The sequence below is a fragment of the Pongo pygmaeus genome, chromosome 12 (assembly GCF_028885625.2).
Source record: "Pongo pygmaeus isolate AG05252 chromosome 12, NHGRI_mPonPyg2-v2.0_pri, whole genome shotgun sequence".
Classification (NCBI taxonomy): Eukaryota; Metazoa; Chordata; class Mammalia; order Primates; family Hominidae; genus Pongo; species Pongo pygmaeus.
Window position 1 is genome coordinate 123208091 of NC_072385.2, and position 121896 is coordinate 123329986.

The 121896-nt window shown below is 48.2% G+C and overlaps 2 protein-coding genes and 2 non-coding genes across 7 annotated transcripts; 2 read left to right on the plus strand and 2 right to left on the minus strand.

Annotated features, from left to right (window-relative positions):
* Window positions 1-24008: 24008 nt before the first annotated feature.
* On the plus strand, window positions 24009-24069 carry LOC129030957 (U7 small nuclear RNA). Its single transcript, XR_008500848.1, has one exon. It is a non-coding gene; the product is annotated as a U7 small nuclear RNA (small nuclear RNA).
* Window positions 24070-26566: 2497 nt separating this feature from the next.
* Window positions 26567-54586, plus strand: PDIA6 (protein disulfide isomerase family A member 6). Its single transcript, XM_054476305.2, has 13 exons — window positions 26567-26738; window positions 35033-35174; window positions 40225-40282; window positions 40774-40900; window positions 44765-44871; window positions 46042-46172; window positions 47130-47244; window positions 48086-48226; window positions 48985-49069; window positions 49197-49269; window positions 50517-50675; window positions 52943-53039; window positions 53646-54586. The coding sequence occupies exons 1-13, from the start codon at window positions 26720-26722 to the stop codon at window positions 53712-53714; spliced, it is 1323 nt and encodes a 440-aa protein (XP_054332280.1). The 5' UTR covers window positions 26567-26719; the 3' UTR covers window positions 53715-54586.
* Window positions 53780-115842, minus strand: ATP6V1C2 (ATPase H+ transporting V1 subunit C2). Of its 4 annotated transcripts, XM_054476301.2 has the most exons (15): window positions 115741-115842; window positions 114508-114662; window positions 110786-110853; window positions 83837-83922; window positions 80450-80479; window positions 73533-73627; window positions 69139-69230; window positions 66087-66185; window positions 65382-65450; window positions 63109-63201; window positions 62918-63011; window positions 60281-60418; window positions 59335-59432; window positions 55628-55760; window positions 53780-54801 (listed from the first exon to the last, which is right to left on the minus strand). In XM_054476301.2, the coding sequence occupies exons 2-15, from the start codon at window positions 114634-114636 to the stop codon at window positions 54712-54714; spliced, it is 1314 nt and encodes a 437-aa protein (XP_054332276.1). In that variant the 5' UTR covers window positions 114637-114662; window positions 115741-115842; the 3' UTR covers window positions 53780-54711. The 4 variants fall into 4 exon arrangements, with proteins under 4 accessions (XP_054332276.1, XP_054332277.1, XP_054332279.1 ...); XM_054476302.2 differs by lacking the exon at window positions 80450-80479; XM_054476303.2 differs by lacking the exon at window positions 60281-60418 and having other exon boundaries at window positions 54693-54801.
* On the minus strand, window positions 93541-93605 carry LOC129030955 (U7 small nuclear RNA). The gene has a single exon (XR_008500846.1). It is a non-coding gene; the product is annotated as a U7 small nuclear RNA (small nuclear RNA).
* Window positions 115843-121896: the final 6054 nt, after the last annotated feature.

Genomic DNA, 121896 nt, shown 5'->3' on the forward strand with positions numbered 1-121896 from the left:
GGGAGGTGGGGTCTTTGAGAAGTGGTGACAGGATCCGTGCCCTTACACAAGAGGCCCTGGAGAGCTGCCTTGCCACTTCCACTGTGTGAGAATGCATTGAGAAGACCCAAGAAATGGGTCCTCATCAGACACCAGATCTGCAGGCGCTCTCATCCTTGGATTTCCCAGCCTCTAGACTATGAGAAATAAATTTTTACTGTTTTTAAGCCACCCAATCTGTGGCGTTTTTTTACAGCAGTCTGAACAGACCGACAGCTTTGTTCCCCAGTTTGTCACCTCCTGTGTCCTTGGGCCACACCCTTAATCTCAGTCAGTGACAGGTCTCCCCCTGCAAATGAGTAAACTAAGGAGACCTTGCTTTGAGGGAGATGTGTCCTATACATAGACCACTCTAATTAATGCTAATTAAGCTGTTTCCTAATACAAGCCAAAGTAATCATTAAGAAAACAATGTCAATGGTATTAGCATTTGGTTACACTCTTGGGAACAGCTCAGAAAATAAAAGCCTATGAATGATTCCAGAACATGCTTAGAGCTGCTCCCTTGCTGCTGCCACCCAGATCTGACTTCTTGATAAGCCCAAGAAGCCCCCACGAGGAGCTGTTCTTGCCTGGAGCCTCTGGAAAATTGACATAACTCACGAGGAGCTGTTCTTGCCTGGAGCCTCTGGAAAATTGACATAACTCACGACGTGTGTCAGATTGCAGCAAAGATGGAGCTCAGAGAGGTTCCATTCCTGCCTGCCCCATTTTTGAAAACCAAGAGAAACTCATCAGAGTGGCAAGAGAGTGGCCAGCTCTGAGGAAATGAACACCTGGGTGGACCTCAACACCCACCCCCGGCACTTTCTGAGCCACTGCTTTCCTCTGCAAAGAGGGTCTATAATCTCTACCTTCGGGGAGAATGCAGATTACAGATACTATATGTACACAGTAGGTAACCAATGAATGGTGTCAAACATCTACCATCTTGGGGCATGCTGAGTGCAGGGATCTGGCCACAGACCCGGGGCCTCTTCCAGCTGCCCAATCAGAGCCCTCTGCAGCCCACTCCTCACCTGGAGGCCCCTTGTCCCCAACTCATGGGCAGGGTCCCTCTGAAGCTGTTACCATCATTACTAGAATGTAAGGTCACAGGGCAATCTATGTTGTCCACAGGTGCATCCGTGGCACGTAGAACACACATTCAAACATTCAGTAAATGTTTGTTGAGGGTCATATGAATGAATGAAGGATGCGCCCAACACCAACCTTTTAGCCAACATTCTGTCATCACGAGAATTTTCTAGGGGCTCAGACAGTCCCTGGGTCCCTCCAATTCCAAAGACACACACAACTATCCAGACGGTTCCCTCAAATGCCTCCCCCAGACTTGGGAGAGACTAGTGCACAGGCAGCCTCTCCGGAGCAGTCCCTGCACCAGCCTCCTCAAGCTCCCCAAACTCTCACCCTGCCTTATTCTCCTTGGAGTGGGTGAGGGCCCATGCTGGCAGAACAGCTCTCAACCGCCCTGGCAGAGATGGGCTACCTGACACCTTGTGCTTTCTTCAGAACCCCTTAGGGCCTCAGCTGAAGCTCAGACAGAGTGCACGCGCGCGCGCGCACACACACACACATCTAATTTTCAACACACTTGCACAAATATAGAAACATCATGGGGAAAAATGCAAAATACCTATGATTTCTGGAACAAGATCCGAGATGTCAAAGATATTCCCTGCTTATTCTGCTCATGCCCGGGCTCCCCTGCCCACTCCCGGAGCGTTCATGTGATATCATGAAAAAGCAGCAGGGGTGGCATGAACTTGCACACTAGGCTGCCCAGGCTTGAGACCCAGCTCTGCCACCTAGAAGCTTGGAGCCCCTGAACAAGCCGCAATTCTGTGCCTGGGCTTTTCTGACTGCAAAATGAGGATAATCACAGCCCCTGCCTCCAAAGTGTCCCGAGGATCAAATGAGTTGATGATACTTGCACGGCGCTCGGATCGTGGTAAGTGTGCTGCATAAGTGCTCCTTAAATCACCATCTGGAGTTTCCATACCAACCTCTCCCTGGCTTCATCTTATTTTTTTCTCCCCCTCATTTTTATTCCTCTCTGATTTCCTCACGTATGTTTTTTAATCTTGTCATATTGAGTGCATTTTTGCAAACTGCTTCTAATACTTCAGGGAACTAAATGCTGTGTTTCGTGCTCTCTTTTCCCCATCACCTCCTTGAATATTTAGTAAGTCTTTGTGAGGATGTCAGCCCCTCCCTGCTGGGCTGGGGGTGTCCTGGGTAAGGGGGCCGTGCCCACCATGGGAGCAGCACACAGGCCCAGCTTGCTGGGGGCCGCACTCATGGGAAACAGAGAGGGGTGACAGTGAGAACAGAGGCAGGGACAGAGCCAGCTCCTTGATCCTGCTGCCCCTGGAAGCCTCTCCTCTCAGCATCAAGCCCAGGCAGATTTGGGGTTCTGTTGTTTAGGAGAGGTGGGATTTCCTTGCTGTAAGTGGGACAACTATCATCACTATAACCCATCATGAATGAAAATGAAACAGAATGAGAAGACAAAAAGCCAGAAAGATGTTCTCCTTCCTCTGTGCTCACACCGCTCTTCAGAGAGGGCTGAGGCACGGGACCCCACGTTCTAACCCCAAGGAGTCCCCATAACCCTGTCTGCTACACTGAGACACAGGTCCCTTCCTGCTCACATGAAGTAAGCCATCCATTTTTTTTTAATCCCCATAGAACACAAGTGGCAACGAAAAGACACAATATAAAGAAAGGGTTAAGTAGATCAGTGGTTGCCAGGGGCTAAGGGAAGGGGAAAATTGGCACAGGTGTCTTTTTGAGGTGATTGATGAAGTGTTCTGGAATTGCTGGGGGAGTTACACAAACTTGTGAATGCACTAAAAACAACCAAATTGGACAATTTGAAAGAGTGAATTTTATGGCATGTGAATGATCTCTTAATTTAAAAAAAAAAAAAGCCTGCCAAAGTTTCATTTAAAACCACGGAAGGCCGGGCACAGTGGCTCATGCCTTTAATCCCAGCACTTTGAGAGGCCACAGCGGGCTGACTGCTTGAGTTCAGGAATTCAAGATCAGCTGGGCAACTTTGTGAGACTCCGTCTCTAAAAATAGATACATAAATAAATAAATAAATAATAAAATGACACCACAGAGCCCGAAGCCCCAGACCCATCCTAGACAAGGATGCTCCAGGCCTGATGTTGCCAGTGTGTGCAGCAGGCCATTGTAGGACCTGAGTGTGCCTTAAGGGAGTGTGGGATCTGTGGCTGAAATTCAGGAAGATTCAGCTTGTATTTCTTACATGGGAAAGACCCTCAGAAAAGTAGGGGTTGATCCCCCTTCCCCTTCATCACTGATGGTGGCACCCCCACGAGCACCTAGTGGGGCCAGTGGGATCATCTCAGGCACCAAGGTACTCCACGGTCTGAAAGCATTTTTTTTTTTTTTTTTTTTGAGACAGAGTCTTGCCCTGTTGCCCAAGCTGGAGTGCATTGTGGCTCGATCTTGGCTCACTACAAACTCTGCTTCCCGGGTTCAAGTGATTCTCTTGCCTCAGCCTCCCGAGTAGCTGGGATTACAGGCGCCCGCCACCACGCCCAGCTAATTATTGTATTTTTAGTAGAGACGGGATTTCACTATGTTGCCCAGGCAGGTCTCGAACTCCTGACCTCAAAAGATCCGCCCGCCTCGGTCTCCTAAAGTGCTGGGATTACAGGCGTGAGCCACCGCGCCCGGCCCCCTTTCTAAGCATTCTGACTTCATAGGATCCCCTGGCGGTCCCATGAGGGAGACAGGGCCACAGCCACTGTCCCCATTTGGCAGCTGAGTGAAGGTGGAGCTCAGAGGTGGATCCAAACCCAGGCTGGGTTTCCTCCTACGTCGGAGATGTCTGCTTTACTTTTATTAAAACATCGTCCCGATCTGCCACACCTAAAGCTGTGTATCTGAGTGCGCCGGGCCGGCTCCCTGGGCCCCATCTGCCTTCAGGCCTCCAGCTCTTGCCTGCAGCGACCCCTGGTGGGTGCACCGGCCTCGTCACCTCCAGGCTGGGGACTGGGCTTCCCCGGAGGCCGCACCTGGAAGGAATACGCCCCGGATAAGGCCCGCGATGGAAACGGAACCCGGCTGGCTCACTGCCAGCGGCCTGGTCAAGAACGCGGGCTCCGGAGCCCGACTGCCGGTGGTATCCGCCCACCTCACCAGCCTGCCAGCCCTGTGTCCCTGCAGTCCCCAGCCTTTCCACCATCTCAGGCCTGGGATGGAAACAGCACTTCTGCAGATGGCTTGGGAGGCCTGGAAGGACGGTTCAGGTAAAGTGCACCGCCCGGGGCGGAGCAGCAGCCACAGTACACACACAGGCGCTGGTGCTTCTCCTTGCTGTAGGCCCGCCGCACCTGTTCATGCTCATCAACCCACGCTATGAAATTAGTTCACTCTAGGCCAGGCACAGTGGCTCATGCCTGTAATCCCAGCACTTTGGGAGGCCGAGGCAGGTGGATTGCTTGAGGTCAGGAGTTCGAGACCAGCCTGGCCAACATGGTGAAACCCTGTCTCTACTAAAAATACAAAAAATTAGCCGGGCATGGTGGTGCATGCCTGTAATCCCAGCTACTAAGGAGGCTGAGGCAAGAGAATCTCTTGAACTTGGGAGGCGGAGGTTGCGGTGAGCTAAGACCACACACTGCACTCCATCCTGGGCAACAGAGCAGACTCTGTCAAAAGAAAGAACGGAAGAAAGGAAGTGAGGGAGGGGAGAAATTTGTTCACTCCACATACACATCAACTGTCCCCTGTGTGTCTGAGGCAGGGAAGGGAGGAGACCTGCCTCTTAGTGTTCATAACAAAGAAGGACCGGGACCCTCCCAGGCCACAGGAGCCTCGGCCTGCACCCAGGCCACAAGGGTTTACTAAGCACCCTGTCAGTCCCACCAGGCGCTCAGGGACCAATGAGATCCCACCTCTGGGAGTCACTGCAGCCCAGAGGGGTGAGGGGCAGTGCCACAGAGAGGCCAGGCCTCCGCGGAAGGCCGGAGGGAGAGTGGCCAGCCCCAGGGAGGGAGGGAAGCCTCACAGGAGAAGGGCACACGTGTCCAGAATGTTCCCTCTCCACAGAGAGGGTCTTTCTCTCCAAAGCACACTGCTGCAGGCAGCATCCGTGGCCCACATAGAAAGAGGCTCGCCTTTGATTCAGCCTGAGAGGTTCCCTTTTTTGTCTCTGCTCAGAAGCGCAGCCTGAAAGGAGAGTGAGGCACTGCCTCCTTTTGAAATCACGCAGCTGCTGCTGAGGCCCCAAAGAAAGATACAAATTCACTGGGATCTTTCCCCAGATCTGCGTTGCTCTCATTGTAGAACCTGTTGGGACTTTGCAACAGTATTTAGAAAACACCTAATGCCCAGTTTAAATCTTCTTCAGAAGTCTGGAGATGGGGGAAGGGAGAGGAAATTATTTTAGAATTCCGCTTCCTTGTGGCAACATCCAAAGATAAGAGAAACACAGAGAGCACTGGCGGGACCTGGGAGGAGGCAAAGATTTCTCTAAACCAACGTCTGGGGCTTCCAATAACCAGACACTGGCTGCCACTTCAGGATCTTAGCACCTCGAGCTCCAAGCTCCACTTCCAGACACTTGGTGGCTTTCAGCCCTGGGGATGTCATTTAACCTTTCCAGCCTCGATGTCCACATCCACTTAACTTCGTACATCTCCCTGCAGAGCCCACTATACAGCAAGCACATGCCCTGGAATCCAGGCCCTGCCTCCGGGAGTTCCAATCTGTGTATGGGTATAAGAGGGATGTGTCTCTATTCATAGGGGCTTACAAGGCTGGTGCCAACCATACTGGCATTCCGGAAACTTCTGAGAGGGGGCTCAAACATGTTCTGAGAAGAGGGCCCAGCCGCCTCTACCTGGCAGAAGTCAGGGAATGAGCCCGCTGTGGGTTTTTGAGGTTCTGGGGCCACTCCCCTTGGCTGTGAGTCTTATTACCCCACTGTGGTGATGGGCTGAAAGCCCCCAGTGGGGGTGGGTACACACCAAGCTCAGAGACACAGCAGCAAAGTGGGGGCCTGAGAAAGCTGCCTCCCAGGCCTGCTGATCGGGACATTCCAAACGGGAAAGGGTGATTAACAACTGCGGGAGCCGGAAGAGGGGAGAGGAGAGGGACAGAACAGGGAAAAAGACCCTAGATCCTGGGCCTGCCCAAGGGCAGGAGCCAGCCTGGCCAAAGTGAGCCTAGAGGCCACACAGACATGGGCCCCTTCTGCGGAGCGGGCCTGTCGAGGGGGCGGGGCTGTCCCTGATACACAGCCTGGGCTCTACATGGACACCTGCCCAGGCAGGGGAGGGGATGCTTTCTGACTGCTCTGCCTCTGGGGAATGGGGACTCCTGGCCTTTCTCCATGCCCCAATATCATCTGTGAGCTCCCTCTCACCCCTCACTTGGCCTTTTAAGGAGAGTGACCCCAGAGGGCTGGAGTTTTGGGAGCCTCCAGAGTCCCGGCTTCTGTGGGTCTCAGTGGCTGGGGGGGGGCGGAGGGTGAGACCAGCGCTGGACTCGACCTTGCCTTTTCTGCGTCCGCCAAATGGCCCTGGGGGCCCAGGTGATCCTCACCGCCTCCTTTCCCTGTTCCTGTGACAAGCCACAGCCTGTCCTCCAAGCCAGCTGCCCCTCCCCTCTTTTGGGGTCGCCCTCTTCTGCCCTGGACCCGACTTCCTGGAAGGAAGACCGAGGCGGGAGATGCTGACTGCAGGATTCAGCCAACCGAGGGCCTGAGCCTGGGCCCCTCGGTCCACCACAGCCCCGATTTTTTAGTGTAAATATTGTATCTAAGTACAGCACAGACAGAGAAAAGCGCACGAGTCCTGAGCGCACAGCTCAAATCCCACACGCATCACCGGAGCAGCCTGCGCAGAGCAAGGGCAGAGCGCTCCCTTGCGGTCACATCCTGTCACTACTCAACCGAGGGTGCCCGCTGCAAGGTTAAGTCTCCGGGCCTCGTGCTTCATACAGGAATTAATAGAATCCCACCAGATGGTGTTTGTGAGGCGTAGATGGCGAGGATATCTGCAGCTGCAGTTTGCTCATTCTCATGGCTGCACTGCACTGCACGGTGTGAGCAGAACACAATTTATCCTTCCGCTGCTGATGGGCATTTGGGCAGTTTGCGGTTTGGGGTCTGGCCAGTCCTGCTGTTGTGAGCATTCTTAAGCCTGCCTTTTGGTGAATTCACACGCCCGTGGGGTGAGTATGTGCCTGGGGTTCGGATGCTGGGTGGGTGTGTTCCATTTCAACATTGATGGCAGGATTGTTGTCTATTTCACTCCCCGCCATATTCCACCACCTCGAATTGTGCCTGGAATATCATAGGTGCTCAGTAAATATCTGTTGAAATGAATTCTCTCCTCTCTCTCTTTTTTTTAGACAGAGTCTTGCTCTGTTATCCAGGCTGGAGTGCAGTGGCACCATCATAGCTCCAGGGGACCCTGGCTTGCCCCCCTCTGCCCCCAGCGCCCAGCAGAGAGCCTGGCACATGAGGAGAGTGAGGTTTGAGGGGAGACGAAGGATAGGACATTCACATCCCATGACTGGCTGCCCAGGGCAGGACAGCAGGGGTCCAGGAAGGTGTCTGGGAAGAGGAGGATGACTATGGCCGGGAGCTGGGTCCCGCTTGGAAACTGCATCCTGTCAGGCCCTAGAATCTGTCAGACACACAATCACGCAATGAAGGAGACGTTGGTATCAATTAACTCATGTTCAGTGAAGGCCAACGCTGTTCAGTGAGCAGATTACCTGTGTCCGCCAGGCAGGGTGTGGAGGTGAGGGGGACATTGTAGCTGGATCTGAAAGCTGCTTATTGCACCCGAATCAGCAGCCGATGACGCCTCCCATTCAGGCTACCCAGAGGTCTGACCGATGACCTGCCCCTGCCCCAGGATGTGGGGCTGCCGCGTGAAACGCAGTCTTAGCAGCTGCAAGGGAGGGCTCCAGCCACCATGCCAGAAGAGGCTTACAGGGAGAAGGAGCCGGAGAAAGAATGTGACCAGCACCGCTGATTCTTAGTGAGCTGAGCAGTTTTGCCAGGTGGGGCCACCCTCAGAAACGAGCCAGCCCGCATTTCCCCGAGTCAAAAGAGTGCCGTAGACTACAAAGAGTGCCAGCACCACAGCCCTGGCCATGGGGTCAAGGGGAAGGCTAAGTAGGTGGAGGCGAGTGGTCACAGCACTCATCAACGCCCGCCCTATCACAGTAGACTCATCTGCGGCTCCAAGTGCCAAGGGTGAGGCCAACCCAAACTCACTGCAGTCAAGGAATCCCGGAAAGAGAGAAAAGGGGTCTCACCAGTGGCTGGAAGCAGAGCGGGGTTCGCTGCACTCCCACAAGGGCCCTCCCCGCCTGCCCCAGAAGTTCAGGGACAGTGAGGGGCTGGGCCGGTGCAGGAGGGAGCTCATTTCTCCCTAGGAGGGAGACCGAGAGGCTAAGTGGGGAGGAACTGAATGTTCTGAAGAGCTGACGTGGCCAAGCGCCCGAGAAGACCACAGAAGTGCCCCCCGTGTGCCTCCTGAGCCACCAGCCGGCGGGCATGGCACCGGGCAGACCTCAGCTCCAGCCCACTCTGCACAGGTGGAGTCTCCGGGTGTCCAGGGGCACAGCCACGCTTGCGCAGGGGGTGACCCGAGGGCCTGGAGGGGCAGCTCAGTTCAGCTCTAAGTCTGAGGCCACATTCTGCCTGTTTCCTTGAACTAATTTCTCACTTTAACTGAAGACTCATGTATCCCCTACAAAATTGCTTTGCCCACATGGGCTGGGTTTTGGATTTTATTTTTGAGAGAGTGAGCTCCAGAAAACAACTTAGAATCCTCTTTTGTCCCTTGGCGGCACTCCCCGGGCCGCCAGGGAGGAAAGGCCCTGCCACTTTCTGCAAAGGCTCTAACTGCCACCCCGTGTCCCTGCGGGCGCACTCCTGCCCCACAGCCGTGCCCTCAGGAAAAAGTGCCCGAGAGAACCTTGACCCTCTGGCCAGAACCGGGCAGGCTTGCAAACTCACCGAGTTCCACCAGTTCAAACACAAGCATCCAGCCAAAGCAAATGGAGAACTGATAGGCACGGAGGTCCACGGCATTTTATTCACGGATGCGTTCATTCATTCCAACATTCATTCATTCATTTTCCCAGGCCGTGCTAGGAGCTGGGACACAACCCAGTCCTGGCCCCTGTCTTTTAGCAGCGCACCCACACTGAAGGGGCAGACACAGGCACTGCTTCTACATGCGGGGGCAAGGAGGCAGTGTGGAGCAGGAGGGCCCCTCCACCTCCCAGGGCGTGGGGTGAGGAAGCTTCCTAGAAGGGCTGCCGTGGCTTAAGAGATGAGTGTCAGCCAAAGTAGCGGGGGGCAGAGAAGCATCCTAGGGAAAGACAGCCAGAGAGCAAAGTCTTCTATGCAAGACGCTTGAAGCACCTGGGCGTGGCGGGAGCACAGAGGACAAGCCCTGCCGCCTCGTGAAGGCAGCGCCGCCACGGAGCCGCTGAGGTTTGATTTACGCCATTTTTAGGTGGTCAGAGGGACTGTTTGACCCAACTTCTCATCCTTAGAGGAATTCAGGGATGGACTTCAGAGCTCGCCTCCAAAAGAGATTTGAAATTTAATTACCTACCGTGTCAATATGTACACCTACTATGTACCCACAAACAATTAAAAATAATTTAAAAAAAAAAAAAAAAAGAGGCTGTTGCAATAGCCCAGGCCAGAAATTCTGGGACCTGAACTAGAATTTGTGTGGAGAGGAGAAAATGCCACTTGGGTTTCAAATTTGGCAGGATTTGGTGATTGACTTAGTGAAAGGCAGAAAAATTGTTTCTAATCTCCACCCCCCAACACTGTGCCTTCTAACAAGGGCAGTTCCTGGTAAGGACAGGATCTTTTGATTGGAGAGCAAAAAGTCAATACCCTTGGTTATTATGGCTTTTGGCCAAATTATAGGCAATAGCAGGCAATGGAAGGAGGAAAATGAGAGCCTGGAGAAGCAGGGCAGAGCCCACCTGCTCAACTAAGAGAGGGGACAGGGCTGTGAGGCACAGGTGCTCCAGAGGCTGAAGGAGCCAATGGTGCTGGGAGCTGCCTGAAGGTGGGAGGTCTCCATGAGCCAGGGTTCTGGGTATGAGTGGCCCAAAAGAGACCCTGGGAGAGAGGACATCAGGGGAACAAGCACCTGAGGGGGGTGGGCACGACACAAACCCTTCTCCCAGCCCAGAGTCTCTTCAAAAGCTCAAGCCAGATAACTCCTTTTTCACACCAGGTAAGCAGATTCTCTCTTGGGGAATGAGAAGGGCATGAAGACCTGCTGAAGCCAGTGCAATCCTGGAAAGTGCCTGGACAGCACCCCAGAAGAGAGGGTGACCTGGGTCACTGAAGACAGGGTCGGGGATAACACTGTTAACTTGATGATACATCAGCTGTCCCCAGACCACACCAGCATCCAGGAGTGAATGAAGCGGGCACCTTAGTAGGCAAGGAGTAAGCCCCGCTTTGCTGATCATGCATCCCAGGCTCCTAGAATGCCCCCTGGGAATTTCTAGACACATCCATGCGCTTGTGACCCAGGGGCCAGAGCCAGGGGTCATTTTGCTTTGTGCCCCCTCCAAAGCAGGGTTTTCCTAGTGTAGCACATTTGTGCCCCAAATTCTCAGAGGTGTTTTATTCCCAGCCCCTGTCCTCAGAAGAATCAGACATGATCTAAAGGGGGCTGGTAGGGGACACTGAGACAGCAAGGCTGCACCATGCCCAGTGTCGCCTGCCTGGCACAGGCTAGCTGGAGACTGGCACTGTGCTGCTCCTTCGTCCCAGCTGCCATCTGCATGGGCGGAAGAGTGCCCTGGGCCTTGGTGGTGCAAGGAGGGCGGGAGACAGACCCTCGCGTTCCTCTGGTCTCAGGGTCATGGGCCTGGGTGGAGGGGGCACCCACCCTACTGGAACTGGGTGCTCCAGGCTGTGCCCGTGGCCTCGACACTCTGCACTTGTTAAAGGGGAAATGACAAAGGGCAGCCTGTTCTTTCTCTTCCTCACCCTCTGAAACTCCTTCCTGCCCAGTGAATTTCTGATACATTTTAACTGAAAAATTGATATACAAATAAAGCAAATTGAGGGTAGGTTGGAATGAATAGTTGGAGCACAGAGGATTTTTAGGACAGTGAAACTACTGTGTCTGATACTATAAGGGTAGATGTGTGTCATCATCCATCTGTCCAGACCTATAGAACGCACAACACCAAGTGTGAACTCTAATGTAAACTGTGGGCTTTGGGGGATGATGAGGTGTCAATGTAGGTTCTTTGTAACAAACATGCTGGCTGCTGCGGTGTGGGATGTTGATAGTGGGGAAGGCTGTGTGTGTGGCAGGGGGAGGGGTTTTATGGGGAATTCACTGTCCCCTTCAACTTTGCTGTAAACCTAAAACTGCTCTGATAGACTAAATGAAGTCTATTAATTTTATTACATTGCATTTGAAAAATAAAAATAAAAAGATTACATTGTCACATTGTTTTTTTACTCTAGTTCTAAAGAACTGCAAGAAAAAAAAATTTTTTTTTTTTTGAGACAGAGTCTTACTCTGTCACCCAGGCTGGAGTGCAGTGGCGTGATCTCAGCTCATTGCAACCTACGCCTCCCAGATTCAAGCAATTCTCCTGCCTCAGCCACCTGAGTAGCTGGGATTACAGGTGTGTGCCCCCATATCCCACTAATTTTTGTATTTTTAGTAGAGACGAGGTTTCACCATGTTGGCCAGGCTGGTCTTGAACTCCTGGCCTCAAGTGATCTGCTCACCTCAGCCTCCCAAAGTGCTGGGATTACAGGTGTGAGCCACCACACCCAGCCCTTATATTTCTTCTGGAAACCTACACTTTCATTGAATTTTCAATCACTAAACTTTATTAGTATGTGGCAGACACTGTTGTAGACAGACATCGCCAGCACATAGGAAAGTTCTCCTCTGTTCCCTCATGGAGTCTTCATCCTACTGAAGACAGATGATAAACAAATAAATATGTAAATAAGGCCAGGTGTGGTGGCTCACACCTGTAATCCCAGCACTTTGGGAGGCTGAGGAGGGCGGATCATCTGAGGTCAGGAGTTTGAGACCAGCCTGGCCAACACAGTGAAACCCCGTCTTTACTGAAAATACAAAAATTAGCCAGGCGTGGTGGTGCATAACTGTAGTCCCAGCTACTCGGGAGGTTGAGGCAGGAAATCACTTAAATCCAGGAGGCAGAGGTTGCAGTGAGCCGAGACTGTGCCATTGCACTCCAGCCTGGGCAACAGACCGAGACTTCATCTCAATCAATCAATCAGTCAGACACATGAATTCTGATCAGTTCTGTGGAGAAACTAAACACTGAGTTTGATGAACTGCTCACCGGGGGGCACTCTCACTTCAGATCACCTGGTGTGAGAAAAGCCTGAAGAGGTGGTACATAAGCTGAGGCTGCAGTGACGGGGGTAGCAGGTCGTGCCAAGGCCCCAAGGTGGGAACCAGCCTGTTGTGTCTGAGGAACTGAAAGAATACTGCCATGAACAGAGGGAGAGAGGGAGGGGTTTGAGGTGATGTCAGAGGCAGGCTCTTAAAGGTCTGCTCAGGAGGGCAGATTTTTCTTCTATGTCTTATAAGAAGCCACTGGGAAAGGTTCTGTCTGTTTGTTTAACAGTTTTATTGAGATATAATCCACACACCATACGATTCACCCAATTAAAGCGTATAATTCGACCTGGCACAGCGGCTCATGCCTGTAATCCCAGCACTTTGGGAGGCTGAGGCAAGCGGATCACCTGAGGTCAGGGGTTTGAGACCAGCCTGGCCAACATGGCAAAACCTCCTCTCTACTAAAAATACAAAAATTAGCTGGGTGTGGTGGCGGGCGCCTGTAATTCCAGCTACTCGGGAGGCTGAAGCAGGAGAATGGCTTGAACCCAGGAGGCGGAAGTTGCAGTGAGCCAAGACTGTGCCATTGCACTCCAGCCTAGGCAACAAGAGCGAGACTCCATCAAAAAAAAAAAAAAATCCATTATTCAATGGTTTTTAGTAAATTCATAGATATGTGCAACCGTCCCCTCCCAACTCCCAGCCCTAGACAGCCACAAACCTACTTTCTGTCTCTATAGACTTCCTAGTTCCGAACTTCAATATGAAAGTAATCATGTGGTTATTTTGTGTCTGGCTTCTTCCACTTAGCATAATGTCATCAAGGTCAATCTATATCGTGGCATGCCACTGTGCTTCCTTCCTTTTAATGGCTGAATAATATTTCCATTGTATAGACATGACACATTTTGTTTATCCATTCGTCAGGTGATGAACATTTGAGTTATTCCAGCCTTTTGATTATGACGAATAATGTTGCTAAAACATCCCTGTATGTGTTTGGTGTGGACATGTGTTTCATTTTTCTTGGGTAGATGCCTAGGAGTGGAATTTCTGGATTACATGGTAACTGTTGAATTATTTGAGGAGCTGTTGGACTGTTCTCCAAAGTGATTGTACCATTTTACATTCCCAAAAGCCAGTGTCAGAGGGTTCCAATTTCTCTGCCTCTTCACCAACACTTGTTATTCTCTGACTTTGATTCTAGCCAAGCTAGTGGGTATGAAGTTATTTCTCATTGTGGTTTTAATGGACATTTCTCTGATAACTAATGACACTGAGCATCTTTTCATGTGCTTATTGCTGTTTGTATGTCTTCCTTGGAGAAATGTCTACTCAGATCCTTTGCACATTTTTAAATTGGTTCTTTTGTCTTTTTATTATTGAGTTGTAATCATTCCTTATACATTCTAGATACTAGTTCATTACCAGACATATCATTGCAAATATTTTATCCCACACTGTGGGTTGTCACTTCCTTGATGGTGCCCTTCGAAGCACAAAAGGTTTTAATTTGATGAATTCCAAATTGTCTATTTCTCTTCTGTTGTCCATTGGAAAGTTTTAAGTACGGGAGAGGAGTGTGAACTAATTTAAACTTTTTCAAGAATCCATAAGAGTCTGCTTTGTGGAAAAGGAATTTTAAGATACCGTATTAGGATTCTCTAGAGGGACAGAACTAATAGGATATATATACATATATCCGTGTATATATACGTATATATACATGTATATATGTGTATATGTATATACGTATATACTTGTATATACGTATATACATATGTGTGTGTATATATATGTATATACATATGTGTGTGTATATATATGTATATACATATGTGTGTGTATATATACATATATATGTGTGTGTATATATATATATAGAGAGAGAGAGAGGAGTTTTTAAAATAGTAACTCACATGATCGCAAGGTCCCAAAATAGGCCATCTGCAAGCTGAGGAGCAAGGAGAGCCAGTCTGAGTCCCAAAACCGAAGAACCTGGAGTCCAATGTTTGAGGGCAGGAAGGATCCAGCATGGAAGAAAGATGTAGGCTGGGAGGCTAGGCCAGTCCGGCCTTTTCACATTTTTTTCCACCTGCTTCATATTCTAGCTGCGCTGGCAGCTGATTAGCTGGTGCCCACTCAGATTAAGGGTGGGTCTGCCTTTCCCAGCCCACTGACTCAAATGTGAATCTCCTTTGGCAACACCCTCACAGACACACCCAGGATCAATACTTTGAATCCTCCAATCCAATCAAGTTGACGCTCTGTATTAACCATCACAGATACCAAGAGTGAAAATAGAAAGGCCAATTAGAAACCCAAATCAAACTTGCTTAAACAATAAAGATGATTTCATATTTCAATAATTGGAATGTTCAGCTGAAGGACAGTCTTCAGACACTGATCAGGGATTGGCTCCATTTCTCCATGACTGTTTCAGCTCTGCCCCCCTTCAGCTTCATCCCTACGTGGGTTTTCCTCCTCTTGCGGGGTAGTTTCCAGGGACAACAGAGATCCATGCTTCTGCCCAAGCAAATGCCACTCTTCTAGCCATTGACCAAAGTCCAGAGCTTCACTCTGATTGGTTTAATTTATGTCACATGCTCACCCTGGAACAATCACTGTGGCCATGTGAATACCACTGGCCACTTGGCTTAGTGGCTATTGTGGTGACAAACCCCTTCCTGAGCCAATAACTGTGGCAAGGGGGATAGAGTTCTGCCAGCTGGACAACGCTGCTAGAATCCATCCAGGGTTGCTACACAATGGGGAGGGGCAGCAGAACACTCGACAGGTGTCATCAGCCACGGACATGTAATCACGAAATTTAAGCTGTCCCCAGGGAAGGGGCATAACCTTGGGCACAGCAGCTCTTTTTAGCCAATGGAAGGACACAGCCATGAAGCAACAGCAGTCAACACTCCCCATGACTGGAGGTGTGAGTGTCTCCTCCTGAAGCAGAGTCTGGGCTACACACCACAGCATCCACTACAGTATGGAACCAACATTGTTGACTCTGAGATGGCTATCTGTCTACAGGAGGTTTACTGGAGTGTGCTTTTGGCAATGATGCCTACAAGGAGGTGGCAAAAATAAGGTTGGGTAGGAGAAGCTAAATCATAAAGCTGAATCATGATGTGGGTGCTTACAAGGGCCTCAGTGGACCCCCACGGGGGGCTTAAAGCTGGGAAGGGCCTTCGGGGTTGTCCCAAATTGAGAAAAGGAGGGCAGTCCTTTGTAGCCCCAAATCTATCAATCATGGAATGTAAGCTGCCCCCATGGAGGGAGTATAACCTTGGGCACAGCAGCTCTTTTTAGCCAATGGAAGGACACAGCCATGAAGCAACAGCAGTCAACACTCCCTATGACTGGAGGTGTGAGTGTCCCCTCCTGAAGTGGGGTCTGGGCTACACACCACAACATCCACTACAGTACGGCACCAACATTGTTGACTCTAAGGGGCCACTGCAAAAGTCCACGTAGCCATTTGGAACCAAGGTGGTGGCAATGGTGAGAAAGTGGGAAAAATGTCAGCAGATTTTGAATATGTTTTGGTGCTCAAATTATCAGAAATTGCCAAAGAATGTTGGGAGCTGGTGATGGAAAGAGAACCCAATGAGATTTGAGGCTTGAGCAATTGGATTGGTAGTGTCATTGATACAGATGACAGAGTGTTCGCTGAGCACCTAGGCACTGAATAGAGATTTATTTCCTTTTTTCCTAACCTTCTCCCACTTTATTCTGAAGTTCATACGAGCCATAACAAGGATTGGAAGAAGTTTTAGAAGTAACCTCCTGGGAGTCCATGAATTAGCAGCAGTGAGAGGCTAGAGGCCTGACAAAGAATTGGGAAGCAGCTGCTATATCCCAAGCAGCAAATGCCAGTGTGGATGGAGAAGAGAGAGCATCATTCTGTGGCAGGAGAGCTTGGCTGCTGACAATGAGACTGCACCCTTGGGATTTGTCCCTTGGATTCTTTAGCATCTGAGCTCTAACCTCTGAAACACAAGAAAAAATGAGCAAGGTGATTTGTCCAGGCCACCTCTACTTCTGGAGAAAGGAGTCATAGCAAATGATCCACCACTATCTAGTCCCTGAGTGGATTAATACAAACCACCCCCAAGACACTGGGGTACTCTAAGATTGGCCCTAGACAAGCCATGGGGATACAGCACGGAAAAACTGTCCATGGCCAATATCAAAGATGCAGCTGGAGACCAGGCATCATGGGAGGTTCACAAAGGGGAGGCCTTGTCTTGTCTGCCGGAAGCTGTGCTCACAGCTTGTCTCCTCAGACTTGCTAGAGAGGCAACAGCCATAACAAAGGCTCAGACCTCACTTTTGGAGTGGCCACCATATGTTTTGGTTTTAGCTTTGCCTAGAAGCCTTGCAAATTGTTTAGTAAAGCCAGGCCAGAACATACATCCAAATGCTACTGCATCGATCCCAAGCTACCTATTTGACTTATTAGATGGCATAGAGGGTGGAGATATTATCACTTTACTAAGTGCCTCCTTATCAATGAGTCCCAGTAAGGAGCATGTGCCCACTTATCCCTGTTTGCAGTGCTACATTAAAAATCATTTATGAGGCCAGGCGTGGTGGCTCACGCCTGTAATCCCAGCACTTTGGGAGGCTGAGGCAGGTGGATCATGAGGTCAGGAGATCGAGATCATCCTGGCTAACAAGGTGAAACCCCGTCTCTACTAAAAATACAAAAAATTAGCCGGGCGTCGTGGCGGGCTCCTGTAGTCTCAGCTACTTGAGAAGTTGAGGCAGGAGAATGGCATGAACCCAGGAGGTGGAGCTTGCAGTGAGCCGAGATCGCGCCACTGCACTCCAGCCTGGGCAACAGAGCGAGACTCCGTCTCAAAAAAAATCAATAAACAAATAAATAAAAATCATTTATGGCCGGGTGCAGTGGCTCACGCCTGTAATCTCAACACTCTAGCAAGCCGAGGTAGGCTGATCACTTGAGCCCAAGAGTTCAAGACAAGCCTGGGCAACATGGTGAAACCCCATCTCCACAAAAATACAAAAATTAGCCAGGCATGGTGGTGCATGCTTGTAGTCCCAGCTACTCGGGAGGCTGAGGTGTGAGGATCACTTGAGCCCAGGAGGTTGAGGCTGTCGTAAGCCGTGATCATACCACTGCACTCCAGCCTGGGCAACAGACTCTGTTTCAAAAAAAAATTTTTTTTTAATTTAAAAAATCGTTTATATAAGGCTGGGTATGGTGGCTCAAGCCTGTAATCCCAGAACTTTGAGAGGCTGAGGTGGGAGGATCACTTGAGCCAGGGAGTTCAAGACCAGCCTGGGTAACATAGTGAGGTCCTGTCTCTACAAAAAATAAAACATTAGCTGGGCATAGAGGCATGCACCTGTGGTCACAGTTACTTGGGAGCCTGAGGCAAGGGGATCACTTGAGCCTAGGAGGTCAAGGCTGCAGCAAGCCATAACTGCGAAACTGCACTCCAGTCTGGGTGACAGAATGAGACCCTGTCTCAAAAAAAAAAAAAATCATTTATTATTGCCCTTGGATAGAATCTTTAAATTCACAGAAACACTTACAACCCTGTAGAGGGAGAAGTGCTGAATTGCCGAATTCTCCAACAATGTTTCCTCTTTCTAGATGTTTGCTCAGCATCAATTCAGATACTGCTGAATAGAAGGCAACACCCAACCACACAGCCAGAGGCCTCCTGGGGAAATCGGGGCCTGCTCTCCCCTGACCCCTCTTTCTCCTGCCTCTACCCCTTGGCTTCACAGCGATTATTCATTTTTTAACACTCATATGCTGGGTGCCTGTTGCCTATGTCAGGGGCACGCTGTTACTCCCTACACACAGGTAAAATTGATTAACTGAATCTTGCCCTCCACTGGCTTACCGTGCAATGGTAGAGACTGGAAGCAACAGACAAGGGTGAGCTTTGGAAGAGCTGATGAGGCCATGATTAATTTCAACTGAGAGGTAGGAGAGGAGGAAGGAAGGAGGTGGATTTCAGCTGGGCCATAAAGGATGGGCAATACTTCAACAACAGAAAAGTGAGAAGAGGGCATTCCAAATCTCTGAAGGCTGTTTTAAAACATGACCTGAAAATTCTGTAGCCATCTCCTCACTGAGAGGTAGAATCCACTCCCCTCCCCCTTGTCCTGGGTCCAATGACCTGCTTAACCAGGGTCAGTTTCCAAACCCAGGTCCTGAAGTGGCAGCTTCCTCTTCCTGATTCTTAGGACGCTCACTCTCAGAGCACAGCTTCCAGAGGAGAGAAGATAGCCCCAGCATCCATGAGAAGAGACCTCCAGGAGAAGCTTGTGTGGGTGTGCCGACCACTGGCCCCAGTTGAGGTCCCAGCCAACATCAGCTCCCACTTCCAGCCATGTGAGTGAACCGGCCCAGCTCCCTGGCTTCGGGCCACCCCAGCTGGTGCCGCTGATACAGGAGGTAGAAAGAAATTATTTAGACAGATAGTGAGGACAAAAGAGTCCTCGACAGAACTTCCCTTCTAACAAAAAACAGCTCAATAAATTTTTTTTTCTAACGGAGAATAGCCTGAAAAATCAAACTACAGACACAGATAAACAAAGACAACTAGAAAAACTAGAAACTTACACGAGGGAATGCCAACGATGACATCTATAGAAACAAGGCTACCTGGGGGCTGGACATGTTCACCATGGAAGTTCCATCTTCCCCTTCTTTGTTAACACATGTACAGTAAAAAAGAAATGGGCAACATGACAATTCAGACTGAAAACACACCTATAATAAAATACTGGGGTGGGGGTTGCCAGAAATGTACACCCTATACAAATGACACACCTGGTCCTAATCAATTTTTCATGCCCTCTGTAGATCAGACACCGCCTCCCCACCAACTCATCTATAAAACACCGCACATTTAACCACAGATCAACAACCCATTTTTCCGGGACCCCCTTCTGTAACAGAGAGCTATTCTCTCTCTTTCACCTATTAAACTTCCTCTCTTAACCTCACTCTTTGTGGGTCCACGTCTTTAATCTCCATGACCATGAGACAACAAACCACGGGTATTACCCCAGACAATGAGGCCACTTCACTATGCCAAGAACACCTCTGGACTTCAGTGTCTCCCTCGGTAAAGTGAGACTAGTCATATCTCACTGCAGGGCTGCTGTGAGGATTAAACGAAACACAACACATGGTGGCCCCATCTAACAGAGACCACCAGGGCAAACCTGCAGACCAGCAGAAGCAGGCTTCTCGGATCACTGCAACAAGAGAGGGCACCTCAGAGGACCCATGGGGCAACTCTAACCAAGCAAGCCAACAGGATTACCATAGGGTGTTGGAGAACGGAAAGATGTAGGTAAGACTTAAATAAAGCAGTGTTTTAATAGGCTCAAAGCAAAACACAACTGTGTATAAAGGAATTACGGTCAGACCTGGGCTACGAAGTGGATGGAGGTTCCTCTTTCCTTGGAAATGATGAAGGTAAGACAAATGTGCAATGTTGTGTCCAGAAAGCCCTGGGTTGGAAATCAAGGCAGCTTCTCAGTGTTAAGATGACTCAGGTCCTTCAGACAAAAGAAGGATGCTCCATTCTTACTCTATTTATCTCAAATAGCACAGTTTATAACAGTCTGTGCTTTTTCAGGAATAAGATTTTTCAGCACTATAACTTTTTGTTGATTAACAAAAGCAGTTTTAGCAGGTTCACAGATGTAAATATGTGGAGCCTGGCATATGGTGAACATTCGGTAATAGTTTCCCCATCCCCACCTCACTCATCTCCTCTTCTCTCTCACTTTCAGGCTCAGCAACTTCTTCTGCCCACTCCCTATCAAGGAAAAGTCCCATAATGTATCCATCAACCACCATGGCGAATGCACCCGGTAAGTAGAGGAAACCCCCAGAGTAGGAGCCTCCATCTGTTCCAACAGCCAAAAGGTGAAAACAACCCAAGTGTCCACTAATAGACGGATGGATAAACAGAATGAGGTCTAGTCATACGATGGAATGTGACTCTGCTTTAAGAAGGAAGGAAATTGACACATGCCACAGCATGAATGGACCTTGAAGACGTTAGGCTAAGTAAAATCAATCACTCACAAAAGGACAGTACTGTAGGATTCTACTTACATGAGATGTCTAGAGTAGTTAAATTTATAAAGACAGAAGGTAGGATGACAGTTGCCAGGGGTCAGGGAGAGGGGGAATGAGGAGTTGGCATTTAATGGGGATAGAGTTTCAGTTTGGGGTGATAAAAGGCTCTGGAGATGAAGGTTGTACAACGATGTGAGCGCATTTAATGCCACTGAACTGTACACTTAAAAATAGTTAAAGGCCGGGTATGGTGGCTCACGCCTATAATCCCAGCACTTTGGGAGGCTGAGGTGGGTGGATCACCTGAGGTCAGGAGTTTGAGACCAGCCTGACCAACATGGCAAACCCCCATCTCTACTAAAAAAAATACAAAATTAGCTAGGCATGGTGGCATGAGACTGTAATCCCAGCTACTCAAGAGGCTGAGGAAGGAGAATTGCTTGAACCCAGGAGGCAGAGGTTGTAGTGAGTCGAGATAGTACAATTGCACTCCAGCCTGGGCAACAAGAGCAAAACTCCATCTCAAAAAAATAAAAAAATAAATAAAATAAATAAATGGTTAAAGTGAACTGGGCACAGTGGCTCACGCCTGTAATCCCAACACTTTGGGAGGCTGAGGTGGGCAGATCACTTGAGGCCAGGAGTTGAGACCAGCCTGGGCAAAATAGTAAAACCCCATCTCTACAAAAAAAATACAGAAATTAGTCAGGTGTGTTGTGGCTTTCATCTGTAGTCCAGCTGCCTGGGAGGCTGAGGTGGTAAGATTGCTTGACACCAGGAGGTCGAGGCTGCAGTGAGCCATGATCACACCACTGTACTCCAGCCTGGGTGACAGAGTGAGACCCTGTCTCAAAAAAAAAAGTTAAAGTGGTAAATTTTATTTTATGTTATGTGCATTTTATGAGTATTTTTAAAAGGCTTCATCTGCCTATCCCCACTGAAAATAAGACTCTACCTGTGATCCGAACCTCAGAATGAATGAGAAAGTCCAGAGAGGAGCACTGTGTGTCTCCTGAGCACCTCTAGGAAGAGGTACATGTCTCCTGTCGGGTCTACCCTGTTCATTCTGTGGGTACGTTAGCCCAGATTCTTCACCCTGAGAACATTAAGCCCTGTATTAGTCAAAGTCAAGCTAAACTGCTGTGACAAGTTATTCCAAAATACAATGGCTAAAACTACAGAATCTTCTCTCTCAAGTAACAGCTACATGGTGAGCCATCCAGGCTGGAGGGTGGCACTGATCTTCCCGGTCATTCTAGACTTGGGTTCTTTCCCTGTCACCACTCCAGTGTCCCCAAGGGCCCTGTGGAGGTCTTCATGGTAGAAGCTGGGGTGCCCCAAGTCCAACAATTCCACCTGGTGGAAGAGGAACAGGACCTGGCTAAGCAGTTGGGATTATCACCTCCACTCCCATTCCATTGACAAGGCCTTAGGCGCCCACCGGGGGAGCTGTGTGGTGTAGTGTAGCAGGCAGTATATACTTGGCTGCAGTTCTGTGACTGTGGAGGAATTTCCAGAATCTGCAACTTTGATTTTGATTGCTTGCAGTCTCTTCCACAAGCCCTAAAATAAGAGTCACTCTCAACTCTGGTGCTTGGGGACAGTTCTTTGTTCTAACCCAGAAAGATGACCTGAGTGACTAGAACTCAGAATAGGCCCCTGGGAGTCCCTTAATTAGACAGAGGGGGTTTGCAGCCATAGTTCTACCTGCCGTGTTGTAACAGTGTCGCAATCAGCTGCTGAGGCGGGGCAAGTGACTTGCTGCTAATAACATAAAGTACTCATGTCTGCAAACCACTTACCCTTTTAACTAAATTAGAGAGTAATCAAAGTTAGCCTTTTAATAACATCACTTTCACTCATGAAAAACCACACGAGCTTCCTGAGTGGAATAAAAAGGGAGAGTGATCCTATCAGGCTGGAGCAGCCACGGGTGTGTGTGTGTGCGTCGGCAAAGAATGGCAAAGGTGAAGGATTGCAGTAGCCAAAGAAATCTCACAGGAGACTAGGTTTTAGGGGAAAGAGCTTGAATGTGGGCATCAAGGAACTTGGGTTCTGGCTTTTGATATGCCATTAACTAAGTCGAATGATGACATTCCTTGAAAGCTTATAGTGTGCCAAGCACATGCCCAGTGTGGGTCTTGGGCAGGTCACATGACATCACTCCCTTGCCCATCACCTCCACCTCCGCCCCCAACAAAACAGAATGTTGAATTCATGTCCTCTGAGACTTTCTTCAACTCTGCTACAACCTGATTCTAGGAAGTAGAAGCTCACCCTCTGATCTTGGGAAGAAAAATAACTGTGGAAAAAAGGAAGGCTGTACAAAGAAAAAAATCCCAGTCACATATGTGGTCTTCCTGGCAAGAGGGCATGACTTGAGTCCAATCGCAAGAAAATTCCAGATAAACCCAAATGAAAAGTGCTGTAGTTTTAAAAGTGGGGAGGTGGAATTGTGTGCTTCCAAAGTGTCAATGCCAAAAAAAAAAAAAAAAAAAAGCACAAAAAGCGCATGAAAATGTTCCAAATGAATAGAGGCTGAAGAGACAAGATAATTTAACCCAACACCTGACTCTAGGCTGGAGCCTGTAAAAAAGAGAGGAAAATGGTGTTTTGAAAAAAACAAAAAAAATGATACAGGCTGGGCACGGTGGCTCACGCCTCTAATCCCAGCACTTTGGGAGGTCGAGATGGGTGGATCACCCTGAGGCTGGGAGTTCGAGACCAGCCTGCCCAACATGATGAAAACCCTCTCTACTAAAAAAATTTTAAAAATTAGCTGGGCATGGTGGTGGGTGCCTGTAATCCCAGCTACTTGGGAGGCTGAGGCAGGAGAATAGCTTCAACCCGGGAGGCGAAGGTTGCAGTGAGCCGAGATTGCACCACTGCACTCCAGCCTGGGCAACAAGAGTGAAACTCCATCTCAAAAAAAAAAAAAAAAAAAAAAAGGACAAATATGATTTCTCTTATATGAAGTACCTACATTAGCAAAATTCATAAAGAAAGAAAGTTGAATAGAGGTGACCAAGGGCTGGGGACAGCAGGGAAGGGGGAGTTACTGCTTAATGGGTACAGAGGTTCTGTTTAAGGTGGTAAAAAAGGTCTACAGATGATTAGTGGGGATGGTTCTACAACATTGTGAATGTATTTAATGCCACTCAATTGTACACTTAAAAATGGATGCTGACCAGGCGCAGTAGCTCATGTCTGTAATCTCGGCACCTTTGGAGGCCGAGGCAGGCAGATCACATGAGGTCAGGAGTTCAAGACCAGCCTGGCCAATATGGTGAAACCACATCTCTACTAAAAATACAAAATTAGCTGGGCATCGGTGATGTGCACCTGTAGTCCCAGCTACTTGGGAGGCTGAGGCAGGAGAATCACTTGAGCCCAAGAGGTGGAGGTTGCAGTGAGCCGAGATTGCGCCACTGCACTCCAGCCTGGGCAACAGAGCAAAACTGTCTCAAAAAAAAAAAAAAAAAAGTAAAACGGGGTGTTACAACTTATTTAGAATTTGTCTAGCAGATTTTCCAGCTTTTACTGGAAGCCCCCTCACCCCCAAAAATGTGTGAAATGGAAAACTGCATGTATATTTTACCACAGTGAAGAAACAAAAGAAGAAGTTATTCCTCTGGGCTCCACTGTACCAGGGGCTTCTCTTTGTCAGAGCACGAGGAATACCGCAGTGTAACGTGCCTCTCTGTTGGCCGTGTGCTCCCTGGGGCCAGTGACTGTGCCTGAGACACTTTCTCGTATAATTAGGTTGTTAATGTGCATTTGGTTTTAATGAAAAAAGAAATGAGCAACACGCCCTGGTGCATTTCTGGAAGCCTGTGCATTTCCAGAAGGCTGTGCATTTCCAGAAGCCTGTGCATTTCCGGAGGCCTGTGCATTTCCAGAAGCCTGTGCATTTCCGGAAGCCTGTGCCTGTACAGTGGGCTTCACAGGGGTGTGTGCCTCGTGCAGCTGCGCATTCAGCCCACGGTCCAGAGCAGCCAGTGACCTGGGATATTCAGCAGGGAGTTATGATCTGGCCTCTGTTTTTTCCACGAGGATCAGCCCTGAGGCCAACTGGGACAGAGACCACACAGCACACAGAGGGCACTGGCAGTGTGGGCCACCGCAGTTCGAGGGTTCTGTTCCAAGCAGGATTGCTGCCCAAACACAGCACTCCTGGAGAGGCTGCGATCAACTCACAACCCTGAGGAAACAAACTCGATCGTGAGTGCGTTGTGGAAGCTGTGATGTCTGTGGCCCATGGGGACAAAGTTAAGTCACTGTCTTAACGTGAAGACAAATGAAGGGGCCCTCTTCGGGTAAGAGAATTAAATTCCTCCATCCAGGGAGGAAAAGAATGACTTTCCAGGCTGAGAGGAAAAGGACTTCGCTGTAACCCAGTCAGCAACAGCAGCAAATTTAAGAGGAAAAATGCGTCAAGCGCAGGAAACGGGTCAGAAAAACAAACTCAGCATTCATTGCCCCTCAGGCGCCCTTCAGGGAGAGCAGACAGGCCTGAAGGAACAGGCTCGCAGTCCATTGCCCTTTGCTGTGAATCCCAAACAGCCCTGCGATCACCGGTTGGGCTTCTCACGCCCCTTCACATTCAGGAGGAGCTGCCCGGGGTACCAAGCTGAGGATTTCTGTCCCGGGACAAGCAGCCTCCCTGGGGAAAATCAATGCTGGCATGTGGCTTCCAGGAGAGGCCCCCGTGACTTCACAGGGCTGCTGTGCCTCTGAGTTCAGTTTGCCTGAAAAATCTTCCAAACGCAGCTCTAGTGCCACTTCCTCCAAGAAGCTCACCAGCCGGCCCCCACCACTCCTGGACCCCTGCCTAAGAATACTTATGCCTCACACACTACAATATGGAGAAATTACTAATACAAAAACAAAATGTCCGAGTCCACTCCAAACATAGGAGGGAGAATCAAGGCGGAAATATACAGTGGTCTTAACTTGTGCTTGAAAGATTTTACTTTCAGGTCAGGCGCGGTAGCTCCTAGCATTTTGGGAGGCCGAAGCAGGCGGATCACCTGAGGTCAGGAGTTCGAGACCAGCCTGGCCAATATGGAGAAACCCTGTCTCTACTAAAAATACAAAAATTAGCCGGGCGTGGTGACATGCACCTGTCATCCCAGCTTCTCGGGAGGCTGAGGCAAGAGAACCGTTTGAACCCGGGAGGCAGAGATTGCAGTGAGCCAAAACCCCGCCTTTGCACTCCAGCCTGGGCAACAAGGGCAAAACTCCATCTCAAAAAAACAAAAAAATTTTTACTTTTGCCAGGCGTGGTGGCCCATGCCTGTGATCCCAGCACTTTGGGAGGCCGAGGCGGGAGGCTCACTGCAGCCCAGGAGTTCAAGGCTGCAGTGAGCTGTATCATGCCACTGCTCGCCAGCCTGCCCCACAAACATATTTTTTTTCACTTTTGCATATTTTACAAAGCACACACCCTCGTGAGGGCACTGCCAGCCCCCTCGCCCCCCAGGACAAAGTGGAGACCCTGTCAGCGAGGAGGCTGCCACTTAAGTCCTTGGGGTTCTCCAGAGAAGGAGGAGAAGGCTCTGCAGAGCCATGTGCCCTGGACGGAAGAACTTTCAAAGTAATTCAACAAAATAGAAACTTGTCGAATTACATTGCAGACAGCGCGTGCGGAGCAAATGTGTGTCCACGGAATATTCGTCGGGCACAAGAGCAATTCTCGGTCAGCTACCAGGACCGTGGGTGCCCTGAGGCCGAGTCACGCTCCCCCGGGATAAAGAGGGTGGGGAGCGCACAGAGGCAAGGAGGAGGCGGGGTGGGGGGGTGCAGAATAAGGAACTGAGGTAAAAACGCCCAGTACTGGGCTCCCCTCCGAGCAGCACCCCTAGAGGGCCGGGGGGAGCTGAGGGGGTGCGAGCAGAGGCTGCCAGCCCCGCCCCCAGCAGGCCCCGCCTTCCGCTGCTCGCCACCGCCCCCGTGAAAAAAACCAAACCGGTAACCTCTACCCGGCCGCCTCCCATTGGATATGTGAGTGAGCGATGTCCTCCAGGACCAATGAGCCGCAGCCACGGCGTGGCGAGCGCCTTCCGGCCCGCCCCCGCGCGGCCGCCCAGCGGACCACCGGACTGGCCTGGGGCGGGACGTGGGCGCGGGGGCGCGGCGTGTGGCACGCGGCAGGGCTGAAGCGGCGGCGGCTGTGGGGACTGCACGTAGCCCGGCGCTCGGCATGGCTCTCCTGGTGCTCGGTAGGTGCGGGCCGGCGGCTGGCGGCGGGAGGCGGGCGAGTTGGGGTCGGCCTGAAAGGTTTCGAATCTCTAGGCCGTTCCCCGGCGGGCCGCGACCTGGAGGCGGCCGGAAGTGGGCCTTGCGGGCGGGAGGCGCGGGCCTCGGCGTCCGGAGGAGCTGCGAGGTTGCCCCGGCGGAGATGCGGGTGCGCGGGAGACTCGGGCGCCCGTGGGGAGGGGCTTCCGCAGCCGCGGGGGGCGGGAGCCTTGTGCGCTGGAGCTGGGCGCGGGGTCCAGGGTCGGGCGGGAGAGCCGCGGAGCCCAGCCCCGGCCGCATCCCGGGGAGGGGGTCAGTATTTCCGGCGAGTCGCAGGGGAGCTTGTTCTGGGCTCCTCTCGAGCTCGTGCATGGGGACGGAGGATGGCGAGCGCCCTGCACTGCAGCTTGTTTCTGCCACCTGTTTTATGCAGCTCCTACTTTTAAAAACTGAAATGTTAAGCCGGGCGCGGTGGCTTACACCTGTAATCCCAGCACTTTGGAAGGCCGAAGCGGGTGGATCATCTGAGGTCAGGAGTTCGAGACCAGCCTGACCAACATGGCGAAACCCCGTCTCTACTAAAAATACAAAATTAGCCGGGCGTGGTGGCGCGCGCGTGTGATCCCAGCTACTCAGAAGGCTGAAGCAGGAGAATCTCCTGAACCCCCAGGAGGCGGAGGTTGCAGTGAGCCGAGATCGCACCACTCTAGCCTGGGCAACAAGAGTGAAACTCTGTCTCAAAAACAAAAAACTGAAATGTTAAATCTCAGTCCTGAAATAAGGATCCATAGTTGCCTTAGAAAGGGACAGTGCCTTCCAAAAGCTGGGCTTAAGACGCAGGGGCGCTTCACATGTGATCGGACTCCTTAAAAACGAAATGGAACCCGGCGTCTTAGGAATTCTGTAAATGTCTGCTTCTTAGTGGGCGAGGCCGAGGGTCCTGTCCTTGCCGGGCTCGCCTTGGTCACAGCCTTGGCTCTGAGAGTCCTTAACCTTGGCTCTGGCCTCAGACCACCTGCCCCCTATTTACTGGCTCTGTGACTTGGAGCAAGTTACTTAACCACTCTGTGCCAGTGCCTTTTCAACGGCGTTCACCGTTTTAGGGACTGATAATAGTACTCCCTTAGGGTTGTCCTGAGGATTAATGAGTTAGTACAAGTCTTTCTGTTTTTTGAGACACGGTGTTGCTCTGTCTCCTAGGCTGGAGTGCAGGGTTTCCATCATAGTTCATTGCAGCCTGGAACTCCTGGTCTCAAGGGATCCAGGCACATGTCACCACACCCGGCTAATTTTTAAATTTTTTGTAGAGTCAGGGTCTCATTGTATTGCCCAGGTTGGTCTCAAACTCCGGGCCTCAAGTGATCCTCCCTCCTCAACCTCCCAAAATCCTGGGATTACAAGTGTCAGTCACCTGGACCAGCTAGTACATGTTTAAAGAGATGTAAATATTTGCCATATTACAGTGGAGAGAGTAGATGAGGGGAAACGCGTTTAGTCTGTTTAGTTTCCTGTGAGTGAATTCATACTAGACCCTGAAAGAGTCCGTGAGTCTATTAATTAACTCATTTTAATAAATGGCAGCCTTTTTGGGAAACCTCTTGGTTTCTAGATGACTGCTCTGGGACCGTAGACTCCTCCTAGCAGATGTGGGACAGAGATGTTACTGATGTGAATTTATAACATCCTTAACTGCCATAGAGGAATGGAAAACCACAGATGGCAGAGCCATCTGCTCACAGAGATTCTAGACACTCACTCGGATGGTCCAATTTCCCGTTGGTGTTCATTATCACTGAGTGGAATGGTGATGTGAATTTTAGAAACAGAACATCATTGGTCAGCATTGACCTACTTTGTCATCTTAAGTGAGCCCAGGGTTTTTTGTGTTCTTGGGGGTTGGAGGTAGTTGTTGGCTACTTTTATGCATTCAGAATGTCCACATCTTTTGTCTGTTCTTTCTCAGTAGTATGTTAGGTTTTCTTGTAACCCTGCTAGGTCACATTGCCTTTTTAGGAATTTTAGTCTCAAACCTTAATCAACACGGCATTTTCATTGGGTAGCCATGTACAAGCAGAGGAGGCTCTTGTGAGAACTAGGCAAAATTTAAAGACAAACAAAGGTCTGTCACCATTACTAGAAAAAAGAATAACCCAAGTCTATCTTAATACTGTCAGTAAAGAGCGTCTTTGTATGGAAAGGGAAGCACATACCTAAGGTGAAAAACCCTGGTCTGTTCTGGTGACTGCAGCCTGCTTGTAACAGCGTGAAGAGGAGAGGACTGACGTTATTGCTGTCCTTGGTTGGCAAAGAGAAGTGAAAGTACCTAATTCTGCCACAGTCTACCTAATGATGCTCTGTGGATTATACCCCTGCATTCTCCAGCCCTTCGGTTAGAAATTTGGGTCTATCTAATTATATGATTTTAGGTAAGTTATCCTTTCTGTGTTAAAGTTTCCTGGTATATGAAATAATGGGCACCATGACACATACCACATAGGGTTCTTAAATGACTTAATATATGCCAAATGTTTAGAAAAATACCTGATACAGAGTCACGCAAGTGTTACTGTTTTGTCTCGCCAGAAATAAAGATCCCAGTTTCTGGAGCATAGTGTGACAGGTATCTCAGAATGTTAGCCATACTCCCAGATCTGTCTTGTAAGAATTTGTCTTGAGGAAACAGTCATACTAGTTTGAGGGGAGGAGGAAAATACAAGAATTTTCCGTGCTGGGCTGTTAGTGAAAAATTGGAAACAATCAAAATTCAGTCAGTAGTGGATTGACTAAATGGTTCAGCCATTAAAAATGGTTACATTGGAGTAATTTGAAAATTCTTAAGTAGCAAATATCTGTAACTTACTCTTTTGCTTTTCCATTTTTGAAAATTTCACAATAGGCTCAGTGTACTGAGCAAGTACCAAATTCATATAGATTTTTACAAAAAAGATAAAGTTCTTTAAAAGTAGTACATCTCTGTAGAAGATTATCCTATTTTTGGTTTTTTGTTGTTGTTTTTTTTTTTTTTTTTTTTTTTGGAGACCGGGTCTCACTCTGCCTCCCAGGCTCAAGCGATCCTCCCACATCAGCCTCTGGAGTAGCTGTGACTACAGATGCACCCTACCACACCCAGGTAATTTTTGCATTTTTGTATTTTATATTTTTTCTCTACAAGAGATGGAGTTTTGCCATGTTGCCCAGGCTGGTCTCAAACTCCTGGGCTCAGGTTATCCACCCGCCTCGTCCTCCCAAAGTTCTGGGATTACAGGCCTGAGCCACCACACCCAGCCTTAGTCTTATTTTCAAGCTTATTCAGAGTTAGGACTGTCAGTGCTTATGTTCTTGATTTACTTGCTTTGTCAAACATGACAAACTCTACTTCACCTTTTCTGCAGCAGTGAAAAGATTAATGAGCAGTGCCATCCAATAGAAATATAATGCAAACATGTATGTAATTTTAAATTTTCTAGTAGCTACATTTAAAATGGCCAAAAGAAACAGGTGAAATTAATATATTTACTCAGTATATCTAAGATCATTTCAACATGTGTTTTCAAAATGAAAAATAATATTGAGGCCGAGCACGGTGGCTCACGCCTGTAATCCTCACACTTTGGGAGGCCGAGGTGGGTGGATCACCTGAGGTCAGGAGTTCAAGACCAGCCTGGCCAACATGGTGAAACCCCATCTCTACTAAAATACAAAAATTAGCCGGGCATGATGGCTGGTACCTGTAATCCTGAGACGGGAGAATCGCTTGAACCGAGGAGACAGTGGTTGCAGTGAGCCAAGATTGCACCACTGCACTCCAGCCTGGGCAGCTGAGTGAGACGCCGTCTCAAAAAAAAAAAAGAATAATGAGATTACATTTTTCTCTCCATTAAGTCTTCAGAATTCAGTGTGCTTTTTACCAGCACATCTTAGTTTGGGGTAGCCACGTGTAGCTAGTGGCTATCATGCTGGACAACAGTGTTACTGAGGGAGCAGCCCCACTTTGGTTAGCCTGGCCTCCGTTCACAGGCATCCTTTCCCACCTCTTGAAATGGAAAAGGAGATCATCCTATCAAAGGCTACTCCATCACTGACTGGGTTCCTGCTCCTCCTCTGACTCTGGGCATTTTATTCAGATACTCCCTGTATTTTATCTTTGGCCTGTCCCACTGCATATGTCTTCCTCTCCTAGATAACTCCCATCTTTAAAGAAAACCTTCCTTGTTTTCTACATTTGCCTGCCTCTGGTCTCTATAATGAAACCTGCTTAAAGAGTTACCTGTATTCTCTCCAACCTTCTGCAGACTGCATGCCTGTTATTTTCACTCCACCACAACTGCCAGGGCTCCCAGTGACTTCTTTGTCACTAAATCCACTCAACAGATGGTTTTTAGTCTTTGCTGCTTTATCTCCCAGTAGCATTTGTTAGTGTGGCCCCTTCCACATGTATCTTGGTTTATGTGACACCACTCTGGATAATTCTGCCAATCCGCCTTCCACATGGCAACTGGAATACTCTTTCTAGAAAGCATAAATCTATTATTTCCTCTGAATGATAACCCTTCAGTGGCTTCACTATTAGTATAGTTCACAGTTTTATAAGTTCTTACAGTATTGGCCATATCTGTGATTCAAATGCAGTGTAAATCTTGAATACCATAATTGTTCATTCATACCTATAGCGTACAGAACCACTTTATCTTGAGCACTAAAAAGACAGCATGGTGTAATAGGAAAAGCTTGGAAATGGAGAGCTGCCCTGCCCCTTACATGTATGACCATAGATGGGCCATTTGATCTAGACCTTTATTTACAAAATGGGGATAATTCCTACTTTCTAGTTAGTAATGCTGTCAAAAATTAAGTGATCTAACATATTTGAAAGTGATTTGAAAAATTGAGCGTGTTGTATGATGGAGGATTTAGCAGTAAAACAGTGAACAATGGTGTATACTCCTTCCAGAAGAAATGTACCATTTAGTTATTCCAAAAAGGTCCATTTGAAATCTTCCAAATTCTAGTTATGAAACAAGCATGTGAAAATGTAGCTAAGATGGCATGTACACACACTACTTGAGAACACAGGCCAGTCTCACTTATAATTTGCTATATCAACAAGTTAAAAGGAAGAAATGATATGATCAACTTCAGAGATGCTGAAAAGACAGGAGTAGATAGAAATTTCGTTAACATTTTAAGTATATTTTGGCCTGGCGTGGTCACTCATAGCTGTAATCCCAGCACTTTGGGAGGCAGAGGCAGGAGGATCACTTGAGACCAGCCTGGGCAACACAGGGAGAGCCTGTCTCTACAAAAAACTTAAAAGTTAGCCAGGGATGCACCTGTAGTCCCAGCTACTGGGGGTGCTGAGGTGAGAGGATCACTTGAGCCCAGGAGGTCTGGGCTGCTGCAGGGAGCTGCGTTTGCACCATTGCACTCCAGTCTGGATGACAGAGCAAGACCCTCTCTCAAAAAAAATAAAAAAGTGTATTTATTTCAATCCAAAAGCCAGCATGATGCAAATAGGAAGACATTCTTGTTGAAGTCAAGAACAGTCTGAGGATATTCCATTATTTACCTTGTTCTAGAGGTAATTAGCAAATTTTTGTATATAGTCATGTGTTGCTTAACATTAGAGATATGATCTGAATTATGATCAACTTCAGAGATGCTGAAAAGACAGGAATAGAAATTTCTTTAATTTCTATTGTATCAGACGATTTATTCATTGTGAAAAACATCAATCAGCGTGTACTTAATACAAACCTGGATGGCATAACTTACTAAAAACCTAGGCTACGTGGTATAGCTTATTTCTCTTAGGTTACAAATCTGTTCGGCATGTTACTGCACTGAATATTGTATGCAGTTGTAACACAATGGTAAGCATTTGTGTATCTAAACATAGAAAAGGTGCAGTAAAAATATGATATAAAAGATTAAGAATGGTACACCTGTATAGGACATTTACCATGAGTGCAGCTTGCATGACTGGGGGTTGCTCTAAAAATGTTATTTCTTGGATAATAGATTAACCTTAATTTACTGTAACATTTTTCTTTCTTTCTTTCTTTCTTTTTTTTTTTTAAGGAGATGTGGTTTTGCTATTCTATGTTGGCCAGCCTGGTTTTGAACTGCTGGCCTCAAGCAGTCCACCCACCTTGGCCTCCAAAGTGTTGGGATTATAGGTGTGAGCCATGGCGTCTGGTCAACATTTTACTTTCTAAACTTAATTTTTTTTTTTTTAACTTTTTGGCTCTTGTAAAAACACTTACCTTAAAACACATTGTACAAAACAGCAGTACAAAAATATTTTCTCTCTTTTTTTTTTTGAGACAGGGTCTCGCTCTATCAGGCTGGAGTGAGTGGCGCATCACAGCCTACTGCACCTGTAGCCTTGACCTCCCTGGGCTCAGTGATCCTCCCACCTCAGCCTCTCGAGTAGCTAGGACTATAGGCATGCACCACCATGCCTGGCTAATTTTTGTACTTTTTTTAGAGGGGGGTCTCACTATGTTGCCCAGGCTGGTCTTGAATTTCTGAGCTCAAGCGATCTGCCTGCCTTGGCCTCCCAAAGTGCTGGGATTACAAGCATGACCCATAGCACCTGGTCAGTATTTTCTTTTATATCCGTATTCTGTAAGGTTTTTTTCTGTTTTTAAAGTTTGTTTGTTTTACTTTTTTAAACTTTTTTGTCAAAAACTAGGACACAGGGCCGGGCGCGGTGGCTCACGCCTGTAATCCCAGCACTTTGGGAGGCCGAGGCGGGCGGATCACAAGGTCAGGAGATCGAGACCATCCTGGCTAACACAGTGAAACCCCATCTCTACTAAAAATACAAAAAATTAGCCAGGCGTGGTGGCAGGTGCCTGTAGTCCTGGCTACTCGGGAGGCTGAGGCAGGAGAATGGTGTGAACCCAGGTGGCGGAGCTTGCGCTTGCGGTGAGCCGAGATAATGCCAATGCACTCCAGCCTGGACAACAGAGCAAGACTCCGTCTCAAAAAAAAAAAAAAAAAAAAAACCACAAAAACTAGGACACAAACACGCACATTAGCCTAGGTCTATGCAGGGTCAGAGTTATCAAGGCATCACAAAGTGATAGGATATTTTAGCTCCATTATAATCCACAGGACCACCCTCATATATGTGTTCTCTCCTTGACCCTGTGGATGTGACTGTATATGTACATTTAAAAGGTGAAATTTTGGTAGTAATGCCATTTCAGAGAACTTTTGGGTTCTTAAGATACTGGTAAGTCAGTTCAGAATTTGTTTTCCTAAATTATTGTTGTAAATTGCATTTAAGTTTCCAGAGTTGCTAATGAAAATGCTCTTGATCCACAATGTGGCAGAACTGTGTGGTCAGCGATACAGTCGACACTGTATCCTTTCTTTATAAGGTTGTTCACATGAAAAATTTTTCTGATAATGTGTTATGGATAATATTAACAGAAATAAAACTATTTATAAAAATAAACATTGGCCGGGCGCCGTGGCTTATGCCTGTAATCCCAGCACTTTGGGAGGCTGAGGCAGGCAGATCACCTGAGGTCAGGAGTTCGAGAGCAGCCTAACCAACACGGAGAAACCCAGTCTCTACTAAAAATACAAAAGTAGCCAGGCGTGGTGGTGCATGCCTGTAATCCCAGCTACTTGGGAGGCTGAGGCAGGAGAATCGCTTGAACCTGGGAGGCAGAGGTTGCGGTGAGCCGAGATCGTGCCATTGCACTCCAGCCTGGACAACAAGAGCGAAACTCCATCTCAAAAAATAAATAAATTACCGTTGCCCTTGAAAGAGTCACAATTTAGTGGAAGAGACAATAATTATTTTTCCCTTCAAAAAGATATTTTAATAAAGATAACATGCTAATAATTGCAACTGAATAACATGAGGGGTGATTGCTGTGTGATTGCCCAAGGTTACGCAGGCAGAAGTCACCTCCCAATTTGTCAGTGTCCACGCCATAAAATGATAGTAGTACTGCCTCGTGGAGTGGTTGTAAAGAACAAAGACGTTGATACATGAAAGCCACTAAGAATAATGCTTCAGCCTTTTTCCAATGCAGCCCAAGGAGTGGGAGTGGGGACCGTCCATTCCTTTCTTGCTCAGCGTTGCAGCAATGGGAATGAAATTCCAGGGGCTCCAACTGCAGCAGGGAGGGCAGAGGGGCCGGAACTAGGCCGTCCTCCTGTGTGAAGGGCCCTGGTCAGTTGAAGAGGACTCTGGTTCCCCAGGGTTTCCAGTCAAAGAGTGAACAGTGCTGTTAATGGTGCACTTTTGTTACTTCAGGTCTGGTGAGCTGTGCCTTCTTTCTGGAAGTGAATGGTCTATATTCCTCTAGTGACGATGTGATCGAATTAACTCCATCAAATTTCAACCGAGAAGTTATTCAGAGTGATAGTTTGTGGCTTGTAGAATTCTATGCTCCATGGTAAGTATTATAAAATAGTTGTCGATTATTTATAGTACTTTCTGAAATTGGAGAAAATGCTGTATAAAAATCTGATTTTATTAAGTCATCTAGTTTAGCTTAGTGTTTGTTTAAAAGAAGTAGAGAAGAGGGAAATGGGAAATGCAAAGTATCTAGTCTGTTGTTAAGGAAGATCTATCTTTTGATGAGGTGATGCATGTGGAAGGAAAACTAATTTTATGAGGAAGGAATCTTGAGCAAATAAAATGGAGGGGCCAGTGATTAACTTCATTCTGTTTCTTGAAGAGAATTATTTCCTGAAAAAATGTAGTTAGAAAATCTGGTTTAATTTAAAAATTTTTTTCTTGCCTTACATTCAATACTGGAAAAACCCTTGTGGGGTAAAAACATTATCACCATTGAAACTAATGGCACAAAATTACATACAGTCAAAAGTACAACATTGCACTAGTTATTTGTGTGATTAAATCATTTAATGCAAAAAAAAACACCAAATAGAAGAGTGGAAACTGTGCAAGATGTATATGAGGCTGCCTCTGCTGTAAACCAGCAGGCCACGAGTATCCTGAAAGGAGAACCAAACCCTAGCCAGCTGTGTGTCTGTGAAGAACTGTGTGGTGATCTGAAATCCCAAGGAGTCCTTTGACACGTGAACAAGGCTTTGTAAGCTTAAGTGAGGAATATTAGAACCTGATGGGTACATTTTAGGGTATGCCTGAGAAAGTTTTTCCTTTCTCACTTTAACTTTTTTCTTTGAAACTGAGTTTTAGAAACTAACCACCAGTCCTCATGGACCATTTTACTTCATGCTTAGTGTAGCAAATGGAGGTAAAAACGCTCTATTTTCAAAGTGGATGCTGCCACATTGTGTGTCCTGTCCATCTAATGCCTTTACTATTTTTAAATGCTCTGGTATTTATGTGTTCAGTCCAATTGCTAATTCTGTGTGGATTAGCTCAATTATACTAGCAAATACATACATAGTAATTGTACAAACTGTTGTACTGTTAAATGTCTCTGTATGTGGTTTTCACAAGCTTATCATATATGGCATAGGTAATTTACCTTGTTTCTGAGAGCGACCGTACAAGAGAAAACTCCACAAGACAGCATAATTGAGAAGGCAGGATCTAGATCCACTAGTTAATAATTATTATACTGGCAGAGTTTTACTTTGTGGTGTCTGGGTGAGAGAATGTCTGATTAGAGCAAGCGCTTTTTTTGAGAGACAGAGTCTCACTTTCTCCCAGGCTTGAGTGCAGCGGCATGATCACGGCTCACCACAGCCTTGATTTCTCAGGCAATCCTCCCACCTCAGTCTCCCCAGCGCTGGTACTACGGGCATGTACCACCACGCCTGGCTAATTTTTGTATTTTTTATAGAGACGGAATTTCACCATGTTGTCCAAGCTGGTCTCTAACTCCAGGGCTCAAGCAGTTCGCCTGTCTTGGCCTCGCAAAGTGCTGGAATTACAGCTGTGAGCCACTGCACCGGGTCAGGCAGGTGCTTTTTAACTTCCTTTTGTGCTTGGATTCCTTTGGCACGTTGGTGAAGGCCTTGGATTCTTATAATAAAACTTCTACGGTCAGGCATGACGGCTCACGATTATAATTTCAGCACTTTGGGAGACCAAGGTGGGTGGATTGCTTGAGCACCAGAGTTCGAGGCCAGCCTGGGCAATGTGGCAAGACCCCATCGCTATAAAAATAAAAAGAAAAGAGACAGAGAAATTACCCAGACGTGGTGCTGTGCACTTGTGGTCCCAGCTACTCAGGAGGCTGAGGTGGGACAATCACCTGAGCCTGGGAGGTAGAGGCTGCAGTGACCTGTGATTGTGCCACTGCACTGCAGCCTGGGCAACAGTGAGAGCCTGTCTCAAAAAAAGAAAAAAAAAAGCTCTCCTTTAAAAAAGAAAAAAAAAAAAATCAAACCTTTACATGTTTAAATAAAGCTTATAGGATCACAAAAAAAACCCTGAAGTATGGAAATATGATTATTGAAATACTAAAATTTTGATGTTAATATAGTACTTTACAAGGACAGTAAGTACAGGTTGAACATCTCTTATCTGAAATGCTTGGGAGCAGAAGTGTTTCTGATTTCGGATTTTTTCAGATTTTGGAAGATTTGCATAATACTTAGCTGTAGAGCATCCCTAATCTGAGAATACAAAATCTGAAATGCTCCAGTGACCATTTCCTGTGAGTGTCATGTTGGCGCTTAGAAAGTTTTGAATGTTGGAACATTTCAGGTTGTGGGTTTTTAGAATGGGGATGCTAAACTGGTACCAAGATCTAGTAGCAGGCTTGACAGCTGCAATAATTCTGAATAGTAATGGGCATAAATGATGTTTGAAGATACCTGCAACAACTATACTGGCGATCACGAAAACAGCTGTGATTTTTATTCATGATAAAGTCACAATAATTGACTATGGAGTGTTGTTTACATTCGTAAGGAAATTCTAAATTTCGATTACAGATTAGTGAAAATAAAGACTTTTTTTCATCCAAATGCATAGACTCCCTCCCCTAAATTTTTCCTAAAAGGCCACCTTGGCTTCAGATTTATTCTTTTTTTTTTTTTTTTTCTTTTCCTAAAAGGGATTCCCTAAATTTTTATCCACCAGCCCTTTGGGAGTCTGGACCCTGGGTGCAGAACCCATGGGTAGACTGTATGCCATATTTCTATGTATGTGGCATTGTGATGTAGGTGCAGATCAAATAGAAGAAAGGATGAACTCTGACAGTCTCTGAATTTAGTCCTCTTTTCTTAGATAAACTGAAATTAAAGAGGCACAAAACCCTGTAAAAATCTGACTTTTAATTTTTGAGTATCTCACCTAAACAACAAAACATACTGTATGTAAATACGTAGAAGTAGCATTTCAGGACATTCCCCTGAAAGATCCTAACTTCAGATATTGGGATTGAGTCTAGGCCCCGATACGCAATTACATAATGATTACAACTTCTACCTGTATGATTGTAGTATTTGGAATCAAAAACTTGTCAGGCAGCTCTGACACTGGATGGCTGTGATATTGGGTAAATTTCTTCTCAACATCAATTCCATCATCTGTAAAATGAAATAACAAGAGGACCTGCCCTCAGCTTCATGCTGATTAAATGAAATCATCTATAAAGTGTTTTCATCATGGTGCTGGCACTTAGCATTTGTGCATTTGGTCCTTAGAGACCTAATTAGAAGATAATTTACTTTGTTTTTAAAAATGCATCAAATCACCAATGGATAAACTATGGTATCTGCATACAGTGAACGTTACACAGCAATAAAAATAAACAGTATAGCTACCTACAACCTCAATGAGTGGTAAGCGCTAACAGGTCCGCACGTGTAATTTTTTTTTTTGAGATGGAGTCTCGCTCTGTCCCCCAGGCTGGAGTGCAGTGGTGCGATCTCAGCTCACTGCAAGCTCCACCTCCCGGGTTCATGCCATTCTCCTGCCTCAGCCTCCCGAGTAGCTGGGACTACAGGCGCCCGCCACCACTCCCGGCTAATTTTTTGTATTTTTTAGTAGAGACAGGGTTTCACCGTGTTAGCCAGGATGGTCTCGATCTCCTGACCTCGTGATCTGCCCGCCTCGGCCTCCCAAAGTGCTGGGATTACAGGCGTGAGCCGCCGCACCCGGCCACGCACATGTAATTTTTTAGAAGCACTTTTCTGTGTTGTATTTCCCAATAATAGTACCTACAAGGTTAAGGTTGTTTTTCCTTGTGTTCTCTTCTGTCCTCCTCTCCCCACTCTCTTCCGCTTTCCCTGCCTCCCCCCACCTCAGTCACTCACTCACATCACCATCTTGTGGTGTCACGTCATACATTTCGGCTTGTTTGACTCACTAACGTAGGTTTATGTATGTGTTTCGAAGTCCAGAAGCAATTTGCGGGACCCAGAGAGTATTGAGATGTAAGCATAGTTGATCTAGGCCAGATACCTCATCTATAAAATTAAAAAGTTGAACTAGATTAGAGACTATCAAACCTCAGTAGGTTTAAGAATCACTAATAGAACTTAATAAAATGCACTTCCTCCACTAGGAAGTTTGGGTTTGTGGACCCCAAGAATCTGCATTTTGCCTAGGCTTTCAGCTCCACACAGTGAAGCACATTGGACCAGATGGATTCTAAAGGGCTTGTTGAGGTGTAGAGTTATAAATTATAGAGTTTAAATGTGATTTAATTGAGCAGTAATTCGGAAGCTTTTTTTTTTTTTTTTTTTTTGGGACAGAGTCTTGCTGTGTTGCCCAGGCTGGAGTGCAGTGGCATGATCTCAGCTCACTGCATCCCAAGTTCAAGTGATTCCCCTTCCTCAGCCTCCCCAATAGCTAAGATTACAGGCATGTGCCACCATGCCCAGCTAATTTTTGTATTTTTAGTAGAGACAGGGTGTCACCATGTTGGCCAGGCTGGTCTTAACTCCTGAGTTCAAGTGATCTTCCTGCCTCGGCCTCCCAAAGTCAGGCATGAGCCACTGCACCCGGCTGGAAGCTTTTTTATTAGGATGATATGAAAAGTGATTGTTGTAAGATAATAAAATGGTGAGCTCATCCAGGTTGCTGATCCTATTTTACTTACTTATTTTATTTTTATTTTATTTTTTTGAGACATAATCTCACTCTGTTGCCCAGGCTGGAGTGTAGCAGCATGATCTCAGCTCACGTAACCTCTGCCTCCTGGGTTCACGTGATTCTTGTGCCTCAGCCTCCCCAGTAGCTAGGATTACAAGCATGCACCACCGTGCCTGGCTAATTTTTGTGTTTTTATTAGAGACGGGGTTTCACCATGTTAGCCAGGCTGGTCTCAAACTCCTGAACTCGAGTGATCCTCCCTCCTCGGCCTCCCAAAGTACTGGAGATTCACAGGCGTGAGCCACCGTGCCCGGCCTTGATCCTGTTTTGTTTGTGCTTGTCCTCTTTGCAGGCATCTCATTCAGTAGACCATTGATGGGGTTTTTTAATTGAATTTTTGATTTTTTTGAATTGAGAATCAAAGGCTTTAACGGTTGCTTTGTATTGTCTTCCCCCAAAAGGTGTGGTCACTGTCAAAGATTAACACCAGAATGGAAGAAAGCAGCAACTGCATTAAAAGTAAGTTTCTTAGGAATGCAAAAGGCTTACAAAACTTTTTTTTACAGTAAGTTTCTAAGATGTCCATATTCACCTGTGTATGTTTAAGTAAGTATGCAGATGGTTTAATGTTCAATGGGAAGCTAGTTTGCATATCAAAGTTGAAAATACTGGTTCTGTTGTCAAAATCATACTGAGAACAAGGGGATAATACACATTTAAATGCTTACATTGCCTGTTTTTGTTTATTCTGTTTCCCAGATAAATGACAGTTACTCTCAGCCCTGCCAATTCTGTGAGCTGCAGAGTTCCCTCCATGGGCTGACTTTGATCTCCCCCATCATTCCATTTAGATTCTCTTCTGGTGTTCAAGGCTAAAGCCCTTATTGACTCATTGCAAACTGCACCCTGTGCTTTATTTTTTTTCTGAGTCTATATGAAGCAGATAATGAGTTCTTGTGGAGTCTGCTCTAGCGGAAGGAAAAATTGTTATTTCTTTTACATTTCCACAGGATGTTGTCAAAGTTGGTGCAGTTGATGCAGATAAGCATCATTCCCTAGGAGGTCAGTATGGTGTTCAGGGATTTCCTACCATTAAGATTTTTGGATCCAACAAAAACAGACCAGAAGATTACCAAGGTAAGAACTTGTCCTAGCTACTTCATTCCGCTGGTAGACAAGAACCTACTGTTGTTTAACAAGCTTGATAACCTGCTCTACCTGCAAGGTTCTGAACCTCATTGTACCTGAATTATCTATAAATGGTACACAGTGATTCCTACACCCTCCGAGTCATTCTGAAGATGAAATGTGTGTCACACAGGTTTGTCTCATCACTTAACGCTTGCTTAGGTCTATGCTACATTAGCAATGATAGAAAATAGTGTTCTGTGCTACCCTGTTGTCTTTCTCATTACAGTCACTTGTATTTAATAAAGATCTACATGTATTTTCTTGCTCTAATCTCTCTTCCCTTTACTGTCGGAGAAGGGTCTAACATACCACTATGGGAAAGGAGACTCTGTAATTTGAGAGTCTTAGTCTCCTAAACTGGCAATAATAAAAGGAGACCACAAATTCTGTTTTGTAGATAAGTAAATTGTGAATGTCTGCTGTGAGCCACTGAGGCAACTAAAGATAGAATTCAGGTTCCACCCTCCCAAGACTAAATGTTATTTCAGCCACACTATTCTTTTTTTCCTTTTTTTTTTTTTTTTTTAAGAGACAGAGTCTTGCTATGTTGCCCAGCCTGGACTCAAATTCCTAGGCTCAGGCAGTCCTCCTACTTCAGCCTCCCAAGTAGCTGGGATTACAGGCACCACACTCTTAGAGAATTGTCCTGTTATTTAATTAAGATATCACAAACGGGCCGGGCACAGTGGCTCATGCCTGTAATCCCAGCACTTTGGAAGGCCGAGACAGGCGGATCACGAGGTCAGGAGATCGAGACCATCTTGGCTAACACGGTGAAACCCTGTCTCTACTAAAAATACAAAAAATTAGCTGGGCACGGTGGTGGGTGCCTGTAGTCCCACCTACTCGGGAAGCTGAGGCAGGAGAATGGTGTGAACCCGGAAGGCGGAGCTTGCAGCGAGCCGAGATTGTACTCCAGCCTAGGCGGCAGAGCAAGACTCAGTCTCAAGAAAAAAAAAAAAGATATCACAAACAGATTATTCTATTTAAGATAATCAGAGTTGCTGGGTTGGGCCAGATCCATGGTGCTAGTAAAAGTATTGGGCATAATTTGTTTGAAGCTGAAATTATGGCTAATTTGGTAAAGATTTTTGTTGAAGATTTATATGGAACATATGAGTGACTGAACTTTGTCATCTTAGGTTTTGCTTTATGTGAGCAGTACCAGCTCATGGGTTAGGTGGCAGCATCAACATCATAGTAAAAGAGTTGTCCGTCATCGGTGACTTGCCCGAGTCCAGCTAATAGAAGGCAGGGAAGGTGGGGATGAGGGGTACAGAATCTGTCGTGTGTGAGCTGGGAAAGCAGCCCATCCTGGCGGCCTGGCTGCTGGCTTCTCCATACTCCAGCATCGTAACTAAACAGTACTTAGTGTCTTGCTTCTCTGTATAATGAGGATGTGCAAACCTATTTTAAGGTACCAGAAGCTTAATTGAAATAATACACATAAAGCATATGAGACAAATACTTGGTAAATATGTGTCATTGGCAAATCTTGAGGCTGGAGGTCTCATCTTCGTCTTCGTCTGAAGACGAAGATGTGACCTTGGACACGTTGTCTCTGCTAGGCTCCCCAGCTCCAAAGTTCTAGGGAAAGACCTTTTTTTTCCCCTGAGTAAACACCTGCTTTTCTGCCTTTGAATAATAATTTGTTTTAGTTTTCCTCACTTATGAAAATGTACATGTTTTTAGTGCAGTCAGTCTGCTGCTGTTTTTATAAATTTAGTTTATTGGAACACAGCCCTACCTGTTTGTCAACATATTGTCTCCGGCTCCTTTTGCACTGGAACAGCAGAATTGAGTAGTTGCAATAGACAGTTTGGCCCAAAACGCTGAAAAGTTTTTTTCCTAGTATACTTCACGATTTGGCATATGTCCAGATAAAGACTCAGGGAAGGGGCAGTGGTTCAGATGACGGAGATCCCTGACATAGATAAGGAGCAGAGGCTGTTTCATGTTGAGGCCTTGCCCTTCTGTGTTATCAAGTGGCATACTTGGTAGGCTCAGCCAGCGATACAGTGCACGATTATCTGAATAGATGCTGAGAGTTGCTGTAATATATTTTGTGGGTATTTTTGTTTTGTTTTGTTTTGTTCGAGGTGGAGTCTCACTCTGTTGCCCAGGCTGGAGTGCAATGGTGCTATCTCGGCACACTGCAACCTCCGCCTCCCGGGTTCAAGCAATTCTCCTGCCTCAGCCTCCTGAGTAGCTGGGATTACAGACATGCACCACCACACCCGGCTAATTTTTGTATTTTTAGTAGAGATGGGGTTTCACCATGTTGGTCAGGCTGCTCTCAACTCTTGACCTCATGATCCGCCTGCCTCGGCCTCCCAAAGTGCTGGGATTACAGGCGTGAGCCACTGCACCCAGCCTATATTTTGTTTCTTGTGTCAGGTCTGGTGTGTTCTCAAAAGTTTCTCTTCCTGGGCAGTAAAAAAGGCCAGCTGCCACACCTTAGATCTCTAATCCCAGCACTTTAGGAGGCCGAGGTGGGAGGATCACTTGAGTACAGGAGTTTAAGAAAACTCAAAAAAAAAAGAGAAAGATTTTTTTTTTTTTTTCCTGATACAGAGTCTCGTTCTGTCACCCAGGCTGGAGTGCAGTGGCGCGATCTCGGCTCACTGCAGCCTCCGTCTCCTGGGTTCAGGTGATTCTCCTGCCTCAGCCTCCTGAGTAGCTGGGATTATAGATATCCACCACCACGCCCAGCTAATTTTTGTGTTTTTAGTAGAGACACGGTTTCACCATGTTGGGCAGGATGGTCTTGAACTCCTGACCTCAGGTGTTCCATGTGCCTCCGCCTCCCAAAGTGCTGGGATCCCAGGCATGAGCCACCACGCTGGCCAGAAAATGAACTTTCTAAAGAGATTTTATTAGATCTAGTTTTGCCTTTAAACTGAAGAAAGCCGATGGCATATGTTATTCCAGTACTTCTGTGTTAGTTAATAGCCCCTGACTCTCTTGAGCAAATAAGTTTTTGGTGAACTTCCAAAGACTATTGTCATCTTGCCTCTTTGAGTTTTAATGCAGATTTGTTACTTATATGAGGATTAAGTTCAGCTTAACAGTGTTTCAAGCAAGACAGAAAAAAAGAAGCCTGGAATGGTTTCCAGTTACTTGGCTTCAAAGACACCTCATACCTACTTTTTCCATCTTTTCTGTCCAGTATCTCACAGAAATAGTTCCTTTTTTATTTGGGAAATTCCCCTGCTTTCCCAGCTAGATATTAAGCTTCTTATTCATCCATGTTTGTGTTCGGTAAACATTTGTGAGTTATTCTCATTAGGAGATGGTATTTGAGCAGGGAGTTTTCGTTCACACTACGTAAAACTTAAGAAGAAAAATCGGGCTGGACATGGTGGCTCACACTTGTGATCCCAGCACTTTGAGAGGCCAAGGTGGGCAGATCGCTTGAGGTCAGGAGTTTGTGACCAGCCTGGCTGACATGGTGAAACCCTGTCTCTACTAAAAGTACAAAAATTAGCTGGAAATCACTTGAACCCGGGAGGCGGAGGTTGCAGTGACCCGAGATTGTGCCACTGTACTCCAGCCTGGGCAACAGGGTGAAACTCGTCTCAAAAAATAATAATATATAAAAAAGGAAGAGGAATTGGTTTTCCAAGTGTTAAGTCTAGTGCAAAATGCATTCTGGGGAGAAAGTGTGTTCTGTCAGAGATACACGTGTTGTTAGAACTGTGTCACACCTGGTGAAGCTGACAGTGAGGTAAAGACACAGTCTTGGGTGGGGCCAGATGAGGCACTTGCTGAAGGCCGAGCTGAGGACCGCCTGCCTTCCATCTCCTGTAGGTGGCAGAACTGGTGAAGCCATCGTAGATGCTGCGCTTAGTGCTCTGCGCCAGCTCGTGAAGGATCGCCTCGGGGGACAGAGTGGAGGATACAGTTCTGGAAAACAAGTAAGACCATAAAATGTTAGTTTTTAATGTGTCATAATTTTGAAGCCAGAGTGGATTCCTTGTAAAAGATAGTCGTTTTTTAAAAGTATGTTAAAGTGGTGAACTTTCAATTAAAGAATAATAGAGGATTGGATCCACTACTCCCAGAGGGAACCAGCCCTCCAGCCTGCTCATTTGGCCTCCTCAGAATTGCTGTTGCCAAGGCCAGTCAGTCCCAGGGCCTCTTGCCACACCTGCAGTCCAAGTACCAGGCCCAGGAGCCACGTGTTGGCATCCCATGGCACTTGTAGGTCCAGAGTGGGGATGGGATGGATGGGTTTTCCTCTAGGTAGGCTTTGGCAAACCGTGATGAGATTGGATTACCTCTTGTCCTGTATCTGTGGCAGTCAGCCCCAAATCCATGGAAAATTCTACACAAATGGATAGGGAAGGAGAGAGAGAGAGAGAAGCAGATTGGTGTTTTAGATGCCCTTGTATGAAATGTGAAGCTTAACACTGATGTTCTTGTGAAAAGACAAACTTGAAGATATATAAATATTAAATGGGCTTTTACTTTTAGGAGACCAGTTAAACTAGCTTCTTTATACAGGTTCAGAGCTTACCCAAAGATTTCATGCTCTTGCCTTTCATTTTAAACTTAGACATTTAATGAGCATAGTTGCCTGACCCCCTGCACCCTGCCTGGCAACAGAAAGCAATGCTGACTGCTTCTTAGATTTAGTACTGAAGAACATTCTTCGAAAAAAGAAAAGGATTAAGTGTTATTTTTAGCTTTGTTGACTGGTAGGGACTTTGTCTATGAAAGATGTAACATAACATCCTGTGATGAAGCAGCAGCTGTACTTGAGTCTGAATTAGAACAGTGTTGTTAAGGTGGTTTTTTGAGCCATGCTGAGGTTTCTAAAAATAGCTGGTGACGGAATTCAGGTACAGGTTGTGTGTTGTACTGAATGTATTGATAATTATCTGAAAGTGAAAGACTATTTGCCAAGCAAAAATTATAATGCTGAGGAATGTACCCAATTTGAATACAACCGTTTTCACTATTTTATTCACTAAAGGAAAACCCTAAAACTGTGTTAAGATGTAGAAGCAGTGTTATTATTTAAAACAGGAAAAGTGTTGTTCTTGGCCAAATTGTTGTTTGAGGTTTCATGTCATAAATGACAGGGCAGAAGTGATAGTTGGAGTAAGAAGGATGTGATTGAGCTGACGGACGACAGCTTTGATAAGAATGTTCTGGACAGTGAAGATGTTTGGATGGTTGAGTTCTATGCTCCTTGGTGTGGACACTGCAAAAAGTAAGTGCCTTCTACTAAGTAGCCTGTTCATTCACAGTGTTTTCAGTACGTTCGTTAGCTTATTTTGAAAGAGCTGAACTAGATAATAGATGACCACTAAGATCTCTTCCAGCAAAACTCTGACTCTAAGTGAATATTAAACATTGACATTACTGCCAAGAGCTTCCACTCTCCTCTTGCCAGACATTAACAAGGGACTGCTCATGTCCGGATTTAGGGGCAGTGGTGGAATGGGGAGCTCGCGTGAAGGGTAGCGTGCATCTTTAGTAAAGCCACACACAAAATGTTTCCTAGGTGTGACATAACTGGGGATTGGGCAGAAATGCACAGATCAGTTAAAAAGTATAGGCTGGGCGTGGTGGCTCACACCTGTAATCCTAGCTCTCTGGGAGGCCGAGGCAGGCAGATCACTCGAGGTCAGGAGTTTGAGACCAGCCTGGGCAACATAGCAAAGTCCCATGTCTACTAAAAATACAAAAAAATTGGCTGAGTGTGGTGGCGTGTGCCTGTAGTCCCAGCTACTTGGGAAGTTGAGGTGCAAGGATCTCTTGATTGTGGGAGGCAGAGGCTGCAGTGAGCCAAGCTCACACCACTGCACTCCATCCTGGATAATAGAAGGAGACTCTGTCTTAAAAAAAAAAAGAAAAAAAAAGAAAGGTGTTTGGGCTGCAAGTTAAAATGCAACTATTTGGCCTGGTGAGGTGGATCACTTGAGGCCAGGAGTTTGAGACCAGCCTGGGCAACATGGGGAAACCCTATCTCTACTAAAAATACAGAAATTAATAGTGGGTGGTGGCACACACCTGTAGTCCCAGCTATGTTGGAGGCTGAAATGAGAAGATCACCTGAGCCCAGGAGGTTGAGGCTGCAGGGAGCCATGATTGCACCACTGCACTCCAGCCTGGGCAACAGAGAGAGACCGTGTCTCAAAGAAACAAAACGAATATTTTTCTATAGCCTAGAGCCAGAGTGGGCTGCCGCAGCTTCAGAAGTAAAAGAGCAGACGAAAGGAAAAGTGAAACTGGCAGCTGTGGATGCTACAGTCAATCAAGTTCTAGCCTCCCGATATGGGGTGAGTATACTTATAAGGCTCATTTCATTGTGAAATACATGGTGTTTCGTTACTTCTTCCAATACTCCAGGCCTCCCTATGAGGTAGTAAAGGAGATGCTTAAACCATTTTGTAAGTGAAGAGATAAAGTCACTTTATTGTCATAACTAACAAATCTAAAACTGAGGACCGTCAACTTTTTCCCCCTAATGTCACACTGCTTCTACTGTATACTTAATGTGAGGTTTCAGCTTGCCCAGACTTATTCAAGTTGCTCATATGGCTGTTGTGAGTTGGTCCATTTGTTCTAGAGCAGATACTTTGTGTTAATTATATACCAGGGCTTCAATATGATTGGGCTAAACTTCACAGACTGTTAAAACTCCCTGATTGATAATTGACCTCTGTGAGTCATTCCTTTGAAATCCATGCAGTCTGGGGAACAGTTTTGTTACATTAAATTACCCATGAGGCCGGGGTGGTGGCTCACGCCTGTAATCCCAACACTTTGGGAGGCCGAGTTGGGCAGATCGCTTGAGGCCAGGAGTTCAAAACCAGCCTGGCCAACATGGTGAAACCCCGTCTCTATTAAAAACACAAATATTAGCCGGGTGTGGTGGTGCGTGCCTGTAGTCCCAGCTACTCGGGAGGCTGAGGTAGGAGAATCGCTTGAACCCAAGAGGCAGAGGTTGCAGTGAACTGAGATTGCACCTGTGCTCTCCAGCCTGGGCAAGAGTGAGACTGCTTCAAAAAAAAAAAAAAAAAAAAAAATTACCTGTAAGGTGGTTTTAGAAACTGTAAAGATTGTGTTATTTTGCATTAAGTGTTAATTGGATTTTATCCTCTGACCTTTTTTTAATAGATTAGAGGATTTCCTACAATCAAGATATTTCAGAAAGGCGAGTCTCCTGTGGATTATGATGGTGGGCGGACAAGATCCGACATAGTGTCTCGGGCCCTTGATTTGTTTTCTGATAACGCCCCACCTCCTGAGCTGCTTGAGGTAAAACCACTTCAACTGCTTGTAGTCCGGAAAGCTTTTTTAGCTGATAGTGAGGAATGTTAAAGCAGTGTGACACACTGTTCGCGTTATGCCCTTAAAGATACTCTTTTTAAAGTGGTTTTTATACTTTGAAATGGAAAAAAAAGTCTGATAAATTGCTTTTCATAATTTTTAGCATTAGAATAATTACACTGAACAGAAATACGAGCTTCTTAAAGATAGAGTGTATTCAATCACTCTTGCTTATCATTCTCAAAGTAATAGCACATTTATCGAGTACCTAATCATGTAACAGGCACTGTTCTGGTGTCTTTATATAGTTTTTTTTTTTTTTTTTTTTCATTCTCACATGAACACTGAGAGGTAGATACTGTTTTTATCTTCATTTTATATATGGGGAAATTGAGGCACAGAGCCTCAAGTGTGTATAAACGTATAAGACATATAATACATGTGAGTATAATCTATTTAAACAGGTAAGTGGCAGAGCCAGGCTGTGTCCAGGCATTGTGATTTCAGAGACGTGTGTATGTGTGCTAATCCCCCCCACCACCACCACAGCTTCCACAGGCTTAAGAATCAGTAGCAGAAAAATCTCCTCGTAGAGAACATGCCTCCGGGTGTTTCCATACAAGGAAGTAGTCGTGGGAGAGATGTTTTCAATAAAAGTGACAGTGCGAAGGTCTTGTTTGCCAGCTTACCTTTGGGTGTTGTATCATGCAGCCTCCTGATCGTCCCTTGTCTTCTGGGTCCCACAGATTATCAGTGAGGACATTGCCAAGAGGACGTGTGAGGAGCACCAGCTCTGTGTTGTGTCTGTGCTGCCCCATATCCTTGATACTGGTAAGACAGACAGAAATGATTTCCCTTAGCCGTTCTATGCTAGATACTCTGAGAATACTTCCTAAATGGATTAATTTTATGGACTCCTTTATCTTTACCTTTAAAAAACTTTGTCTGTTTAAATCAGGAGCTGCAGGCAGAAATTCTTATCTGGAAGTTCTTCTGAAGTTGGCAGACAAATACAAAAAGAAAATGTGGGGGTAAGTTACTGAGCTTACTGTCTCAGTGTCATCTGAACAGGTGATTATAGGCTTTCTTGAGAGTGGTTCCCCCGTGTTTTTGTAAGCTGTGTTTTATGTTTGCTCTGCTATATGTTTTTTTTTTTTTCCTCCTGCCTCAGCCTCCCAAGTAGCTGGGATTGTAGGCGCCTGCCACCACACCCAGCTAATTTTTGTATTTTTAGTAGAGTCGGGGTTTCACCATGTTGTCTAGGCTGGTCTCAAAACTCCTGACCTCAAGTGATCCACCCGCCTCCACCTCCCAAAGTCCTGGGATTACAGGTGTAAGCCACTGCACCCGGCCTGCTCTGCTATATGTTTTTATTCAGGATGTGAAAACTTGATCATGGGAGGAAAAGAAGGAATGAAGGGCTGCCAGCACAGCATGCATTTTTCTCCTAGGAATCATGTTTTAAATGGTGATTGGGGTGCCGGGTTAGCAGGCAGACACATAAGGAGTAGTGCACCTGAATTCTGCTATGAACTTGAAGGCTGGGGGACAAAGGGGAAATAGAATTGTTTCCTTCTCCTCTTCTGAGTAAGGACTGGATCTAGGCACATTTTCAAAACAGTGTCTCTCTCTCCTATTTTATTTTTTTTGAGACAGAGTCTCACTCTCTTGCCCAGGGTGGAGTGTAGTGGCGCAATCTCGGCTCACTGCAACCTCCGCCTCCCGGGTTCAAGAGATCCTTCCTCCTCAGCCTCCCGCATAGCTGGGACTACAGGCGCACACCACCATGCCCGGCTAATTTTTGTGATTTTAGTAGAGATGGGGTTTCACCATATTGGTCAGACTGGTCTCGAACTCCTGACCTCAGGTGATCCACCATCTTGGCCTCCCAAAGTGCTGGGATCACAGGCGTGAGCCACCGTGCCCAGCCTCCTTCCTATTTATCTTTTTGCTTCTTGTCCTCAGTATCCATTGCTTTCCCCAGGTACCTAGCGCCCCCTGTTGTCCCTCTCTCGATGACCTTGCTCCTCCTCCGTTAGTCCAGCAAATGTTTATTAGATGCCTACAGAACGCAAGAACATGCTTAATAACCCAAATGATACTGGTGGGATTTCAGGTAAAAAGGGAAAATCCATATAGAAACTCATCTTTTGTTTTTTATTCATTTCTCATTCTACAAAATATCTGAAGCGTGATCTTTTGTTCTCTAAGATCTTCTAGTTAGATCGTAAGCAATTTAAAAGACTTATTTGCCCTAAAAACCAGTCTGGTTTTCTAGGTGGCTGTGGACAGAAGCTGGAGCCCAGTCTGAGCTTGAGACCGCGTTGGGGATTGGAGGGTTTGGGTACCCCGCCATGGCCGCCATCAATGCACGCAAGATGAAATTTGCTCTGCTAAAAGGCTCCTTCAGTGAGCAAGGCATCAACGAATTTCTCAGGTAATTTGTTTTCTTAGGTTGTTTGTTGTTTTTTCTGTTTGTTTGGTTCTGTTGTAGGTTTGTATTTGGAACTAGGTATATATAAGCCAGGTAATAAATGGAATTTAAAATGCAAACTAATTCCAGAGAATTAAATGTTTATAAATTAAGAGTTTTTAAATTGTCTCCCTGTTCATTTTTTCTATGGAATACTCTGCTTGCTGGATGAGGAGAAAGCATTGCTGCCGTCGGGCCGCCCTGTGTGCCATTCTGTGCATCTGGCCTTGGGCTCTTTCTAATGCTTATAAAGGTCTCATATGGGCTAGAGGCAGCCCTGTCTGTCCATCCTCACCCTTATATGCATTGTAATCTTGACCTTGGGTAAATGTGGTTTCCATTTCTGGGCCCTTGGCTTTGGAATGTAGTTATTTATTTGAAAATGGGTGTACTTAAGTTACTCCAACAGTGTGCAAACAACATGATAGGTTCTAAAACTCTAAAACCAATATACAGAGCTGTCTACCCTGCCTCTGCTATTCAGCTCACCTAATCATCTTTTAGGCAATACAGGGCATTGACCTAAAGAGGTTTTGTTTCCCATTCTTGCTTTCTTCCGCGTTCATTTCTTAGCTGCTGTATAAGAGATGTTCAGCACACAAAAGGCAGTTGAGAGGCTTGTGATGAATAATGAATAGGAAGAATAGCACATGAAAGCCTGCAGTGCTCTTGCTGCCAATCTTCCTACTTGATGTAGAAGTTTGTGTGCTGTGTGGAGACTTGTGTGTGTGTGTGCTGTGTGGAGAGTAGGGGCTCCATAGTCAGGCGCCTCAGTCACAGCTCTGCCTTGAGTAGTGAAGTGGGAGGCATGGGGGAAGCCCTGTGAGATCAGCTGCTTCAGCCTCTGCCTGGGGGCAGACTGTGGCTCCTTCCCTCCCAGCTCTCACTTGTTGTAGTTGGTTAATATGGTTAATGGGTGTTTTCTTTTCCCCCCCCCGCCCCTGAGACAGAGTCTTGCTCTGTCGTCCGGGCTGGCATGATCTCGGCTCACTGCAGCCTCCACCTCCTGGGTTCAAGTGATTCTCCTGCCTGAGCCTCCCAAGTAGCTGGGATTACAGGCGCCTGCCACCACGCCCAGCTAATTTTTGTATTTTTAGTAGAGATAGGTTTTCACCAGGTTGGCCAGGTGGTTCTCGAACTCCTGACCTCAGGTGATCCACCCACCTCAGCCTCCCAAAATGCTGGGATTACAGGTGTGAGCCACCACGCCTGGCCAAGGGGGTGTTTTCATTAAGTTTGTGGGGCCGGGTGCAGTGGCTCACGCCTGTAATTCCAACACTTTGGGAGTCTGAGGCAGGCAGATCACTTGAGGCCAGGAGTTCGAGACCAGGCTGGCCACCACGGTGAGACCTTATGTCTACTAAAAATACAAAAAATAAGCCAGGTGTGGTGTCATAGGCCTGCAGTCCTAGCTACTCGGGAGGCTGAGGCACAACCAGGAGGTGGAGGTTGCAGTGAGCTGAGATCACACCACTGCACTCCAGCCTGGGCAAAAGAGCATGATTTGGTCTCAAAGAAGAAGAAGTTTGTGGACTGCTTAAGTTTGTGATTGTCATAGAGTAGTATTTATTAAATCATGAAGTCAGAATGTGAATATAAATATATCTCATGTAATTTTTTTTCCTAATAATAGGTTTGCTTATTCTAGCCCATTGGTGCCATAGATTGTTAGTCTACCTCCATTATTCTGTGAGTTGTTTGGTGAACTCTAAATATTTGTGCCCACAGTATTTCTAGCTCTGGTTTCCCAACAGCCAGATTACACCAGGTCTGGTATGTTTCAAGTACTGATGTTTATGCACATATGCACCCTGCTTTCTGCCAGCCCGCTGGAACTAGTCGCCTCACTTCTGGTATGCTCCCTCTGTACAGGTTCACAGCAGTCTTAGAAAGCTCGCAGGCAGCCCATGTTCTAGATCAACTTTGATAATTATTTTTGTATTTCATTTGTATTTCAGCAAATGCTCTGCTATTTTTAAAAACTTACTGATAGCAGCTGACTTTATCTGATGCAGGGGGCTTAGTTGGGAATGTTGAATCTGGTTGTAATGTTGTCCATGATTAAAAAGATAATGTTCTCAAGGTGTTTCTGAGGAATGTACTGCAGCAAGAGAGAAGAAATGCCTCTGCATAAACAAAGTAGGCAGACTGTTATTTTTAAAATTGTTTATTTTTCTGCACCAGCAGTCCATTGTAAATGTGTGTGTGTGTTTTGGTCATTTTTCCCTAAGGGAGCTCTCTTTTGGGCGTGGCTCCACGGCACCTGTAGGAGGCGGGGCTTTCCCTACCATCGTTGAGAGAGAGCCTTGGGACGGCAGGGATGGCGAGGTGAGTGCCCGGGAGGGAGGCTGTGCGGGCAGCAGTCCTGGTTTACTCTCTTGAGCCTGTGCATCTCTGCACCTGGAGTCAAGTCCTTTCCACCAGACCTCAGCCCTGGTGCACCCGTGGGCCTTTTAAGAGGTTCTTCTCTGAAGACCCTTCATCTTCCTTATCAGAAGTTTAAGTGCTGCATGGCATTTGATACTCTTGACAGACAGCCAAGATACATTTCAGTAGTAAGGTTGCTTTCCTGATTATTACCTTAAAGTGAACATTTAACCTGGAATTCATTTACTTTATCTTAGAAAAATAGAAAATGATAGCTTTGAAAGTAGCACTTATTTCTGTACTGTTGTGTCCCAACCTCCTCAAAAGGACATGTTCAGTGGCTTCCAGTGTTAAAATGGTGAGTGATGTGATGTTGAAATGTTTCACCTGAGTTCTTAGCTTTTCCATCCGTATAATCATAGGTACAAAGGTCAGGGGAGGAGTCAGACTGAGGAGAACCTGGATTGTAAGCAGGAGTAGCTCTAGAGAGTTGCTCTTCTGTAAAATAAGATGTTGACCTTCCAGGGTGTCCTTCTGCAGATCTAACAGTGGCTTTCTGTCTCCCAGCTTCCTGTGGAGGATGACATTGACCTCAGTGATGTGGAGCTTGATGACTTAGGGAAAGATGAGTTGTGAGAGCCACAACAGAGGCTTTAGACCATTTTCTTTTCTTGGGAGCCAGCGGATTTTTCCAGCAGTGAAGGGACATTCTCTACAATCAGATGACTCTACCAGTGGCCTTTTAACCAAGAAGTAGTACTTGATTGGTCATTTGAAAACACTGCAACAGTGAACTTTTGCATCTCAAGAAAACATTGAAAAATTCTATGAATTGTTATAGCCGGTGAATTGAGTCGTATTCTGTCACATAATATTTTGAAGAAAACTTGGCTGTCGAAACATTTTTCTCTCTTTGACTGCTGCTTGAATGTTCTTGGAGGCTGTTTCTTATGTATGGGCTTTTTTTAATGTGATTCCTTCATTTGAATATTAATGGCTTTTTCCATTAATGAATAAAATATTTTGGACAATGCCAATAAATGTATGAAATTAGTATCCACATCATAAGTTCAGAGTGATGTTTAGCAGTAAATCAATATTTTGAAGTGATACACAGATGTCTTTCCTCCCCATAAACTTTTTTAAACAAAAAACAAGACCTCTTTGCTTCAGATGGTGCCATCTATGCCCACCGCAACAGAGATTTTACATGGAAACCGGGCTCAGTGATTGATAACTGATTTCCTGCCCAATATTTGTCTTTGGGCTGTCTCTAGTGACTAATTATTAAGGAATCTAGCTGGTTATACAGTTCAAGGCTTTCTATGTTGTTACGAACCTCAAAATAGCCATTAAGACATGAAATACAGCAGTAGGTTACCAATGCGAACAGGTAGTTCGTATTTATGTAAAACATTCAGAAAATGAAGTTTTGAATTTGTTAGAACATTCAAAAGACTTGAGAGCATTTTATTGTAACTTAAAAAAATAAATACAACTGTCACTAACTTTTGTGAGCAATTTCTCTGAAAAAGATCTTAGTTCTGTAAAACATTTGAACCATTCTCTGGCTAAAGGAAAGAGGTGTCTGTAATAATCTGCACGAACATGAGACAGGTGCCAGCTGGCCTCTCTAGTCAAGAAGACTAAGGTCAATATGGAAGTAGACATAAGGAAAATAGTCTTGGTTATTGAGTTGCAGTCCCGGGATCTCCACAGATGCCTACAAAAGAAGACATGGTAATGCTCTAAGTGCCTAAACTAGTTTCCTGTCTTACCCTTTTATTTTTGAGGAAGCTCGCCAGGCACTGAGCGTACATTCTGCCTTGCGTAGCTGTGGCCCACCCCCTCCAACCCTTTCCTTGCTGTGCTTTAATGTGTATGACATGTAGATTTTCATAACAGGCTGACAAATAGTTTTGCTTTGTTTTGTTTTTGAGACAGTCTCTGTCACCCAGCCTGGACTCAGCTCACTGCAACCTCTGCCTCCCGGGTTCAAGCAATTTTCCTGCCTCAGACTCCGAAGTAGCTGGGATTACAGGCATGCACCACCACTCCTGGCTAATTTTTTTTTTTTTTTTGAGACAGTCTTGCTCTGTCGCCAGGCTGGAGTGCAGTGGCGTAATCTCAGCTCACTGCAACCTCTGCCTCCCAGGTTCAAGTGATTCTCCTGCCTCAACCTCCCGAGTAGCTGAGACTACAGACACACACCACCACACCCAGCTAATTTTTGTATTTTTAGTAGAGACAGGGTTTCACCATGTTAGCCAGGTTGGTCTCGATCTCTTGACTTCGTGATCCACCCGCCTCGGCCTCCCGAAGTGCTGGGATTACAGGCGTGAGCCACTGTGCCCAGCCCAATTTTTTTTTAGTAGAGACAGGGTCTTACCATGTTGGCTAGGCTGGTCTCAAACCCTTGACCTCAAGTGATCCGCCTGCCTGCCAAAGTGTTGGGATTACAGGCAGATACCAGTTTTTTGAAAGTATCTCCCATTCTACAGTAAGATGCTGAGCTTACTGTAGAAATACTGCTGTTTCTGGATACCTACATCCAGTATACTTGTAGCGGCTACTTCATCCAGATGTCGGAAGACAGAGTTTAGAACCTCTCTTAAACGCTTGGTGGATGACTTCTTATGCGGCTGCAGGAGCACTGCCTGGAAGTTCACTGGTAGTCCATACCTTTTCAGATAGACAAAATGTGTCAGTTCACTACTCCAAATGCAAACACGGATAGAAGGAACCTGCCGAGAAACAGTACATTCCGAGGATGAAAAGCTTCAGCCAACACAGCTTCATAAAGTCAAACTCGAGCAAAATGCCTAGGGTCAGCGGTGATCTCTCTGGATAGAAAAAACTCTGGAATTTGCTAACCCCCTTCTGATAGCTAGTTTTCAACTATAGAGCAAAAGAGGTCATCCCTCTGGCCACGAGTGACCATTCCACGGTGCGTGCTCAAGTTGAACGCAGGTAGTTGGACCGAACATTCGGACTCCAAGGCGTTTGTCTGAAACCCAGCTAGGCCGTTTTTCTCCACTAAAGGAGAGGCAAAAATCTGGTTTATCAAGATCGTTACTATTTTCGCTGAGTTTTTGGGTAGATAGAAAACATTTTTAACATACCTAGTTGTATGCCTGAGCACGTTTAAAACCAGTTGTTGGGATGAGCTATTCCTGTGGTGGTAGTCCACACAAAATATAGGAAGTGCTGTAAATGGTAAACATTTTGTGATTGTTGAAGTATTTTTACACTCTCAGGGAGCAAAGGATTGGATGTTCAGTAGTTAGCACCTATGTTCCCTCGGGATCCCCAAGCCTTGGTGTGAAATCCACTTTTACACGCCCTTTCACTCACCTAGTACTCTTTGTTCAGACTGGGCTCTGCCATAAAAATAAGTCCTGGGAGCAGGCCCTATTAATATTACTAAGGTTTTACTTTTTTTTTTTTTTTTTTTTTTTGGACAGAATCTCGCTCTGTCACCTAGGCTGGAGTGTAGTGGCGTGATCTCGGCTCACTGCAGCCTCCACCTCCTGGGTTCAACCGATTCTCCTGCCTCAGCCTCCTGAGTAGCTGGGATTACAGGCACCTGCCACCACCACACCGGGCTAATTCCACCACAGTCATTACCAAGTTGCGCTGGAGGTTGTTTTTCATCTAGGACACGTCCTTAAAGCTTAAAGTGCTCCTCCCCCAGCAGCCTGGCTTGAGGGAGAGGCCTGCCTCTGTTGTGCTCGCTGTGGTGGGTGGTAGGCACCCTAGGTCCTTAAGGGACATATGCTCCAGCCCTTAACCTCTCCTCAGCCTCTGAGCTCTTCCGGCCGTGTCCTGTGTCTGTGGCGCCCGTCCTGCTAATCATGCCTTCTCCATTCTGCCCAGAACAAGACCAAGACCCCATGCCAGGCGCGGTGGCTGACACCTGTAATCCCAGCACTTTGGGGGGCCAAGGCAGGCTGGATCACCTGAGGTCAGGAGTTCAAGACCAGCCTGGCCAACGTGGTGAAACCCCATCGCTACTAAAATTACAAAAATTAGCCGGGCGTGGTGGTGCACGCCTATAATCCCGGCTACTCGGGGAGGCTGAGGCAAGAGAATTGCTTGAACCTGGGAGGTGGAGGTCGCAGTGAGCCGAGATTGTGCCACTGCACTCCAGCCTGGGCGACAGCAAGAGTCCATCTCAAAAAAAAAAAAAGGACCCCAGGAGCGGCTGGCCCATTGGTCTCAACCTCTTTCTTGGGCAGATGCGCATCCTGGAAGGCATGGACAGGCTTCACTGTGTTAGGCCTGAGAGCAACCGACTTCTGAGCCGGGCAGGGTTGATCTGGGGCCACGTATACTAGAGATGGCTAGAACACTCCCAGGAGCTGGGTACACCAACCCAATGCTGCCATCCCTGTCAGTACAGGCTTTTGAGATGGGCGTGCACAGGTGCGCATGGGTACAGGTGTGGGTGTGGTGCATGCATAGGGCAGAAGAACCAGGAACCAAGGTCAGATCTGTATCTGGGCAGACCACACACTGACAGCCCCATGGAAGGTGAATTGGAGGCCAAGAACAGAGAGGAGGCTTATGGCAAGAGCCAGGCTGGTGGGGCCAGACCCGTGAAAGAGAGAGTGCAAAGGCAGAGTGGACTGGGCCTGTCGGGTGTCTAAACTGACTCTGAAGTTTGGGGTCTGATGAGGGGAAGGATGAGGAGGCCACTGGCAGAAACAGGGAAGCAGAGGAAGGGGTGCGGGAGGGGAGATGAGACAGCTATCCAGGTAAAGCCTACGGCAGGCGGATGGCGGGACCTGGAGACCAGGGAACATGGGCAGGAAAACGAGGGAAAGTAGGGGACATCAGCCAGGGGGACGGCAGGGAGGGATGAGGAGCTCCTCAGTGCAGGCGGGGAAGGGGTCTGGAAGGTCACACAGAGGGTCCCAGGGGCTGGAGGAGCCCAGGAGGCTGCGAGTCAGAGCAGCAGGCAGTGCGCAGCGCTCCGTGACGCGGGACGCAGCCACACGGCAGAAAAGCAGCCTTCAAAGGCATTTCCTCTGATTCCACTTTCATAAAAATCTGTAAGAGTTACATATCTATTCATAGAAAACCAACAAACCCTACACCTAAAAGGGCACCTGCTGGGACGCTGGCAGTGTTCTCTCCTGGTGTTAAAATTACAGGACATTTTTATTCACTCTGCTTACCTAGAATTGCCAGGTTTCCCACAGTGAAGTTTTGGGGTTTTTTTTGTTTTTTTTTAATAGCTGGAGTTTCTCTTGTCACCCAGGCTCGAGTGCAGTGGCGCGATCTCGGCTGACTGCAACCTCCAGGCTCCCAGGCTCAAGTGATCCTCCCACCTCAGCCTCAGCCTCCCAAGTAGCCAGTACTACAGGCCCACGCCACCACACCCGGCTAATTTTTGTATTTTTAGTAGAGGTGGGGTTTCACCATGTTGGCCAGGCTGGTCTCGACAGTCCATGACAAGGGCCTATTTTTTTTTTTATTTTATTATTTTTTTTAATTACGCAAAGGCCAGGCATGGTGGCTCATGCCTGTAATCCCAACATTTGGGAGGCCAAGGTGGGCAGATCATCTGAGGTTAGGAGGAGCTCCAGACCATCCTGGCCAACATGGCAAAACCCCTCCTCTACTAAAAATATAAAAAAATTAGCCGGGCGTGGTAGCGGGCGCCTGTCATCCCAGCTTCTAGGGAGGCTGAGACAGGAGAATCTCTTGAACCCAAGAGGTGGAGGTTTCGGTGAGCCAGGAACACGCCATTGCACTCTAGCCTGGGCGACAAGGGTGAAACTCCATCTCAAATAAAAAAAAAAAAAAAAAAAAAAAGGCAAAATAAGCTTTGTTGGTGGTGGTGTGGTTTTGGTTTTCTCTCTGGACTGCCTTGAGGGGTGGGGCTTCCAGGCTGAGGACGGAAGCAGCCCGAGAACGCCTTCCAGGAGCCACTCGGGCCCTGCAGGCTTCACGAGGGTGGGGACAGTAGCCAGCCAGAGGGTCCACAAGGGCATGCAGGTAGGGCAGCTGGGGAGAACCCAAGTGACACTTGCCCCAAGTGTAGCAGGAACGGAGGGAGCAGACCGCAGGGGACGCAGGGCTGAGGGGAGGGTGTACTTGACTCGGAATTGAGCGTGTTGCCAACAGCCACAGTCACAGAAAGGAAACGGGTGGAGGATGGAGAGAAGGCAGGAGCTGGGGCGCCCCGATAGCTCCCCCAGACCCTGCTCATCCTCAGGACAGCCCCAGCCAGGACATCGCTGCCATGCACCTGAGCACGGACTCCACAAACACTCTCAGGGCCTTGATGTGGATCCAGGCAATGAAGGCTTCGCTGAAGTTCACCTTGAGCCAGCGCAGCAGGGGGCCCTGCAAGGACAGAAGAGCCAGGTGACCCCTGCTGACCACCCTGCCTGACACAGAGCCAAGAAAGGACTTAGGTTTTGACAGAGCACACCCTGAGCTGAGAAGAAGTGCCCAGGAGCCAGAAGCAGAGAGTCGGTCAGACCAGCCCTGGGTCAGGTTCAGGACCTCGAGGTCCAAGGCACCTGGTGCCGGGGAAGCCCAGCGGGCCAGCCACCCAGTGCATGCACGGGGCCACCACAGACCGCAGCGCGGGGAGCTGGGCAGCCCCTGACCTCAGGGCTTTCAGCAGGCAGCCAGGGGCTTCTGCCTGACACTGCACAGCCAGGGAGCCCACCTTCCCAGAGGCTCTGCCCCTAGGGTCCTGGCATCATCCACAGCAGCCACCTCCCCTCACAGCCCCACCTCACGTGGCCACAGCAGCAGCCACTGATGCTGGTGTGGCAGGTCCTCCTGGGAGCTCAGAGTCTTGGAGCAAGAGCTCAGAGCTCCCGCCTGACACTGCAACTGCCCACAAAGGTCAGGGGTGGGTTCAGCAAGGGCAGCCAAGGGAGGAGAGCTGAGCTGCCAACCACCACCCCAGCCAGGGCCCTGCCCGTCCCAGCTCCAGCCACCTCCAGCCAGGCGCCCGGGGAGAGGCGCCCTGGCCGACAAGCACCCTTCACTGCTGGCGGGGGCAGCTCCAAAGAGGCCCTGCAGATTAGGAGGAAGGCATGATTCCGGCTCCTCAAATTTAAGACCTCAAAAGCCATATTAGAGAACAGAAGAATGCAAGGATTCATTTTCCCAGAAGGCGCCTGAGCTGGCGAGGAGATGCGAGCCAGGGACCCCGGGGTTCCCGGGGCATTGCTTACCTCACCCTCGCCCTCACTCTCTCTCTCTCTGTCGGTCTGCCCCGCAGCGGGCCTATCAGGGTTACCTAGCGGGGTTACCTTAACCTTGTGGTCCGGGAAGGTGGATGATCCCTTTTTAAGAGCAACACAGGAAGTTTGCTAAAGGCACAGAAATGATTTATTAATCTTTCAGCAAACATGCATCACAAACAAATAAATCATTCTCATCGCCTGAAAGGCACGCGAGAGCAAGCTCAGGAATTCAGGCCCACCCTCGGGACTCGTGTGCTGGCTAGACTAGAGATGTGGTAGGTGCCCACCAGGCTCCTGGAGTGGTGAAGGCAGAGAGAAGGGCAGTGTTAAGGTCTTTGGGTTCCATATTCCAAGCACAGAGCCGATCTCTGGCAGAGGGGTCAGTCCTGAGCTCCCTCCCCTTGCTTGGGCTCAGCCAGGACCCCCATCACAGGCCGACCAGGGCAGCACCGGGAGGCATTAGTGGAAACGGCTCTCTGCGCTCTGTCAAGGTGGTTCCACCATGCCCAGCCACAGATGCCTTCCTGGCATTCGGGGGGCGCCTCGGCGTGCAGAGTGCAGGAGATGAGTTGGGCATGCGGTTAGGACACTCACCCTTTCCCAGTCTGTCTCTGCAAACAGGTGGGAAACACAGGGACATCCCACTCTGCTCTCAAAGTACACTCAAACCCCAGGGCCTGGTCTGTCCCTCTGGTTGACAAGTGACAAAAAGGATGCAAGACGTTTGGTCATGCAATTCTAGATAGGCCAGAGGGGGCCAGATTCTCAGGAGGCCAGTGGGACTGACCCAAGCTGAGAGTGCCTCCACCTCCCGCCCACAGAGAGACCCTGGCAGGGCCCCCAGGGCAGTGTGGGTGAAGGCTACGCCATGTAAAATACGCCAGCTGACAACCTGAGCCCCACGTGGCAGGCGGCAGGCTCCTGTGTGTCACCCTGTTCCCCGGGGGTCTGGCAGGCCTGGGCCAGTGCCCAGGTGGGTACCAAAGGCCCTGCTTCGCCACCTGTCCCCCAGCAGGGCCTCCCTCGTGTGGAGGCTGCCATGGTCTAGCCCTGTCCAGAGATACTGTGCAGGGGGTTGGGACCAGGACTGAATCAAGCTGGGAAAAAGCCTGACTAAAGAGAACAGCCGGGGCGTGCCCAGGTAACAAGGGTTTCAGGTGAGCTGAGGCTAAGGAAGAAAACGCTTTGGAGCTCAGCTTTCACTGGGGAAAATCTTTCCTGCCCGGTATCTGGGTCTGTGGGCCCTGCTCTGAGGACTGGAGCATCCAAAAGGCCGGGGGTCCCCAGCTCCAGCTCTGCTCCTCATCCTCAGGAAGGGACACCCTCTCTGCAGGCTCAGCCAGAGCCCAGCAGCGTCTGGCTCTGAGGCGTGTCTCACTTGCTGTGCACACACATGTCCACACACACACACTCATGCACATGCGCACACGTGTGAGCACCCTGTGCTTCTATTTCGGGGGAGGAGGGTGAAAAATCCCTATATAAATTTTTATATTATCAGCTGTTGTTTCCTTCCTAAAGGGAAACAGACCAGACCAGAGGGGCTCTGGGAACCCCACTATGGGGGCTCCGTGACTGGGCTCGCTTGTGATGGGGTGGCTGCTCATCCCCAGTCCCTACGAAAAGGTCGCTGACAGAGAGGCGAGGTCCCCAGGAGCCCGGAGCACACACTTGGCGGCACGGACACTGGGAGCACTCCCAGCCTGCCCGCGGCCACGGCGCTCCTCCCCACGGAGGTCCTCACAGTGCCGTGTTCACACAGCGACTTTCCCCCAAAGGCCTCAAGAACTTTCTACTCATTCCTCTGGCCCCATCACTAGAGGCTGGACTGGAAGGTGCTCCACGGAACCCTCCCTGGTGGGCATGAGGAAAAAGGGGCCCAAAAACATTCCACCCAGACAGGCTCCTTCCAAGTTGCCCGGTCTAGCCCAGCACCGCAGCAGGAGGACCTGAGTATGGAAGGTGCCCACTTCCCGGAGCAGTGGAGGGACCTTCCCAAAGCTCTCCTGCTCACATTTCAAACGTGAGCATCTAGTTTTGCTCCCTGGTGAGCTAAGCTGTCCTCCTCCATGAAGGGTTTCTGAGTGGCTGTGGTCGGAAGTCTCCAGATAAGCACCCTCTCTGCACTAAGGACACAGGGGAGGTAAATACAGGGGCTAGTGGCGCCCTGGAAACCTCACGGCTGCAATCTCCAAGGCCCAGCACTGCCCACCCTGCACACAGATGCTCCCGCCTGGAGCCCACGTGCCTTGCTCAGTCCGAGGAAGGCCTGGCAGGGTCCTCTGGCCAGCTTGCCTCTCAGAGCCTCAGTTTTTCATCCGTACTGTGGAGTTAGCAACCCCTTCCTGGCAGGGCGGTGCTTGGGACCAGTGAGAACATATGTGGGAAGCGCCGGCTCGGGCGGGCCCCCGGCTCCCACCCCCAGCTCCACCGCCTGGGCTCCTTTGTGCTCACCGCCCCTCCCCCCAGACCCTGCTCAGGCGTCCCAGGAGAACAGACGGTCCCCATGGTGTGAGCCCAGGAGCCTGGGGACAATGAGAGGGAGGAGGGAGAGCTGGAGACCTGGGAGGACTCTTCTATCCCCACTGGGTAGGGGCGGGAGGGGCTGCTCAATCACATACTTACATACTGTTGCTTCTTATCAGATAGCAGTCTGGCCATCTCCTCCCTTTCCCTTTTAATTTCTTTCTCATCATAGTAAAATTCACGAACAGTGAACCTTAAAACCAGCAAACCATGGGTTTTCACTCAGAAGCTTTCCAGAGGGGCAGAGACCCCCCGCAACGGGAGGTGAACCAAACCCGGAGGACCCTTACTTGTTTTCTTTGGCCTTGGTTTTGAAATCTTCAATCACTTTTCGAAACAGAGTCACAGTGAAAAGGCCCCCTTCCTTGTCCTCAGTAATGAGTCTGTTGGAGAGAAGCATCTGTTGGCTGGACTCACTGCCAGGCCCTGTGCGGGAGTGGGGCTCAGAGGCCCCCGGGCCTGGTGGCCTGCACCTGGGGTCCATGGCAGCAGCTGAGGGCTGGGGAACCAAGGACACTCCCTGAGATTTCCTAACCCCTGGCTGCCTGCCCTTCCCTCCTGCCCCTTCCATATCCCTCCAGGCTAAGGCCTCAGGGGGCCTCAGGGTGCAGGGAGTGCAGGGGCCTCGGCTTCAGCTCCTGCTTATCAAATTCCTGAGAGACCAAGCCCTCCTGGGCCTCCGTCACTGCAGCTGGCACAGGGTGTCCCTGGCTCTGACGTGCTGCCTGATAGTGAAGCAGAGTGGTGGAAACTATCTTACAAGGCCCATTTCACTTCCAATGTCACAAAGTCCTAATGGGACACAGCCTCCCAAGCAAGTCTCAACACAGGACCACTGGGGCCACTGTCTCTAGCAACTCAGGAATTTTTGGGGCCAGGAGTCTAAGCATCTCTGAGTCCTATTGGCCAGAAGACTGGAAGTGGGAGCCCTCAGGCCCAGACACGATCTCACAGCATGCTGGCATGCTGGCAGGGTCACCCTTCCTGTTTCTCAGAGCCCATGCCCATAGGGGCTGCCCCCAGACTCTAGGTATTTTCAGAGTCATCTGTGCAGGCTTTCAGGTGGCCTGTGACAATGAAGGGCCTGAGGCTCTGGTCTGGGAGGCCAGGCCACCTACCAAGGCAGCCGGTCCTGGCAAGGATCCTCGGTGCTTGGCCTTTAAGAGCAGTGAATGCTCCTGCCAGCACACTGGCTTCCAGGGCCAGCTCCCCTGCTCCAGAGCCTTGCTCCTCTTCCCTGCCTCCCCTGTAACCTCGGGCTGTGATTGTCCTCTTCCTTGCACCCTTCAATTTAGACCCCGATTGCCATCTCGTAGCCCTGGGAGAGCCCCGTCCCCCAGCAGGGGCCCCGGGGCAGAGGCCTTGCACCGGGAGTTCTGTGTGTGGGGAATCAGATGAACAGGCTGGCTGCCTGACGTGCATTCTAAAACCTCTTCATATTATAAACCATCTCAGCCATACAAAAAGGTATAGAGGAAAATGAGTACCAAGCTGGGTGTGGTGGCTCACACCTGTAATCCCAGCACTTTGGAAGGCTGAGGCAGGCAGATCACCTGAGGTCAGGAGTTCGAGACCAGCCTGGCCAACATGGTGAAACCCCATCTCTACCGAAAATACAAAAATTAGCTGGCCGTGTTGGTGCATGCCTGTAATCCCAGCTACTTGAGAGGCTGAGGTAGGAGAGTTGCTTAAACCCGGGAGGCGGAGGTTGCAGTGAGCTGAGCTCACACCACGGCACTCCAGCCTGGGCAACAGAGCGAGACTCCATCTCAAAAAAAGGAAAACGTGCAGCTTTGGATCAGCCACCCAAAACCAAAGTTCCAGCAGGTGAAAGCCCACATGCCCCTACCCCACTATGTGCCACTCACTCCATCCTGAGCCACTACCATCCTGAGCGTGGCCTTCCTACCCGTGACCCATCCCCACAATTCCCTGTGCACCTGTGTGTGCCCGAGTCACACCCATTTCACATCCATTTCAGACTCTCTGCTCCTCTGCAGCTGCCTTTCCCCTTCATCCCTCCTGACACACAGGGCCCGGCATCCTTGGTTCCCCCGCCATGCAGTGTCCCATGATGGACACAGTCTGTAACCCGCTGTCCTCCTGTCACTCTGACAGGGCCCACTGGCCACTCCTGCTCTGGCCCCTGCAGGCCACACGCTGAGGCTGCTTTCTCTCCCAGCTCCTGCTGTGGCCGTTCACCGGGCAGCCGCTCAGGCCAGGGCTGGCTTCCCCCTCTGGCAGGGAAGAATTGACGCTGAGCCGAGAATGCAGAGCCAGAATGCAGCAGAGGCAACGGCGTGGAGAAGCTGCTTGGTCAGGTGGGGCCAGGGCAGCCTTCCCAGGGCAGGGGCAGGGAAGCAAAGTTTTGAAAGAGGAAGGCACTCTGGCATGGGACAAGGTGTGCGACCCTGACAGAATTCCAGGTCAAGGGACAGGAGAGGGCCCAGGCGTGGAGGGCTGGGGGGCCTCACACCCTCGGGGCATGTTTGGTGGTTGGGTGCCCTGAAGCACCCACACATGCACCCCAGGGGCCCTGGGACCAAGCTGGGGTCTCACTTACTTGGTTGATCGAGGGACCACCATGTCTGAGAGAGATTCGTAGGTTTTTTGCCATTGTGAGTAGTTTGGTCTGCAAGAACACAGAATCGTTATGTGATTTTTTGCAGAAAAGGCTCGTGGGTGTCCTGAGTGCCTAGGAAGCTGCACACCCCTTTTCCTGAGGGCCTGAAGGTGAGCAGGGACGGGGTCAGAGGGAGCCCCAACCTCCCCTGAGGTCTGCTGTGCCCATGAGGAATCCCCTGCCCGGCCTCCACAGGGTACCCACAGAAGTCCCTTTGTGAAGAGCTATGGATACACTTGGGGCTCACTAATAACCATCTAATCCGGGCCCCGTGTGACCTCAGACAAGCTAACCCACCTCTCCAGCCTCAGGACAATGGGAATCACCAGACTTCTCAGGCCTTTGGTAAGGATGAAATAAAATAATGTCGACCACACATTGGGTATACAGCAAGCGCTCAATAAATGGCTGCTTCTATCATGGCCACAACCACCATCACCCAACCACTGTCCCTGCTGACACAGCCACAGGCAGGGCCCCCTGAAGGAATGACTGCTTCCCGGGAACTGGGGCTGGGCAGGGAGCATCCTCGTCCACGCCGCCCAAGTCACCAACGGGCCCACCTTCCTCTCCACTGGGCAGGGCCAATTTCCTTCATGATTTCCCAGCACAGGCCGAGACACTCACTTGGGGCCCAGCACTCACTTGGGGACGATGACCAGAAGTGTGACGAGATATTCAGAATCCAGCACAAAGTCCTCTTTGCTCACAATATCACTCAGTGTCCGGGTGAAGAGGTTCCCCCTAAAAGGCAGGTGGAACAAAGGGTGTGAAAGATGTGAGCAGAAAGGGACACAGTGACCCCACATACACCCACGCCCAGGCGCTGGGGCTGGGGGCAGTTCTCAAGGAAGGGTGGGTGCCAGGGATGCTGGAGCCTAGGAGAATACAGCAATTTTCAGCAATGACTGCTCCCCACAACCCCAGGGCCAGGCTCTGTGCTGGGGCCACAGCTGCTTCCTCCTCCTCTCCAGGGACAGGGAGACTGGCAGGGCCTCAGGTGCTATCACCCGTCACCCAAGGGGCTGCCGAATCCAACACCTCAGTGACCTGCGCTGCCCTGGTGCCAGCCACGGCTGCTACGGGAGGGGGGCCTCGGGTGGCAAGCAGCTAAAGTTACTCAAGTGTCAACACAACAACCAGCTCTTGGAGCTGCGTGAGCCATCCTCGATGGAGCTCCGTGTCACTTTACAGGCCTCCCAGCCCAGCAGCCAGGGGACACTCACCTGAAATAGCTTTCTACATGCCCAGTGGACCTGGTCTGAGTGGCGGGTATGGTATTATTGGCACATGGATCAAGGCTGTCAGATCAGCAAATGGGCCAAGATCTCACTACCCAGGCTGTATGCGGTGTCAGCACAGGGGCTGTGACGTTGGCACACAGTGCTTCCCTGGGAAATCGCTCTCCAGCGTTGAGCCATGGCCAAAGCTTTAAAGGCAATGGGAAACACCCTCCTCAGGGAGACTGTGTGGCTTCTTTGCTGTCCCCTGCCTGAATATCACTGACCAGCTGCGTGGCCATGGATAAAGCCCTTAGGTTCCTTCTCCCTGGGAACTGCATGCACGAGCCTCCCTGTCCTAGCACTGAACACGTTACCCTTACACTATCCCACCTCTCTCCCTGGCTCACCTCTGAACCCCCAACACGAAGCCAACTTTCCACACATTTGTTGAATGAATAACTGTGAGCTCTGCAAGTGCAAAAATTGTATTGTACTCTGCTTTATATCTTTAGGGTCTAGCATCAGGCCTGAGGGCACAGTGCATACTTGGTACGTGTACAAGAAAAGAGAGCGCAGAGGAGGGAGTTAGAGACATTCATCCCTCTTCGTACACCGCCCTCCTATACTTGCTGTATGTGCTCAGTAAATCAATTAAAGTCACTGCGAATCAACGAATGACCAATGGATGAAGGAACCTCACCAGTTGAATGAAGAGGCTGGACCAGATGTTTGCTCAAATCCCAACCAGTCCTGAAGAAATCCATCACAGGGTGATGCCGTGCGAGTGGATGGCCCCATGGCCTGTGGGCTCCAAGCCAGGACGGACGGATGACCCATCCCCACTTAGGGCTCTCCGCCCTGGTGCCTGGCCCCTGTCCCATCCTCCATAGCTCATGCCCACTTACTTTTGACATGAAGCCAGGCATCCAACAGCAAGGGTTTCCAGTTGAAGTGGGCTTTTTTTTTTTTTTTTTTTGAGACGGAGTTTCACTCTTGTTGCCCAGGCTGGAGTGCAGTGGCGTGATCTCGGCTCACTGCAACCTCCTCCTCCCGGGTTCAAGCGATTCTCCTGCCTCAGCCTCCCGAGTAGCTGGGATTACAGGCGTGCACCACTACACCCAGCTAATTTTGTATTTTTAGTAGAGACGAGGTTCCTCCATGTTGGTCAGGCTGTTCTCAAACTCCTGGTCTCAGGTGATCCACCTGCCTCAGCCTCCCAAAGTGCTGGGACTACAGGCATGAGCCACTGCGCCCGGACTAAAAACCATCTATGGTTTTTAATTTTCCTTCCACTATTTGCTTTTTTCACAAGAAGACAGCTGGCCCAGTGACCCTCAGAAGTGGATTGCAGAAGTGGGGGTAACTCCCAGGTAACATTCTCTTTGCTTACAGTAGTTGGCCAATCAGGGGGAGGGCAGCTGGTTCGGGGCTCCCTGTGCCACTTCCCTTCTCTGGAGTTAGGGGCCAAATGTAGGTATCACCTCTCTGGAGTTAGGTGTATTGAAAACTCTACAATTGACCAGGGTTCTCGGATAACTGCCAACAGCATCAGATCCAGAGTCTGGGGGGACTAGGCTGCTCCTCCATGCCAATCCCACCCCACCCTGATCAGGAGCAGCCTCTCCAGCAGGAGCTCACCTGGCTTCTCTCTCTCCTTTTTTTTCTTTTTCTTTTTTTTTTTTTTTTTTTTTGAGGCAGAGTCTTACTCTATGCTCAGGCTGGAGTGCAGTGGTGATCTCAGCTCACTGCAACCTCTGTCTCCCAGGTTCCAGTGATCCTCGTGCCTCAGCCTCCCAAGTAGCTGAAATTACAGGTGCCTGCCACCACGCCCAGCTAATTTTTGTATTTTTAGTAGAGACGGGGTTTCACCATGTTGGCCAGGCTGGTCTCAAACTCTTGGCCTCACGTGATCCACCCGCCTCAGCTTCCCAAAGTGCTGGGATTACAGGCGTGAGCCACCACGCCTGGCCACCTGGCTTCTCTTACACACCTCCAACAACAGGACACTCACTACCTCACAAGACAGTCCCTGCCACTGTGTTGCTGAGCTTACACTTTTCTCTGGCATCTCCACCATCCTGGTGACTCTGCTCTGCTCTGGGCCACAGAGGCCGTGCGCTGACATCCTGGCCTCTCGTCACCCCTGGGGGCCCTCTGTGCAGCCTCCACATGGGAGGACTAGGGGTTGTACCCAGGTGCCCTGGAGAAGCTGGGAGACGGAAGCGTGCAGTGAGGAGCAGCATGGCTACATCCTCTTCCCTGGGCACATGCATGGGGTGCGATCACCCTCGCCTGGCCCTTTCCTCCTCTCCCAGAACATGGCTCTTGGAGAGGTGAGAGTGCCTTCACCTGTCTGTCTGTCTCACTTTCATGCACAGGCACAGACTCCCAGGTGGCCCAGTGAGAGGACAGGCAAGCGCTAAGCCCCCGCCAGGACCCGCCCTCGCCAGATGTGGAGGCTGGCAAATACACACATGGATTTCTTTTCCAGGTTCTCCAGGTTTGTCTTCAGAGTGTTGTAGGCAGCCGTTCGAGACTTCAGGTCCATCTCGATCTGCGCCAGTTGCTGTTTGGGAAAGCAAAAGCTCCACGTGACCTTGAGCATTGAAGGAGCTGGCTGAACTTTTTGAAATGGCCACAACAGCTCATGGTTCGTTCAAGAAAAATAACTGCCCTGCCCATTTGCCAGGATGGCTTCTGTTTACCAGCATTTGGCCCTTCCAGGGAGCCCCCGTGTGGCACCCAGGTGCCAAGCCATGATGGATTTTCTAGGATGACTCAATGAACCCAACTTTTCCTGATTTCAAGCCCATCCTGAACGGTCAGGACATCCCACGCCCACACCTACCCTCTAAGGCTCTGCTGGAGAGCAGCTCAGGCTGACCCCCAGTCGTTGCTTCCAGGGGTACCCGACATGGCCTGGCCCTCTCAAATGCCCACGTCTCCTGGCTCGGCTATGCCGATCTCCCTTGCATGGGTTGGCAGGGGCAGGGAGGTGCAGTGGACAGAAACAAGACAGGCCCGGGCTCAAACCGCGCCCTCCTGCTTTCTGGCCAACTGGCTCAGGTTCCCCATTTGTTCCACAGCAGGGATGCCAGTGCTGAGAGCCGACTGTGCCAGGCTCCTTCGCATTCCCTCCTCGCAGCCCCACGCAGTGACACCCCACCAGCTTGGGCAACCAGCCACAGCAGGAGCATTTACACCACGGCCATCCACAAATGCTACAGGCCAGCACACGGCTGCTGACAGGAGAATCTCGACAGTCAATAGATGAAGAAAATGGGTGCTCCATAGAATGCCAACAGCTTTAGTGTAAATATATACATTTTTATATATGGAAGAATCCATTGTCAACTTTTAAACATCGGTTACCTTTTGGGAGAATAAAGGGAATGGGGGTGATGATCACAGCTCGGATGATTTTATTATTTTAAAGATAAAATCATAAAATAATTTTAAAGATAAAATAATTAAATATAATTAAAATGATAAAATGATTAAATTAAATGATTATGTTAAAATGGTAGGCTGGGCGAGGTAGCTCATGCCTGTAATCCCAGCACTTTGGGAGGCCGAGGTGGACAGATCACCTGAGGTCAGGAGTTTGAGACCAGCCTGGCCAACATAGTAAAACCCTGTCTCTACTAAAAATACAAAAAGTGGCTGGGCATGGTGGTGGACGCCTGTAATCCCAGCTACTCAGGAGGCTGAGGCAGGAGAACTGCTTGAACCTGGGAGGTGGAAGTTGCAGTGAGCTGAGATCGCGCCACTGTACTCCAGCTTGGGTGACAGAGTGAGACTCTGTCTCAAAAAAATATATAATAAATGGGCCAGGCACATGCCTGAAATCCTAGCACTTTGAGAGGCCGAGACGGGCAGGTTGCCTGAGCTCAGGAGTTTGGGACCAGCCTGGGCAACAGGGTGAAATCCTGTCTCTACTCAAAATACAAAAAAGTTAGCTGGGCATCCAGCATGTGCCTATAATCCCAGCTACTCGGGAGGCTGAGGCAGGATAATTGCTTGAACCAGGGAGGTGGAGGCTGCAGTGAGCCGAGATCACGCCACTGCACTCCAGCCTGGGCAACACAGTGAGACTCTGTCTCAAAAAAAATGATAATAAAATGATAAAAATGATAATTAAATTAAAAGGTTTAAATATAAAGTGATGATTTTAAAGATAAAAACTAAATGTTTTTTCTCTTTACATTTTGCCATTTTTTAAAAAAATTCATCTTTTTATAATAATTTTTTAAAACTTTCAATTTTGAAGTGATTATAGATTCACAGGACATTGCAAAAATAGTACACAGAGACCCTAAGTACCCTCCATGCAGTTTCCCACAGTGATTTCCCACACCTCACTATACAGCTATACTATTCTGCACTATACAACTACATACTATACTGTACTATGCAACTATATTGTACAACCATACAACTAAATTAAAATCTTCTGCACGATAGAAGTATACTGTACAACTGTATAGTATACTGCATTATGGAAACAGACAACTATATGATTACTGTTTTGCACTATACAGCTCTATTACTACACTGTACTGTCCTATACAACTATACTATACTATTCTGCGCTATGCCATCAGAGTGCAGTATCATAACCAGGAAACTGACATGGGTACAATCCATAGATCTTGCTTTTTAAAATAAGATTTATATATTTTTTGGAAAAAAAGAAGCAAAAAAAAAAAATACTGCTTGTCTTTATTTTTCTGATTTCACCACAAGCCAATGAAAAATTGCTGAGAGGTATCTGGGAGCCAGTAAAACAGTGGTGGGAACTAGGATTTCGAACCAGTAAGGCCCACATTTAAATACCAGTTCTGACTTTTACTGGCTGTGTGACCTTACATAAGCTCCTTGACCTCTCTGAGCAAAGTAGCCCAGAATTATTGTGAGATGATAGAGGAGTCTCCTTTGACTAAATGTCTCGAGTTGATAGATTGAGACCTCTCGTTGGCAGAACGAGGCTGAGGCGGGGGGTGTCACACTGTGTTCCTGGTGTAGGAAGGACTGAGGGAGCCAACACCCCGGAGCCTCTGCCCCTGCTGCTGCCAGGGGCTGCTTCCCTGCGGTGGGGCCAGTCCAGGGCTTCCTTGGGAAGTGGTGCCATGCACACAGCACAATCTGCGGGCTCTGGTCCCCAAGACCTGCATCCCCATCCCGGCATAATACTCCAACCGCGGCGGGCCCTGGATCACTCGCTCAACCCCTCAGCTTCCTCTTCTGCACTCAGAGGAAAGCAATGTCCACTCCATGGCATGAGGCGGACAGTAAGAGAGCCCAGCACAGTCTCGGGCACATCTGGAATGCCACCAAACCAGTACCCTCCTTCCTTCCTGACAAAGGCACTCCAGGGGTGCTCTGCACTGGAGAAGCCAGGTCTCCCGACAGCCCTTCTGCTCCCTCCATGTGCTCCAGGGGGCCCTCCCCACTGAGTCTGGCATCCCTGGGACTGAGAGAATCCCAAATTGGCACATGGTGAGGCAGGGAAGGGCCAGCCGCACCAGCCACCATGTGCTTCCAGTTCCTCAGTGGACATGCACAGCGCCCTCTGAAAGGCACACCTGGCACAGGTGCTCTGGGCACACCCTCCTTGAAGGGCCTTCCAGAATCACTGCCTGATCGTCCCAGCAGGGGCCTGGGCCTCTCTGATGTAAGCAGCACCCGAAGTGCCCCACCCAGATTCCCGAGCTTTCTGGCCCCACCCTACTTTCCAGGAGACCTGCAGCAGCTGCCAGAGGACAGGTCAGAGGCCCAGCTCCACTCTGACCCTTGGCCACGGTCACAGCAGAGAACCGGGCGCCTTTGTTCCTGGCCCAGGCTGAGACTCTCCTACAGCCATGGGGGCCAGCAGGAGATGGGACACATTAGGGCCTCAGTGTTTTGTGGCAGAAGGGAGGGCCAGGCCATCAGAAACAATCAGCCTCAGTCTCACAGTCCTTGTCATCCTCACCTTCAGTGATGATACAGAGAAGTCACCCAGCTCCAGGTGCCCATAGCATCCCCTGGGACTCGAGTCACAGGGTTTTCATTTTATCAAGTGGAGTGGAGGCCACTGCTGCACAGGACAGAAGACTGTCGGGACACTCACTGCCTCTCCATTGTCACAGGTGGAGAGCGATGAGCTGGTGCAGTGTCTCAAGAGGTTAGGGCTCCCAAGCCAAACTCTCCACTTAAACCAAATAGCTTTGCAGGTGAACAATCCCCTGGGGGCTAGAGGTGTCAGGTTCCTAGGAGTAGATGATGGGGGAGCTGCCTTCACCATCAGTAACTTTTTTTTTTTGGTGGGGGGACAGAACTTCATTCTGTTGCCCAAGCTGGAGAGCAGTGGCGTGATCTTGGCTCACTGCAACCTCCACCTCCCGGGTTCAAGCGATTCTCCTGCCTCAGCCTCCAGGGGAGCTAGGACTACAGGTGCGCGCCACCACGCCTGGCTAATTTTTGTATTTTTTAGTAGAGACAGGGTTTCACCATTTTGGACAGACTGGTCTCGAACTCCTGACCTCGTGGTCCACCCACCTTGGCCTCCCAAAGTGCTGGGATTACAGGCCTGAGCCACCGTGCCCAACCACCATCAGTAACTTTTGAAAAAAGAAGTGGAGCAGCAAGTGAATGGGTGCTGGGCCCTCGAGGGGAGGCCAGGGGACTGACTCTTTCCCTGTCCAGGGCTGCCCTGAAACCCCAAACCTGCCCAGTGCATGGAAGGAGGCCACACCTCAGAAACCCAGAGGCCCAGTCAGGACAGGCTGAGGCTGTTGGCAGGGGGGCCCTACCCAGGCTCAGACCCCAGGCTCTTGCCCGCCTGACCCACCAGTCAGCTGTTCCCCAGAGCAGTCCCTTTTCTCACCTTGGCTATTGTGTCCGCCACGCTCACGAGCGGCTGCTTGGCAGGATATTTGGCCATGTCCCATTCAAAGTGGGTCACAAAGGATGTTAAGTCAACTGGAAAAATACAAACACATTTCAACACATGAGCCTGAGCTCTGCATCCACGATTGAGACTTCGGAATCCCAAGCCAAGCATCAACATGGACACGAAGGCAGCCATCACGGGCAACGCCGATGGGCAGGCACAGGGCTCTGGGAAAGCAAATGTTCCCTGTGGGAGCAGGGAGCTGTGAGCCCGTGGGAGCTGTGAGCCCAAGCACTAGACAGTTTCAACCTTCACTGTCCATTACAAAGAAGGCATTTTACACATTAGCAAAATACTGGACTGTGTGACTGTGATTTATATTAAACGGCAGGGAGGTGCGTTTTTCAGTATATGCTATTTAGAGAAAAGTTTCTGGGGAACAGACCACAGCAGTGTTTTCAAGCATTTCCTTTTCTTTTCTTTCCCCAAAACCCACTGCCTTCAGGATGTCTCTGGCTCATTCTAACCAGGTGTGGGGTGGAGAGAGCCCCAGAATTGAAGTCAGAAAGAAGCAACACTGAATAAACCTCAGCTGACTCAACCCCTAGGCTAGGAGGGAATCCATTTCCCTACCTGAGACACAGCGGAGTGGCACCTTGCCTGCTCTCTTCAGATTAGTTCTCCACACACTTAAAGAGAGCTACTTGGGCCAGCTGTCCCAGGACCCGACCTCTTAATACGCCAGGTCTATGGAAGAGCAGGAAATTTCCCGGAAGCTGCAGCGCCACGGTGGCCCCTGGAATTCCTGTACCCCTTAGAGGGCCCTTCCCATGGTGGATGTCCCAGACCAGGCTCCCTGTGCACCTGCACTTCCCAGTCTATCCTGGTGCATGAAAGGGGACTGTGACGCTCACTCCACACCCATCACCCTGCTGGGGACACACACTAGACACCAGCCCCTGCCCAAGGTCCACAGGAAGACCCCTAGGCAGACACACCACAGAGAGCTGGGGGCCCAGTGATAACGGCCTAGAGTGCTAAGGAAGGACAAAGAGCTGGCGCCGGCTCCTTCTAGGGAGGATCGTGTCCCTTCACTGGGACACTGGTATTCACGTGGAGGCTAAGGGGAAGAGGAGGCGGCCGTGTGGCCAGTGATGGAGGGCTCTGGGTGTCAGGCGAGGAGGGCTGGCAGCACTACGTGCTCGGGGCACTGTGAGTCAGGGAAGAGGGAGTGTGGACGGATGCTGAACAGAAAGGGGTAGGATCGGTCACCAAGGGTCATGTCTGCACTTCACCATGTGCCAAAAACAACACTAGATCCCGCCCACTCAGCCCCTAGCACGGGAATTGGACTGAGATTCCTCCAACCCCAACAGCAGTGCCCAGTGGGGTCAGCAAACAAGACTCCAGCTGACCAAGGGGAGCAGGCTGGGGACACTCACGCACTCCGGGGGGGTCCTCTGAGGCTGGTATGGAGGAGGCTCCAGGGGAGAAGCCAGCAGGAATGTGGGAGGGAGAGGGTGGTGCCAAGAGGAGTGGGAGGGGCCCTGGGAGGGGAGAGGAAGACAGGGGAGGACCGACTGGACAGGGTGCAAGGCAATGACGAGGCCTGGCCACAGCAGCCTTCCCGCTGGGTGGCTGGGTGGAGGCAGGGAAGTGCTCTAAGCTGGGTGGCCATGGAGGTGGGTGGGATGGGGATGGAGGAGAGGAGGCAAGTTCTGCCTGGGACAAGCTTGAGTTTGACATGTGGGTGGACAGGTCCCCAAGAAGCAGATGGGAATGAAATGGGACTCGGAGGAGGAAACTGGGCTGGGGAAGAAATGCCAGCACGTGAGACGTAGGAAAGGCCTGAAGATAACAGGACGACGACGGTGACAATGACCATTAAAGCAGCTGGCACTTACTGCTGCTGACCTTGGGCCAAGACACATGAATTATTCCATTTAATTTATGCTTTGCCGGGCGCAGTGGCTCACGCCTGTAATCCCAGCACTTTGGGAGGCTGAGGCAGGTGGATCACGAGGTCAGGAGTTCGAGACCAGCCTGGCCAACATGGTGAAACCCCATCTCTGCTAAAAATATAAAAATTAGCTGGGCATGGTGGTGCACGCCTGTAGTCCCAGCTACTGGGGAGACTGAGGCAGAAGAATCGCTTGAACCCAGGGGGCAGGGGTTGCAGTGAGCCAAGATTGCGCCACTGCACTCCAGCCTGGGCAACAAAGTGAGACTCCATCTCAAAAAAAAAAAAAAAAAAAAAAAAATTTATGCTTCAACCCTATTAAAACCCTATGATGATCTCCATTTTACAGATGAGAAAACGCTGGCACAGAGCAAGCTGTGGAAGCTCCAGGATAAAGTGAGACAAGGCATGAAGCACCTAAAGCCCTGCACGGCCCACAGCAGGGCCACGGCTCCCCTCCCTGCCACATCCACTAAGTGGACACAGCCTTGCTGCAGGTGGAACCTGCCCGGGAACCATAATCAGACACCTTCTAGACCACCGGGACTCAGATGAAGTCCTTGGGAGAATTTGTTTTACAGACTTAGGATGCTGGTGTTGGAATTAACATGGCGAGTCCTGGCCTGTTGACAAGAGTACCTCTGAGGCACTAAGGGTGGGGCCCTGATCCAATAGGATTCGAGGCCATACAAGAAGGGACAGCAGAGAGTTGGATCTGCGTTCTCCCTGTCCTCATGCAGGCACCAAGGAAAGGCCATGGGATGACGCAGCAAGAAGGTGGCCGTCTACAAGCCAGGCAGAGAGCCCTCAGGAGAAACCAGGTTGTCTGATCTTAGTCTGTGGTTTAAGCTGCTCAGTCAGTGGTATTTTGTGACAGCAGTCCAGGCTGACTCAGACATTGGTATTAGTTTGGGTATTAATACAGGCTTTGGTATTGCCACACACAGTGGGAATGACCTTGTAGCAAGGGTGCAGGCCCGGGGAGGAAGTAAGAGCAGGGAGTGGTCAGAGGGTAACCAGAAGGTAACAGGGCGGGGGGACTCCTCCTGTGGCAGGAATGGCAGCGAAACTCACCTCCAGGACCCCACTGCACAGGCACAGGCAAGCTCACCTCCCACCATGGGCCCAGAGCCATCCCACAAGCCGGGAACCAGCCTCAAGGTACCAAGCGGCAGCCCAGGATGGGAGATGGCAGGGCAGCGTGTGCTATCCCATCCATCTCTTCCCTCCATCTCCTACCCCGTCCCCTCTGACACCTCAGGCAAGTCCCCACAACTCCCTACTCTCCTCTCACAGCTACCTCTGTCCTTCAACATGTAGGACAGTCAAAAACCATCTCCTTCCAGGGGTGGCCCAACTGTCCCTGCCCCTGCTGGCCTGAACTCCACTCCTTGTGCTGTCTCAGGCTCCTCGAGGACAGAGACTGTGACTCACTGGTCTCTGTGTTCCCAGAGCCTGTCGCAGTGCCCTGCACAGAGCAAGTGCTCCACAATCGTGCTCAAACATTGACAGACTCCTGGCAACCATGACTGTGGTATCAGCTCGCACTGTCTGCGTGGCTTGGAAGGGATACATTTCAGATCAAGCTCTTGTCTCTGGCCATTTGCACCAAGTCCAAGGCTTTCCTGGCGTTCAGACCAAAGGGCTGAGGTCTCCCTTTCCATTTGAAGCACCCCTGCCCTGTAACTCCTCCAAGACTGAACCCACTTCCTGCAGCTTGGTCTTTGTTTCCATCATGGTGCACGTGGCACTATGAGTCTGTCCCCAGCAAGGCTGTGGCTTCCAGAAGGCAAAGACTGTTCATCACCTCCGCATGTCCAGCATGTGCTTGGTTACTGACAGATGCTCAGGGAAGTCTGAGATTATGTCTCCCTGCAGGGGCCTCCAGAAGCCTCTGGGTGTGCGACTGTGACTTCTTCCTTATCTCTCACATGTCCTGAACACCAGCTCCAGCCGTGTACACTGAGCCTTGCCCCGGGTCAGGCCCTTCCCTGTCCACGCACCTTGCCTTTGGAAAGAATGTTGTCTGAGGACAGCCCTCTGCCATCCCTCTGGCCTTCTATTTTTTTTTTAAATGGATCTCGTTCTGTCGCCCAGGCTGGAGTACAGTGGCACCATCTTGGCTCACTGCAACCTCTGGCCTCTAGGGTTCAAGCAATTCCCCTGCCTTGGACTCCCAAGTAGCTGGGATCACACGCACACGCCATCACACCCGGCCATTTTTTGTATTTTTAGTAGCGGCAAGGTTTCACCATGTTGGCCAGGCTGGTCTGGAACTCCTGACCTCAGGTGATCCGCCCGCCTCGGCCTCCCAAAGTGCTGGATTACAGGCATGAGCCACCGTGACCAGCCAGATCTTGCTTTTTAAAATAAGATTTATATATTTTTTTTCAAAAAGCAAAAAACAAAAAAAATACTGCTTGTCTGTATTTTTCTGATTTCACCACAAGCCAATGAAAAATTGCTGAGAGGGATCTGGGAACCAGTAAAACACTGGTAGGAACTAGGGCTTTCAAAGTAAGGCCCACATTTAAATGCCAGTTCTGACTTTTACTGGCTGTGTGACCTGATATAAGCTCCTTAACCTCTCTGAGCGAAGTGATATTGTGAGATAACAGAGGAGTCTCCTTTGACTAAATGTCTCTAGTTGACAGATTGAGACCTCTCATTGTCAGATGAAGGTGAGACACCACCCAAAGTGCTGGATTGCAGGCGTGAGCCACCGTGCCCAGCCCCTCCGGCCTTCTGTACTCACGGCACCACAGCTTGCCCTCTGCTGCTTGGAACACACAGGCCTCGCCTCCCCTGCCTGGGCTGCAGCCACTAAAGCCTGGGCCTCAGAGTGGGCAACACAGACCTAGGCTGAGGGCCCATGAGGTCAGGCCATGACCCAGGCAGGTACACTCCTCATCAAAATACGCTGCGCACAGGCTGGCAACTCTTGAGCAATGATGGTCTTGTCCGAGAACCAAAACGAGGCCTGCCCGGCAGGCAGCAGCATGAGGGACTGTGACCAACCAGACTGCGGCCCATCGCCCAGCAAGCCAGACAAGCCTCGAGGGTTTCTGTCTTCTGTGGGCATTCCAGGACCCAGGCCGGGCAAGGTGTGTTTGCCAGCCCTGGCTGCAATCAAAGCTGTCTGTGTCCTTCCTGCTCCCAGCTCTGCTAGAGGCAAGGAACAAGCAGAAACAACCAGTCCTGACGAAGCCAAGAGCCTGTGAAGCCATTCAGTCCATCTACAGGTGAGAAAAGGAAACTCCAGAAGTGACTTTTGGACCAGGTCTGACCGGCTGCGGGCAGTGGTGCCGTAAATGCCCCTGGAGGAGATAGGATTAAAATGCAACAATGCGCACCTCTGGTTCATCCTGTCAATCACTAGTTCGTGGGTGCCCTGCAGAAGAGAAATATTTCCTCATTCAGGTAATATTAGGAAAGCCCAAGTCAAACTAAGTTTAAAGGCCTCTCGGCCAGCGCGGTGGCTCATGTTTATAATAATCCCAGCACTTGGGGAGACTGAGGCAGGCGGATCACAAGGTCAAGAGATCAAGACCATCCTGGCCAACAAGGTGAAACCCCGTCTCTACTGAAAATACAAAAATTAGCCAGCTATGGTGGCACACACCTGCAGTCCCAGCTACTTGGGAGGCTGAGGCAGGAGAATTGCTTGAACCCAGGAGGCAGAGGTTGCAGTGAGCCGAGATCGCACCACTGCATTTCAGCCTGGCGACAGAGCAAGACTCCGTCTCAAAAAGAAAAAGAAAAAAAAAGGTCTCTCTGGCCTGGTTTATAGCACATGCTGTGTTTTGTTTTAAGAGACAAGGTCTTGCTATGTTGTCCGGGCTGGAATGTGGCGGCTATTCACAGGCACAACCACAGTGCACTACAGCCTCGAACTCCCGGCCCCAGGCAATCCTCCCACCTCAGCCTCCCTACAGCCTTCAGGCTTCAGGATGTGCTTTACCAGCTCTAGTCTTGGGAAGTTGAGACCCGACTCACAGGAGGCACAGAGGTCATAAAGCCTGTTCAACAAACAAAGCTGAATTTTCTTCTCCTGAGAGGAAAGCCACTGCTGGTACCATCAGGATTGGGGATGGATACTGCATAATAATAACATCTAACTTAAGGTTACATTAATTTTGCGTAAAATATAAGCACTTTGATCACTATTTTAATATAAGCTAAAGTTCCTCCGTTGTTTATGTAGAAAAGTAGTTCTCTACCTGAAGTCAGCCTTGCAGTCCCGGGCCCGAGGAATGACCTTCTGAGAAATCAGACCCGCTTGGTCAACTTGACAAGGTAATTTTTTCTTAGCATCAGCAAAAAATCTCAGTGTGACAAACAGACTGCATTTGGGAAGGCATTTGATAACTGCCAATCTCTAAAGATTCTTATTCAACCTAAAATGATTTGCTATTTTTAATTCCACCAGTTTGAGCGGGTTGGAGAAAATCCAAAGCAAATGGCTCCCTCTAACATTCACACAAGGAAAGACCTGTTTGGGCACCGGGACTGCCCTGGAGGCTCCTTGTATGTCTGAACCCCATCAAGGCCACACGAAGTGAAGCCTGGAGTTTAAGGTTCCAGTGTCCATAAAACAGACAGGCTCAAAGAGCAGGCAGTAGGGACATCGCGTCAGGATCAAAGCAAGAAGCAGACCACATGCAGAAAGAGACAGGAGTTCACCTCGAACTGCACAAGGTCAAAGCGTTCCCAGCTTCCAGGCGGCATGCGGTGCTGCTCAGGAGCGGCAGGGATGACAGGACAAAGAGGCGAGGGGACGAGATGGTGGTTATCTGTGTCATATGGATATTGCGACCAAGTTACAAGGTTGTTACTTGAGAAATCGTGGTAACTTGATCACTGTACCAATACAACCAGACCGAGATTCCACCTTCCCGGGACATGCGGGCATCACACTGAGCACAGACACAGCAAACAATGCATAACCTACTCTTTAAACATTTCATTTTTTCTTTCAAGCCTGCAATATAATAAGGTGGAGTTATTAAGCCATATAGACACACAAAGCCAAGATCACGGGTTGGGTAGGAACATTTCAATTTGTCAATTTAAACAGCCAAATAAAGTCTTCTCTGGCCGGGCGCCATGGCTTAAGCCTGTAATCCTAGCACTTTGGGAGGCCAAGGCTGGCGGATCACCTGAGGTCAGGAGTTCAACACCAGCCCGGCCAACGTGGAGAAACCCGGTCTGTACTAAAAATACAAAAATTAGCCATGTGTGATGGCGGGTGCCTGTAATCCCAGCTACTCCGGAGGGCGAGGCAGGAGACTTGCTTGAACCCGGTAGGCAGAGGTTGCGGTGAGCCGAGATCGCGCCACTGCACTCCAGCCCGGGTAACAGAGTGAGACTGTCTCAAAAAAAAAAAAAAAAAAAAGTCTCCTCATGTTTTCAAGAGGGAAAAGTATGAATATATGTTATATTTATAACAAATGATATAAATCTTATTATAAACATGTAGTGTAAACAGTCACGCGTTGCTTCATGACAGGGATACATTCTGAGAAATGTCATTAGGAGATTTTTGTCATTGTGTGAACATCACAGAGGGCACTTACAAAAACCTAGGTGGTATCGCCTACTACACACCTAGGCTATCCCAACTGTAACACATGGTAAGTATTTGTATATCTAAATATTTCTTTTTTTGTTTTGTTTTTTTTTGAGACAGAGTTTCACCCTTGTCTCCTAGGCTGGAGTGCAATGGTGCGATCTCGGCTCACTGCAACCTCCGCCTCCCAGGTTCAAACAATTCTTCTGCCTCAGCCTCCTGAGAAAATGGGATTACAGGTGCCAGCCACCACACCCAGCTAATTTTTGTATTTTTAGTAGAGACGGGGTTTCACCATGTTGGCCAGTCTGGTCTCGAACTCCTGACTTGGTGATCAATCCGCCTCAGCCTCCCAAAATGCTGGGATTGCAGGCGTGAGCCACTGCGCCCGGCAATATATCTAAATATTTCTAAACGCGGAAAAGGTACAGTAAAAATATAGTATTATCTATTGTTGTTGTTTTTTGTTTGCTTTGAGACAGAGTCTCACTCTGTCACCCAGGCTGGAATGCAATGGTGCGATCTCGGCTCACAGCAACCTCTGCCTCCTGGGTTCAAGCAATTCTCCTCCCCCAGCCTCCCAAGTAGCTGGGATTACAGGTGTGCACCACTACGCCCAGCTAATTTTTTCTGTATTTTTAGTAGAGATGGGGTTTCACCATGTTGGCTGGGCTGGTTTTGAACTCCTGACCTCAGGTGATCTGCCTGCCTCAGCCTCCCAAAGTGATGGGATTACAGGCGTGAGGCACCACACTGGCCCAGTATTATCTCTACTCTCATTTTCAATATATATGTATAGAATCATGTAAGTTTAATTATCTCTACAGATATTTAAACATTTAATTCTAAAGTTTCCAAAGTCTCAAAGGTTTTGCCTTGCACACTTTAAATGCACTGAAATAGTATGCACACAGTTAATGGGCCAAAACATCACTGGAATCTAAAGGTTCGTCCTATTAGCACGAAGGAAGCAGACATTCCCAACGTGACTACACTGCAGGGAGCCTTCAGGGTGCAGCCTCTGTTCTTTTTACTGGACAGCAATTGAAGACTGGCTGGAGGCCTTCCTCAGCACAGGAAGGCATTTTTCATACCTGATTTGGGCAAAGGGATAAATCGGTGAGGGTGAGGTGAGGAGGCAGAATTGCCCAGGTGGGGAGAGTGGTGGCTCTGGAGAGGGTGGAGGGGCAAACTGTAGGAGCTGGGCTGAGCTCCCTGGACCCTGTGTTTATCTGCAGCACTCTGAGGAGTTCACCAGCTGGTTCGAGTAGAGGTGGAACTGCAGAGCTGTGAACTTATGAAGGGGAACACCTTCCAAACCTAGCAGTGCTGATGAGCTAAAAGCAGCGCACCAGCCAGGAACAGTGGCTCACACCTGGAATCCCAGCACTTTGGGAGGCCAAGGCAGGAAGATCGCATGAGCTCAGGAGTTTAAGACCAGCCTGGGCAACATTGCGAGACCCCAGCTCTACAAAAAATAAAAAATATTGGCCAGGCGTGGCCAGGTACGGTGGCTCACGCCTGTCATCCCAGCACTTTGGGAGACCAGGGCGGGCGGATCACCTGAGGTCGGGAGTTTGAGACCAGCCTGACCAACATGGAGAAACCCCATCTCTACTAAAAATACAAAACTAGCCGTACATGGTGGTATATGCCTGTAATCCCAGCTACTCAGGAGGCTGAGGTGGGAGAATCGCTTGAACGTGGGAGAATCGCTTGAACCTGGGAGGCGGAGGTTGCGGTGAGCCGAGATTGTGCCGTTGCGCTCCAGCCTGGGCAACAAGAGCAAAACTCCGTCTCAAAAAAAAAAAATATATATATATATATATATATATATATATATATATATTAGCCAGGTGTGTTGGTGAGCGAGAGGCTGAGGTGAGAGGACCCCTTGAGCCTGAGAGGTTGAGGCTGCAGTGAGCTATGATCACACCACTGCACTCCAGCCTGGGCAAGACCACGTCTCAGAAAATAATCATAATAGGCCGGGTGCGGTGGCTCACGCCTGTAATCCCAGCACTTTAGGAGGCCGAGGCAGGCGGATCACGAGGTCAGGAGATCGAGACCATCCTGGCTAATACGGTGAAACCCCATCTCTACTAAAAACACACACACAAAAAATTAGCCGGGCGTAGTGGCGGGCACCTGTAGTCCCAGCTACTCGGGAGGCTGAGGCCGGAGAATGGCATGAACCCAGAAGGCGGAGCTTGCAGTGAGCTGAGATTGCGCCACTGCACTCCATCCTGGGTGACAAGCGAGACTCCATCTCAAAAAAAAAAAAAAAAGAAAATAATCATAATAAAAATTGGCCGGGCATGGTAGCTCATGCCCGTAATCACAGTACTTTGGGAGGCTGAGGTGGGCAGATCACTTGAGGTTGGGAGCTTGAGGCCAGCCTGGCCAACATGGTGAAACTCCATCTCTACTAAAAATACAAAAATTAGCCAGGCGTGACGGTGGGTGCCTGTAGTCCTAGCTACTCAGGAGGCTGAGACAGGAGAATCGCTTGAACCCGGGCGGCAGAGGTTGCAGTGAGCCAAGATTGCACCACACTCCAGCCTGGGCAACAGAGGGAGACTCTGTCTCAAAATAATAATAATATAAATAAATAAAAGCGAGTGCAGAGCCTCTGCCCAATGTGTCAATCCAGAGTGTCCACTGAGACCTGGGCCATCTCGGTGATTGCTGTGTGGCCACAGCGAGGGCAACTCTGGTCTAGAGGGAGCGGGGAGATTGTGCTCCACATCAGAGAGCCGCCCTACCTACCTCCGTTTGCCAGGAGGTGCTCCTGGACCTTCCCCTTTGAGTCCTCCATGACTTCCACCACGCTTTGAGCCATTCTCCTTATGAGGCTTTGGAGAGAGAAGAAAAAGAGCCGGTTAGAGTAGGAAGCTGTCCTCAAAATACTGTCACATGCTGCTGGCAGGAAAAGTAGCTGGTGACACCCTTTGGGGGAATAATTTGGCAAGATGTATGAAGAGGGTTAAAATGCCAATAGTGGCCGGGCACAGTGGGTCACACCTGTAATCCCATCCCAGCACTTTGGGAGGCCGAGGCAGGCAGATCACTAGGTCAAGGGATCGAGACCATCCTGGCCAACATGGTGAAACCCCGTCTCTACTAAAAATACAAAAATTAGCCGGGCATGGTGGTGGGCGCCTGTAGTCCCAGCTACTCGGGAGGCCGAGGCAGGAGAATCGCTTGAACCCAGGAGGCGGAGGTTGCAGTGAGCCGAGATCGCACCACTGCACTCCAGCCTGGGTGACAGTGTGAGACCCCGTCTCAAAAAAAAAAAAAAAAAAAAAAAAAAGTGCTAATAGCCTTTGAACCAGCGTTTCTACTTCTGGGAAATGGGACAAACAGAAAAAGCTTTCTGAATAAAACAATGTTCTTCGCAGCACACTGCTGACAGTAAAGAATTGGAGACAGCTGGAAGGTCCGACAATAAGGAATTGTTTAAGTAAATGATGGTATATCCAGCTGAGGGATTATTAGAGCGCCATTGAATATAAAGCTTCAAAGAATTCCTAATACTGTGGAACAAAGCGTGTATTATAATGTTGGAAAAATACCAAGATACAAACTCCTACAGGCAGTATGGGCACTGGCTATGACGACATGAAAGTGTTTTTCCTACCTTACATATTTTCCAATTATAATCAGATATTGCTTTTATAATTAGAACATTAAAACTTTTTGTCTCTGAAAAACATACTGAAGGCTTCAGAAAGTATAGCATTTGAAGGCAAAAGGGCTCAAATCGGCCACAACTCTGCCAATTACCAAATGTAGGATTTTAGCCAATTTTTCTTTTCTTTTTTTTGAGGGGGAGACAGAGTCTTGCTCTGTCGCCCAGGCTGGAGTGTAGTGGTGCAATCTCGACTCACTGCAACCCCCGCCTCCCGGGTTCAAGTGATTCTCTTTCCTCAGCCTCCCAAGTAGCTGGGATTACAGGGGCCCACCACCACACCCAGCTAATTTTTGTATTTTTAGTAGAGACGGGGTTTTGCCATGTTGGCCAGGCTAGTCTTGAACTCCTGACCTCAAGTGATCCACCTGCCTTGGCCTCCCAAAGTGCTGGGATTACAGGTGTGAGTCATCGCACCCTGCCGATTTTAGCTAAATTGATGTAATTACTTTGCACCTCGGTTCTATTACCTATAAAATGTGGATGATGCTCATTTTACAGGATTATTATGAATATTGACATAACCAATCATCTCGTAGCAAGGAGAGTGTGCTCCAGAAGGCTGAGCCATTAGAACTCCAGTTGGAAAACAAGTCAAACTAGGATCAAAGTCTGAAAGTTATGATGATCCAAATCATTGCCTCAGGCTCTCTCTCTCCACATTCTCCCCGCCCTCAGGAGGGAGGTGGTGTTTGCAGGAAGAGCGGACTCAAGTCACTGAATCCTACATGGAGTACAAGGTCTTCCACTGCTGCAGACGCTGGCCACCCCGGCCACTCGGACCGGAGCCCAGAGGCCTAGGGCCCAACACAGAAAACAGAGGCAGGGACACGGGACGCCCTGATAAAAGCAAAGGAGGGAGGGAGAGGTAGCACCTTGCTTTCCTGACTCCCAGAGTCATGTGTCTTTGGTCAAAAATGGAAAAATACAAGTATAAAGTAGTTAACAAAAACTGAACCACCATACTCCCCCACCCAAGAGGGAACACATTTCGTATTCTGGCATATTTCCAAAGGCTTAACACTTGCATGGTTTATGTGAGTTAAGGGTTTTTTGTTGTTGTTGTTGTTTTTTTTTTTTTTTGAGGCAGGATGTCGCTCTGTCACCCAGGTAGGATGGGAATACAGTGGTATGATCACGGCTCATTGCAGCCTTGACGTCCCAGACTCAAGTGATCCTCCACCTCATTTTTAAATTTTTTTGTAGAGACAAGGTCTTACTATATTGCCCAAGCTTGTCTCGAACTCTGGGGCTAAAGTGATCCTCAGGCCTCAGCCTCCCAAAGTGCTGAGATTACAGACATGAGTCACTGTGCCCAGCCAGACAGAGTTAAGGTCTTCTTTTGATATCACCTATTATTTAGTGGAATCGACCAAGTATCAAACATTCTATAGTCATTGCCTCATTTAATCCTTGCAAAAATTCCCAAAAGTTGGGTATCATCTCATTTTACAGATGGAGAAACTGAGGCCCAGAGAAGTAATGTGCCCCATCCCTTCTAACCATCCAGTCGTTATGTGGACCCCAAAAGTGAGGCTCTCGGCCACCAGGCCACACTGCTATCTTTACCGTCGCTGTGGCCCATCCTGGGATTAAATCTCCACCAGTATGAGGGCGTTTCTTAGAACAGTAGTTAATAGCGTCTTACTGATTATAACCTTGGGTAAGTTACCTAACTAATCTCAGTTTTGTCTGTAAAATGTTTTTACATTTTTACAGTTTTCAGCTGTAAAATGGGGATGATACTCCTTATCTCACAGGATTCTTCATGGAGTTTGGTGCCTGATACCATTGTAAGGTATCAGTCTGCAAGAGACACCTTGAGATAGGCTCTAGGCAACCTGGGTGGACTGTTTTGGGTTCTCTGCCCCATGACTCCTGGGTAGATTTGGCAGGAGATCAGAGGGAGGGAAAGTCTGGTTCCCTCCCAGTTCCAGTGACCTCAATCCTCTAGTCTCTGCCAGCCTAGGGGTTGTGACAATGTCTCTCCACCAGCCTAGGTTCCTGCGTGGTTCCTGTGATTCTCCTATAGCCCACACATAACTCTGCCTCCCTAAAAGGAGCCCCTCTTCAAATTATCCCTGGCATAATTTGCAAGTGCATCTTCTGTTATCTGTTGGGACCCTGACTCCATAAATTCATTGGTTCATTTGTTTAGCAAATTTCATACATCAAACAACTACTATGCGCCAAGCACTGTTCTAAAATGTCATGGACAAAACAAAGTCCCCACTCTTTCGGAGCTCCTATTTTAATGCTGCCAACAGTTCCTCTTTTATCCTTACAGCGACCTGTGGGAGTTGCTCTCTCCTATCACCACATCCCCTATAATATTTTGAGTAGTTATTTGTTTACATAAATCCAGCACCTACCACAGTGCCTGACTCACAGCAGCTGCTCAGCAACGTCTGCTGAATGAATCAATGAATTCTGGCACCCGTACTTGTTTCTGTCCTAACAGACCTAAAAAGAGAACTCACTCATCATTTTGCTAATGACTCTTTAGTGCTCCTTGTCCTAGCCTCTACGAAGTTTTTGTTTTGTTTTTTTTTTTTTGCTTTTCATTTTTGAGACAGGGTCTCACCCTGTCGCCCAAGCTGGAGTGCAGTGGTGCTATCTCGGCTCACTGCAACCTCCACCTTCCAGGTTCAAGTGATCCATCTGCCTCAGCCTCCTGAGTAGCTGGACTACAGGCACCCGTCACCATGCCCTGCTAATTTTTGTATTTTTGGTAGAGACGGGATTTTACCATGTGGCCCAGCCTGGTCTCAAACCCCTGAGCTCAAGCAATCCACCTGCCTTGGCCTCCCAAAGGGCTGAGATTACAGGCATGAGCCATCACACGTGCCCTTCTGTGAACTCTTTAACTACATAGAATTGTGGCCCTTAGGCATATACATGACACCAGAAACGTCTCAGAATAACATGGTCTATGAAGCTCTACTGCTAGAAAAAGCCCTGGTTCCGCATAACACAAACAGCCCTGACTTAGCTGTGATCATTAACGATGGTCATCAGTGAATTGCAGTATTACTTAATCGGAAAATTTCTCTCATTGAAAGGGAACTAAGAGTCTAGATACTGGTTAAATGTACTTTTTTCACTCTACAGTTTGTTGTGAACACCTTTTCACGGGAGAAGACTGGTTCCTCATTCCTTTCATTTACTGTACTGTATTTCATTTCATAGCTGTATCATAACAAATTCTCTACTATTGGACATTTGAGTTGTTGCCACTTTGATATGGTGTCACAATAATACACACATTTTGCTCACTTGTGCAGGTATATATAAAAAATAAGTTGCCTGGATCAGAAAACTGAACTTCGTTAAAAGATAAATACACTTTTAAAAAGAAAAATGCATTTAAAAAGAAAAAATAAGTTGCTAAGAAAGCAACTTCTGGAATTAAGAATATGAACATTCAAAGTTTTAACAAGCAAGACTCAACTACACTACACATGTACAAAGTCAGTGTACACTCACACCCCAGTGTATGAGACTGCCTGCTTCCCTAAACCCTTGCCAACACAGGTATTATGAATCTTTTTAATCTCTGCCAATCTGATATCTGAAAAATTATATCTCATGGTTGCTTTGATTTGCATTTCTTTGATCATCAGTGAGGCTGGACATCTTTTCTCAGGTTTGACTCTATAAAAGGCTATTTTCTTCTTCTGTGGATAGCACGTTCATATATTTTGCCGGTTTTTTACTGGCTTGTTCATTTAAAAAAAACTTTTTTTTGATAGGGCCAGGGTCTTGCTATGTTGCCTAGGCTGGTCTTGAACTCCTGGCCTCAAGTGATTCTCTCACCTCGGCTTCCCAAAGTGCTAAGATTACAGGCATGAGCCACCATACCCAGTCTCTTTTAAAAAATTTTATTTATTGATATATATAATTTTTTAGATGTTTTGAAGACTCCATTCTTTCTTTCTTTTTTTTTTTTTTTGAGACAGAGTTTCGCTCTTGTTGTCCAGCCTGGAGTACAATGGTGTGATCTCGGCTCACTGCAACCTCTATCTCCCAGGTTCAAGTGGTTCTCCTGCCTCAGCTTCCCTGGTAGCTGGGATTACAGTTGTCTGCCACCATGCTCAGCTAATTTTTTGTATTTTTGGTAGAGACAGGGTGTCACCATGTTGGCCAGGCTGGTCTTGAACTCCTGACCTCAGGCAATCCACCCACCTCGGCCTCCCAAAGTGCTGGGATTACAGGCGTGTGCCACCGTGTCCAGCCAGAAGACTCCATTCTTGAGAAAAAGTTTTGAGCTAAGTGACATCCCCATTTTAGAGATGAAAAAAATTAAGACTCAGAGAGTTAAAGGTCACCCTACACGGTAAGCTAGGGTCGAAGCAGAAATTGATCATAAATCTACACTACTCCAAGGCCCATGGAAATTAGCTCTTCCATGTTTGTCTAAAGTAAACTCTGGCAGCTTTATGTAAAATACCAGGAAAAAAATTTATATTAACCCATAAAAGATGGACAAACCATATTTTTAATTAAACAAGCACTGTAAACAATATATAAAGACCTTGGTTGGGATGTTGGTTACACTGATGGATGATACTTATTTGTCTAAACTCTCCAGCCTGTTCACTTAAGATGCGTACATTTCACTGTATGTATCTTTTACCTTGTTAAAAAAAAAATTTAAGCAGATACTGCCTTAGTCAAGTGACCAAAGTTAACATCATACACATGGAAAAGACCAATGCTGTGTGCCTCCTGCAACGCATTGAGGAAAACAACATCAGTTCTGCAGCATTTTGCCAAAACTGCATAACCTCAGTCTAGCCATGAGGAAGCAGCACGAGTTCAAATTAAGGAGCATTTTACAAAATAACTGACCTAAACACTTAAAAAACTCAGAGCCATCAAGGTCAAAAAGGCTGGGTGCAGTGGCTCACACCTGTAATCCCAGCACTTTGGGAGGCCAAGGCAAGTGGATCACAAGGTCAGGAGTTCGAGACCACCCAGGCCAACATGGCTAAACCCCGTCTCTACTAAAAGTACAAAAATTAGCCAGGCGTGGTGGTACATGCCTGTAATCCCAGTTACTCTAAACCCTAAATCCTTCCAGGTTTAGGCTGGAAAGCTTTGAGGCTGAGGCAAGAAAATTGCTTGAGCCTGGGAGGCAGAGGTTGCAGTGAGCCGAGATCGCACCACTGCACTCCAGCCTGGGTAACAGAGCAAGACACCATCTCAAAAAAAAAAAAAAAAAAAACAGAAAAGAAAGAAAGTAAAAGAGTCTGTATAAGAGTTCCAGTTTAAATGAGGCTAAAGAGACATGACAATTTATTACAGAAGACAGGAAGCCATGTCAGTTTTCATTATTATCTGAGAAAATATGACATTTTATTTTGGTAGAAAGTGTGCTTTTTTTTTTTTTTTTTTTTTAAAGAGATGGTGTCTTGCTGTGTGGTCTAGACTGGTCTCAAACTCCTGGCCTCAAGTGATCCTCCCACCTCAGCCTTCTGAGTAGCTGAGACTACAGAAATGTGCCACCGTCCCCAGCTTAGAAAGCACACTATTGAGACAAGCGGTGATATCCAAGTAAAATCTGTAGACCAAGTACCAGTATTGCATTCCTGATTTTGATCATCATACTAAGGTTATATAAGAGGATGTCCTTGTTTTTAGAAAATACACCCTAAAGTTTTTAGAGGTAAAGGAACATCATGTCTGCAACTTATTGTTGAAGACTTCAGAGCTCAGAAAGAGAGACAGAAACAGAGAGAAAGCAGTTGTGGTAAAAGTATATGAAAAGTATGTGAGGATTCTTTTCTTTTTTTTTTTTTTTGTGACTGAGTTTCATTCTTGTTGCCCAAGCTTGAGTGCAATGGCGTGATCTCGGCTCACTGCAATCTCCACCTCCCAGGTTCAAGCAATTCTCCTGCCTCAGCCTCCCGAGTAGCTGGGATTACAGGCATGTACCACCACACCCGGCTAATTTTGTATTTTTAGTAGAGACGGGGTTTTTCCTTGTTGGTCAGGCTGGTCTGGAACTCACAACCTCGGGTGATCCGCCTGCCCTGGCCTCCCAAAGCACCGGGATTGCAGGCGCGAGCCACCCCGCATGGCTGAGAATTTTTTTCATTGTCTTTTGTGTTTTCTGGAAATTTGAAATTGGGTCAAAATAAAGCATTTAAGCACGTAAAGCATATAACCCCTTAAAAAATTATTTCAGCATATACGTAAATAAGAATCCTAAAAGAAAAGAAACCAAACTGTTGACACTGGCTATTATCTTCATGGATACAAGAATGGAGACCTGCAGTTTCCAAGAATTTATGTAATGCTATGTTTTAATTTGTTAAAAACATATTACTTTTGGCAAATAGAAAATAAAAGAAACTACAGTTGGGCACGGTGGCTCATGTCTGTAACCCCAGCACTTTGGGAGGCTGAGGCGGGTGGATCATGAGGTCAAGAGATCGAGATCATCCTGGTCAACATGGTGAAACCACATCTCTACTAAAAATACAAAAATTAGCCTGGCGTGCTGGTGGGCGCCTGTAATCCCAGCTACTTGGGAGGCTGAGGCACGAGAATCGCTTGAACCTGGGAGGCGGAGGTTGCAGTGGACTGAGATTGGGCCACTGCATTCCAGCATGGGTGACAGAGGGAGACTGTCTCAAAAAAAAAGAAAAAAAAAAGAAGAAGAAGAAAAACGAAATAAGAGAAACTGAAAATAAAATAGTAAACCATAACAAAATAAATAATAAATAACTAATAAAAATAAACATAGCAGCATTATTAACAATAGCCAAGGCCAGGCTCAGTGGCTCACCCCTGTAATCCCAGCACGTTGGGAGGCCAAGGTGGGCAGATCACTTGAGGTCAGGAGTTTGAGACCAGCCTGGCCCACATGGTGAAACCTCATCTCTACTAAAAATACAAAAATTAGCCAGGTGTGGTGGCGCACACCTGTAGTTCCAGCTACTCGGGAGGCTGAGGCAGGAGAATCGCTTAAACCCAGGAGGTGGAGGTCACAAACTCCATCTCAAAAATAAACAAACAAAAATAGCCAAAAGGTGGGAGCGACCCAAGCATCCATCAGTGGCTGAGTGGATACATAGAATGTGGTGTGTCCATACAATGCGGCACTAGTCAGCCTTAAAAGGAAGGGAATACTGACACATGCTATAAGACATTGAAGACATTATGCTGAGCAAAATAAGCCAGCCAGAAAAGGTCAAACACTGTATGATTTCATTCATAGGAGGTACCTAAAATAGTCTAATTCATACAGAGAGAAAGTAGAAAGGTAGTTGCCAGGGCCTGGGGGAGGAGGAAATGAGGAGTCACTGTTTAATGAATAGTTTCAGTTCTTCAAAATGGAAAAAGTCCTGCGGGTGGAGGATGGTGACGGTTGTAACAGCAGTGTGAATGTACTTAACACCACTGAACTGTACACTTAAAAATGGTTGGCCGGGCGTGGTGGCTCATGCCTGTAATCCCAGCACTTTGGGAGGCAGAGGTAGGTGGATCACTTGAGGTCAGGAGTTCGAGACCAGCCTGGCCAACATGGTGAAAACCCATCTCTACTTAAAATACAAAAATTACCAGGGCATGTAATCCCAGCTACTTGGGAGGCTGAGGCAGGAGAACCACTTGAATCAGGGAGGTGGAGGTTGCAGTGAGCTGAGATGGTGCCACTGCACTCCAGCCTGGGCGACAGAGTGAGACTCTGTCTAAAAAAAAAAAAAAAAAAAAAGGTTAAAAAGGTAACAAATAGGCTGGGCACAGTGGCTCATGCTTATAATCCCTGCCCTTTGGGAGGTTGAGGTGGGTGGATCACCTGAGGTCAGGAGTTCGAGACCAGCCTGGCCAACATGGTGAAACCCCATCTCTCCTAAAAATACAAAACAAATTAGCTGGGTGTGGTGGCAGGCACCCAGATACTAGGGAGGCTGAGGCAGGAGAATTGTTTGAACCCGGGAGGCGAGGTTGCAATAAACCGAGATTGTGCCATTACACTCCAGCCTGGGCAACAAGAATGAAATTCCATCTCAGAAAAAAAAAAAAAAAAGGAAATAAACAAATGATAATAAATGATAAAAATACATTTTAAAGTAATAAACCCATATTCTTAAAAATCGGCCAGGTGCGATGGCTCATGCTTATAATCCCAGCACTTTGGGAGGCTGAGGCGGGCAGATCACGAGGTCAAGAGATCGAGACCATCCTGGCCAACATGGTGAAACCCCGTCTCTACAAAAAATACAAAAAAATTAGCTGGTCGTGGTGGCACACACCTGTAGTCCCAGCTACTCGGGAGGCTGAGGCAGGAGAATTGCTTGAACCCTGGAGGCAGAGGTTGCAGTGAGCCGAGATAGCGCCACTGCACTCCAGCCTGGCAACAGAATGAGACTCTGTCTCAAAAAAAAAAAGAAAAAGAGAAAAAAAAAAAACCATCAAGCATGGGGACAATTATTGTAACAGTGAGACCTATTTATGTAGTTCAAGCGTCAGATACTAGAATTTCCCTAATTTAAACATCTGCAGCATTAAAGGTGAGGAGGCCCGGTCAAATGCTCATCTATAGGTTCACAGAAGAGCATCAATAAATAGCTCATAAGCGTGAGGAAGAAAGCTCAATCTCACTTGCACAGGAATATCTTTTACACCAATTAGTTCAGTGGATAAAGAAAACTCCTAATACAGCATTGGCAGTCCTTGGGGAAACAGGAGCATCAAGGCACTGCTGAGATGAGATGTTGATTGGTACAGCCTCACTAGAGAGTAATTTTAGAGTATCTATCAAACATTTGGAGGCAAGGGTTGGTTCTGGTGAAAACCGGAAAACCTCCTAGACAAATTCTAAAAAAGCCGTATTCTTTTCTTCGAGACAGGGTTACACTCTGTCACCCAGGCTGCAGTGCAATGGCGTTACATGGCCCACTGCAGCCTCAAACTCCTGTGCTCAAGGGACCCTCCTACCTTAGCCTCCCAGGTAGCTGGGACTGCAGGCACACACCACCATGCCTGGTTAAATTTTATTTATTTATTTATTATTATTTTTTGAGACAGAATCTCGCTGTTGCCCAGGCTAGGGTGCAGTGGTGCAATCTTGGCTCACTGCAACCTCCGCCTCCAGGTTTCAGCTATTCTCCTGCCTCAGCCTCTCCAGTAGCTGGGATTATAGGTGCCCGCCATCATGCCTAGCTAATTTTTGTATTTTTAGTAAAGATGGGGTTTCACCATGTTAGCCAGGCTGGTCTTGAGCTGCTGACCTCAAGTGATCCACCTGCCTCGGCCTCCCAAAGTGCTGGGATTATAGGCGTGAGCCACCTTGCCCGACCTAATTTATTATTATTATCTGTACAGACAGGGTGTCCCTATGGTGCCTAAGCTAGTTTCGAACTCCTGGGCTCAAGCTATTCTTCTGCCTTGGCCTCCCTAGTGCTGGGACTACAGGTGTGAGCCATTGAACTTCTAGAAATTTATTCTTCTGCTATACTGGCTCATGTGCTACAAACACCATATTTTGTGGCAGAATGGTTTGTAATTATAAAAGACAGGAAGCCATTTCAATGTTTATCAACAAGGGACCCATCTGATATAATGGATCACCAAGAAGCCTCTAAAAAAGAATGAGATCAGGTGTGGTGGCTCACACCTGTAATCCCAGCACTTTGGGAGGCCAAGACAGGAGGATCACTTGAGCCCAGGAGTTCGAGATCAGCTTGAGCAACATAGTGAGACCTTGTATCTACCAAATAAATAAATAAATATATAAATAAATATTAGCCATGGGTAGTGGGGTGTGCCTGTAGTCCCAGCAACTCAGGAGGGTGAGGCAGGTTGCAGTGAGGAGTGATTGAATCATTGCAGTCCAGCCTGGGCAACAGAGCAAGACCCTGTTTCAAAAAACAAAAAGTCAATCATGGTAATTCAAATAGACAAAGCAGTGAGTAAATAAAGGAATAAGACAAGGGCGTGCTACTCAGGCCCAGCCCCCTACCTCGATAGTCATCTGGGGAATCCCCAAGGGAAGAAATTGGGTAAGATGGAGTGGGAGGAGTGAGGGGCATTGCCCAGGTGTGAGGCAGGGCAGGTAGGGATTGGAGGCCTTCGGGTGCTGGGCAGGCAGCCTCCAGACACAGGCAAGCTGCGGTGGGGAATCAGGCAAGAAGAGGCCGCCCAGGAGCTTCACAAATCTGCCTGTGGCAAGTCTGTACTGAACGTGCCCTTTCCTTCCTTTCCACAAACACTACGGGGGCACCTCTTAGCCCTGCTGATTTCTAAACCCTAGACCCCAAGGCGTTCAGGGGTGGAAGAATGGCTCTGGGGCAGAGGATGGCTGAAGGGCTTCGATCCCAATGGTGAGGGGGGCTCCTGAGATCTGTCTCCTCTTCTTCTGCACCCACAGCCAGGACTTTCCTGCCATGCAGGGCTCCCAGGACTCTTCCAGTCCGGGGGTATGGGGAGAGGAGCAGCCGGCGGGTGCCTAGAAGCCTTGCACCCCAGCAGGAGGGCTGGAATTGGAGGTGAATACTTGAGGCTACAGATCGCAGGGCCCGAGCAGAGGAGATTCTTAAGTAGCCTTAAGACACAGTGTCTCCAGGGGTTCTGCCCTGCAAACTGCACAGGCCGCTCCCTTCTTTGTAGAAGGAAGGGTTGGGTCTCCCACCTCCAGCTCTCCCGCTGAGGAGTAGTGGATACAGGTTCTGAGGATCCTGAGGGCAAGTCTATGCAACACCAAAGAGAAGGCTTTCTCCCTCCCTGGATTTTTTGGAAAATTCTGGCAAACGCAGGATAGAGTTGTTTGGTTGTCAGAAATTATCCAGAAAGGCCAGCATGGTGACTCACGCCTGTAATCCCAGCACTTTGGGAGGCCGAGGCGGTCAGGAGTTGGAGACCAGACTGGCCAACATGGCCAAACCCTGTCTCTACTAAAAATACAAAAATTAGCTGGGTGTGGTGGTGGGTGCCTGTAATCCCAGCTACTCGGGAGGCTGAGGCAGGAGAACCACTTGAGCCCGGGAGGCGAGATTGCAGTGAGCCGAGATCATGCCATTGCACTCCAGCCTAAGCCACAGGGCGAGACTCCATGGAAGGAAGGAAGGAAGGAGCGAAGGAAGAAAGGAGGGAGGGAGGGAGGGAGGGAGGGAGGAACCCAGATGCCTGGGAAGAGCGCAACCAGGTTACAGGGCAGGGTCGGAGGGAGGGCATCTGGGAGCTTCTCTTTGCCCCCAGGAAAGCACTAAGGATTTATATGTGAATGCTCCACACACAAAGCCAAGGCCCCTAGAGCTGAGGAAATGGAGTGCACAGAGGCCCAGAAGCTTGCCCCAGGTCACTTCACTGGTGGCCACATGTCAGCTGGTCCTGACCCCCAGCCTTCCTCTAAAGCCAGTCTCCATCCGTGAAAGCAGGTGCTAGCATGCCCACTCTAGATAACCCAAAACCCCAGGCCTGCCAGTGCCTGGCCACTGTCAGGGTACCTTGATGAGAGGGGCCACCTGCCCCAGCCTCGCTCCTGCAGCCACACAGGAGGGGCCCGCACACCTGAGAGGGGAGGCCCAGAAGCTTCCAGGGGGAGCCTGTTCCCTGCCTCCCCTGGTGACTCAGGAGCCCCTGGGCACCTCACCCCATCCTTTGTCTCTCTACTTCCTCCTCCACCAAGGGACAATGAAATCGTCATGCCCTGCAGCAAAGTCACCAGGAAAATGTGACTCCACAGCAATTAAGTGATTTTCTTTTCACAAAAACAAAGGTCCAGTGAGGCTCACTAGGAGGCTCCCCCTGGGGACTCTGGCCATAGACAACATCATGCTTTAAATTCCAACTTGGCTTACAGAAACTGGAAGTTTAAATAAGGAGCTGATCTTTAGCTCTTTAGAGGGACTCCCCTCCGCATACAGTGTGTAGAGCCACCCAGCAAAGCTACTCTTGTCACTAAGAACGGAATTCTCATTGGCCAAGCTGACAATATAGAGTGATTCACCCACATGCGGTCCAGATAGTAATGCTCTACCCTCTTCAAAAAGCCAATTTCAGCTGGGTGTGGTGGCTCACGCCTGTAATCCCAGCACTTTGGGAAGCCAAGGCGGGCAGATCACCTGAGGTCGGGAGTTCGAGACCAGCCTGGCCAACATGGTGAAACCCCGTCTCTACTAAAAATACAAAAATTAGCCAGGCCTGGTGGCGCACATCTATAATCCCAGCTACTTGGGAGGCTGAGGCAGGAGAATCACTGGAACCCGGGAGGCAGAGGTTGCAGTGAGCCGACATGGTGCCACTGCACTCCAGCCTGGGCCACAAGAGTGAGATTTGGTCTCAAAAAATGAAGAAGAAAGTTTTCCCCTTGGAAGGAACAGGCAAGGAGGACCTGAACTCAGCTCCCAGAAAAGTGTTGCTTAAATCCCCTGGGGCCTACAGTCTTTTAGGAATCACTGGGCAATGCCCCAAGTGTTTGGGATAGAAAGAAACATCACACATCGAAGTTCTGGACACTAAGCCAAAAAGTCAATCCACCAAGCAACTTAGCCACTGAGAACAATTGCAGGTCCTGCGCTCGCCTGCGGAGCAGAGTTCCAGCACATACAATGTGAAGGGCTTCCCCTGGAGTCGTGCAACCCGCAGCCCAGCCCAAGGGATGCAGGGGCAAGGCCGGGAACAGCCCAGTCACACAAATAGGAGTACCATGGCTGATAAGCTCTTGAAAATATGTTTACTCTCGCTGGAAATCCAAGAAATGCACATTAAAACAATCACACATCATCCTGCCAGGTACAGGAACCAAGTTTCTTAAAAGCACTTAATAGATGGGGTGTGACAAAAGGGCACTTCTTCTAACTTCATTGGAAAACAAGTTAGTAGTATGTACAAACAGCTTTCAATATGTCTATATCCATTATACCAGTAATTCCACTTCTGGGCATGCAACCTTTTTTTTTTTTTTTTTTTTTTTTGAGATGGAGTCTCACTCTGTTGCTCAGGCTGGAGTGCAGAGGCGTGATCTCAGCTCACTGCAACCTCTGCCTCCTGGGTTTAAGTGATTCTCCTGCCTCAGCCTCCCAAGTAGCTTGGATTACAGGTGCCCACCACCAAGCCCGGTGAATTTTTTTGTATTTTTAGTAGAGACGAGGTTTCACCATGTTGGCCAGGCTGGTCTTGAACTCCCAACCTCAAGTGATCCGCCCGCCTTGGCCTCCTAAACTGCTGGGATTACAGGCATGAGCCACTGTGCCCGACCGTTGGTAAAGTTTTATTTAAACATCTCCATGCAACTTTAAAATAATCAAAAATTTACACAATGAGTTATGCAAGGATATTAATTACAAAATTAATACCCCCCAAAAGGCAAAGATAACTTATGCAGTGGGCTTTAATAGTGGGCTGTGGAATGCAGATAATTAAAGTGGGGTCACCTAGAGGGACCGGGCTGGCTGGCAATCTGGAGAAGTCTTCTGGGTGAGCAGTCTTCTGGAATCGGGTCAATAAGAAGAAGCCTGCCCTGCTAGGCAGGGGTGGTGGGTGGGGGGTCTTCCAGGCATAGGACCAACGCAGGATGGAGCCAGGGTGTCTGGAGAGGAGTACCCTGGGGCCTGACCAGCTAGGGGTCTGGAAGCGAGGGTTGCAAGTAAGAATTTTACATTGAGGGCACAGAAAAGCCACGGAGGGTTTCACGCAGGAGAGCTATGTGAAACTGTGCTTTTATTTATTTATTTATTTATTTTTGAGACAGAGTTTTGCTCTTATTGCCCAGGCTGCAGTGCCACGGCGAGATCTCGGCTCACCGCAACCTCCGTCTCCCGGGTTCAAGCGATTCTCCTCTTCAGCCTCCCCGAGTAGCTGGGATTACAGGCATGCGCTACCACACCCAGCTAATTTTCTCTATTTTTAGTAGAGATTAGGTTACTCCATGTTGGTCAGGTTGGTCTCCAACTTCCGACCTCAGGCGATCTGTGATACGGTGCTTTTAAAAAGATCACTCTGACCGCTGTGGGGTGAATGAATGAAAGGGAAACCGGGAGACAACTGAGTCTGTTGCAAAAACACAGGAACGCAATGAAGGTAGATTCGAAGGACATGCTGAGAAGTAGGTGGACACAGGACAGATTTTGGAGGTGGAGCCCACAGGACTCCGTCCTTACTGGCATCTCCTGTGGAGGGTTGGACAGGGAGGTGGTGCCCAGACTGTCTACTTAAGCACCAGGTGCTTAAGTCGCTGGAGCCTTTGACTGAGATGGGAACAAACCCTAGGCAGAAGGCTGCACAAATGGAAGCTGTCTGTTGAGAATGATACCAACTTTGGACGTGAAGCTAATGCAAAAAGAACATCCAAAAAGGACCATGGGAGGTTGCCCCTGAAGCTCGTGAAAATAAGGAACGTCCAAATGGCTGCCTTTTACCGGGGCTGTGATGAGCACCAACACGGTGTTAAGTGAAAAAGGCCTTGCTGAGACCTGGGGAACAATGGAGCCGTGGGTCCTGGGGCAGGATCCAAGATGGAAATGCCTTACATTAAATTTAACCTCCAAAGAATGATTTCGGGATTTCACAACATTGCCTCGAGCTGACCCTTACTCCCGCATGTAGTACCTAAAGTGGCCAGCCAACATTCCTTCCTCCCCTGCTGGCTGGACTTCTGCTTTGATAAGAGCTGCTGGGAGCTGGGGGAAGCCTGGCAGATACTAGAGACCATCCCAGCTGGGCCTAAACTGAAAATCAAGGCAGGGGAGGCAAAGGAGAGCTACTGCCACCTGTGAGGGGCCTAAGACAGAGCAAGGGCAGACCAGGGGAGTCAGGATGACCAGGTGAAGGCCTGACACTAGGCAGCTACATGATCTAACACAAATGTCTTAACTCTTCAAACAACAATATTCTCATTTATCAATGCATGGCAGTTACCAAAATAGAGACATGACAAACCATCAGGCAGCATGGAATTCAAGACAATATACTGCGCACAGAAGTGCTAGAGAGGAACAAAGGGCAGCCTTCGAGGAGTTGTAACTATCATAGATGGCCAGGCGCGGGGGCTCACGCCTGTAATCTCAGCATTTTGGGAGGCCAAGGCAGGATCACTTGAGGTCAGGAGTTCGAGACTAGTCTGGCCAATGTGGCAAAACCCCATCTCTACTAAAAATACAAAAAATAGCTGGGCCTGGTGGTGGGTGCCTGTGGTCCCAGCTACTCAGGAGGCTGAGGCAGGAGAATCGCTTGAACCCGGAAGGCAAAGGTTGCAGTAAGCCAAGAGAGATTGCACCACTTCACTCCAGCCTGGGCGACAGAGTGAGACTGTGTCTCCAAAAACAAACAAACTGTCACAGACCTTTCTGTATCCTGTAAGGGCAGCAAAGCGCCTAAAGTATAAAAACATGAAATAGCAAATATGACACTCATTGATAGTGTTGCTCCAATAGACGTTTATCAGTGCTGTGCAATGAAAACAAGAGAATACACCCATTTCAGACACCCACGAAACACTTAGAAAAATAGGCAATAGATTAGGTCACAAAGAAAATTTCAAATTCCCAAAGGTCAGAATAGCACCTAACTCATTTTCTTTCTTTTTCTTTTTTTTTTTTTTTTTTTTTTTGAGACAAGAGTCTCACTCGCCCAGGCTGGAGTACAGTGGTACGATCTCCGCTCACAGCACCTCCGGGGTTCAAGCGATGCTCCAGCCTCAGCCTCCCTAGCAGCTGGGATTATAAGCACCCACCACCACGCCTGGTTAATTTTTTTTTTTTTTTTTTTTTTTTGGTATTTTTAGTAGAGATGGGGTTTTGCCATGTTGGCCAGGCTGGTCTCGAACTCCTGGCGTCAAGTGATCCTCCCACCTCGACCTCTGAAAGTGCTGGAATTATAGGCATGAGCCATCACACCCGGCCAACTTAATTCATTTTCGAACAAGGCAACAGAATTAGAAATGAAAAACAAAAACAGAAACAAAAGAATTTAAAAATTGCAGAATTGACTGAGGACGGTGGTTCATGCCTATAAACCCAGCACTTTGGGAGGCCAAGGTGTGAGGATTCCTTGAGCCTAGTAGTTCAAGACTAGTCTGGGCAACATAGGGAAACCCTCGTCTCTATAAAAAATATAAACTATTAGTTGTGCATGGTGGTGTTCACCTGTAATCCCATCTACTCAGGAGGCTGAGGCAGGAGGATGGCTCGAGCCCAGGAGTTCGAGCTTGTCAGAAAAAAAAAAAAAAAGCACAATATCTAGGAAAAAAATAATGAAAACATCACATATCAAAATTTAAATTATATAACTCAGAGAAAACTTCATTGCTGTTAGCATTACAGAACTAAACAAAAAAAAATGAACTAAGCATGTAACTAAGCATGTTTTACAGAAAAAGAGAGCAAGAAAATAAACCCAAATGAAGAAGGAAAATAAGATAAATGCAGAAGTTAAACTATTAGAAACCAGAAAAATTATAAAATTGATCAATGTATTAAAAAGTTGTTTCTCTTAAAAGCAAACTAGGTAAACCACTGGGTAGCCTAATCAAAGAAAATGCAAATACTAAAAAATGGGGGATGCATAGATACAATATATAGGTAGACTCTATTCAAATAACTTGAAAGAGTTCATGAAACTAATGATTTTCTAGCAAAATGCAATTTGCCAATTTGCTCCTCCTCCAAAGAGAAAACTAACAGAGCAACAGTACTGAAAAATTTTGTGAATATTATTAAAGAACTACTAAAAACGTACCAGGTCCAAACATGTCATAATGACATATTTTAAACCTTCCAGAAACAGATCACCCCATTACCATTCAAAGCAGCTATCCTCAAAGCACAGTGGCAGGGCCCGCAGCATCAGTATCACCTAGGAACTCGTAGAAATGCAGGTTCTCAGGCCCCAACTCAGACCTCCTGAATCACAGATTCTGGGGGTGGAGCCCAGTGATGTATTTTTAACAAAACTTCAGGATGATTCTGATGCACACTCAAGTTTGAGAGCTGTGAGTTAATGTGTTCAGCCTTAGTATGCCAAATGTGGTCTTCAGGCCAGCAACACCAGCATCACTGGCGAGCTTGTAAGAAATGCAGAATCCTGGCTCCAGCCCGGATCCACTGAGTCAGAATCTGCATTTTGTCAAGGTCTCCAGGAGGGCCTGGCACAGTGGCTCATGCCTATAATCCTAGCACTTTGGGAGGCCACGGTCAGGGGTATCATTCAAGCCCAGGAGTTTGAGACTAGCCTGGGCAACATAGAGAGACCCCCATCTTTACAAAAGAAAAATGAAAAAAAAAAAAAAATTAGCCAGGCATAGTGGCACACTCCTGTAGTCTCAGCTACTCGGGAGGCTGAGGCAGGAGGATGGCTTGAGCCCAGGAGTTCAAGGCTGCAGTGAGCTGTGATCATGCCACTAACACCAGCATGGGTGACAGAGCAAGATCCTTTCTCAAAAAAAGAGAGAAAAAAAAAGACCAGGAGATTTGTTCACATGTCCAAATTTAATAATCATTCTCTAGAGCTCCAGCCCAAAGCTGTGCAATAGAAATATAATTCAAGCCACACGGGTAATTAAAAAATGTCTAAGGCTGGGCGTGGCGGTTCACACCTGTAATCCCAGCACTTGGGGAGGCCGAGGTGGGCAGATCACATGAGGACAGGAGTTCAAGACCAGCCTGGCCAACATGGTGAAACCTCATCTCCACTAAAAATACAAAAATTAGCTGGGCCTGGTGGCGCACGCCTGTAATCCCAGCTATTTGGGAGGTTGAGGCAGGAGATTCGTTTGAACCCAGGAGGTGGAGGCAGTAGTCAGCCAAGATCATGCCACTGCACTCCAGCCTGGGTGACAGACCAAGACTCCATCTCAAAAAAAAAGGTCTAGTCACCACATTTAACAAAGTAAAAACAGGTTAAATTAACTTTAATAAGATACTTTATTTAAGTCAAAATATATATTTTCTTCTTTTTTTCAAACAGGGTCTCGCTCTGTTGCCGAGGCTAGAGTGCAATGGCTCGATCACGGCTCACTGCAGCCTCAACCACTCGGGCTCAGGGTATCCTCCCACCACAGCCTCCTGAGTAGTGGGGAGTACAGTCACACCCCACCACACCTGGCTAATTTTTTGTATTATTTGTAGAGAGGAGGTCTTGCTATTTTACCCAGGCTCAGTAAGCCATCTTTAAATGTCTAGATTTATAAATACTATTAAGTGTTTTCGTAAGTAACAATGATTGATAGTACAATCTGGGAGGAGGGTGGAATGGAAGAGAAAAAGGCCATTTTCTGGTTAGTTCTGCCGATGACTCCGAGCTGGAAGCATCGTGGAAAGCCCAGGGCACAGAGTCCCCCTCCCAGGGCAGATGGATCCAGACAGGCAGACCATTAATGGCAAGTTGATGTATCTGGAGTGTATTCCCTCCTCTGCCACCCCGTCCACCTTTGTCTTTCTAGGATCTTCTCTCTGGGCCTGTTTCATCATTTGGAACTCTTGCAGGTTAGATAAGATCTCTAACGGGCTGCCCAGCTCTTATAACCCAGGATGCTTCCCTCTATTCATCCATTCAATCAGTCACCAAGGGCCTCCATGTTACAGGTGCTAGGGATCTAATCATAAGCAAAAGACAGGGAAGAAAAATATGACCAAATAATCCCACAAAAAGACGTCAAAATCCACTGTGGCAAGTGCCACGAAGGAGGGGAGCACCGGGTGTGTTAGAGAGGGTAAATCTGTGGGTGTGATGGTAGAGGGTGTGGGAAGAGGTGGGGAAGAGAGTCTCCAGGAGCTGGGGAGGAGGAAGAGGGCTCAGCAGGGGCAGATGGGAGGAGGAGGGGTGAAGAGGCTTGGAACAGCCGCCATGGAAAGTGGGAGCCCAGCAGACACACACAGTAGGGCTGCCAGCAGCTTACAGCAACCCACCATGCACGCGGCATACAGAGACATGCAACCGCGGTCTATTCACTGAATCCCACGAAATGCCGCATAGGTCGTCTCAATCTGACATTCTTCCACCAACAGAGAAGAAAAGCCTACATGCTTTTTACAATTCCAGTTTACTTCTCTTTAGAATGCCCTTACAAGAACTGACTCACACGTATCACTAAGCAGACATCCACACTCAGCTATGCAGTCTTTGATCAGCCAACCCTCGGTCAGCTCCACGGAACCACCTGGGTAAGGAAAAAGCCAGCAGCTATTCCATAGACGGGGGAAGCACTCAGGGGCAAGCAACAGTCACCAAGCACCACAGCACCCAGGAGGTCCTGCTGACCGCCCCAGCGCCTGGGAAATGCACTCAATCAACACCGCAAAACAGGCTAAGATACTGTGAAGGACTCAAACGTATTTTCTTTTTTAAACAGGGAGAGAGGTTTTTTTTTTTAAAGATAATAGCATTTGGTTTTTCAAATGTTCATGAATGATAGGGCAAATACAGAATAAATTAACAAAGGCAGTATGAAGGAATAAATTTAAAAAAGAGAGAAAGCTCTCGTAAGCAAAAGCTGCCTTCCAACTACATGGAAAAACACTCTAGTGCCTTAAGTAAATAAATAATAAAAGGATATTGAAACAATACACCCTGAAAATGCTTGTGCCTTCTCCGTTCTCCTGGGCAGAAGCAGTGCTGACAGGTTTATGCTACCGAGGTTACAGACCCACCTAGCATTTATTTACCTAATAACACTCGAGGACTTTTCAAAGAATCAGAGAGGACATTTCAAAGAACTGATGCCATTCTCCAGATTTATTAGTACATATAACCCACTCTTTTACCCCAACCTCTACCAACTCCCAACACAGGACACCCTGACCCCTGAACTAGAAAAAAGCTAAGATTCGAATTTTGACATGCTCAGACCACACCATTTTCCTTCCCCCTGATAGGAAGGCTCTTAAGAATATATAACCACAAGGAAAATGAAAACAATGCACAGTGATTTTTCATTCTTGCCACACCTAGCCCTTATTGTTTACAAAACACTTAAATTTGCACAGGTTCTATCTGTTTCACAATTATAGCCACAGTCTTGCCTGTTCACGCATTTTCATTTCTTTTTCTTTTTTTTTTTTGAGACAGTCTTGCTCTGTCGCCAGGCTGGAGTGCAGTGGCACAATCTCGGCTCACTGCAACCTCCACCTCCTGGTTTCAAGCGATTCTCCTGCCTCAGCCTCTCGAGTAGCTGGGACTACAGGCGCCTGCCACCAGGCCCGGCTAATTTTTGCATTTTTAGTAGAGATGGGGTTTCACCATGTTGACCAGGATGGTCTCGATCTCTTGACCTCATGATCCACCCGCCTTGGCCTCCCAAAATGCTGAGATTACAGGCGTGAGCCACCGTGCCCGGCCTTCATTTCTTTTTCTTAAACATATGCGACACTACCACTAAAAGCAATTTGTGCAACAAGTATGTACAGAACAAAACACTAATATACTTACTGGGGAAACAGAGCAAACAGACAAAAAAGAAACTAAAGTGGGGCTGGGCATGGTGGCTCACGCCTGTAATCCCAGCACTTTGGGAGGCCAAGGCTGGCGATCACCTGAGGTCAGGAGTTCGAGACCAGCCTGGCCAACATGGCAAAACCCCGTCTCTACTAAAAAAATACAAAAATTAGCTGGGCTTGGTGGTGGGTGCCTGTAATCCAGCTATTTGGGAGGCTGAGGCAGGAGAATCACTTGAACCTGGGAGGCGGAGGTTGCAGTGAGCCAAGATCACGCCACTGAGCTCCAGCCTGGGCAGTAGAGCAAGACTGTCAAAAAGAAAGAGAGAAAGAGTGAGAGAAAGAGAGAGAGGGAGAGGGGGAGAGGGAGAGAGGGAGAGGGAGGGAGGGAGGGAAGAAGGGAAAGCGAAAGAAAGCAAGAAGAGCAAGAAAGCAAGAAAGAAACTAAAATGGAAACAATAACAATCCAGGATCACAGAATTTCAGAGCTAAAGCGGTTTTAGTGAATAAGAGGTTAAAAGACTTGCACTAGGGCAGAAAATTGGTAGCAAAGACAGCTCTAGAATTGCTACCATTTCTGCAGCAGGCAGGGAACTATTCACACTTTTTTTTCTTTTTTTCTTTTCTTCCTGAGACAGGGTCTCACTCTGTTGCCCAGGCTGGAGTGCAGTAGTGTGATCTCTGCTGACTGCAGCCTCGACCTCCTGGGCTCAAGCAGTTCTCCCTCCTCAACTTCCCCAGTGCTGAGACTACAGGCATGCACCACCACGCCTGGCTAAATTTTGTATTTTTTGTAGAGATGGGGTTTCACCATGTCGCCCAGGATGGTCTTGAACTCCTGGGCTCAAGTAATCCACCCATCTCAGCCTCCCAAAGTGCTGGGATTACAGGCATGAGCTACCGCGCTTGGCCCAGTTCACACTTCTTAAGCTAACCTTCCTGCACGTGACCAGTCTCCTGCGGTTTGTCACTGCTGCCCAGGAAAACCTAAGGCATTCACCAGCCTAGGGCAGTGGGCTGTTCTCGATGGCATCTGTTACAGGCCTTTCTTAGGTTTAGCATTATTTGATTATGTGATGTGATTATTTTATTAATATGTGTCTTCTCAGCTAGGCCATAAGTTGTACAAGGCCAGTCATACCTCCCTGTGGTGCAGAGAAGCCTAAGAAGGGAGTCAACATTTCCAGATCAAGTCATTTTTTCTTGGATATTAACTTTTACAGGACAGGCCCTGAGATTTGATAATACTTGATTTAGCATGATTTTACTTCCCTTCATTCGTCTGAGAGCAGACAGATTTTATGAATGAGAGAAGCAAAGATTAGTTTTCTTTCTCAAAGACTGTGAATGGTGGCTAGGTGTGGTGACTGATGCTTGTAGTTCCAGCACTTTGGGAGGCCAAGGCGGGAGGATTGCTAGAGCCCAGGAGTTCGAGACCAGCCTGGGAGATATAGTAAGACCTTGTCTCTACAAAAAATTTTAAAATTAGCTGGGCATGGCGTTGTGCACCTGTGGTCCCAGCTACTTGAGAGGCTGAGGCAGGAGGATCACTTGAGCCCGAGAGGTGGAGGTTGCAGTGAGCCTTGATGGTGCTACTGTACTCCAGGCTGGCGACAGAGCAAGACCCTGTCTCATGAAAAAAAATTGTTGGCAGGGCGCAGTGGCTCATGCCTGTAATCCCAGCACTTTGGGAGGCCAAGGTGGGCGGATCACCTGAGGTCAGGAGTTTGAGACCAGCCTGACCAATGTGGAGAAATCCCGTCTCTACTAAAAAACACAAAATTAGCCAGGCATGGTGGCGCATGCCTGTAATCCCAGCTACTCAGGAGGCTGAGGCAGGAGAATCGCTTTAACCCAGGAGGCGGAGGTTGCAGTGAGCTGAGATCGTGCCATTGCACTCCAGCCTGGGCAACATGAGTGAAACTCCGTCTCAAAAAAAAAAAAAATGTTTACACCTATGTATTATCTCATTTCAAAAAAAAAAAACCACTGTGAACAGCAAACTACTTGGTGACTAGGAGTGCCTGTGTGTTAGTCCAACATCCCATACAAAGCAAAATGTCACTAACAAAGGCATCCTATTATTCTTAGGCAATCAGAAGGTAAATAGCAACAGAACACAGAGAAACCAATTTTTAGCCCATAGCACTAATCTGCAGATTAGAAATCCTCAAAGTGGCCAGGCACAGTGGCTCACACCTGTAATCCCAACACTTTGGGAGGCTGAGGCTGGAAGATCACTTGAGGTTAGGAGTTCGAGACCACCCTGCCCAACATGGTGAAACCCCATCTCTACTAAAAATACAAAAATTAGCCTGGCCTGGTGGCACACGCCTGTAATCTCAGCTACTTGGAAGACTGAGGCAGGAGAATCACTTGAGCCCAGGAATCAGAGGTTGCAGTGAGCTAAGATTGTGCCGTACTCCAGCTGGGGCAACAGAGCAAGATTCTATCACCACAGCCAGCTAGTATTTTTTACTTTTTGTAGAGAGAGGGTCTCACTATGTTGCCCAGGCTCTTCTCAAACTCTTGGGCTCAACTGTCCCTCCTGCCTTGGCCTCCCAAAGTGCTGGGATTACAAGCGTGAACCACTGCACCCAGCCTGATCTTACTTCTATTACTACGTTATCCAGAAATTATATTTATATGTTGAGAAAATTAGATGTACACACTGTAAACACAATATAATAATAGTTATATTTGGATGGCTTAATTATGGGTGATTTATATTTTTTTCATGCTATTCTATGATCTATAAATGCTTTCCAATTAATCACTTGAGGTCAGGAGTTCGAGACCAGCCTGGCCAACATGGTGAAACACCATCTCTACTAAAAATACAAAAATTAGCTGGGCATGTTGGCATGTACCTGTAATCCCAGCTACTCGGGAGGTTGAGGCAGGAGATTGCTTGAACTTGGGAGGCAGAGGCTGTAGTGAGCCAAGATCATGCTACTGCACTCCAGCCTGGGTGACAGAGTGAGACTCTATCTCAAAAAAAAAAAAAAAAAAAAAAAGTTTTCCAATGATTATATATCAGATTTGTAATTTTTTTTTTTTTTTTTTGAGACAAAGTCTTGCTCTGTCCCAGGCTGGAGTGCAGTGGCACGATCTCGGCTCACTACAACCTCCGCCTGCCAGGTTCAAGCAATTCTTGTGCCTCAGCCTCCTGAGTAGCTGGGATTACAGGCGCCGGCCACCACACCCAACTATTTTTTTTTTTTTTTTGTATTTTCATGTTGGCCAGGATGGTCTCGAGCTCTTCACCTCGTGATCCACCCGCCTCAGCCTCCCAAAGTCCTGAGATTACAGGCGTGAGCCACCACACCTAGCCCAGATTTGTAATAATTTAAACAAAGATATATAATTTTAAGACTCCACAACATCTTCATACACTTTTTTTTTTTTGAGACAGGGTGTCACTCTTTTGCCCAGGCTGGAGTGCCGTGGCATGATCTCGGTCACTGCAGCCTCAAACTTCCAGGCTCAGGTGATTCTTCCACCTCAGCCTCCTGCATAGCTGGCACTACAGGCACATACCACCATACCCGGCTAATGTTTTGTATTTTTAATAGAGATGAGGTTTTGCTATGTTGTCTAGGCTGGTCTTGAACTCCTGGAGTCAAGCAATCCCACCAATCTATTCAAATAAATGAGGGTACATCTATTCACAGTAACACAGCCATTAAAAGAATGAACATGCAGTTATGGACTGATATGAAACTATCTCTAAGATACGTTATTTAACTAAAATGCAAGATGCAGAATATATGCTATCATTTGTACAAAATTAATTTTAAGGCTGAATGTGGTGAGTCACATCTGTAATCCCAACACTTTGGCAGGCCGAGGCAAGAGTATCACTTGAGGCCAGGAGTTCAAGGCCAGCCTGGGCAACATAGTGAGACCCTGTCTTTACCAAAAAAATACAAAAATTAGCTGGGCATGATGGCAAGTGTCTATAGTCTCAGATAATTGGGAGGCTGAGGTAGGAGGATCGCTTGAGCCCAGGAGTTCAAGGCTACACTGAGCTATGATTGTGCCACTGCACTCCAGCCTAGGCAACAGAGCCAGACCCTGTCTGCAAAAAAACACAAATAAGTAAACAAATACATGAATGAATAATATTAATTTTAAGACATATTTATTCGTGCATGTATTGGCTATCTCTGGAAGGCTTACCTAGAAAGTTATAGGAAAATTGCCTTAAAAGAGGGGCAATGGAGGACTAGGGGACAGGAAAGAGAAAAACAGGTGAGAAGAAAACTTAATTTTCTTTTTCTTTTTGAGACGGAGTCTCGCTCTGTCACCCAGGCTGGAGTGAAGTGGCGGGATCTCGGCTCACTGCAACCCCCATCCCCCCTCCCCTGCCCAAGCGATTCTCCTGCCTCAGCCTCCTGAGTAGGTAGGATTACAGGCACCCGCCACCACACCCAGCTAATTTTTGTGTTTTTAGTAGAGACGGAGTTTCGCCATGTTGGCCAGGCTGGTTTCAAACTCCTGACCTCAAGTGATCCACCTGCCTCGGCCTCCCAAAATGCTGGGATTACAGGCGTGAGCCATCACTCCTGGCCAGAAACCTTAACTTTCACTATATATATCCTTTTTGTACTTTGGGTTTTTGCTTATTTGTTTGTTTGAGATGGGGTCTCACTCTGTTGTCCAGGCTGGAGTGCAGTGGCACAACCATAGCTCACTGCAGCCACAAGCTCCCAGGTTCAAGCATTTTTCTCACCTCAGCCTCCCTAGTAGCTAGGACTATAGGCGCACATCACCACATCTAGCTTTTTTTTTTTTTTTTTTTTTTTTTTTTTTTTCTTAGAAACAAGGTCTTTTGGCCGGGCATGGTGGCTCATGGCCTGTAATCCCAACACTTTGGGAGGTCGAGGCAGGTGGATCACCTGAGGTCACGAGTTCGAAACTAGCCTGGACCACATGGTGAAACCCTGTCTCTACTAAAAATACAAAAATTAGCTGGGTGTGGTGGAGGGTGCCTTTAGTCCCAGCTACTCAGGATGCTGAGGCAGGAGAATCACTTGAACCTGGGAGGCAGAGGTTGCAGTGAGCCACGATAGGACCATTGTACTCCAGCCTGGGCAACAGAGTGAGACTCTGTCTCAAAAAAGGGAGGGAGGGAGGGAGGGAGGGAGGAAGGAAGGAAGGAAGGAAGGAAGGAAGGAAGGAAGGAAGGAAGGAAGGAAGTCTCTTTATATTGTCCAGGCTGGTGTTGAACTCCTGGGCTCAAGCAAGTCTCCTGACTTAACCTGTGGAGTAGCTAGGATTACAGGTGTGAGCCACTGTGCCAGGCCTCTTTTTGTACTTGAAATTTTGTACTATGAGCATTTATTACTAAAAAATAAACAAACTTAAAAAGGCTTGGTGGGAAACTACACCAATGAGTTTTCCAAGTGTCTCAGCACCTATGCATGATCTTCAGGTTGAAGGCAACCCCTTAACAAGTGCTGCCTCCAGCAGACAAGGTGGGCTCCTGCAGACCCAGCACCCGCAGGGGGACTGATCGGTTTTCTCTGCTCACTTTTGGAGCCAGGTCTAGACAAGTCCAAACTCCGGTTCAGCCAAAGCAAGAACACTGTGTCCTCTGACAACAACGTCAAATTCTCACTTGTATGTAGTAAATAAGGAATATTTTACCTTTCAGCAAAGGTGTCGAGTTTCCCCAACTCATCAGAGAGGCCAACCAGGGAATCCAAGGTCCCCACCTAGACAGATCATAAAAACGTCAGAGGCTCACAGGTTTCTGGCCAAGCATGATGCCATCTCAACAACACGGCAGGGACTCTGTCACTTCATCTTGAATTTGTCACCCTTGGTCAATGGCCAAAGTGGAAAGTAGAAAGAACTCTTAATGGAAACCAGTGGATTTGGGGGTGTCTTTATTTACTTATTTTTGACCAACAGGATAAACTGTCATATGCCTGCCATAGGAAGGAGTGACTACGATGTCACCATCTGACCTCAGCTCATTTTCCTCTTAGAATGGCAGCCTGCTAGTCAGTCATGTTGTAAATCCCCATAGCTGAGGAATAGATACACCAGAAAGCAAGTTAAAGAAGTCCTCATTCCTAAAAGCTTTTCTGCTCCAAGACAGTCCCACCAGTTGTGTTTTCTTTTTGTTTGTTTTGTTTTTTGTTGTTTTTGTTTTTTGAGACGGAGTTTCGCTCTTGTTGCCCAGGCTGGAGTGAAATGGTGTGATCTCGGCTCACCTCAACCTCCGCCTCCTGAATTCAAGTGATTCTCCTGCCTCAGCCTTCCTGGGTAGCTGGGATTACAGGCATGCACCATCATGAACGGCTACTTTTTTATTTTTAGTAGAGACGGGATTTCTTCATGTTGGTCAGGCTGGTCTCAAACTCCCGACTTCAGGTGGTCTGCCTGCCTTGCCCTCCCAAAAGTGCTGGAATTACAGGCTCGAGCCACTGCGCCCGGCCCCACCATCTTTTTCTCTGTTCTTTGCTGTTATTAACCATGATCTTGAGGCCGAGGTGGGCAGATCACCTGAGTTTAGGAGTTCGAGACCAGCCTGGCCAATATGGCAAAACCCTGTCTCTACTAAAAATACAAAAATTAGCAGGGCATGGTGGCATGCGCCCGTAATCCCAGCTACTTGGGAGTCTTGAGGCAGGAAAATCATTTGAAACCGGGAGGTGGAGGTTGCAGTGAGCCAAGATCGCACCACTGCGCTCCAGCCTGGGCAACAGAGTGAGACTGCATCTCAAAAAAAAATTATTGCTGGGAAAGGAGGCAGCTTTTTCTTTCCTCCAACTTCATCATTCACCGAGGTCCTTTTCTTTTCAGAGTACTTATGATCTGTTTTTTGTTTTTTTGTTTTTTTGGTTTTTTTTTTTGAGATCTCGGCTCACTGCAACCTCCACCTCCCAGGTTCAAGTGATTCTTCTGCCTCAGACTCCCAAGTAGCCGGTATTACAGGCGTGTGCCCCATGCCTGGCTAACTTTTTTTATATGTTTAGTAGAGATGGGGTTTGGTCATGTTTTCCATGCTGGTCTCGAACTCCTGACCTCAAGTGATCTTCCCACCTCGACCTCCCAAAGTGCTGGGATTACAGGAGTGACCCACCGTGCCTGGCCATGATCTATTTCTTAGTGTAGAAATTACTACAATGTCCAAAATTGTCTTTAAAGGTCTTTTCACAGAATCAGAAAGAAAAGGGTTGCTATCATGTGATACACCAACTAGATGTTAAAAAGTAATTAGGTCCTGAGACTTGGCAGAATTTCAAGAAAACAAATTAAGAAAAATAATTAGGAGGCTGGGCACAGTGGCTCACACCTGTAATCTCAACACTTTGGGAGGCCAAAGGTTTGAGACCAGACTGGTCAACTGGTGACACCCCATCCCTACTAAAAATACAAAAACTAGCCAGGCATGGTGGCATGTGCCCGTAAACCCAGCTACTGGAGAGGCTGAGGCAGGAGAATCACTTGAACCCAGGAGGCGGAGGTTGCAGTGAGTCTAGACTGCACCACTGCATTCCAGCCTGGGTGACAGAGAGAGACTCCATCCAAAAAAAAAAAAGTAATTAGGAAATGATGAAGCCTGAATATCTCTACCAAGTCAAGTCGCTTCTTTTCAAGCAACTTAATTTTAAGCAACTTCTGCAGGGGCTGTGTCTTCCTTTTTTATCTTTTTACCTTCCAGAGTCTAGCACAGTGCCTCACACACAGTATCAATGAGTGGATGCAGAATTTACTAACCCATACAGTGTCAATTGCTGGACAAGAAGAGGCAGGCTTAAAAAGGCAGCAAGATGTGGGTTCAGAACCCACTGCTGCCACTTACCAGCCTGACAACACTTAGCCTCTCCCAACCTGTCCCCAGAGTCAGCTTCCCGGTGATGCATTTAAAGTACCTAGCGGTCAGCACTTTGCTCAACAAATGTTAGCAAATGGGGTAGCATTACAACCCTGGTAGCTGATGGGGCAGCTGTTTTGGCGGAGGGGCAAAGCGAGGTTTGAAAAGGGAGTATATGGCAGTTTTCTACAAGAGCAGATGCTGGGCAGTCAGTGCCATCTCACCAGCACCTGTGCCATCTGGTCTGGGAGAAAGCTGTAGTGTCTTCCCCGTGGAAACCTACAGCCTCAGAAAGCACCATGGTAAATGCACTCTTTTTGAAGTAAACTAATTGTGTGGCCAGGCTCACTCTTGTAATCCCAGCACTTTGGGAGGCTGAGGCAGGTGGATCACCTGAGGTCAGGAGTTTGAGACCAGCCTGCCCAACATGGCGAAACCCTGTCTCTACTAATAATACAAAAATTAGCCGGGCATGGTGGCACGCGCCTGTAATCCCAGTTACTCGGGAGGCTGAGGCAGGAGAATCACTTGAACTCTGGTGGCGGAGGTTGCAGTAAGCTGAGATCGTGCCACTGCACTCTAGCCTGGGCGACAAGAATGAACTCTGTCTCCAAAAAAACAAAAAACAAAAAACAAAAAAAAAAAACAATTGCACATGTCTCATTCCTTTCTTTTTTTTTTTTTTTGAGTTGGAGTCTCACTCTGTCGCCCAGGCTGGAGTGCAGTGGTGCAAACTTGGCTCACTGCAAGCTCTGCCTCCCGGATTCACACCATTCTCCTGCCTCAGCCTCCTGAGTAGCTGGGACTACAGGCGCTCACCACCACGCCCGGCTATTTTTTTTTTTTTTTGTATTTTTTAGTAGAGACGGGGTTTCACTGTGTTAGCCAGGATGGTCTCAATCTCCTGACCTCATGATCCACTCACCTTGGTCTCCCGAAGTGCTGGGATTACAGGCATGAGCCACCGCGCCTGGCCTCATTCTTCCTTAACGTTGGTTTCATTTGAACTTTGCCCTCCACTCCAAGAGCCCTTAGATGCCTGGGCACGACTCAAACTCCCTTCTGCCACCAAATTCCCTCCCTTCCAAAGGGATCCTAGATTTCCTCCCCTGCCCCCAGGTCAAGAGTACAATCAAGGCTGAAGCCCCCCAAGCCTGCACATCTAAACTATATGGTCGGTCTTCTGAGATGTTGCAGACAAACCAGGAGGAGCCAGAGGAACACCCGAGAGAACCTGAGTGTGCATTTAACATGCTTCTCATTTTTTGAAGCATTAGACACTGCTACCCACAACCTCGTCCCCCTGTTCATTCCTTCCTGTGGCTGCACCTACATAGGTATCACAATTAATTTTGGACTATGGCATGATATCCCACCTAGCCCATCACCTCCCTGTCCATCCTCAAACCTCAGCTTGTCCTCAGAGCCCCTGCCTTTGCCGTGATACTTTCTCCTTGGCTTCCTGAAGTAGCAACCTCTGTCTCCCTCTCCCGTCTCCCCCTGACCAATCCATCCCTTTTTCACTTCTCCCCAGGAATTTTACCTTGAAGTCAGGAATAGCGAATTTGGTATTATAAGACAGGTTGGACTTGGAGGTTACAGTATTCATCCTCTCCAGAGCTTGCAAATTTTCCTTATCGCCAGGGGCAGAAATTAACCAAAACTCTGACATGCTTCCAGTCTTCTCTTACCCAGTGACTGCCCAGAACCAGCACAAACATACACAAACAGAAACAAGAGGAGAGATGTGTCAGATATCCCCGCCTCACCACTCCCTACCCTCCAATTCATCCTTTCTAGGATCTGTGAGCTCCAAGGACATCCATTTGCAAAAGCAAAGCTCTTATCTCCACCTGGGCCGCCCTCAGGTGTTCACGAAACTCCAAATCTCTTTGGTCCCTGCGGTGGTTCTGGCTGGTTTTCAGGAGCAGAGGAGGAGGGAGAGGTTCCTTTCTTTCTCTCCACCTCAGTGAACAACCCCTATCAGGCATCTGGAGGCGGCCACCTTCTGGGGGAATATTTGTCTTCCTTCCACACTGCATCTTCTGGGATGCAGGATGGGGTGGACGAAGGCGTGGGATGAGGGAGGGATTTTCACAACAGGCTACCAGGTCAAACCGCAGGTCAAACTGGCCAACCTTGTGATTGGTATTAGCTTTAAAAATAGACTCAGAAGGATTTTTTTTTAATAAGAAAAAAAAAAAAGTAGTAGGGGGTGAGGGGAACTACTAAAGTCTTTTTTCCACTAGGCGAGGTGCCCGCTCAGCAGAGCTGGGTCCCTTGCCCGGCCTGGCCGGTGGTTTCGCGGCCGCGTCTGCGGCCTCTACGGCCGATTCGATTCGTGCTGCTCCTTCACAGGTGTCCACACCCGCACCTTTCCCCCTTGGCCGGGTTCCCCCTTTCCGCTTGCCTCCCCGCGGCGTCTCCGGACGGCTGGGGGAAAGCAGGATAAGCTCTGAGGAGCCAGAGACCCCTGGTGGAACCTCTTCCTTTCGGACTCCCCGGTCCCGCTCCAAGCCGAGGGCATTTTGTTCTCTCCTAACCCCGCGCAGACCCAACGCAGCTCCTTTCCGCCTTGACTGCCCATGGCCTGGGGACGAACTGGCCCCACGCAGCACCCGCGGAGATGCTACCAGCCCGGCCGCGGGGAAGCGCGCGGAGGTGCCCGCTGCCCACGTTCCCAATGGGAAAGCGCAGGCTGGTGCGCAGCCGGACCCCGTGCCTGTGTCCCCACCCCACCCCCGCCTCGGGTCCCGGCTCCGCGGTGCGTCCTTACCGGGAGCCGGCGGGGCGCGGGCCGCGCGGTAGGGGACTGCGGGCGACGCGCGTCGGGTGCGGAGCCGGAGCGCACTGCCGGCTCCCGGGAGGCAGCGGCTTCGCTGCCCCGCGCCCCGCCCCGCCTTTTATCCCGGGCGCAGGAGGCGGCCCCGGCCCCGCCGGATATTTGCATACGGGCCGTCCGCCTCCCGCCTCGCTCCAGCTGGGGGCCCGAGACCCGGGGACCAGGTGCAGGCGCCGGGCGGGAAGGCGCGGAGGAGACGCGCAGGGTCTCCAGTCCCCTGGAGGGCCGGGGCCCTGGGGGCTTATGCGGCGCGTCCCACGGGGTCTCCTGCTGCACGACTGCGCTGCAGCGTCTGGGACGCGTGGACTGCTGAGCTGGGTGGGAGTCGGGAAAAGGCTCTGAGCTCGGGACCACCCCGCCCTCCCGCTGCGGCCGCCGCAGCCCCGCCTGGTCACCCACTCTCGCCTCACAGAGACAGGCGCGGATCTCAAGGGAATCACCTACTCCCAGGTGTCTCCAGGCCAGTGCACGAGCCAGGGCCCACCTGTGGGGAGCCGCGCAACAGGTGCGCAGGTGCTCGGGACACACCTGGGTAGACAGCGAAGCTTTTCCTGTCCGTGTGGGCGCGGGTGTGCGCCCGGTTGCCCAGGAAACTCCCACCTCACCCTCTCCACCTTCCGAATTGCCCTGTGGATGGGGGGTGGAGGGGCGGTTACAGCTCTCCGTGCGACGATCAGAGATGAGTTCATGATCGGTGCTGTCTGGAACCAGGAGGGGGAAACCCTGGAAATTAACGTGTGAAGGTTAAAAACAAGACAAAACCCAAGGAAAACTCGGAGAATTCATTTTCTCTGGGCCGAAGGAGAAAGCTTTAAAGCATCCTTCCATGTGGGCGATGTTTTCAGTGGTTTCTGGGAAAGATGAAGATCTCAAGAGTGTCCTTCGAGGGGGCATTGGAGACGGTGTTCTTGCTTCCTTAAACGTGGACTCCCCCTCCTATGTAAACTAGCCTTATCTATCAACCCATTCTTGTGAATGCATCAGGGTCTTTGGGAGAAGTATTTGACATCATCTGAGACTTAAGCTGTAATCACATAGGGTGGGATGGGAAGCCCCAGAGACAGGACAGAAAGGTGGCTTTGAGATCACAGTGGGGTCGTACTGCCAGCCTAGGCTAGACTTGGAAGTCCCAGCACCTGCAGCAGGCATTGTTATTGGGACACTAATGTGCATTAGTCAGTCCTTGCAACATCTTCCTGAGGGAGGATACCTGAAACTAAGGGATGGGGAAACCCCGGTATGTTTGAGGACATTAAGTGACTATTCCAGGGAAGGAGTGGCCCAGTTAGACATTAAAGCGAGGTGGTCTCCAATCTTGGACGTTATCCAGGCATGCCATTTTATCCAGCCAGGGAAAATATCTTAGAGCTGGGGGCAGATCTCATCTGCAAACAAGGGTGGAGATGCCCACAGAAGTTACGTGAATTGCCCAGTGTCACACAGCTGGTTATGTCAGAGCTACAGTTGGAACTCGGGCCTGTGACTGAGTCTTATGTCCTTTCTACTGCTCCCAACAAGCCTGCAGGACTAGATAATCAGGGTGAGGAAGAACACATGCTTTCTATTTTAGTCCACATTTTCCCATCTGCAAGGTTCAAAGCCATGGACCTGGCTTCTCAGAGACTGAGCAACACATTTAGAAGTATCTGTGACTTTGCTCGTGGCACCACTCTTTCTATACACCTGGTTACCTGTAAATGCTTTGTGCCAGGCGTGGTGGCTCACACCTGTAATCCCAGCACTTTGAGAGGCCAGGTGGGCAGGTCACCTGAGATCAGGAGTTCGAGACCAGCCTGACCAACATGGAGAAACCCCGTCTCTATTAAAAATAAATAATTAGCTGGGCATGGTGGCGCATGCCTTAATCCCAGCTACTTGGGAGGCTGTGGCAGGAGAATCGCTTGAACCCAGAGGCAGAGGTTTCGGTGAGACGATATCGCACCATTGCACTCCAGCCTGGGCAACAAGAGTGAAACTCCATCTCAAAAAAGAAAACAAAAAACCCAAACCAAACCAAACCAAAACAAAACAACAACAACAACAAAAAACAAAACAAAACAAAACTTTGTTCTGTGAAATAAGAGAGTCAGACAAATAACTCCTGGATAGGCCAGGCACAGTGGCTCATGCCTGTAATCCCAGTACTTTGGGAGGCCCAGGCAGGTGGATCACTTGAGGTCAGGAGTTTGAGACCAGCCTGGCCAACATGGTGAAACCCCATCTTTACTAAAAATACAAAAACTGGCTGGGCATGGTGGCTCACGCCTGTAATCCCAGCACTTTGGGAGGCCGAGGCAGGCGGATCACGAGGTCATGAGATCGAGACCATCCTGGCTAACACAGTGAAACCCCATCTCTACTAAAAATACAAAAAAATTAGCTGGGCCTGGTGGCGGGCACCTATAGTCCCAACTACTCGGGAGGCTGAGGCAGGAGAATGGCGTGAACCCGGGAGGCGGAGGTTGCAGTGAGCCAAGATTGCGCCACTGCACTCCAGCCTGGGTGATAGAGTGAGACTCCGTCTCAGCTGCTAGGGAGGCTGAGGCGCGAGAATCACTTGAACCCAAGAGGCAGAGGTTACAGTGAGTCGAGACCATGCCACTGTATTCCAGCCTGGGTGATGGAACAAGACTCCATCTCCAAAAAACAAAAAACAAAACAAAACAAAAACAAAAACACACAAATAACTTCTGGACATCATCTGATTAAGAAAATAATAAGGACCTACAGTGTTCCTTGTCTTCCTCAAAATCTTCCTACTCAAAATCTAAAATCTTTCTGGTCTTTCGCATCTTAAGTTTCTTGTTTCATAGCTGAATTTATAATGGATGATGTCTACTGCTGCAGGAGTAACTTGACATTTTTCAAATAACTTTTTATCCGCTTATATAAGTAATTCTCTCCTTTTCTTTTCTCCAACAAGAATGAGCTTGAAATTTCTCTGTTTTTTAAAAACAATTTGGCAAACAGAGAAGTATAAGGAAGAAAATAAAAATTACTTGTAATTCTATAATTAGCTGCTGTTAACATTTAAATTCTTTATTACCATTTAATGCATATTCATGTATAGATGCAGATTTCTTTGCATGATTGAGATTATATATTATTCATAAATCTTGGCATTCTGCTGTTTGCTTTCTAAAGATCAAAAAAGTTACCAAATGTATCTTATCAGTAAAGGATAATCCAACGTCATCAGAGTTTACCACAGCTCAGAACTTGAGTAAGATTCTGAAGCCAAATAAAGATGCCTGGTTAAACAACTTACATCTTGAAAAGGTGGCAAGATGGGCAGGAATCTGGTCCAAGAGGTTGTTCGATTTGCATTTCTCAAAGGCAACCACATATGTACTTACCAGTTTTGAGCTGACTTGTGTTTTTCTCTCACAAAGATCAGCCTTTAACAGATAAATAGGGAGAAAACAACAAAAACTTCTGGAGCTTGCTCCCTTGGTATATTAGAAGAGTATGATTTAGCATTTACACTCTATAAGGAAAGTATTTTTCTTCCATATTTCAACCTGAAGCACCATTTAGCAACCCATTTTCTGTCCCCTCCCTATACAACCTTAAAGTCTCTGAAATCTGCTGCTAAAAGACTTAAAAGTTTATGTGCCTTAATCACTGCTTTTAAAATACTCCCCAGGTTATGAAAAATATAGTACCCAGGTCATAATAAATACCATCTCTTCCCAGGAATAAAGGCTGGGGAGGAAATGCCAGGAGTCTTGAGTCATCTGTAGCTTATTATGAATTTGGCTTCAGTTAGTTATTTCTGAAATGTTTCTGCAGTTGGCACTGGTCGTGCACTGAGCCAGCTGAAGTCTGTGCAACATTGAACAGTCCCGTCAGGTTTGGGAACCAGAAGGGTGAGGCTGGCCTCGTTGGTCTGTTGTCCTCTGGCCACTCCCAGCTGATGTATTTTGAGCTTCTTTATTACTTCACAGCCATCTGAAGATGATGCTCTTTCCAAATCAGCCCAGATACCCTTGAATCTCCATCAGCTCACGTGGGTTGTTGTGGGTTTTGCTGAGAAGAGCCCTGGGGGGTTTTTCTATGGGGACAGATCTATAGTACAGAAAAATGCAGGTAGAATTGTCCCTCGCTAGTCAATACGGTGCTGTAGACACAGATTAGGCTTTGAAATCAGACAGTCAGAAAAGCCACCTACACTTGCTATGTTTCAGGCTTCCCAGCTGAAAACAAAGGAGCAAGACTATACCCGCTTTTTAGGCTTGTTATGAGGATAAGACCGAACAGCATTTCTGGTGAGAGCAACTGAATAAGAGCTCCCCTCACTTCTCACTCTCCTGCTTTCTTAGGTTTCTTTATGGTTTTACACATTAAGTGCAGCACATTGTAATAATCTCTCGAAATCATCTACCATCCTTCTTCAGGACCCAAAGTCCTCTCATCTGCATTTTCTCTTTCACCCAAAAAGCCTTTGTCATGTTAGGATGGCCATTGTCATCATTGTCACTGTTTTGGTCAGAGAAATTCAGGCCAGGGAATTCTCAGGATTTGTCCTAGAGTACACAGACAAGAAGTCACCTCTGCTCACTTCGTCATCTAACAAGTTTTTTTTTCCCCCCACAATATTTGCCAGGCACAGTGGGGCATGCAAAAATAAATCGGCATTTTCATACTAGTACTAGAGCAAAGCAAGTCTGATAAACAGAATACTGAGCAGTTCCAACTCACTAAGGTCTGAACACAAAACACTAAGCAGGATGTGATATGTGCATACACACGAGGTGTAGACATACCAGGAAGACCGTGATCCTCATGTCACAGATGAGGAAGCAGGCTCAAGGAGATTAAGTGAGCTGATCAAAGCACACTTAGTGGTAGAACCGGGTCTAGAACTTCATTCTTCTACCTCCAAGTGTCTCTGGCATTACAAGCTCTAAACCACCCCTCTAGGCCCCGTGCAAAGACCTAGTTACTAGCACTCAGCCTGTAATTGCATTCGTTTGTTTGTTTGTTTGTTTGTTTTTGAGATGGAGTCTGGCTCTGTTGCCCAGGCTGGAGTGCAGTGGCGCGATCTCAGCTCACTGAAACTTCCACCTCCTGGGTTCAAGCAATTCTCATGCCTCAGCCTCCTGAGTAGCTGGGACAACAGGTTTGTGGGTTGGTTGGTTTGTTTTTGACAGAGTCTGGCTCTGTTGCCCAGGCTGGAGTGCAGTGGCATGATCTTGGCTCACTGCAATCTCTTTCTCCAGGGTTCAAGTGATTCTCCTGTTTCAGCCTCCTGAGTAGCTGGGATTACAGGCACCCACCACCATGCCCAGCTAATTTTTGTATTTTTGGTAGAGACGGGGTTTCACCATGCTGGCCAGGCTAGTATTGAACTCCTGAACTCAGGTGATCCACCCACCTCAGCCTCCCAAAGTGCTGGAATTACAAGTTTGAGCCACTGTAACTGGCCTACATAAGTCTCTTAACATCAGTGGACTTTTTGGTGAGCTGTAAACTGTGGTTAATAATAGTACCTGTCGGCCAAGCGTGGTGACTCACGCCTGTAATCCCAGCACTTTGGGAGGCCAAGGCAGGCAGATAGCCTGAAGTCAGGAGTTCGAGACCAGCCTGACCAACATGGAGAAACCTCATCTCTACTAAAAATACAAAATTAGCTGGGCGTGGTGGCACGTGCCTGTAATCCCAGCTACTTGGGAGGCTGAGGCAGGAGAATCACTTGAACCTGGGAGGCGGAGGCTGCAGTGAACTGAGATAGCGCCCTTGCACTCCAGCCTGGGCAACAAGAGCGAAACTGTCTCAAAAAAAAAAAAAAAGTACCTGTCTCATAAGGTTTTCCCGGGAATTAAATGATATGGCAGAGTGAACAGTGCATATTAAGCAACTGGCAATGGCGTGCTATTAGCATTTGCTACTTTAAAAAGCTCCATTCATCTCTGCTTCTTTTCCTCCTTTTATTTCTCACTTCCAAGTTCCTTTTTCTCCTCACAGGGTTCTTTGGGAAGATGCGAATTTTGCCCTATTATAAATATACGGCACATTGCTACTCCTGCATTCAGTCACTTTCAACCTATCTTTGATGGAGTTAGCCTATGTGGAAGGTTAACTACATCT

What these genes read in the sequence shown, in the direction of transcription:
- PDIA6 (XM_054476305.2), top strand. An exon ending in GATACAGTTCTGGAAAACAA is followed by an intron (nt 44,872 to 46,041) that starts GTAAGACCATAA and finishes CATAAATGACAG; the next exon opens with GGCAGAAGTGATAGTTGGAG. An exon ending in GGCATCAACGAATTTCTCAG is followed by an intron (nt 50,676 to 52,942) that starts GTAATTTGTTTT and finishes TTTTTCCCTAAG; the next exon opens with GGAGCTCTCTTTTGGGCGTG.
- ATP6V1C2 (XM_054476301.2), bottom strand. Translation starts at nt 114,636, where the DNA reads ATGTCAGAGTTTTGGTTAATTTCTGCCCCTGGCGATAAGGAAAATTTG. An exon ending in AAAAATGAAATGTTTAAAGA is followed by an intron (nt 73,628 to 80,449) that starts GTAGGTTATGCA and finishes GTATTTTTCCAG; the next exon opens with TTGACTTAACATCCTTTGTG. An exon ending in TTTGTGGAGTCCGTGCTCAG is followed by an intron (nt 55,761 to 59,334) that starts GTGCATGGCAGC and finishes CTATCTGAAAAG; the next exon opens with GTATGGACTACCAGTGAACT.